Raw genomic sequence first — 144179 nt, 5'->3', positions numbered from 1 at the left:
AAGAAGTAAAACTGTTACTGTTTGCAGATGACATTATACTATACATAGAAATCTTAAAGATGCCACCAGAAAATTACTTGAGCTCATCAATGAATTTGGTAAAGTTACAGGATACAAAACTAACACACAGAAATCTCTTGAATTCCTATATGCTAACAACAAAAGATCAAAAAGAGAAATTAAGGAAACAATTCCATTCACCATTGCAACAAAAAAGAATAAAATACCTAGGAATTAACTTACCTAAGGAGGTAAAAGAACTGTACTCAGAAAATTATAAGACACTGATGAAAGAAATCAAAGACAACACAAACAGATGGAGAGACATACCATGTTCTTGGATTGGAAGCATCAACATTGTGAAAATGACTATCCTACCCAAAGCAATCTACAGATTAAATGCAATCCCTACCAAATTACCAATGACATTTTTTACAGAAGTAGAACAAAAAAATCCTAAAATTTGTATGGAGACACAGAAGACCCCAAATACCCAAAGCAATCTTGAGGAGAAAAAAATGGAGCTGGAGGAATCAGACGCCCTGACTTCAGACTATACTACAAAGCTACAGTAATCAAGACAGTATGGTACTGGAACAAAAACAGAAATATACATCAGTGGAACAGGATAGAGAGACCAGAGATAAACTATGGTCAACTAATCTATGACAAAGGAGGCAAGGCTATACAATGGAGAAAAGACAGCCTCATCAATAAGTGGTGCTGGGAAAACTGGGCAGCTACATGTAAAAGAATGAAATTAGAACACTCCCTAACACCATACACAAAAATAAACTCAAAATGGATTAAAGACCTCAATGTAAGGCCAGACACTATTAAACTCTTAGAGGAAAACATGGGAAGAACACTCTTTGACATAAAGCACAGCATGATCTTTCTTGACCCACCTCCTAGAGTAATGGAAATAAAAACAAAAATAAATAAGTGGGACCTAATGGAACTTAAAAGCTTTTGCACAGCAAAGGAAACTATAAGCAAGACGAAAAGACAACACTCAGAAAGGGAGAAAATATTTGCAAATGAATCAGCAGACAAAGGATTAATCTCCAAAATATATAAACAGTTTATGCAGCTCAATATCAAAAAAACAAACAACCCAATCAAAAAATGGGTAGAAGACCTAAATAGGCATTTCTCCAAAGAAGATATACAAAAGGCCTAGAGGTACATGAAAAGCTGCTCAACATCACTATTAGAGAAATGCAAATCAAAACTACAATAAATGAGGTATCACCTCACACTAGCTAGAATGGGCATCATCAGAACATTTACAAACAATAAATGCTGGAGAGGGCGTGGAGAAAAGGGAACCCTCTTGCACTGTTGGTGGGAATGTAAAATGATACAGCCACTATGGAGAATAGTGTGGAGGTTCCTTAAAAAACTAAAAATGGAATTACCATATGACCCCGCAATCCCACAACTGGGCATATACCCAGAGAACACCATAATTCAAAAAGACACATGCACTCCAGTGTTCACTGCAGCACTATTTACAATAGCCAGGACATGGAAGCAACCTAAATGTCCATCAACAGATGACTGGATAAAGAAGATGTGGTACTTATATACCATGGAATATTACTCAGCTATAAAAAGGAACAAAATGGGGACATTTGTAGAGACATGGATGGACCTAGAGACTGTCATACAGAGTGAAGTGAGTCAGAAAGAGAAAAACATTTTATATTAACACATATATGCAGAATATAGAAAAATGGTACAAATCAACCTGTTTGCAAGGCAGAAATAGAGACAGATGCAGAGAACAAACATATGGACACCAAGTGGGGAAAGTGAGGAGGGTTGGGGGGTAATGAATTGGAGGATTGGGATACCAAATTGAACACTCTAAATATATGCAGTTTATTGTATGTTAACTGTATCTCAATAAAAGTTCTTTAAAAAAAAACGGAATGAAATTGGGACATCTGTAGAGACAGGATGGACCTAGAGATTATAATACAGAGTGAAGTAAGTCAGAAAGAGAAAAACAAATGTTGTATACTAACGCATATATGCAGAATCTAGAAAAATAGTTCAAATCAACTGGTTTGCAAGGCAGAATTAGAGACGCAGATGTAGAGAACAAACATATGGACACAAAGGGGGTAAGCACCAGGGGAGTGGGGGGGCAGTGTGGAGGTTGGGGTGGGATGAATTGGGCAATTGGGATTGCTATATATACATTACTAATAAGAAAATAGTATCAAATGGTATGTACACTTTAAATATATGCAGTTTGTTGTATGTCAATTATATCTCAATAAAAGTCCTTAAAAAATAAACCAAAAAAAAAGAGAGAGAGAGAGAGAGAGACAGAGATTTATGAGACAGTAAAAAAAAGAAAGAAAGAAAGCCAGAAATATGGGGAGAATGTAGACTTGTGCCCTGAGACCAACTCTCAAGATTCTGCTCAGGCATGACAATTTTTAAAGGGAAAATGGAGAAACACTCTCAGTTAATCATTAAGGTAAGAAATAAGATTTTTTGTCATTTTTCCATTGTATGCAGACCTGCTGACTTCTCTTGATCTTCCTTTCGATGCTGTCTTGCCCACCTGGAGAGTTAATCATTCTGGTTGTTTTTTAATTAAGCATTATATATAGTATTTTTAATTTTATTTATTTATTTATTTATTTATTTATTTATTTGCTTGCTGTGTTGGGTCTTCGTTGCTGCACACGGGCTTTCTCTAGTTGTGGCAAGTGGAAGCTACTCTTCATTGTGGTGCGCAGGCTCCTCATTGCAGTGGCTTATCTTGTTGCGGAGCACAGGCTCTAGGTACGTGGGCTTCAGTAGTTGTGGCACTACGGCCTCAACAGTCGTGGCTCACGGGCTCTAGAGCGCAGGCTCAGTAGTTGTGACGCATGGGCTTAGTTGTTCCTCGGCATGTAGGATCTTCCTGGACCCGGGCTCAAACACGTGTCAGGTGCATTCTTAACCACTGTGCCACCTAGGAAGTCCGATTTTAACTACTTAATTCTTTATTCTTACTCCTGTTAATCCAGGAAAGGAATCAACAGCTTAGGCAAGAAATTGTGTACATTCAGCAAAGTGAAAATCGGGAGGTAGGTTAGTTGTTGCCTAGTGATCTCATTTTTATGATTAAGGTTTAAGGGGAACAGAAATAGACAAACAGGAAAGGGGGAAAAGAGATTTTTACAGATCCCCACTTGTCAGACATCATTCCATTCCTATGGGATTTAGGGGTGAAGGTCCATCATCTATAACTTCTTCTTGCTGGCATAAGGCACCATATTCTTAGAGCGGAAGACGCTGATGTGGTCTGTAGCATCTCATTGCTGACAATTTTAGTTGCCCGCTCACATATATGGGCAGAGCAAGCTACAATCATTTCGATGCCCACAAGGATATAGATTATTATGAGCAATAGTGTTGATCCCATTCTTTCATCAGGCACTGAGTCTGTCACTCTACTGTCCTAATCATTAACTGCTCAAGCCTGCTCTTTTGTGACTGTAGGAGGCCTGGGAGACTTCAGCTTTTCTACAAACAAGAGGCAGGGGACATAGAGGGGCCTTTGTACTTGCGGAGGTCCCACAGGATTCTGCTCATTTCCAGAAATGTTAATTTGGAAGGTTGAAGCCAGATACTGATGTAAAGTAGAAGAACTGAAAATTAAGTAAGAGTTCACAATTTACACAAGGTGATAGGACACAGTCCAATTTACAGGAAGGTAACAGTGAGAGTAGAAGTTAATTAAATCTCTGCCAGACAAGTCAGAGTTTACATCCAATGGTTACCTGCAATTTACAAAAAAAGTTCAAAATAGCTCAAAGACAAGGAACAGTCAGAATCTGATAACCCACAAGGGTGTGCTATAGTTTTCTACTGAAACACAAAAATTTCTCTCTACATGTCAAAGAGGGTTGATAACAGTATAGACTTCATAGTGTGGCCTTTGGAGAACTAAGCAGCCCAAAACAGAAAGCAAACCAGACTCATATTAGGTACAATAACGGTGAATAGATGTGAACTATTACTGTTGCCATTATTATTGTTGCTACAGTAGCCAAGATATCTTTCTTACACCAGGCTTTTTTTTATACAAAGATCATCTTTGCACATTTCCTGCCATTCCAGATAAACTCTATTAGTAATTTAGATTATTTCCCTTATCACTGCATTTATATGGATAAAAACGTACAAACTCAAATGTCTAGTAGTCAGAGAATAAAAAACCAAGTGGTTTGTCCACCCAATGATGCCATGAATGGTAGCCAAGACAGCCTAAAATTGGTTCTAATGATGTATAAATACCTCCAAATACATTAGCGCTGAAAAAAACATAAAAGTGCATAGCCAAATAAATAGGAAGGATAGATGATAGATAGATAGATAGACAGACAGACAGATATGAAAAATAACAGAAAGAACACTTGTTATGTCTTTAGACATTCTGCGTCCTCTCTTTCTTACTCAACAATATTTTCTGAGAATCACCGTTTCCACAAATAGTGCTCAAGAACATGCACTCAAAGTTATAGCATAAGACATATTTCCTCTATGTAATTTTTCTGTTAACTTCTGACTGTCTCATTGAGAATTATGTGGTAGTAGATGGAACATTGAATTGGCAAGCTCATACACCAAAGGCCCAAATAAACCTTCATTTGAGACAAAGAAGAGTCCAAACCACAAATGCCATGATCAACAGAGGACCAGATGAGAGAAAAGTAATAGAAAATTGGCTGCTGGAAACATGAAGGAAACATTCATTTCACAGTCTAGGGGTTCAGATGAGCCAATCTGAAGGAATTTAGGTTCTCCCACCCCAAAGGTGACCTAGAAAATCAGAGTGGTCCTGCTTCCATTCCTACTCTTGAAGCGTTAACATTACTGTCTAGTTTGCTAATACCCATATTTCCTCATGCCTCTTTGGTGTTGTACAAGCTGTTCTTCTGCCTGGAGCACCCTCCCCTACTCATCCATCTGGCAAACTCCTCTTTACCAAGTGTCAACTGATGAGGCTTTCTCTGATTCTGCATGAGACTCTCCCTGGTTCCCCCAGGGAGAGTTGGGGTTTCTTGTCCTCATGTGCCTCATTGGCTATGTAGGAACCTTTATTACAGCCATCGCTGTAGCCATTATAACATAACCCTTTACAGGTTGGTCTTCCCTAGTATACAGTGAATTCCTTGAAGATAATGTTTTCACCTCTTCATTCCCAGAACGTCATATAGTAGGTGCTGAATAATTATTTCATGAATGAATGAAACTTTGTGATGGAAGAAAGCAGAATTTACAGAAAGAAGTAAGATTCAAGGGAGAGATTTTTATAGACTGAAAAGATCTTACATAATTGAAATTTTTCTTTAGTAGGGAATAATGCAAAATCGATCTTTCAGGCTACAAAACTGACAAGCTTTTCCTGGAGAATTAAATGCCTGTGTAAATGATGAATCTCAGGGCATAGACTAATTTCTGATTTTTGCATAACTCTGTGTAGTTAGAAACATCTATTTGTGAATTCTGAATATCTTCTTTGTAATATGATTTGTTAAATATATTGAGACACTGAGATAAAAAAAGTGGAATTCAATTGATTATTTAGAATCAAAGATAAAGTCTGGGGTGATAGCAATTTTGGCTGCCTAATTGCTAAGAATTACTAATTTTACAGATAAATTGAGATCTAAGATGATTAGGTAACTTACTCAAAAAAGTAAATTTCAGAAAAGAAATACAAATGGTCCTTGATTATATGAAAAGACAAATGTAAATTAAACTATTTTTCACCTATCAGACTGTAAAAAAAATGTATTATAATAGATCCTTTTGGCATGCTGTAAAAGGTGCTTTCATATATTGCTAGCAGAAGTGTAAGTTGGAACCACCACCAGTTCGGCACTATATACCAAAATTACATATTTATATAACTCTCAACCCAGAAAATCTACTTGTAGAAATCCATCTTACAGAAATGCCTGTACCTGTATGAAATGGTATATGAACAGGAGTATCCATTGCTGCATAGTTTGTAATAGCAAGAGGTTAGGAGAATCCCTTTTGTCTGTCCACAGGCTAAATATATTATGGTACATCTAGAACAGGTCCTCAAAGTGTGGTCCCCAGAAGACAGCATCAGCATCTCCTGGAAACTTGTCAAAAATGCAAATTTTCGGACCCCCACCCCGGACCTCTTGAATCAGAGCCTTGGGGGTAGAGTTAATCTGTCCATCTGTAGTTTAACAAGCCCTACAGGTGATTCTGATGAGTGTCAAAATTTGAAAAATACTGATCTCAGCAACGGAGTACCACACAGCTGGAGAAAATATGGGGTGCTCTCCACGTCGTGCTAAGGCAAGATCACCAAGATCCTCTGTCAGGTGATGAAAACATGCTGCAGAAAAGTGTCTGTAACACATTACCTATTGTGTAAAAGGGAGGAGGAAAGAAATCATATTTTAATTGGCTTTCATATAAATTTTTTAAAACCTTGAAAACCTGGATATGTAAGAAATTAAGAAGACTAATTACCTGCAGCGGAGCGGTCTTGGCATATGTGGGGAGGGGGACAAGGAATAGGAGGGAGAATTATAACTATGAATTTTTTTACGTTTTGTGATTTTTTTTTAACCATGTGAATGTATCAAGTCATAGATAGATAGATGATTGATAGATAGATAGATGGATAGATAGATAGGTAGACAGGTAGATAGATAGGTAGATAGATGATAGATAGATGATAGTTTTTTCTAAGAATGCATATCTCCCAGATAGTAACTGGAAAGGATTCCTACCTTGGCTAGTTGCTTCCTACTCCATCTTTCTCATCAAGACCCTGAAAATCTGTAAAGTTTCATTTATTTTCTGGAGTTGCTGATGACCTGTAATCAAATCTAGTAGATAACACACGGACACACATACAATCCCATGGGCGCACACACACACACACACACACACACACGCATAAAGGACTGGCTGGTTTTATTGCTTTATTATCAAGACAATTTTCCAGTTGCTATTTCTAAGTTTAAAGACATTTCCTGCCCATGTGCAGGAGTTTGCCCAACTGCCAAAAGGCACATCTATCCACAAACTGCCTGCCTAAATTGGGGCAATCTTTTAGACAGATCTAAGCTTAAGGGTCATTAACAATGCAAATATCAGGTCACACTGATGATAAGAAAATTAGATAAAATGGTGCAGCTACCATATAGTCTACAACCCCAGAATCTAAGCAAAGTCCAAACAATTTAGAAAGTTTCAAACGTACACCACCTGCTAAGACCAAGAAATGTCTTATGGTGTCGTACTAGATGTCTGTGGGATTGTATCACTGTTGTTAATTTGATGTGTGACCCTCAATAATTACTAAGGGATTCAGTTGTCCTTCCTACTTAAAAAAAAAAAAATACATGCTCATCTATCTCACTGAAATGTGATAGGAATTAATTAAGGATTTTTTTAACTGAGTGATATTTTTAGCTCTTCAATTCCAGACATTATGCAAAAAGCAAATAGCCTTGTCATAAATGTCTTACTGTTTTGTCCTATTTTCAGTGCAGTGACATTCGGACAGGAGTTAAATCCCAAGATCCCTGCCTGCTGCCAAACTCCAAAATGGAATCAACAGCAATGACCTCACCTTAATCTCCAGAAGGGCTGGAAAATTACAGCTCCAGGTGGCTCTTTCTGGCTTGTGTCCTCGGGAGACCTTTGTGGCCCTGTGCTGTGGAACGAGAGGCCTAAACTTGGTGTATTTACTTTGCCGTTTGCTTTGATCTGAATTTGCCTCCAATAAGTACTTTTGAAGGCCACATATTTCCTGAGACTACTGCCGTGCAGATGCCCAAAATGAGCCATGAGAACTATTAAACTGTGCCTTGACCTGTTGTGGAAGCTCAAATGAACCATCAGTAATAGGAAAGAAGAGAACCGAGAGAGACCATAGCCAGCGATGGGTACAATTGCTCTCAGGGTACTTCTTATCTATTTCAGAGACAGGCTGTAAAGATCTTAGAAAATGTTTGCCAAGTGCTTTGAGCCCTAGAGAAAAAATATTAGTGGAATCCTTTGAGACAAAGAAAAGATTTTTTTTAAGGGCAGAAAGGGCAAAAGGGATAATAGAAATTGAATTCACCAAATATTTGAGTGCCTGCCTAGTCCTAGGCCCTGGGCTCAGTACCAAGATGTGTAAGGTGCTTTCAGAACAGCCCCCTGGAGCAGGAGTGGGAAGACCAGTTTAATAAGAAGGTGGATTGAAATAAATTTCACGAGGGAGATGTTCCTGTTCTGTTGTTTGTTTTCGTTCCCAGCAACTAGCACTATGCTTCACATGGAGGAGGTGTCACCAAAGACATGAATGAACAAATAAGTGGATACATAATACTGGGAAGAGGCTTGTTTACATCTTAGTCTGCCTCACTGGTGGCACCATCCCCTGCTGGTGACTTTACAGCTGTATTCACCGCTGCCACGGTGCCTTGCAGAAGCACTATCTGTAGGGCGCTTCACTTGATGAGTATGACGGCAACTCCTCCTATCACATGGCTGCTGTCAATTACGGGGGGCAGCTTGGAGCCTCGGCGGAAATAATACTGCTATGGGCATGTTTGTGCCTCCGCAGCGTTCACATGTTGAAATCTATTCCCCGATATGAGGGTATTTATCAGGAGGTGATTAGGTCGTGAGGGTGCAGCCCTCATGAATAGGATGGGTGCCCTTGTAAAGACCTCAGAGGGCTCCCTTGCCCCTTCCACTATATGAGGACACAGCAAGAAGACAGCCGTCTACGAACTAGAAAGCAGGTCCTCACCAGACTCCGACTCTGCAGGCACCTTGATCTTGGACTTCCCAGCCTACAGAACTGTGAGAAATAAATGTCTGGTGTTTAATGCACTCATTCTACGGTATTTTTGTTCTAGCAGAACAGACGAAGACTAATACTGCGTATTAGGAGTAAGGAGACCAACTTGTCCCATTTTACCGAGGACTTTCCTTTGTTTAATAGTGAAAGCCCTGCTTTCTGGAAAACAGTTCCAGACAAACTGGGGTGATGGTTCATCATTATTAGGGACTTCCTACAGACTTTTCCTCAAGTATTTTCCCTCTATGTTAGACTGTAACTTCCTGAATACAGATTAGTGATTTCCCTTCTACAAAAACGAAGCTTTTCTCATCCCTCGTTTCTCTCCAAAACATTCACCCTTTAAAAAGTTATCTGATTCCTACTGCCTCAATCTGCAAGAATCCCTACTTATTTGTAACAAAAAAGTTTTAGAGCTGAAATATAAACAGAATTAACTAATCTAGTCCCCTTTTTACAGTTGAGGAAACATGAATCCCAGAGAGGGAACTGGCCAAAGTCACACAAGTCTCCCGATTTCCAGATTAGTGCAATTTCTTTGAAACGTAGCTTTTTAAAAATTACATTTTTAAAGATGCAGATATAGAGAATGGACTTGAGGACACACGGTGGGGGGGGGGGGCAAAGGGGAAGCTGGGACGAAGTGAGAGAGTAGCATTGACATATATACACTACCAAATGTAAAATGGATGGCTAGTCTGAAGCTGCTGCATAGCACAGGGAGATCAACTCAATGCTTGGTGATGATCTAGAGGGGTGGGATATGGATGGTGGGAGGGAGGCTTAAGAGGGAGGGGATATGGGGATATATGCATAAATACAGCTGATTCACTTTGGTGTACCTCAAAAACTGGCACAACAGTGTAAAGCAATTTTATTCCAATAAAGAGCAAAAAAAAAACCTATATTTTATGGTCAACAAGCCCAAATTTATAAATGTTTTTTCTCCCTTTACCAGACTTGACAATTTCTAATAAAATCCTTCACAACACTTTTAAGATCAATTTATAATTTGATCAACAGTAATCTAGCTTCAAGAACAGAATTTAGCTAATGAAAAACTAAGATCACATAAGCCCTTCTATTCATGACTACAAAAGTCCTTTAACTCCTCAACAAAAATAGGAATTTTTAAAAGTACTCTTCTATCTCACTGATTATCATACTCTTTCCTCTACTTGTGAGAGCCCATTACTGCCTATGGGTTTCCATGATTTAACGTGAAGAGTAACACACACAATGTTTATCAGTTTAACAATGTCATTTAAACTCTGCAGTAACCCTGTCGGGCAGTGTAGAGGATGAATTGCTCCCTTAAGAGTTTGGTTTAAAAAAAAAAAACAGCTGCCCTCTGGGAGCTGCACTACAAAATCTATACAATGCATAGTGATAGAGATATGTATGCAAAGTTGATTTATGAAGGTCGATTGAATCCCAGACATGCAGAAAGCAAGTCTGAAGACACGTATTTGCCAATGGCTGGGTCATTCATAAAGAAGGTCACTGTACAAGTCAGGGAAGGTGATATCCCTGTTGCAGAAAAGGACACATCAGTCTACCCTTACCCCATGGCTCCAAAATGCAAACTGTGCCACCAGCTACCTTTATTGGAATCCTGTTCCCACCTGACAACACTCTGACTTTGATTGAACTTCCAGAAGAGCTTGCCTACACAGACAGCATGTCCTAGCCAAAGTATACCACCATCCATTCCCAGGAACCCCAACCTTTCTCCTTCTGAATTAATAAATGTCCATGCTGGTGTATATGTATATCACTCTTCATGAATTTGGTCAACAACTTGTGCCTTAGAAGAAGAGACCACTGTCGGGACTGGGGAAAACCTGGTCTCAGTGGATTATGGAGAATTCCTCCCAAGGTCCCCAGCAGACAGCCAGTTCACCTCTTCCCAGTGACACATGGCCCTTGACTCTATATCTTCCACGCAAATCTCACCTGGTAATACGATCCTTGTTTTCCATGTGAGAAAACTAAACCTGGGAGGTTAATGCCCTTGCCATGGTTACTAAGTTAGTGCTATAGGACTTCCTGGGTGCTGCAGTGGGTAAGAATCCGCCTGCCAGTGCAGGTTTGATCCCTGCCCCAGGAAGATCCCACATGCCGCGGAGCAACTAAGCCCCTGCGCCATAACTACTGAGCCTGCACTCTAGAACCTATGAGCCACAACTATTGAGCCTGTGTGCCGCAACTACTGAAGCCCACGCACCTAGAGCCCATGCTCCGCAAGAAGAGAGGCCACCACAGTGAGGAGCTTGTGCACCACAACCACTCTTCGCAACTAGAGAAAGCCCATGTGCAGCAATGAAGACCCAACACAGCCAAATTAATTAATTAATTAATTAAAAACAGTGCTATAATTGTGAGCTGGAAAGCGGGCCTTTGGCCCCAACTGCAGTGTCCTTTCCTGTTCTGATTTTGTGGTAACCTCTCTGGTGTCCCATAGCACACCACCTGGACACGCTGAATTCTAGCCTCGGCTGAAATCCACATGAGCTCGGACTGTCATTAGGATGACAGTGTCCTATCTGCCAAAGGCCTTTTCTGATGCCACAGAAGCCTGCTCAGCCCGTGTGCAAGCACGGTCCAAAGGTTGCTCTGAGGGTCAGCCCTGAACACAAGGGGAAATGAGAAGGGTTGGATAATATCTCTAACTCCTATCCTATGAGAGGATACTTCTGAGAGGTATGCTTCTCAGAAAGTCCCAGAAAAATCAAGTCCTTGTATCCTACAATACCCTTGATAACACCCCCGATGCGGGTTTTCTTCCATCTCTTGGACAGAGATGAAAGAAGACCCACTCCTCCAGGCCTGCTTCCTGGGATCATTACCAAATAAAGCACTCAAATTCTCTTCTGAAGCTTGACACTGAGGGGAACCCAAACTGAGACAAATACCTTCATCCCCAGAGTAAACCAAGATAACTGTCTTTCGTCCTGACACCCAGAGTGTCTCTCTCTCACTGCTGCTTTGGGAAGACCTATAGGAAAAGCACACCCTCACATGAAACAGTAACGGTGGCTATTCCCCCATTCCAAATCTTTATGATTGAAGAGTAGTTGACTTTGTTCATGCTGATTTTAAGTGTTCTAAATTTGAAGTTATCAAATACATGTATATTAATCAAAATATTTTTTTAATTAAAAAGAGAGAGCGAGAGAGCACCACACAAATAGCTTGGGGCCGGGTTTGATGGCCCATACTCTGACCCAGTAAATCAAAAAGTCAGAACCCTAGATCACCGAGACCCTTCTGGGTCCTATCAAGGGCCCTAGACGCCAGTAGAAGATGTTACACACTCCCTGAATTCAGAAAGCTCCACAGGCTAGGTTCTCCATCTTATGGGCTTCTGCAGTTACCAACAGTCACAGACATCCAATTATCTCTTACTGTATAATAAACTACCCCAAACTTAGCAGCTTAAAACAATGTCAAATTTATTTTGCTCAGAGTAACACAGTTTTATCAATACTGCCTTGACCCAGTTTTGAGGCCCTGGCTGGAGGCAGGTCAGTTCCCCTTCTTGAACAGCTGATGGAGTCCACGCCCCCAAGAACCTCCCTTATCTGGCTCTCACACTCCAGGCCACCATAACAGTCCCAGGACCAGGTACCAGCCAAGCGGGGACAGCCCTTATCCCCAGAACTTGCTGATATCATTCAAATCAGCCAATCCTAAGCCTGCTTGGCCTGCCTTGCCCTTTCCTCCCCACTGAAACCACAGTAAAGGCACTTTCCCACAGTCCCCCCTCCAACCCCCTTCTGCCTTGTGCCGGGCCCTGGGGTGTCCGCCGAGTGACCGTGAACAACGTACCATGTTCTCCCCCAGGGAACGGTGAGATTCACTGCAAAATTCTTCCCAGTTTCTCTCTCTCGATCAGAATCTGGGCTCACCGGACCTCACTGAAAGCAAAATGGCTAAAATAACTCAACAATCCAGCAATTTTGGCAGGGTTCAATGGGGACATCTCAGCTCAGCTCCATGAAGCAACCCTGAGGGGTGGGGGCCACAGAAAAGCCTGGGTGATACTCCCGGCTGAAGGCTTGCTTACTCACATGTCTGCACTTGGTGCAGGCTTTCAGCTGGGATGTGGCCAGAATACCTAAACGTGGCCTTGTCATGTGACTGCTAAACCTGAGAAAGTTCAACGCCTTAGGCAAGTCACTCAGTAAGTACAATTCTGGACTTGAGTACAGGCTAGGTTCACAGGGCAAGCATCCCAAGAGAATGTCGGGTGGAAACTGCATCATCTTTTCTAACCTGGCCTCACAAATCATGCAGAATGATTTCAGCTGCATTCCACCCATCAGAAGTGAGCTGCTAAGGCTGCCTCTGTTTTGATGAGAGATGTGTCAAAGAATGTGTGGCTAGAAAGTCTAACCTTTGCCGACTCTGCCATCATTGACCTTGCCATATTATCTTGTCTTAAGGATAACAGTGCTTGGATTCTCTAAGCAACTAGAAAATGGTCCCTAGGTTTTCTAAACTGTGAGCGCTCTGAGACCTGTAAAGGTCTTTAAAATGCACACAGTTCACCTTTCCATCAATCTACCTAGCAGCTGGTCACCTAGAACAGGCTTATTTTTTCTTAATTGAAGTATAGTTGATTTACAATATTAGATTAATTTCAGGTGTACAGCATAGTGATTCAATATTTTTGCAGATTATACTCCATTACAAGTTATTACGAGTAAATGACTATAATTCCCTGTGCTATACAGTATATCCTTGTGGAATATCTATTTTATACATCCTAGTTTGTACTAGATCAGGTTTAAATGTTTTACAAGGTAGGTCATTACTTCTCAAGCTGCCCATTTTCATTGTGAACTCTGCTAGCATATTCTTCCTCACCCAAATCTACCTTTACTCTGAAGTTCCAAGTCCTGGTTTCATTTGTAGCTATAGAGGTATACAAAATAAATCAAATCCCTGCTGCATGTGATAGCCTTTAAATACTGGAAGACAAATTATCACATCTCCCTAAATCTTCTCTTCTTCAAGTTTAACATCTCCAGTTTCCTTAGCTGTTTCTTATAGAATAGGGGCTTATAAAATCTTTCCTCAACTTTATTTTTTAAACCGAGTGCAATAATTTAAATTTATCCTAATTCAATCTCATGTTTAACAATCTCAGCTCAATTTTCCTACCTGTTCTGATATTTTCAAATTTTAATTGAATCTCAAGTTTGGTCTCATCTGAAAATTATATCTTCTGTCAATTCATTGATTAAAATGCTAAAGAAAATCATACTGTACACTACCAAGAGAAAATAGATTCATTCATCAACTGTCTACTGGCTATGCTTGGATGCAAGGATAATGAGAAATGATTTTTTAAATATTTTTCAATATAAAATACACTATGGCTCATAATAGTTTTCTGATCAGCCAGTTTATTTTTTAAAAAGAAAATACATTTCATGACTATATTAAATATTCAGTGAGTGCCCAATATCTACCAGTTGCTATCCTAGGCTCTTGGACATAGCAGTGACAAAATAGACATGGTTTTGGCCTCCTATAGGGGAAGACAGATGATAAACAAGTAGTCAAATAAATGAATAAGATTATAGCAAAAGTCATAAGTGCCTGGGAGAGTGGGTAAATGGAACCACTTTAGAGTGGGTGATCGGAGAAGGCCTCTTGGAAGAGATAATATATGTAACAGAGACCCTAATAAAATAGCATCTGGAGCCAGAGTGATACAGCAGAAGAAACAGTGCATGCAAAGATGCTGTGATCATATTTGAAAAACAAATAAAGGGACAATGTGGTTGTAGGTAATGAGGGATGCAGGAGGTGGTACAAAATAAGGTTGGACAAGTAGGACCCCCAAGGCCATTACAAGATGCTCAAGTTTTGTTCCAAGTGCAACTGGATGACCAGCCGCTGGAGTGAGGGAAATCCCCAAGGCTGCCCTCACTTATGACACCAGTTGCAAGTTCAGGGCTCCCTGAGACCATCATCAGGTTCAATAATTCACTAGAAGGACTCATAAAACTCACTGAAAGCTGTTATATTCCGGTTACAGTTGATTACAGTGAAAGGAAACATATTACAGTCTGCTGAAGGACAACAAGCCTGGGGAAGAAGCCCGGAGAGTCCCACTCATGGACTTCCCAGTTATCCTTTTGCATTAGTGTCCTGCACAGCACTAAATTCTCTTGGCAATCAGGTGTGACAACACACATGGAATACTACCAACGAGGGCAACGCGCCTGAGCATTGGTGCCCAGAGTTTCTATCGGGGCGCTGTCGTCCAGGCATGGTTGACTGCCCATGTGGTTGACTTTTAGTCTCGAATCCCTCTGAAGGCCAAGCTGATACCGTGGTCCTAAGTCTGCCATAAATGACATTGCCAGACCAGGAGAAGAGGCAAAGATGTAGGAGACAAATATAAAAAGTTGGGGCAAAAAAGCAGGCAGCCCAGGACCAGGTTGGCTTGCCAGTACACCAAGCTAGCTCTCAAGGATCACTGTTTCTAAGAGCAACTAAGAGACTCATTTGTCAATCTACTCTAAATAAAATCTTGCCAGAAATTGTCAAGTTAGCTATCTATCCTCAGAATCCATATTTTTCTTTTTTTGAAAAAAGTAGAATGTTTCCCTTTTTATCCTTTTTTTTTTTTTTTTTGGAAAATGTTTTTCTTTTTTTTTTTTTTTTTTTTTTTTTTAATTTTAAGAAGATGGTTTGTTTTATGTGTATTGTGAAACGATTATGACAATAGGTTCAGCTAACATTCATCTTCTCACACATATACAATAAAAGAAAACAAAGAAAAAAATTTTTCCTTGTGATGGGAACTCAGGATTTGCTCTCTTAAGAAGTTTCCAATATATCATAATCACCATTAGCTATAGCTCTCATGTTGTACATTACATCCCTAGTGCTCATTTATTTTAGAACTGGAAGTTTGTACATTTTGACCATCTTCTTCCAATTCCCGCTCTGCCACACTCCACCTATGGTATTCATAAGTCTAATCTCTTTTTGTAAGAGTTTGGTTCTTTTGGTTTTTGTTTTTTAGATTCGACTTGTAAATGAGATCACAGAGTATATATCTTTCTCTAACGTAACATTTAGCACAATGCCTTCAAAGTCCAGCCTGTTTGTTAACAAAAACAGTAGGACTTTGTCATTTTTAATGGCTAACATTACATTTTATATGTATAACTGCTTTATCCATTCATCCATCAATGTACACCTAAGTATCTCCATGTCTTGGCTATTATAAGCAATGCTGGTATAAACATGGAGGTGCAGATGTCTTTTTGGATTAGTGATCTCTTTTTTTTTTTTTTTTTTTTTATTTTATTTTATTTTTTTGGGGGGTACACCAGGTTCAATCAACTGTTTTTTACACATATCCCCATATTCCCTCCCTTCCTTGACGCCCCCCCCCCTCGATTCCCCCCCACCCTCCCTGCCCCAGTCCTCTAAGGCATCTTCCATCCTCGAGTTGGACTCCCTTTGTTATACAACAACTTCCCACTGACTATTTTACAGTTGGTAGTATATATATGTCTGTGCTACTCTCTCGCTCCTTCTCAGTTTCCCCTTCACCCCCCGCCCCCTCCCATACCTCGAGTTCTCCAGTCCATTCTCTGTATCTGCTTCCCTGTTCTTGTCACTGAGTTCATCAGTACCATTTTTAGATTCCGTATATGTGAGTTAGCATACAATATTTGTCCTTCTCTTTCTGACTTACTTCACTCTGTATGACAGATTGTAGTTCTATCCACCTCATTACATATAGCTCCATCTCATCCCTTTTTATAGCTGAGTAATATTCCATTGTATATATATGCCACATCTTCTGTATCCATTCATTTGTTGATGGGCATTTAGGTTGCTTCCATGTCCTGGCTATTGTAAAGACTGCTGCAATAAACATTATGGTACAAGTTTCTTTTGGGATTATGGTTTTCTTTGGGTATATGCCCAGGAGTGGGATTACTGGATCATATGGTAGTTCTATTTGTAGTTTTTGAAGGAACCTCCAAATTGTTTTCCATAGTGGCTGTACCAACTTACAGTCCCACCAACAGTGCAGGAGAGTTCCCTTTTCTCCACACCCTCTCCAACATTTGTTGTTTCCAGACTTTGTGATGATGGCCATTCTGATTGGTGTGAGGTGATACCTCATTGTGGCTTTGACTTGCATTTCTCTGATGATGAGTGATGTTGAGCATCTTTTCATGTGTTTGTTGGCCATCTGTATGTCTTCTTTGGAGAAATGTCTATTTAGGTCTTCCGCCCATTTGTGGATTGGGTTATTTGCTTTTTTGGTATGAAGCTTCATGAGCTGCTTGTATATTTTGGAGGTTAATCCTTTGTCTGTTGTTTCATAGGCAATTATTTTTTCCCATTCTGAGGGTTGCCTTTTAGTCTTGTTTATGGTTTCTTTTGCTGTGCAAAAGCTTTTAAGTTTCATGAGGTCCCATTCGTTTATTCTTGATTTTATTTCCATGATTCTAGGAGGTGGGTCAAAAAGGATGTTGCTTTGATGTATGTCAAAGAGTGTTCTGCCTATGTTTTCCTCTAGGAGTTTTATAGTGTCTGGCCTTACATGGAGGTCTTTAATCCATTTGGAGTTTATTTTTGTGTATGGTGTTAGGAAGTGTTCGAATTTCATTGTTTTACATGTTGCTGTCCAGTTTTCCCAGCACCACTTATTGAAGAGGCTGTCTTTTTTCCATTGTATACTCGTGCCTCCTTTGTCAAAGATAAGGTGCCCATATGTGATTGGGCTTACTTCTGAGTTCTCTATTCTGTTCCATTGATCTTCCTTTCTATTTTTGTGCCAGTACCATACTGTCTTGATCACTATGGCCTTGTAGTATAGTTTGAAGTCAGGAAGCCTGATTCCACCAACTCCATTTTTCCTTCTCAAGATTGCTTTGGCTATTCGGGGTCTTTTGCGTTTCCATACAAATCGTAAGATTTCTTGCTCTAGTTCTGTGAAAAATGCCATTGGTAATCTGATCGGGATTGCATTAAATCTGTAAATTGCTTTGGGTAGTACAGTCATTTTCACGATGTTGATTCTTCCAATCCAGGAACATGGTATGTCCCTCCATCTGTTTGTGTCATCTTTGATTTCTTTCATCAATGTCTTAAAGTTTTCTGCATACAGATCTTTTGCCTCCTTAGGCAGGTTTATTCCTAGGTATTTTATTCTTTTGGTTGCAATGGTGAATGGGAGAGTTTCCTTAATTTCTCTTTCTGCTCTTCCGTTGTTAGTGTATAGGAATGCAAGAGATTTCTGTGCATTAATTTTGTATCCTGCTACTTTACTAAACTCATCAATGAGTGCTAGCAGTTTTCTGGTAGAGTCTTTAGGGTTTTCTATATATAGTATCATGTCATCTGCAAAGAGTGATAATTTTACTTCTTCTTTTCCAATTTGGATTCCTTTAATTTCTTTTTCTTCTCTGATTGCTGTGGCTAACACTTCCAAAACTATGTTGAATAACAGTGGTGAGAGTGGACACCCTTGTCTTGTTCCTGTTCTTAGAGGGAATTCTTCCAGTTTTTCTCCATTGAGAACAATGTTGGCTTTTGGTTTGTCATATATGGCTTTTATGATGTTGAGGTAATTTCCTTCTATGCCCATTTTCTGGAGAGCTTTTATCATAAATGGATGTTGAACTTTGTCAAAAGCTTTTTCTGCATCTATTGAAATGATCATATGGTTTTTATCCTTCAAGTTGTTGATATGATGTATCACGTTGATTGATTTGCGTATATTGAAGAATCCTTGCATCCCAGGGATAAACCCCACTTGATCGTGGTATATGATTTTTTTAATGTGCTGTTGCAGTCTGTTAGCTAGTATTTTGTTGAGGATTTTTGCATCTATATTCATCAGTGATATTGGTCTGTAGTTTTCTTTTTTTGTGACATCTTTGCCTGGTTTTGGTATCAGGGTGATGGTAGCCTCATAGAATGAGTTTGGGAGTGCTCCGCCTTCTGCAATATTTTGGAAGAGTTTGAGAAGGATAGGTGTTAACTCTTCTCGAAATGTTTGATAGAATTCGCCTGTGAATCCATCTGGTCCTGGGCTTTTGTGTGTTGGGAGATTTTTAATCACTGCCTCAATTTCTGTACTTGTGATTGGTCTGTTCATGGTTTCTATTTCTTCCTGGTTCAGTCTTGGAAGAGTGTATTTTTCTAAGAATGTATCCATTTCTTCCAGGTTATCCAATTGATTGGCATAGAGTTGCTTGTAGTAGTCTCTCATGATGTTTTGTATTTCTGAGGTGTCCGTTGTTACGTCTCCTTTTTCATTTCTAATTCTGTTGATTTGCATCTTCTCCCTTTTTTTCTTGATGAGTCTGGCTAATGGTTTATCAATTTTGTTAATCTTCTCAAAGAACCAGCTTTTAGTTTTATTTATTTTTCTTATGGTTTCTTTCCTTTCTTTTTCAGTTATTTCTGCTCTGATCTTTACGATTTCTTTCCTTCTGCTCACTTTGGGGTTTCTTTGTTCTTCTTTCTCTAGTTGTTTGAGGTGTAAGGTTAGGTTGTTTATTCGATCCTTTTCTTGTTTCTTAAGGTAGGACTGTATTGCTATAAACTTCCCTCTTAGAACTGCTTTTGCTGCGTCCCATAGGTTTTGGGTTGTTGTGTTTTCGTTGTCATTTGTTTCTAGATACTTTTTGATTTCCTCTTTGATTTCTGTAGTGATTCCTTGGTTGTTTAATAGTGAATTGTTTAGCCTCCATGTGTTTGTATTTTTTGCAGTTTTTTTCCTGTAATTGATATCTAGTCTCATGGCGTTGTGGTCTGAGAAGATGCTTGATATGATTTCAATTTTCTTGAATTTGCTGAGGTTTGATTTGTGACCCAAGATGTGATCTATCCTGGAAAATGTTCCGTGTGCACTTGAGAAGAAAGTGTAGTCTGTCGTTTTTGGATGGAATGTCCTATAAATATCAATTAAGTCGAGATGGTCTAATGTGTCATTTAAAGCTTGTGTGTCTTTATTGATTTTCTGTTTGGATGATCTGTCCATTGATGTAAGTGGGGTGTTCAAGTCTCCCACTATCATTGTGTTACTGTCGATGTCCCCTTTTATAGCTGTTAGCATTTGCCTTATGTATTGAGGTGCTCCTATATTGGGGGCATAGATATTTACCATTGTGATATGTTCTTCTTGGATGGATCCCTTGATCATTATGTAGTGCCCTTCCTTGTCTCTTTTAATAGTCTTTACTTTCAAGTCTAATTTGTCTGATATGAGTATTGCTACTCCAGCTTTCTTTTGACTTCCATTTGCATGGAATATCTTTTTCCATCCCTTCACTTTCAGTCTATATGTATCCCTTGGTCTGAAGTGGGTTTCTTGTAGGCAGCATATAGAAGGGTCTTGTTTTTGTATCCATTCAGCCAGTCTGTGTCTTTTGGTTGGAGCATTTAATCCATTGACATTTAAAGTGATTATTGACATGTGTGTTCCAATTACCATTTTCTGAATTGTTTTGGGTTTGTATTTGTAGGTGTTTTCCTTTTCTTGTGTTTCCTACTTAGAGAAGTTCCTTTAGCACTTGTTGTAAGGCTGGTTTGGTGGTGCTGAATTCTCTTAACTTTTGCTTGTCTGGAAAGCTTTTGATTTCTCCCTCAAATCTGAATGAGATTCTTGCTGGGTAGAGTATTCTTGGCTGTAGGTTTCTCTCTTTCAGGACTTTCAGTCTATCCTGCCATTCCCTTCTGGCCTGCAGAGTTTCTGTAGAAAGGTCAGCTGTTTTCCTGATGGGTTTTCCCTTATATGTTGTTTGTTGCTTTTCTCTTGCTGCTTTTAATATTTTTTCTTTGTGTTGAATTGTCGTTAGTTTGATTAATATGTGTCTTGGTGTATTTCTCCTTGGGTTTATTCTGTATGGGACTCTCTGTGCTTCTTGGACTTGGTGAATTATTTCCTTTCCCATGTTGGGGAAGTTTTCCACTAGAACCTCTTCAAATATTTTCTCAGACCCTTTCTTGTTTTCTTCTTCTGGGATGCCTATAATTCGAATGTTGGTACGTTTAAGGTTATCACTGAGGTCTCTGAGGCTGTCTTCTAGTCTTTTTATTTTTTTATCTTTTTCCTGCTCTGTGGCGTTTATTTCTCCCATTCTATCTTCCAACTCACTTATTCGTTCTTCTGCCTCAGTCATTCTGCTGGTTAGAGCACCTAGAGTATTTTTAATTTCAGTTATTTTGTTATCCATTGCTGTTTGTTTTTCTGAGTTCTTATGAACTGTTTCTTGTACTTTCTCTAATTTGTTATCGAGATTTTGTATCATTTTTACTATCATTACTCTAAATTCTTTTTCAGGCATTTTTCCTATTTCCTCCTCATTTATTTGGTCTTGTGGGTTTTTTTCCTGCTCCTTTGCCTGCATGGGGTTTCTTTGTTTCCTCATGGTTGTTCAAGCTTTTGGGGTTGCTTGTCCTGGTGATAGAGGTGTTTATAGAAGACTGTCCAAGCCTCAGACTAATGTCCAAGTATTGGATTAGACGAATATTCAGTCTAGGAAACACATACATGTATAAGACACACAATTATTGAATCCGTTAGGACATAAGGCTCTAGAAAGACCTGACAGAACCCCAGTGTGCTATCAGATATTCAGAGAGAAACCCAGCAGAAATTGACAACTGAAACAGAACAAATCAGAGACAAAAGCAAAAGCAAACAAACAACAAATAACACCCTACACATACAAACATCAATCCAGGGAGATTTTGTAAGCTAGGATCAAATATAGAAAAGAGCTGGAGTACCACCAGAGAGAATGGAGATTCTCAGAATGTAATTAGACAACTGTACTAAGAACTAAGATAAAGACAAAAGCCTAATATTAATACCAAGGCAGTGTATCATCTGGAGAATAGAGCAAGGAGTCTGAGCAGACCGATAGTGTTGCTTATAAGTATGTTAAGATAAAATACACTTAAAATGGCTGGAAGAAAGGGGAACAGAAGAGCGTAATGTGGTTGGAAATATGCAAATAAAAAGAAAGGAATAGAAGTGTATTAAAGAAAGGGATGAAAGCAAAGTATGAAAGATATTTTGTCCGTACTACCAAAAACTTAGCTAGATATAGAAGTATTTAAAAAGGCAAAAAAAAAAAAAAAAAAAAAAGAGTAAAAAATATCCTTAAAAAATTATGTTGTAAAACTTGTAGATCCCTTAGGGCTAAGATCGTATTTAATAAATCAAAAAAAAAAAAAAAAAAAAAAGAGAAAGGAAAAAAAAAAAAAAAAAATCCAGAACTGATCCCCGAATGGACCAGTTCAATAGGTATTGATACTACTATTTCTGTTTCCTTAGCGTCTCAGCTGTAAGTGTCCTTCTCCTTGCCTTGGGTTTTTTTTTTGCGTTATTCTGTTACCAGCAGAGGTTCCTTTATTGTTCGTCTGTAAGCCTTGGTGTGTGGGGAGGGAGAGGGTGCAATAGTGGCTCCTTCTCCTGGGAGTGAGTGAGCAGTGGCGCACTGTTGCTTCAGTCAGGCTTGGAGGTGCCTGTTGCAGAGGGCGCTGGTGGCTCAGGCGTACACAGAAAGTCTTAGAGTTGGGCCTCTCTCGGGGTTTTTTCTTTTTGATGCTGGTTTTTTTTTTTTTTTTTCTCTCAGCAGCCTCCCTGCTGCTGGTGTTGCAAGGAGTTTTAATCTAGCCCCGCCCGAGCGCCTGAGGGTGCTTGTTATCCCTGAGTGCCTTAGGTGGCCCCGCAGGGCGTCTCTCCGCTGCCTGTTGCAGAGGCACCGAAAGAGAGGGAGAGGCTATGCGCGCGGCTCCTCCCCCCCGCCCGGGAGCCTGCAGCCTCCAGCCGCCATCATGGCCGGGCAGCTCTCAGGGACGGGCACTCCTCTCCGCGGACCTCCTCCCTCCTGTCCTCTCGGTCCGTCACCCTACTGGCAACAATGTTTCTCCCCCTGAACCAGCTCTCCAGTTCCCACGCTCCCGCTCCTGGACCCTCCGTTCAGCCGCGGATCGATGTCTCGGTCCGGGAACGCTGAGCTGCGCTGCGGACCCTCCGTATGTTTCTCACTCCCTCCCGTCTGCCACAGCTCCGCCGCTTCACCCTCTTTGAGCCCTCGTAGATGCCTCCCTACCGGCTATGTCAGGTTCCCCGCAGTCCTTTCTGGTGTCCGAGGCCGTCTGCTGGTGTTCAGCTGGTTCTCTGTGGGAATGACTGCGTCCTTCCGTGCATTCCCAATGCATCTGTGGAGAGGGATGCACTCCACGTCTCTCTACTTCGCCGCCATCTTTTTCTCCCAGAAAATGTTTTTCTGATCATGCAATGATCTGAACAAAATTTTTACAAATGAAAGTGGGGAATTAAACATTTTTGAGCACCTAATATATGTCAGACACTGCTAGCCATGTTTATAAACGTTATTTCATTTATACATAAGCAGAGAATTTAAGAGAATATTAATTTAATTTAATGTAAGAGAATGTAAGTCTGTTTTCAAACGTCCTAGGCTATAATTCAGCTAGGTCTGAAGTCTTAATTTAACTAAAGGGCCATCTCTGAAGATCCAAATGCATCTTTTAGGTAGCAATTTCAGTGTATACAAGCATTAATTAATTTCACTTATTCAACAAATATTTATCAGCTGCCTACCAGTGAAGGTAGCAGGCACAGTGCTCACTCACCTGGATGCAATAAGAAACTCACAGACTTCAGCACCAAAGAAACCTAGATTTGAATGAAGACTCAACTACTTAGTAGCTCTATGACGATGAGAAAATTACCAAACATCTCTGGACCATGATTTCTGACTGTGCCAAATGGGACTAACACCATTCACCTCCAAGGGCTGCTGTGAGCCATCAGTGAGGGGAAGAATTCACGAAAAGTGCCTGACCTGTAGTGGACTATTCACTTCCGACCCTTAAGTGACTTGACCTATAAGCTATATGCCTGTCCTCTTTTTTTTAAAGCCAAGACAGAGTGCGAAATTCTAAACATAACATTTCAGGACTTTCCTGGCAATCCAGTGGTTAAGTCTCCATGCTCCCAACGCAGGGGGCCCAGGTTTGATCCCTGGTCAGGGAACTAGATCCCGTGCGGGCAACAAAGAGCCCGCGTGCCACAACTAAGACCCAGTGCAGCTAAATAAATAAACAAATAAATGAATGAATAAATAAATAATTTTTTTTTAAAATAATAAACATAGCATTTAAAGTAACAGGATTATATGCTTCCTAAAATAGAGAAAACCAATGTTCATATTCAAGTGGAAGATTCCAAACCCACAGTCTTGGGCTCATTTTTCTTCATGCCTTTTGGAAAGGCATGTTGGAAAAGTCTCCACAATGGCCCCCAAAGGCCCCCATTTCCTCATACCCCTTTCCACGTATGATAGGCCTGGTCTGCATAACCAGAGGATCTGGTGGAAGTGACAGTGTGTGACACCAAAGTCAGGTCATGCACACTGTGAGTTGTACCTTGCTCTCTCTTGGGTCACTTGCACTGAGGGCAGCCAGTGGCCGCTGTGGGGACTCAGCCCTGCAGAAGTCTCCATGGCAAGGACTGAGGTTTCCTACCAACAGCAGCGCTCACCTCCATCCATGGGAAGGAAGATCCTTCAGCTCCAGCACAGCATTCAGCCCAGCCTACGGTTTTGTTTTTCTTTTAATATAATTTTCTTTTTTTTTTAGCTGAAGTACAGGTGATTCACAATGTTGTGTTAGTTTCAGGTTACAGCAAAGTGATTCAGTTATACATTTTTTTTTTCAGATTCTCTTCCACTATAGGTTATTACAAAATATTGAGTACAGTTCCCTGTGCTATACAGTAGGTCCTTATTATCTATTTTATATATAGTAGTATGTATATATATTAATCCCAAACTCCTAATTTATCCCTCCCCACCCTTTCCCCTTTGGTGACCATAAGTTTGTTTTCTATGTCTGTGGGTCTATTTCTGTTTTGTAAATAAGTTCATTTGTATCTTTTTTTTCTTTCAGAGTCCACATGTAAGTGATATCATATGATATTTGTCTTTCTCTGTCTGGCTTACTTTATTTAGTGTGATAATTTCCAGGTCCATCCACGTTGCTGCAAATGGCATTATGTCATTTTTTATGGCTCAATAATATTCCATTGTATACATACATATGTATATACCACATCTTTATCCATTCATCTATTCATGGACATTTAGGTTGCTTCCATGTCCTGGCTATTGTAAACAGTCTTTCAATGAACATTGGCATGCATGTATCTTTTCTAATTATGGTTTTCTCCAGATATATGCCCAGAAGTGGGATTGCTAGAGCATACTGTAGCTCTATTTTTAGTTTTTTAAGGCATTTTCATACTGTTTTCCATATGACTGCAACTTCATGAGAGACCTGAGTCAGAACCACCCAGCTAAGCCACTCCCTATATAGGATAAGAAATGTCTATTGTTTTAAGCTGCTAACTTTCAGGGTCACTTCTTATGCAGCCATAGATAACTAATACATACGTGACAAGCCACTTGAACAGCCAAAAACAGAAAACCAAGTGTTTTCAGAGGCTCAAAGATGATGCCAAGACATGTCTCTTTTGTTTTCCAACACACTTCAAGGGTTATATTGCAAGCAGTTTTGCTGTTGTTGTTTTGTTTTTCACTTTTTGGCTTATGTGTTTCTGACACAAAAGTATTGGTGTAATAAAAGGTGGGCACACTGATCATGAAAAACCAGGACCTAAAAATGCTAGAACTGCTTTGAAGGCTTGTAGCCCTAACCTTGTAAATGTAATTTATTATCTCAACAGGAAAGAGGGCAGATATGTAGTTCTTGACTTTAGGGAGCTCAACAGAATGCAATGTAGACTCTTGAAGTACAGATATAAAACAGGTCACCAACAAACACTGCCTCCTTCCTGCAGGCATAGCTCTATGTATCTGCACGCCAAGCCATTTTGTATACCATAATATTATCCGACTAACATATGGGTACAAAAATTAAACAAGGCACAGAGCTTATCTTTATGAAAGACAGAGATTAAAAGTTGAAATTAAAGAACCTGAGGACTGGGGTGCAATCCTGTGAAATAAATCAACACAACTTTCCATAAAAATGCATCTCCTTAGTTAAACTTAATTTATACTAATTCTAAGAGATTAAAGTCATAATTCTCAAGTTCCTCTATTATTCTCTGATTTTTTGCACTTTCCTTTCAAACCTTCTACCCTGCTGATTCCACATACCCACGACCACACAATGCCCCACAAACACACTTCTTTCTTCTTTACAATAACTGTAAATTTCCATAGCTCAACAAAGGAAGGGTGAAAGATCTACATTCTTTGGTCACAGTCAGCATGCTGAAGGAAAAGTAAGCCTAAAGTCACATTTAAGCAAACACCTGCATCCCCAAATGCAGAGATGATAAGTAGACCTTCTTTTAGCTTCGATAAAAGAATCTACATTCCTTTGGTTCCTTTTAAACTTGTTTCCACATTTACAGAACTAGGCCGCTTGTTCTGCACATCCCAGGAGGGTTAGCTAATCCTGTACCTGCTATTCACACAGTGGCATTCCCATCACTGTGCCCAGGAGGGTTAGCTAATCCTGTACCTGCTATTCACACAGTGGCATTCCCATCACTGTGCCGGAGTCCTGGACTACCAGAGGGACTGTTCCTACCAACCCTCCAAAAGTTGCAGCTGGCATAGCAAATCCTTAAAGCCTCACTCCCAGAGAAGGTATTCTGAAGTTGCTACAAAGTACTGATTATTTCTATGACAGTTACAGCCCACATTTTCTTTTTGAAAGCTTTCTTTCAGTACAAAAAAATAAAAAATAGAATAAAAACTTTCACAACCAAAGGCTTTCATTCTGACTCATAGGCACCATCCCTAAATTCAATTCTACCCCTAATCAAAGATATTTTGAAACATTCATCTCCATTTCTTAATCTCAGCTGCCATCCAATACCAAGAATTATTTTAACAAAGTAATCTAATTGCTAATTAGTTTCTGTTATTTACCTAAAGGTAATATTCAGATTAAACTGTTTACAACATGGGAATTTAAATTTCACATCCTAACCTGTCAGGATTTTTTTTTTTTAATATTTCATTGTAATGGTTCAAACTCTTAATCTCCTTTTATCCATCAGCTCATTCACTGAAGTCTCTAATTCAGATCCTTTATTCCCAAATCATTGTTACTAATCCACACACAAAAAAAGAAAAATTGTGATATGGCAATTCAAACATCAAGTCAATGTATAAGTGGCATGTGTAACTTAGCAAGGTGGCTGGGACTGCATTTAAGAAATGTTTTACTGTTCCATCCTATTAATTATATATTTTAAATATGAAAATATTTGGGTGAAGAGAAAGAGGCGAAGTGTGTCTCTTTTTTAGAACCTACAGATCTTCCTTTGTCAGAGAACACAGTGAAGAGTCACACAGCACTGAAGATAATTACATTTTTGATCTTCAATTAGAATTTCATGTATTAAGAATCTTCAGTCAGTCTTACTTTTTATGCTTATTTTTAACAAACCATAGTCCACTTTAAGGTTATTGATTTCCACCACCACCCCAAACCTTAGACCTTAAATAATTGGATTCATGACCCATCCTGCCTAACATAGAATAAAACTCTCATATAGTACTGTTTTCTAACATACACATGTTTAGGTCTTTCTAAATGAGGAGAAAATGCAGTTGGGGCAAATTGTCTTTTAAAACCTTTTATGAAGCCTTGTTACAATAAAATCTAAAACTGGAGCAATGTTAAAATAGAGGACATTGTGATGAAGAATCACTGAAGTCTCTGGACTTTCTATTATAAATGTGGTTCTCTTTCAAGATGAGCTTCGCCTTCTTTTTTTTTTTTTTTTAAATTAAAGCAGGTCCAACAAAGGAAGACCTGCAGATTCTAAAGCAGAATCACAGAGAACTAGGCCACGTTAATAGCAGAGCAGGGTAACTGGGTACATCCAAAAGATACTACTGTTCAAATTTCCCATAGTTGATTAAAATAACTCTGTGTGAATGGGGTGGTTGTTCTCAGAGCCACAGACCATTCATAATGCCACTTGGATGTAACAGCAATCAAATCTATCAAAATCAGGTCTTTCTGCCCTGAAGTCCAGATGCTGGAATGGCCAAACCTACAGAAGCCCCCTGTAGGTTTTAGCAGGGAGAAAAGTCCAGCTCCACCATTAATAACTGAGGAATGGCCACCAAAACTCCCTGAGCCGTGCTTCACAAACTGTATTGTGTATCCTAGTCATCTGAAGGGCTTAGAACATACAGATGGCTGAATCTCAGCCTTTGAGTTTCACATTCAATAAGTCTGGGGTGGTTTTTTTTTAATTACTCCAAAACTTATATATGTTTATTGTAGGAAATCTGGAAAATACAGAAAAGAAGATATTTTGAAAATCACCCCTGGTTCCACACTTAAATTCAATAACAAATATATATAATTAAAATGAAAGTCCCTTTTTTGTCTCCTTTCCCCCCAAATACACCACGTTAATGATTTGGTTTACCAATTCCACATGGATGAGATCCTATTTAATACACTGTTCTCCTATGACTTTTCATCTAATACTCTATATTTGATTACTCTCGGTGCCAATATCATAAATTTGCATTTTATTCATCTGCTTATTGTCAGGATGAGACTATTTCCATGTTTCTGCATAATTTGACTTCCTAAGCAAAGGAAGCTGACAAGCTACAGACTGGGGTTGGTTTTGAGAACACATTTCCAGGTAATACTGATGCTGTTGGTCTGGGGACCACACTTGGAGAACAACAGTCCTAGAAAAGTGGCAGGGGAGTAGCAAGCCCTACACAGTTTTGAGGGCATACAATATAGGCCAGGGTTTCTCAGCTTTGATGTCATGATAGAATCACCTGGGGAGCTTTGAAAAATCCTGATGCTCAGGCCACAAACCAGATCACTTAAATCCTGATTAGAGGAGGGGCAGCCAGACAGCAGTCTCTTTTAAAGACCCCCCCAAGTGATTCCACTTGCAGCCAGGCTGAGACCCAGTGAAGACCCTGTGTCACTGCTTCTCAAACTTGCCTGCACACTTGGACTCACCTGGGAAACCTGGTGCCTGGCTCCCATCCCCAGACATTCTGGGCATCACAGTTTTTAAAGTTCCCAGGTGATTCTAATGTGCCACAAAGTCTAGGAACCACTGGGCCTTCCCGCACTGAAATTTTCACACTAAAAAGAGCGACATTGACCTAAGTCATAAAGTCACCATAACCACGTGAGAGTTTTTCCTAAATCCAAGTATTTTAATAATAATTTTTATTAAGCCACCACAAATAATTGGAATATATAGATTACTGTGGATGCATGGTTAAAAGAAGATACAATCTGTTTGCAGGACATATATTAATTTAGCCTAAAAATGCATTCCAATATACATTAGGTGCAAATACTGTGTGATTCCATTTAAACAATGTACCTAGAACAGTCAAATTCATAGAGTCAGAAAGTGCGTTGGTAGATGCCAGGGGTCGGGGGACGGGGGAGTCAGTGTTTAATGGCGACAGAGTTTCAGCTTAGGAAGGTGAACAATTGGGGGGATGGATGATGGTGAGTTGCACAACACTGTGCATGTACTTAGTGCCACTGAACTGTACAGTTCAATACGATGAAAACAGTATGTTTTATATTATGTGACTCGTACCACAATTTATAAAGACAGGATTATGATTTTCTTTAGACACAATTCATATCCAGAAAATTCATCTTTTCAAATGCATAGTTCTACAGGTTTTGACAAATACAGCCACCACCCCAGTCAAGGTACAGAACAGTTCCATCCCCCTAAAATGTCTTCTTGCGCTCCTTTGAAAGCAGCTTTGATTTGCCAATAGATTAGGATATTCTGCTTAACTGCCTCCTCTAGCTCATCCTCAGTGTGCTGCAGGATTCTTCTCTGACCTAGTAAAAAGAGGCCCATGAGAGCATGATGGGAGAGAAGAACGGGGCCGGGGAGGGTGTGGGTGCCTGTCTGAGTTGTGATAGGCAACCTCACCTACTCTGAGCACATACATGTAGATATGGGGTCATAATATAAATTATTATATATGTACCTAGTATTAAAATGGAATTGTGGAAATTCCCTGGTGGTCCAGGGGTTGGGACTCCGTGCTTTCACTACCGAGGGCACGGGTTCCAATCTCTGGCCAGAGAACTAAGATCCCACAAGACGTGGAAAAAAAAAAAAAAAAAACCAATTGGAATTGTATCAAATGTGACTAAATTTTAATCTGTAATGCTATGTTTAAAAAGATGTGAATAAAAGGGATGGTCACCTGTGGAGGATGCTAGGGAACCAGCTCACTATCTTGAAAACTGGGAAGTAAAGGGAAAGAATGAAGCCTCCAGCCCTGCTTTCTTTTATGAACTGCACCACTGGGTGACCAGATACTACGGGGTGGGGGGGGGGGTCTCTCTCCACTGAGGCAGGGAAAGCTGTGGAACCCTGGATTCTCATCACGTCGCAGCTCCTAATGAACTGAGGATGATGAGGTTCAAAAGCAGCTGGTGTCCAAAAAAAGAGAGAAAACCATGCACTGCGCACCCTTAGAAGGAAGAACACCCCTGTAAAACACTTCCGTAAAAAACGTAAAGAAATGAAATTTGATTCTGACGAAGCCCCCGGATCCAATTTCCAATTTATAGGAAAAGCAGGGAACGTGGAAAAACGTTGACTGCACCATGTGGATGCAGTCACCAAAAGTTGGCCGATAGGAAACCCCACGGGAGAAATGACCCAGTTCCTTCGACAAATAAGTTCTGAGAGATGGAGACACAGATGACTAGGAAACTACAGTTTAAAAAAAGACATAGAATATTTATTCTAATCAAGTACAGTATGTGGGCCTTATTTGGATACTAATTCGAACAAACTTTAAAATGTATGATATTTACATGAAAATTATGAATGTGAAAACTAAGGATATCTCATTTGAATTTAGATACAGGAACTTAAGTTATCAATGCTATTTCTTCAGTATGCTAATGGCATTTTAGTTATATTTTTTAAAAGAGGGACTTACCTTTTAGAAATATTTACTGAAAACTTGATGGATCAAGTGACATGACATCAGAGATTTGCTTCAAGATAATACAGTCATGGGGAAAGTGATTGGGATAGAGGAGAACCAAGACTGGCCATAAGTTAATAATTACTAAACCTTGATGGTAGGCACGTAAGGACTCATTAGACTGTTTTGTATGCCTTTTATGTGGTTGAAATTTGCCATGATGAAAAGTTCACAATGAAAACAAAAGGCAAGAAAAATTTGTACACAAATGTCCATAATAGCATTGTTGATAAGAGACTAAAACTGGGGGGGAAAAATCCATCAATATGTGAATGGATAAAAAAAAACTGGTATATCTTCTTTCTGTGCTTAGGATGGACTGATCAATGTGATCTGACCACCAGAATAGCACCATTCATGAGCTTCCATGCAAAGATTGGAATGTGAGGATTCCAGGCAGAGCTACCTGCCCAAAAAACAATTCCCACTCTACTCAACATAGTATGCACCAACATTTCACTCTCTGAATGAAAGAGTAGTTCTGGAACGCTGATATATGGACAGTCTTAGGTCCTCCAGCATCCTACATTTAAAAGTATTTGTCCGATGTTGCTTTATAACCCCTTCTTTTACACTGAAAGTTGATGTTTCAAATCCTGTTTCCTTAAATCCCTGGGTAATCCTGGATTACTCAGATAAACTGAAAGCATTTGGGCATTACCTGGATACCTAAATAACTTAATCAGTGACAAAATAAAAGAGTCTTTAAAGGAGAAGTTATTTGGGGGGATTTCAGAGAGCATTAAAGGGAACATATTTCATTGTGAGGACTGGAGTTCTCAGGAACTCTCAAGAAACAAAAGATAGTATCAAATACATTAATACAAAAGGTTCTCAGGAAAAAACATGGTTAATAAATACACATTTCCATTAGGTATATTCTTTGGAATTGTCTTCTCTCTAAATATCACCAACAATGCCATCAGAAAGATACAAAATCAATTAGCAGGGCCATATCTGCTAAGACTCATGTCTAAATGAGGTCATAAATATGGTGGTGGGTAAGTTTGAAGTTTTTGAAATACACAGTAATAAACACATTTTAAAAAGTAAAACCCCTACATCATTACCTATTTATAAAACTGTAAGATGTATTTAATATTATATCTCAATGAGCATGCTTGTTTGTGAGTACAAAGGCAAGTTCAACTTGATTTCCATCATGCATTGCCCATTTTCCAGACATGGCAATTCAAGGACATTCCAGTGTTATTTCCTTTGCAGAATTTAATCAATCAACATTACACCTGATCCACACACCCACATTAAATAAAACTATTTAACAAAGCTTCTTGCTCTGATAAGAATAGTGGACATATAGAACTACTTTTCATTTCCTGGTTAGGTTAAGTCAGGCTAGGTCAGCATCTCCTTGAAAATGAAAAAAAAAAAAAAAAAAAAAAGGCTGATCAGAGACCAAGACAATCAACCAAAGCCTGGGATCTAAATTCTTTTAAAGAGTCTCTCTGTCCTCCTCCCTCTCAGGTCTTGATTCCCAAGTTTAGGAGTTGACCAGCTAGCTATTCTTTCTTCAATTTCTAAACAAACACTTTCTCCACATCCTCCTTCTCTGAATTTAATTATTAGCTCTGCATATTTTCATAAGATTAATTAAGGTAGATTTTTGTTTTAGAGACTAGATTGAGAATTTTGCCATCTACCTGCAGGTAATTACAGGCACCCAGGAGGGTTAGAACTTACTGCTTGAGGAATGTTCTCAGTCAACAATAAACATATGGTATGAGGGGCTGTTTCTTAGCAGGAAATTGCTGTCAACAAGCTCATAGGGACCTGTCTTCAGGGCTCTACACAGGAGGTGAAACCATAGCTAATACTGGCTAGCTACATTCCCCCAAGAACAAGTAGAGAGTAACTTTTCTGCCTTCTGCTTGCAACAATTCTGCATATTAAACAAATGCAACTTCTCTCCAAAAAGGGACTTTGCCTGTGAGTTAACATGAAAACATCAAAGGTGAAACTGGGGGGTGGAGTCAAGATACCAGCATGGGAAGACATGGAGTTCACATCTCCCCGCAACTAGGGCACACGCCTGAAGCTGGTGGGAGACCTCCATACCCAAGGAGATGGGAGGAACTCCCCCAGCAGCCAGGTAAGATGTTGAGGGGAGGGAGGGGAGAAGAGAAGTGAAGGCCAAACAGGACTGGCACCCCGAGGGGTGGCTGGGAAAGGGGAAGGGTTCCCACGCCTGGAGGGACCCTCGGAGGCTCAGAGGATCAGGGTGGAGTGCGCCTAGCATTTCCCCTGCCCAATCAGGCCCAGGAAGTCTGCTGAGATCCTGGGCCAGGTAACCTACCCTCCGAGGCCCCCTCCAGGTCCTGTGGGTCCTAGGGGCATGGGGGGTGGGGAAGAGGAGGAGAGGCAGACAAGGGGGGTTACCTTCCGGGATTGGAGGATCAGGGGAGATGTGGAGCTCTTGCTGGGCTCCCAGGCTTGGTCCTTTATTCTGTGACCCCCTCCAGGCCACGTTGGTCCTAGGGTGTAGGAGGGAGGCAGGGGGAGAAGGGGAGAGGACAACGGGATGGACGCTCGGGGATCGGAGGATCAGGGGAGGCATAGAGGGCATTTCCCCCACCCGCTTGACCCCAGGAAGCCTGTTGGGCTCCCAGGCCTGGTCCTCTACCCTTCAAGGCCCCCTCCAGCCACAGGGTCCTCAGGGCATAGGAGGGAGGGAGGAAGGGGGAAGAGGAGGAGAGGTGATGAGGGGACCCTCCAGGACCAGGGGATTAGGGGAAGTGTTGTGGGTGTTTCCTTCACACATTCAGCCCTGGAAAGCCTGTTGGGCTTCCAGGTCTGGTCCCCTGCCTTCTGGGGTCCCCTCCAGCCATTTGGGCTCTAGGGGAATGGGGGAGGAGAAGAAGAGAGGCCAACAGGGAGGGACCCTCTGGGATCGGAGGATCACTGAGTAGTGCACCTAGCATTTCCCCCACACACTTAGGCCCAGGGAGCCTGCTGCAGTCCCAGACCTGGTCCTCTGTCCACCAAGGCCAGAGGCACTCCTGGGCTCCTCTTGCCTCGTTGAGCCGAAGCCTCTCCCCCACCCTCCCAGGGCCTCTTCTGACCTGTGGGTCCTAAACATAGGCCCTGCCCACTGCCTAAAACCCACCCCTGCCTAAGCCTGCCCCCCACCACACCTCCCCCCACAGCCAAGGCCTTTTCTGGCTTGCTTCTTTTTGTTTTTTTTCCTCCTCTTTTTTCCTACTGTGGTTCTGCTTTACCTTCCAGTTGTTGTTTCATCTATATTTTTATTTTTTCTAACATATCTGTTAGTTTTCTAATCTTATTTTAATTTTTACTCTTTGTTACTGTTCTGCTCCTTTTTTCTTTTTTTTTATTTTTTTCCCACCCCGTGTGGCTTGTGGGGTCTTGGTTCATGAGCTGGGGGTTGGGCCTGAGCTCTTGCAGTGGGAGCTCCGAGTTTGAACCACTGGACTAACAGAGAACCTCAGACCCCAGGGAATACTCATTGGAGTGAGGCTTCCTGGAGGTCCTCACCTCAGCACCAATACTCAGCTACCAAACAGCCTACAAACTCCAGTGCTTGAAGCCTCAGGCCAAACAACCAGTAAGACAGGAACACAATGCCACCCCCCATTAAAAAAAAAATGTCACAGATGAAGGAACAAAGTAAAAACCTACAAGACTAAATAAATGAAGAGGAAATAGGAAACCTACATGAAAAAGAATTCACAATGATAGTAAAGATGATCCAGAATCTCAGAAATAGAATGGAGGCATGGATCAAGAAAATATAAGAAAAGTTTAACAAAGATATAGAAGAACTAAAGAACAGAGATGAATAACACAATAACAGAAATGAAAAATACATCAGAAGGAATCAATAACAGAATAACTGAGGCAGAAAAACAAATAAGATGGAAGACAGAATGGTGGAAATAACTTCTGAGGAGCAGAATAAAGAAAAAAGAATGAAAAGAATTGAGGACAATCTCAGAAAACTCTGGGACAACAGTAAATGCACCAACACTCGGATTCCAGGGGCCCCAGAATAAGAAAAGAAAAAGAAAGGGTCTGAGAAAATATTTGAAGAGATTATAGTGGGAAACTTCCCTAACATGGGAAAGGAGATAATCACCCAAGTCCAGGAAGCACAGAGTGTCCCACACAGGATACCCTAGGAGAAACACACCAAGACACATATTAATCAAACTAACAAAAATTAAATTCAAAGAAAAAATATTAAAAGCAGCAAGGGAGAAGCAAAAAATAGCATACAAAGGAATCCCCATAACGTTATCAGCTGATATTTAAGCAGAAACTCAGCAGGCCAGAAGGGAGTGGCAGGATATACTTAAAGTGATGAAAGAGAAAAACCTACAACCAAGAATACTCTACCCAGCAAGGATCTCATTCAGATTCAATGGAGAAATCAAAGGCTTTACAGACAGGCAAAACCTAAGAGAATTCAGCACCACCAAACCAGCTCTACAACAAATGCTAAAGGAACTTCTCTAGGCGGAAAACACAAGAGAAGAAAAAGACCCACAAAAACAAACCCAACACAATTAAGAAAATGGTAATAGGAACATACATATCGATAATTACCTTGAATGTAAATGGACTAAATACTCCAACCAAAAGACATAGAATGGCTGAATAGATACAAAAACAAGATCCATATATATGCTGGCTACAAGAGACCCACTTCAGACCTAGGGACACACACAGACTGAAAGTGAAGGGACAGAAAAAGATATTCCATGCAAATGAAAAATCAGAAGAAAGCTGGAGTAGCAATACTCAAATCAGATAAAATAGACTTTAAAATAAAGACTGTTACATGAGATAAGGAAGGACACTACACAATGATCAAGGGATCAATCCAAGAAGAAGATATAGCAATTATAAATATATATGCACCCAATATAGGAGTACCTCAATATATAAGGCAAATGCTAACAGCCATAAAAGCAGAAATCGACAGCAACACAATAATAGTAGAGGACTTTAACACCCCACTTAACCAATGGACAGATCATCCAAACAGAAAATAAATAAGGAGACACAAGCTTTAAAGGACACAATAGGCCAGATACATTTAATTGATATTTATAGGACATTCCATCCAAAAACAGCAGACTACACGTTCCTGTCAAGTGCACACTGAACATTCTCCAGAATAGATGACATCTTGGGTCACAAATCAAGCCTCAGTATATTTAAGAAAACTGAAATCATATCAAGCATATTTTCTGACCACAACATTATGAGATTAAAAATCAATTGTAGGGAAAAAAACTGTAAAAAACACAAATACATGGAGGCTAAACAGTGTGCTACTAAATAACCAAGAGATCACTGAAGAAATCAAAGAAGAAATAAAAAGAACCTGGAGACAAATGACAATGAAAATACAATGACCCAAAACCTATGGGATGCAGCAAAAGCAGTTCTAAGAAGGAAGTTTATAGCAATTCAATCTCACCTCAAAAAATAAGAAACATCTCAAGTAAACAATGTAACTTTACACCTAAAGGAACTAGAGAAAGAACAAAGAAAATCCAGTCAGTAGAAGGATGTAAAGATCAGAGCAGAAATAAATGAAATAGAAAGGAAGAAAACAGCAGCAAAGATCAATAAAACTAAAAGTTAGTTCTCTGAGAAGATAAACAAAATTGATAAACCTTTAGCCAGACTCATAAAGAAAAAAAGGGAGGGGGTGCAAATCAATAAAATTAGAAATGAAAAAGGAGAATTCACAATGTACACCACAGAAATACAAAGGATTATAAGCAACTATATGCCAATAAAATGGACAAACTCGAAGAAATGGACAAATTTTTAGAAAGGTACAATTTTCGAAGACTGAGCCAGAAAGAATCAGAAAATATAAACAGACTTCTCACAAGTAATGAAATTGAAACTGTACTTAAAAATCTTCCAACAAACAAAAGTCCAGGACCAGATAGCTTCACAGGCGAATTCTATCAACCATTTAAAGAAGAGCTATCACTCATCCTTCTCAAACTCTTCCAAAAAATTACAAAGGAAGGAACACTCTCAAACTCATTCAATGAGGCTACCATCACCCTGATACCAAAACCAGACAAAGATACTACAAGAAAAGAAAATTACAGACCAATATCACTGATGAATTTAGATGCAAAAATCCTCAACAAAATACTAGCCAACAGAATCCAACAACACATTAAAAGAATCATACACCATGATCAAGTGGGATTTAATTGGATATAAGGATTCTTCAGTATATGCAAATCAATTAATATGATACACCATATTAACAAATTAAGGAATAAAAACCTTATGATCATTTTAATAGATGTAGAAAAAGCTTTTGACAAAATTCAACACCCATGATAAAAACTCTCCAAAAAATGGGAGGAACCTGCCTCAACATAATAAAGGCCATCTATGACAAACTCGCAGCAAACATCATCCTGAGTGGTGAAATACTGAAAGCATTTCCTCTAAGATCAGTAACAGACAAGGATATCCACTCTCACCACTACTATTCAACATAGTTTTGGATTTTCTTTGTACATGGGTTTATCTCTGGGCTTTCTATCTTGTACCATTGATCTATATTTCTGTTTTTGTGCCAGTACCATACTTTCTTGATTACTGTAGCTTTGTTCTTTCTCTAGTTCCTTTAGGTGTAAGGTTACATTAATTTTGTATCCTGCAACCTTACCAAATTCATTGATTAGTTCTAGTAGTTTTCTGGTGGCATGTTTAGGATTTTCTATGTATAGTATGTCATCTGCAAATAGTGACAGTTTTACTTCTTTTCCAATTTGGATTCATTTTATTTCTCTTCCTTCTCTTGCATTCCTACACACTAACAATGTAAAATCAAAAAGAGAAATTAAGGAAACAGTCCCATTTACCACTGCAACGAAAAGAATAAAATACCTAGGAATAAACCTACCTAAGGAGGAAAAAGACTTGTACTCAGGAAACTATAAAACACTGATGAAAGAAATCAAAAATAACATAAACAGACAGAGAAATATACCATGTTCTTGGATTGGAAGAATCAATATTGTGAAAATGACTTTATTACCCAAAGCAACCTATAGATTCAATGCAATCCCTATCAAATTACCAGTGGCATTCTTCACAGAATTAGAACAAAAAATTTTACAGCTGGTATGGAAACACAAAAGGCCCCAAGTAGCCAAAACAATCTTGAGAAAGAAAAACAGAGCTGGAGGAATCAGGCTTCCTGACTTCAAACTATACTACAAAGCTACAGTAATCAAGACAGTACGGTACTGGCACAAAAAAAGAAATATAGATCAATGGTACAAGATAGAAATCCCAGAGGTAAACCCACGTACATATGGTCACCTAATTTATGACAAAGGAGGCAAAAACATACAATGGAGAAAAGACTGCCTCATCAATAAGTGGTGCTGGGAAAACTGGACAGCTACATGTAAAAGAATGAAATTAGAACACTCCCTAACACCATACACAAAAATAAACTCAAAATAGATTAAAGACCTAAATATAAGCCCAGAAACTCTAAAATTTTTAGAGGAAAATATAGGCAGAACACTCTATGACATAAAACACAGCAAGATCCTTTTTGACCCATCTCCTAGAGTAACGGAAATAAAAACAAAAATAAACAAATGGGACCTAATTAAACTTAAAAAGGTTTGCACAGCAAAGGAAACCATAAACAAGACAAAAACACAACCCTCGTAATGGGAAAAAATATTTGCAAAAGAAGCAACTGACAAATGATTAATCTCCAAAATATACAAGCAGCTCATGCAGCTCAATATCAAAAAAACCCAATCCAAAAATTGGCGGGAGACCTAAATAGACATTTCTCCAAAGAAGACATACAGATGGCCAATAAACACATGAAAAGATGCTCAACATCACTAATCATCAGAGAAATGCAAGTCAAAGCCACAGTGAGGTATCACCTCACATCGGTCAGAATGGCCATCATCAAAAAATCCAGGAACAATAAACACTGGAGAGGGTATGAAGAAAAGGGAACCCTCCTGCACTGTTGGTAGGAATGTAATTTGATACAGCCACTATGGAGAACAGTATGGAGATTCCTTAAAAAACTAAGAATACAACTACCATATTACCTAGCAGTCCCACTACTGGGCACATACTTGGAGAAAACCATAATTCAAAAAGATACATGTATTGCAATGTTCATTGTAGCACTATTTACAACAGCCAGAACATGGAAGCAACCTAAATGTCCATTGACAGATGAATGGATAAAGAAGATGTGGCACATATATACAATGGAATATTACTAAGCCATAAAAAGGAAAGAAATTGAGTTATTTGTAGTGAGGTGGATGGACCTAGAAATTGTCATACAGAGTGAGTAAGTCAGAAAGAGAAAAATATCATATGGTAATGCATATATATGGAATCTAGAAAAATGGGACTGATGAACCTAGTGGCAGGGCAGGAATAGAGACACAGATGTAGAGAATGGACTTGAGGACACAGTGGGGGGTGGGGGGAGGCTGGGATGAAGTGAGAGTAGCATTGACCTATATACACTACCAAACGCAAAATAGATAGCTAGTGGGAAGCTGCTGCATAGCAAAGGGAGATCGGCTCAGGGCTTTGTGATGACCTAGAGGGGTGGGATAGGGAGGGTGGGAGGGAGGCTCATTAGGGAGGGGATATGGGGATATATGTATACATATAGCTGACTCACTTTGTTGTACAGCAGAAACTAACACAATATTGTAAAGCAATTATACTGCAATAAAGATGTAAAAAAAAAAGGTTAAAACTAACACAATATTGTAAGTCAACTATACTCCAATAAATTTTTTTTTAAAAGATCAAATAAAAAAAGTGAAACTGCACAAGTTCTGTGAAGGGTCAGCAGGAGCTGCTTAACACGCAAATATCAACATTGAAGCAAAGAGGAAGCTAGTTAGGCAAAATCCAGAAATAAATATCTAAACCCAAGTATGTTCACTTCTTATGTTACAGAGACCTATAGGACAAGTTATATGGCAGCAAGAGTTTCAACATGAAATAAAAAAATAAATCGCTGGATTTGAATAGATTTTCTGGGATGTTAGTGTACAAAGGAGGGTGAGAGTTGCTGAAAACCGCCAGCGCACTCTAAATGTAAACGTAATGAAAATAAACTTGTCACTTCTGCAAAGAGGGCCACCCGCTCCCATGCACTATGTATACGCACCATGTGGACACTGCTCTGTATGCTACAAGAATACAAATCGAACCTATAACTGTCAACCCAAGCTTTTTTTTTTTTTTTTACACAAATTAATGACCATTTATTTCCAAAGGAGACTGCAGAAACCACTGTGGTACACTCAAAAGGTTTTACAAAACAAATGGTCACACAGTGGGGCATAACTTAAAATAGTAACCTGTACTCATTGTTCAGATAGGAATGAACCTAGACATGTACATGAGCACAGTTTTGATACAACTGTGTTAATAAAATAACTGGTAAGGACGAGTGAAGTTTAATCATACATGTGGTAGATTTAAAACGTTAGTAATTTCACTGAAATTCCTCCTTCAAAAGTTAGAGCCTAATTCTCCACCACTTGTATGTGGTAACTTACTTCAAATAAATAGAATGTTATAGGGACTTCCCTGGCAGTCCAGTGGTTAAGACTCCTCGCTTCCATTGCGGGGACACGGGTTCGATCCCTGGTCTGGGACTAAGATCCCACAAGCTGCGTGGTGTGGCCAAAAAAAAATTAAAAAATAAAAAAGTTGTGAAAATAATGTCATCTAATTCTGTGGTTAAGACATAAAAGGGTGGCTTTTATCTGGGTCTCTTTCTGCCTTGGATTACTCCCTCTGGGGGAAGTCGTCAATCACGTAATAAGGACACTCAAGCAGCTGTGTGGAAGAGCCCACGTGGGGAGAAACGGAGACTTCCCACCAACAACCAACTCCCCCAGTTCATGAGTAAGCCACCTTGACACTGTACAGTCCAGACCCAGTCAAGCTTCAGATAACTTCAGACCCAGCCAACATTTGACTACAACCTCACCAGAGACCAAGCCAAAACAGCCAAGCTAAAATGCTCCTGAACTCCTGACCCACAGAAACAGTCAGATAGTAAAAACTTATTGCTGTTTTTAAGCACAGTCAAAGGCTGTGACTGCAGTGTTCAGAAGACACATTCTCACCTCTTGGGACCAGGGGTTCTTTGTATAAGAACATCCATCCAGAAGCTTAACAACAAAGACCTCTGCGGGAATGTTAGTGATTCTCAGGGAAGTCATCAACTCCTGCCTTCCTCAGGCTTGAACTGCAACCACAACTGGACATTTTCACCAGCAATCACCCCAAAATTATCAATTTCACTTTAAACTTAACTGTGATATTAAGAACCAAGTGTTTGCCACTAAGATTTGTACAGAGACCATAGAAAAGCGAAGTTATGTATGCCCTACAAAATCGAACAACTATATTTTCCAAAAATATTGTTTCAGCACTTTAAAAAACTTACAGCAAAGCTACAAAAACCATACTCATCAGGACACACCTGCTACATAAAAACACCACTTCGTGTTAGTGTCCAGAGCTTTGTGAATTCCAGCTTTCTCTCCCTTTAATCACAAGCATCATCTACACACACACACGCACGCGCACACACACACACACACAGCACTTTTTCCAAATATACTGAAAACCAAGCAGCATACCCAAAACTTGAGGATTTGCCCTTTGCTAGGGGGCTCACACAGGTGTCACTGCCCGAGGCCTCCTGGTCTTTGTGTATCTATCCCTGACCCTCTGTCCATACCTCAGGTCTAAAATGTTTTCTTCTGACCCCGAATTCCCCATGTCCATGCAAACTGAGCTCTGCCTTGACTTCCTATGTGGCCAGTGTACCCCTTCCTTCTTCACAAGCAAATGTGAGCTTCCAAGCACTGGCTGGCCTGAATTTCTCTGAAGGCGGCGGGGGTGGAGGGAAGGGTGAAGGAGGGAGGTTTTACGAAAGAGGCTGGCTTACTGGTCCCCCAGGAAACACTGCTTCCTTCTGAAGTGAAAGAACTGTGTGGAGAGCAGCGGGGCAATGCCTGAGAAGGGTAGCCTTTTCTTGGGGCCCCTCAGGAGGCTGGCTGAGCCTCAAGCCTGGCCCTGTGCCCCCACTTCCCCCTCCTCTCTCCCTCCAGAGGCCCCTTTGCAAGCTGGGTCTCAGATGCTCTGTGGCTGACACTGATGTGAGGTCACCCCAGGGGAAGGCGCTGGGTCTGGAGTCCACTCCCCTATCCACTTCCACTTTTGGTTCCAGCTCTGGGAGAAAGTGCCAGCTCGGAGAGTTCTCAGCCTTTCTGCCTAAGCACCAGCTTCCACACAACTTGGCAGCTCACCAAAAGCACTCTCCCCGCCCTTCTGCCCCTGTTTTAATCAGATTGTCTGGGTTTTTTTATTGAGTTGTGAGTTCTTTATATATTTTAGCTATTAATCAGATATACAACTTGCAAATATTTTCTCCCATTCCATAGGTTTCTGGTTCACTTTGTAGATGATTTCCTTAGCTGCACAGAGCTTTTCAGTTTGTAGTCCCACTAGTTTATTTTTGCTTTTATTGCCTTTGCTTTTTGGCATCAAACCCAAAATATCCTTGTCAAGATTAATATCAAAGAGCTTACTGCCTATGTGTTCTTCTAGGAGTTGTATGGTTTCAGGTCTTACATGCAAGTCTTTAATCCATTTGGAGTTAAATTTGTGTGTGGTGTAAGAGAGAGGTTCAATTTCATTATTTTGCCTGTAGCTGTCTGATTTTCCACATACCATTAATTGAAGACTGTCCTTTCCCCACTGTATATTCTTGGCTCTTTCATCATATATTAATTGGCCATATGTGTATGGGTTTTTTTCTGGGCTTTCTATTCTACTCCATTCATCTATGTGTCTGTTTTTATGCCAATGCTGTACTGTTTTGATTACTATAGCTTTGTAATATAATTTTAAATCAGGGAGCATGATGCCTATAGCTTTGTTCTTCTTTCTCAAGATTGCTTTGGCTATTCAGGGTCTTTTATGGATCCATACAAATTTTAAGATTATTTGTTCTATTTCTATAAAAAAAAAAAAAGCCATTGGAATTTTGATAGGGATCACATCAATTCTGTGTATTTCTTTGGGTAGTGTGGACATTTTAACAATATATTAATACTTTATACTTCCAATCCATGAGCACAAAATATCTTTCCATTTATTTGTGGGGTTTTTTTTTTTTTGGATGTCTTTCATCAATGTTTTATAGTTTTCAGCACACAGACCTTTCATCTCCTTGGTTAAATTTATTCCTAAGTATTTTATTTTTTTTTATCTAAATGGGATTTTTTCTTAATTGTCTTTCTGATAGTTCATTATTAGTGTATAGAAACACAACTAATTTTTGTATATTGATTTTTTTATCTTGCAACTTATCTGAATTCTTTGATTAGTTCTAGCAATTCTTTAGGGTATTCTATATATTGCCCTGAAAAAGTAATTTTGGTTTGGTATTTATGATGTCATCTGCAAGTAGATACAGTTCTACTTCTTCTTTTTCAATGTGGATTCTTTTTATTCCTGTTTTTTGTTTGTTTGTTTGTTTGTTTGTTTTCCCTAACTGCTCTAGTTAGAACTTCTAGTACTGTGTTAAATAAAAGTAGTGAGAGAGGGCATTCTTGTCTTGCTCTTAATCTTAGAGGAACAGCTTTCAACTTTTCACTGTTGAGTATGATGATCACTATGGGCTTGTCATATATGGTTGTTATTATGTTGAGGTGTCTTCCCCCTATACCCAGTTTGTTGAGTTTTTACCATGAATGGATGGTGAATTTTGTCAAATGCTTCTTCTGCATCTATTGAGATGACCATATAATTTTTGTCCTTCATTTTGTTACTGCGGTGTATCACACTGATTGATTTGCAGGTGTTGAACCATTCTTGTATCCCTGGAATAAATTCCACTTGATTACAGCATATGAGCCTTTCAACATAGGATTTTACCTTTTAAAAAAATGTTTTTAACACATGCTGATTTAGTCGCCTAAACTTTTGTATATGCTATAACCAATGGCTAGACGGTTTCCTCCATAACCTTCAGGATAAAAATTCAAGATATTTAGCATAACATAAAAAGTCATCCTTGACCAAGCCCTACCTGGTTATATGGTGCCTCCACTACTCCCACATTCTAGTTATCTTCCATAATGCATCCTTAATTTTCCTGCTCAGACATCATCTCTTCTTCAAGACCTCTGTAATCACCTAGGGATTTATAAGAAAAGAGATGTGACATTTCAGGTAAGTGAAACAGCATTTGGGAAGCCTCTATTTCTGCAAAGAGCCAGGCATGTTTGCAGTACTCAAGAATTTTGGTGCGGCTAACGACGCAGAGCGAGAGAGTTTTGAGAGATGACAATCCCAATCCAAGCCTGATCTAAAGCCAATGGGAAGCCATCGATGTGCTTTATTGCTGAAGGGAGAATGAAGGAAACAGATCATAGGTAAATCACTGGAGATATATTGGGAGACCATGTTAGAAGTCTGTTGCACTTGTTCAGAGGAAAGACAATGATGAAACCTGGGACCAGGGTGTTGGCAGTAAAGATTTTTAAAATGGCAAATAAAGTGGATATAGTAAAAGACATTTGGAAGATAAACAGCATTTGATGATAGGTTGAATAAATAGAAGAGGTAGAGACATCTAGCAGGAGGCCTGAGTTTCTCCCCTAGAGAGCAGGACAGCATATGGTGCCACTCACAGAGAGAATACAGGAAGAGAAGTAGGACTTCTGGACCTCGGTATCATACCCTTTGAAAATATAACCTTGAAAATAAAAGAAATGATAACTCATTTTCTAGAGCAAGAACAGTTCTGGAACACAGCTAATTACACATGCAAAAGCTGAATTCTCTGGGTGGGATATTTTAGTCCAGCGGTGGGCAATCCATTAAAATCAAACTACTGCCTCATGAAATCTGCAGACAGTGCACTCTAGAGAAAGGAGAATAGCTAAACAGACAAAACACTACCAATAATAAGGGCTCATCCTAGCTCAGGTGATAGCACCATGTGGGCTTTTCAAATGACTTTATCCCTGTTCCTTTATCTGAAATGAGCATCTGAAAAAGGAATCATGAATAGCAGCCTACTCCAAAGGAAAGAGATATTCAATCCTTCTAAACCAATATTTCATCTGTGATCTTATTCATCCAAGTATGGATATTTTTCCTGAACTATCCAATTTGTCTATCTACCTTCATCATATCACCCAAATAATTACAAAGTGTCCTTATCAGTTTGTGATGTTGATTTACTGACTGAAAATTCCTTTCCTATCAGAAATTCTTTCCATTTTTAATTCTAATTCCTATATATTTAAGATGCAGCCCTCCCCAATTTTTCACAACTAAGATCATCTTGTTGTGCAATTGCCTTGAAAAAGTAATTTTAAATTGGTATTCATGATGAATGTTATTTGAACGTTTTGTATCACTGTTAAGCTGGGAATAACTCAAAATTAATTATAGAAAATAGTAGTTCAAAAAAATTAGAATAGACTAAAAAGAGAAAAGTAATGAGCACAATTGAGTACGGATTAACATTCGAGGACTAAGTTGTTCTCTGAGGTGAGAACCGCAAAAAAGCTATAGAGCCTTTTCATGGTTTCCCTGTATACTGACTCCTAACAGTACTTGTTTGTAGCCTTGTCAAAGGACTTCTGACTTTCAGACCCAAAGCCAGTCTTTTGGGACTGAAATATACACACTACTATGTATAAAATAGATAACTAATAAGGACCTGCTCTATAGCACAGGGAACTCTACTCAATACTCTGTACTGGCCTCTATGGGAAAAGAACCTTAAGAAAAAAAAACAAAAAGGAGTGAATATATATACATTATAACTGATTCACTTTTCTGTACACCTGAAACTAACACAACATTGTAAATCAACTATACTCCAATAAGAAAATAAATAATAAAAATTAGAAAAAATAAAAATAAAATAAAAATTAAACATAAAAAGCATATAGCAAATCAATGAGCATTTCTTTATTCAAAAAAAAAAAATTTTACCATTTTAATTAACAATAAGCCAGGGACTTCCCTAGTGGTGCAGTGGTTAAGAATCTGCCTGCCAGTGCAGGGGACACGGGTTCAATCCCTGATGCAGGAAGATTCTACATGCCTCAAAGCAACTAAGCCTCTGTGCCACAACTACTGGGCCTGAGTTCTAGAGCTCGTAAGCCACAACTATTGAGCCCATGAGCCACAACTAAAGCCCATGCACCTAGAGCCCGTGCTCCGCAACAAGAGAAGCCACCACAATGAGAAGCCCATGCACAACAATGAAGAGTAGCCCCCACACCACAATGAAGAGTAGCCCCCACTCATCACAACTCGAGAAAGCCCACACGCAGCAATGATGACACAGAGCAGCCAAAAATAAATAAATAAATAAACTTAAAAAAAAAAAATAAGCCAGATGCTTTGATCTTTTCCCGAAGAATGAGAAACACACATTTTTAACCTAGGTTCTCTGTAGGAGCTGAATGCTTGGTCACAGTAACAACAATAACATTTGTTGAGATCTTATTCCATAACCAAGCACTAGGCTAAATACTTTGATTACTCATTTTATTTTCACAGGATTATGAGGTAGCTATTATTACTCCCATTACAGAAATGAAGGAACAGAGACAAAGAGTGTTTGAATGACTGCCCCAATGTCATCCATGCTAGGGAGGAAATAGGAGACCAGTATTCAAACCCAGTTCTATTTGGGTCCAAAGTTCATGCACTTACTAACCACTATTGTATACTGTTTTAGTTGCCTTAGATTTCACAAAGAATCTGTTTAGCCACTCTTTCTGAGGCTTTTAATTATACAGTACAGTTAGTCAATATTTTACAGATCTGCCAATGTTTCCCTTTATTTTCACTTTTCAAGTCACATTCAGCTCTACATTTTATCTGTTAAGGTTAGCACAACATTCTTATACGTCTGTTTTTTGTGTTTCCAGGAAGACAGATGATATCTTGTCATACAGATATCAGAAACTGAAGTAGTTTGATATAAATTGAATGTATAAGTTGAAATTTATAATCATGCTGTTGCTTGTATATATTCAACTTTATATTATGTAGACAACTCATTTTGTTGTGACTCACTTCGTCACTCTACTTCAAGCAAAAAGCCCCCTCAGAGTCTAACCATGTAAGCTTATGTGTCTTCAGAACAACCCCACCTAAAAACAATGGTATCCAATGATGCTTAGCTTACCTTTTTATAAAATACCCCCATTCCTGTCTACTGACCTTCCCATAGTTGAAGTTGTTTCAAAATGACATGCTACTATTACCAAATTCTAAAACCTACATCACATTTTGACTTTTCTACTTTCTGACATCTCTCTTTCTCTGCTATCAGAACACTTCAGCACATAATCCCTGAATCCTGAATCTCTGTCTGAAACTCTCAGGACTCTTTTGATATTTACTCTGTACTTGTCATCCTCTCTCCTCTTCTGACTTATTTTGCAGTTCTCATCCCACTACTTTTTCAGCTTTTATATAGAGTAAACAGAGCAATTTTTTTTTCATATATGACATGATTCCAGATGCTTGAGATTTCAGATTTTCTGCTCATTATATAACAAAGTATTTGTATAAACATTTTCATTTTCACTTTTATTTATAATTTATTCTCTAGCTACTTCAGAACAGACTTTTCTTGAGTTCATCTGTCACAGGATACATTTGGGATGGGTTAAAAGCACTATGATACTTTATGTACTTTGACTTCTATGATTCAGTTACAATGGGGGTCCCCAACCCCTTGGCCACAGACTGGCACCGGTCCGTGGCCTGTTAGGAACCGGGCCGCACAGCAGGAGGTGAGCGGTGGATGAGCACAGCTTCATCTGTGTTTACAGCCGCTCCCCACAGCTCGCATCACCGCCTGAGCTCCACCTCCTGTCAGATCAGTGGCAGCATGAGAATCTCACAGGAGCGCGAACGCTACTGTGAACTGCGCGTGCGAGGGATGTAGGGGGCACACTCCCTATGAGAATCTAATGCCGGATGATCTGAGGTGGCACTGAGGCAGTGATGCCAGCGCTGGGGAGGGGCTGCACATACAGATCATCATTAGCAGAGAGGTCTGACTGCACAGAGACCATAATAAATCAACTGCTTGCAGACTCGCATTAAACCCTATCAGTGAGTGGCAAGTGAAAACAAGCTCTGGGCTCCCACTGTCTCTGCATTATGGTGAGCTGTATAATTATTTCATTATATATTACAATGTAATAATAATAGAAATAAAGTGCCCAATAAATGTAATGGATTTGAATCATCCCGAAACCATTCCCTCCCCTCCCAAGTCCATGGAAAAATTATCTTCCATGAAACCAGTCCCTGGTGCCAAAAAGGTTGGGGATCACTGAGTTACAAAGTCAAGAAAGAAGATAGGTCCAAGGAAACAGAACGCTTTTGTTGAAACCTTTAAATTGGAAAATTATATTAAATAGTATGTGAGTTTCCTCCTGGAACATACATATATTTTTATTTGTGAGCCTACCAAAATATTCTAACTTACCACTAAATATTAGGAAGTATTTTATTTTTTAATATCTACCTTTGATTCATTTGAAGTTACGATACACTAGGGATTTAAATTACAGTGGTTTACATAATTAGAAAAGATATATGCACCCCAGCGTTCATTGCAGCAATATTTACAATAACCAAGACATGAAAGCAACCTAAATGTCCATTGACAGATGACTGGATAAAGAAGATGCGGTACACTGGAATGTTACTCAGCCATAAAAATAATGAAATAATGCCATTTGCAGCAACATGGATGGCCCTAGAGATTATCATAAATGAAGTAAGTCAGACAAAGACAAGTATCATATGACATCACTCATAAGCAGAATATAATTTTTAAAAAATTAAAGAAATGAACTTATTTACAAAACAGAAATAGACACAGATATCAAAAATAAGCTTATGGCTACTAAAGGGGAAACGTAGGAGGGATAAATCAGGAGCTTGGGATGAACATACACACACTACTATACATAAGATAGATAACCGGCAAGGACTTATTGTATAGCACAGGGAACTCTACTCGATATTCTTGGATAACCTATATGAGAAAAGAATTTGAAAAAGAATGAATATATGTATATGTATAACTGAGTCACTCTGTTGTATACCTGCAACTAACACAACATTATAAATCGACTATACTCCAATAAAATTAAAAAATAAATTAGTGGTTTAGTTGAACACCCCCCACCCTGCTGCGAGTTTGTGAAAAGTGCTGACAGTCATAGCAATTTTTATTTCCTTTATCTTCTTCATCCTGGCTTGATTCAATGTGTTGAACTATTATCTTAATGGAACTGCTGTTATGGTAAATCTCATCCCCAGTCCCAATTCTTTACCCCTCCCTGTACCTTTGCTCTTTGCCGTGTGGTTTTGCGGTTTGTCTTATTCGAATAGTGAAATATACCACCCCACCCTCTGACTTTGGGTTTGGCCATATGACTTTGACCAATGTGCCAGTTCTGAGCTTAGACCTTAAGAGACCTCACATGTTTTCACTTGTTCTCTTTTGTTCTTACCATTGCCTAGAAAACCCTGCTCATTCCAGGAGGAGGATGAAAAATTCATGGAGCTGACTCACCCAGCCAGCTACCCCAGCCAAGAACATCCAACCCCATGCACCCCTGGGCACATGAGCTCAATAAATGCTTATTGTCATATGCCACAGTGTTTTGTGGTCATTGGCTCTGTGCTATTTTTGTAACCGTAGCTGACATATACATGTTTATAGGAGTGAAATGTTCTAATATCAGCACTTATCAGTCGTATTGGATGTATGTATATTCACCATAAACCAATCATAGACTAGTCAAAACCAAGATTTCTCCACTACTTCTTACATGTACCATTTTAAGCAAAATGAGGGTTCAAAATACAGATACAATTAAGCCAATTGCTTAATGTACATAAACATTCGTTATTAATAACAAGTGGTACTTATTATATATAGGATTTGATTTCCTTTACCAAAAGAAGACAACATCATATTTTAGCACTGTGGCTGCATAAGAAAAAAGTAGACTTGAATGCTACCTTTGAAGGGGATGGCAACGTATTTCAGACATAGTCTTGACATGACTAGCATTATCGCTTGTCTGTTAATTTTGGATGATTTCTTTGATTTTCTTTTGTCACTACAAGTTTGTTTTTTTTAATTCACTTGGGTCAATCCCAAAATTTAACCAATATCATAGCATGCTTAATTTTATTTTTGCATTCCACAGCCCTTGATAATAGCAAACTAATTTCCGTAGCTGCATTTGATGAAAATATGCTGATGGAACTCATATTTCACATCATTGACTATAATGAGCTATTTTATCAAACTGTCCTTATGACAGCAACATAGAGCAAATGATAAATTTACTAATTTATTCACTTGAGATTCCATTTGAAAATTTTAAAAGAAAGGAAAAGATCAATGAAGTCAGGTAAATTAGGCTTTCACCAAATGATACATCTGGGTCTATATGAAACAATAGCACTAACCATCCCTGCTCTTAATGAAATGCTAACACTAAGCAAGGGTTGATTAATTATTACTTTTAATAAAATGCTACAGAACAAAAAAGTAGCTGTAAAATGCCCTACTGTGAACACACGTGCACAATGTTTACTCATAATCAGTATGATTACTGCCATGGTTTTATACAGAATTGGTGGGGGGTTTTTTACTTTGTTGAAATTTTTTATTTTTACTAGGCTTTTAATTTAGAAATTATCAGTAAGTAGCTATATCAGCTTATGAGAGTTATAATTATTTTGTGGGACATTTCAAAAAACTTTGAAGTAACAAGAAACTGTTGCATAGTATCTTTTTCTGGGATGCTGAAGTGCCACTTGGCATAGATGGGGCTGACATTGGTGCAAAAACAATCACGTGTACCATATGCCAAAATGTCTTTTGTCAATCATTGTGCTCTATGGGATTTATATCCTCTGAATCCAGAAACAACACTAACCTAGAGCAGGTCTGGGTCTGGATAAACAAACTTCAAGCATTATATGACCATGATCATTTTGGTTTGGAAGCTTTTCTGAAGATAAAATGAACTCACTGTGATTTTTTTCCCACTTACAAGCTATCAACAAGTGAAAACAGTTGCTCTAATAAATTATTCAATTTGATCTCTTCTTGAGGGCTTTATTGCATCATGAATGACTCTCTTATCTATAAGAAAACACACAAGTACAGCAAGGTTTTTTTTTTATTTTAATTGGAGTATAGTTGATTTACAATGTTGTGTTAGTTTCAGGTGTACAGCAAAGTGAATCAGTTATCACTTCTTATTTTCTTTAGATTCCTTCCCATATAGGCCATTACAGAGTATTGAGTAGAGTTCTCTGTGCTATACAGTAGGTCCTTGTTGATTATCTGCTTTATATATAGTAGTGTGTACATGTCAATCCCAATCTCCCAATTTATCTCCCCACCCATCCTCTGGTAATCATAAGTTTGTTTTCTGCATCCATGATGCCACTTCTACTTTGTAAATAAGTTCGTTTGTAGCCCCTTTTTTCTTTTAGATTACACATATTACAGCAAGGTTATGTTAAGTGACAACTGTGTTCTTGATGAATGTTCACAGAAAAATGCATTGATGTCATAACAGACACTGTTTCCTCCCTTTTTCATTTTTTCCTCTATTTCTAATGTTTCCCACCTACTACATTAAAACTGCCACCTGTCCTTCAGTCCCATCAATAGATCCTAAAATGATGTTGAATTCTAAAAACAGCTGTAAAGATTAGGAGAACATGACATTCTTAATCGAAGTTGACACAGGAACAACAAAACTGTAATTTCTGAAAAACCCCAAATCTTCATTAAATAAATAGTGTAAACACAGTTTGAACTTCAGAATGTTAGTGCTGAATGCTAACATCCTCTGGGGCTGTCAAGTTTGAGGAAAGAGGGTCCTTGGAAAATAAGCCATTCGAATACAGGTCTATCCCTGTCATTTCATGATAATCAACTGTTTGAAAGAAATAAAAATAAAATAAAATAAAGTAAAATAAAATAAAAATAAGACAGGAGTTGATCTTATCTTTCCTTATTTGGCCACATGTGAATGGTCTGCTGTTCATATAATCTTGAAAACAGAGCTACAGTAGTCAGTGAGTCTATGCATCATTATAAAATACCTGATCATCATCATAATAATACTGAAAAATTATTGAGTGATTTTGATGTGCCAGTCTCCAATAATTTGCTTGTTAGTCTTATGTATTCCTCACCACAAGTTTATAAGGTGTATACTAATATTTTCCCATTATACAGATAAGCAAACTGAGGTGCTAAGAGATTCAGGCAATTGCCTGAGTTTACACAACTATTAAAAGTAGATACTGATGAACCTAGTGGCAGAGCAAGAATAAAGATGCAGATGTAGAGAACAGACTTGAGGACACGGGGAGGGAAGGGGAAGCTGGGACGAAGTGAGAGAGTGGCACTCACTTATATACACTACCAAATGTAAAATAGATAGCTAGTGGGAAGCTGTTGCAGAGCACAGGGAGATCAGCTCGGTGCTTTGTGACGACCTAGAGGGGTGGGATAGGGAGGGTGGGAGGGAGGCTCATGAAGGAGGGGATATGGGGATATATGTATAAATACAGCTAATTCACTTTGTTCTACAGTAGAAACTGGCATAACATTGTAAAGCAATTATACTCCAATAAAGATCTGAAAAAAAAAGTAGATGGTGTAGCTGGGATCAGATCCATCAAAACTGAATATTTCTCAATGTTGAAAATTTACTCTAACGTCTAAGGTTTTCATTTGAGCCTCTATGCTATAATTCATAAAGAATGATAAATGAGGAATTATTTATTTTCATGGCATAAAGAAATATAGCATATAATTATCCTTCCACAATATCATGAATAAACTACTGAACTAGTGATCAAGTCCTATGTCTATTCAAAAAAATTAAAGTTGGTCAACCCAGTATTTAGAAAGCTGACAAGTTTCATAAAGCGACAATTTTTTTAAACATCCTTTTCCATGAGAAAGTGCTCTAACTTCTACATCCTAGGCAAATGAAAGATTGTATCAACTTAGTGATGACATCAACAGTTTTATTTCAGGATTACTTTATAGATGAAACACAGATAATGTAAAAACTGCATGTGAAAAAATAGCCCACCCTAACTATCAAAAAAAAATTTATTTATTTACTTTTAATTTATTTTTGGCTGTGTTGGGTCTTCGTTGCTGCACGCGGGCTTTCTCTAGCTGTGGAGAGTAGGGGCTACTCTTCATTGCAGTGCGCAGGCTTCTCAGTGCGGTGGCTTCTGTTGTGGAGCAGGGGCTGTAGACACACGGGCTTCAGTAGTTGTGGCACTCAGGCTTAGTTGCTCCAAGGCATGTGGGATCTTCCCAGACCAGGGATCGAGCCCAAGTCCCCTGCATTAGCAGGTGGATTCTTAACCACTGAGCCACCAGGGAAGTCCCATTATCATAAATTTAAGTGATGCCTTAAAAGACATACAACATCCCGTTAAGTAGATAAATAAGTAGATAAAGAGAAGATGGATGAATGGATGGACTGATGATAATATTTAGGTAGATAATATTTGTTTCTGATTCAGGTGAGTTTATTTTCAAACTGAACCCTAAGTAGGGGAGGTGGTATGTGGTTATTTGAAATTGTCCAGCAACTTCTCTGTATCTTTCTGACATTCAGACTTTGCCTCTGTCCTGTCTGCTGCTCCACACTTGAGCTGGCTTCACTAGACCTCACCTTTACTAACTGATGAAACTGCCTGACTACTGGACCACTGGTTCTGGCAAAATCTACCCAGCTTATTCTCCTGTCACCTACGCAAAGGTTAACATTAGAAAATCCACAAAGAGACCCAGAGACCTCACGTGATCCAACTGAAACACATTTGTCATAATCCAGTAACAGTGTGTCTGCCCCCAAGGAAATGATGTATTCTTTTTGCTTCTGGTACAGTGATAATTATGTAGTAAACCATGTTTCTCTTTTGTTTTGACCTCCCGGAAGGTCAGAAGCAGATTTACAGCTTAATCATGCGAGATTGCAGAGTGGGTTTCTTTTTTTTCCTTTCTAGGATAATTTACTCTATTTTGGCCTTTCCTGCCATTGATTTTGTTCATATTTAACTAATTAAGCATCTCTCCAACAGGGTTTCCTAGAACATTCCTTCTTATATATGTTAATAGATGTTTTACTGGGGAAAAAAACAGATTCTTTTAAAATGTGTTTGGGAAAAGTTGCATCATATCTCTAGCCCTGTGCCATCCCCAAAGGTCACTTTTTACTGAATTTTAAGGAAGCCCATTGAAGTTCATTTAACCAAAATTCCAAACAAATTTGAACATAGAGCAGTTTTGTCATGATATCCATCAATATCTCAGAATATGGCTTGGGGAAACAATATGCTTCTTCATCACATGTATTTCCTGAAAGCCAATTTATATCTTTGAGGAAGTAAGAAGGGGTATGAATGAATGGATGGATGAATGAATGACAAAGTAGACAACTTAGAACCGAACATTTTTTCCAAAACTGCAAACTACATTATTATAATTTTCAAGTTGTAAAAATCTCTGTACCATTACAAGTCTGTTTGTAGAATGAATCTGAAGCAGCTTAAAGAGACACCCATTTAAGAGAATTTCTGAAGAAGAGTAAAAGAATGAAGGAAGATGAGAGAGAGAAAAGGTTGAATCTAGAAAAATAAAATCAATGAAAGAGAAGATACTGCAGTGGATCACAAAACTGAGCTCTGAAATTCTTACGTACAAGATAAGAAAAAGAAAAAGAGGGACTTCCCTGGTGGCACAGTAGTTAAGAATCCACCTACCAATGCAGGCGACACGGGTTTGAGCCCTGGGCCGGGAAGATCCCACATGCTGCGGAGCAACTAAGCCTGTTCACCACAACTACTGAGCCTGTGCTCTAAAGCCTGAGAGGCACGACTATTGAGCCCACGTGCCACAACTTCTGAAGCCCAAGCACCTAGAACCCATGCTCTGCAACAAGAGAACCAATGAGAAGCCCATGCACCACAACTAAGAGTAGCCTCCACTCGCCGCAACTAGAGAAAGCCAGTGTGCAGCAACAAAGACCTAACACAGGAAAGAAAGAGAGAGAGAGAGAGAGAGAGGAAGGAAGGAGAAATAAATAAAAAAGAATCACTAATGCTGTATTTTTTAAAAAAAGAAAAAGAGAAGCAAAACACTCAAGTGGTTTTAAAATTAGTTCTCTCTAATAACAGAAAGCAGACCATTATAAAAGGTTACCAGAAAACTTTGGTCATTCTACATTATAAAAAGGGTTTATTAAGTAGAAACATGATATTCGATTCAAGAATAGTCTTATTACAAATACCATATGACATCACTTACATATGGAGCCCAAAATATGACACAAATGAACCTATCTATGAAACAGAAACAGAATCATGGACATAGAGAACAGACTGGTGGTTGCCAAGGAGCTAAGGACTGGGGGAGGGACAGAGTGGGAGGTTGGGGTTAGCAGATGTAAGCTATTACATACAGAATAAACAAACAACAAGGTCCTACTGTATAGCACAAAGAATTATATTCAGTATCCTATGTTAAACCATAATTGAAAAGAATATTTAAAAAGAATATGTATATATATGTATAACTGAATCAGTTTGCTGTACAGCAGAAATTAATGCAACACTGTAAATCAACTCTACTTCAATAAAAAAAATGCAAAAAAATAACAATAGTCTTATAGCCCTCACAAAACAATGCCATTTTAAATGTATTTAATTACAGACTTGTTAAGTCTATTTGGGGAGGTCTTTTTGGACATATAACGTTATATTACTTTCAAGTGTACAACATAATAGTTCGATATTTGTATATATTGTGAAATGATCACCACAATAGGTGTAATTAACTTCTATCAATACACATAGTTACCAAAGGGAGCTTTTTAATAAATATCTAATAAATTGTAGGTGTGATGCACTCAGTAAATAAAGCTAGAATGAGACTTTTTCATTCTCGGTTTTGTAGGATACCAAGAGGAATGAGACAAACTCACTCTCACACACAGGCTGTATAAAAGAACTAAGAAAGCCTGTTTGATGACTCACAGATGCCTAAGGAAGATCAAGGCTATAAAAAGAGGCTACGTAGTAGATTTTGCCGAGATTGGTGAAGAGATCGCTCTCAAGAGAGCCAGCATGGGATGACCTGGACCTTGTCAATAGGGCTCGCTAGCAGAGAAGACTCAGCGGAACGGCACCGGAAGCCTCTAGGCTGGCCCCCTGGACTATAAGCCTGGTGAGGACAGGAACCACAAATGCCATGGTGACCGTTGGGTCTCCTGTGCCCTGCACAGCATGCAGCACTACCATTACCTTACTTTTAACTTGCCTCTATCATCCAAGTACAATTCCCCAGTGTCGTCACTATGCTTTCTAATTGTCCAGAGTCCTTCACTCAGTATGCTGTAATGATATAAATGGGGAAAGAATCTGAAGAAGAATGGATATATGTACATGTATAAATGAATCACTTTGCTGTACACCTGAAACTAACACAATACTGTAAATCAACTGTATTCCAATAAAATTAATTTAAAAAAAAAACTCACACACACAAAGTTCTTCCCTCCAGTCTCCTTCCACGAGCTCCTATCTCATCCTAAAGAGTTCCTATTTCAAATTTCTTCTCTGCTTTTTCTCCCTATTCTCCAAATTTCCCTTCAAACCTCTCATTTAACCAAAAGAATAATTTTAACGATGATCAATAAGAGAAAATTGTGTTTAAACTTCCATATTTCCTCATTCTGAGGTATACTTTTTACATTTAATATTTTTGAAATATGGATTTATCTAAAAATAGATCCAAGGACTTCCCTGGAGGTGCAGGGGTTAACAATCTGCCTGCCAATGAATGAGACATGGTTCGATCCCTGGTCTGAGAAGATCCCACGTGCCCTAGAGCAACTAAGCCCGTGCACCACAACTACTGAGCCTGCGTGCCACAACTACTTTTGAGCCCGTGCACCACAACTACTGAGCCTGCGTGCCACAACTACTTTTGAGCCCGTGCACCACAACTACTGAAGCCTGTGCACTATAGGGCCTGTGTGTCAGGAATACAGAGCCTACCTGCTGCAACTACTGAAGCCCACATGGCTACAGCCTGTGCTCTGCAGCAAGAGAAGCCACTGCAATGAGAAACCCATGCACCACATTCTCGCCGCAACTAGAGAAAGCCTACTCACAGCAAAGAAGACCCAACACAGCGAAAAAAATAAAAAATAAAATAAATAAAAATAGATCCGTATGCTTAATACAGTAGCATTTTTTCTTCCCCTTTATTATTATTAAATAAGCGATTTGTATTGCAACCATTGGTGCCTAAGAATGGAAGAAACATAGTAATTAATGTTGATAAATAAATGACTGGTATTCCATGTTACTTTCTTTTTTAATAGTAGCTTTTTGGGGAGCAAATGCCAGAAAACAATTCAATCTAGCTAATGCTGAAAAGGGGATTTATTTGCTCACGTACTCAACATTCAGGAGTTCAGACATGGCTTGATCCAGGGACTGACTAATGTCTTTAAGACTCTGCCTCTCTTACCATATCTCCTCTAGTTTAGCTATAAATATATATATGTATATATATATATATATATATTTGGCAGGCTATCTCCAAGTGGCAGGTAAACTGACCATTCACTACTAGTTCAAAGATTACTTGGTCCTAAGAGGTTTTATCCCAAGGACAAGAGAGTATATTTCCTGATACATCTGGCAAAAGCCCTAGATTGTGGTGGAATGGGGGACTGGGGGAAGTATCTGAAAGAGGATTAGGATTTCCACTGCACCACCTTAGGTGACACTGTGACCCCAGATGGTATGGATTTTTCCACTGTTTAGATTTCACACTCTTGTTACATGAGAGCTGGGCCTCAGTAAAATGGCTTGCTCTGAAGAATGTTCAGGATATCCTTACATCCCACAGTAAAAGCAGATGTTCCTAATTGATTATGGGTGACAAAGAAGAGTTGCCAGCTTTAAATATCTCCAATCAATTTATCCAAAGACATTCTAATAACACTCCTCTTAGTTTTGTTTTCTCATGACAGTTGTAGTATCCTGGGTGTTAAATTTTTATCCTCTATGATTTTGCTTATTCTACATTTCTTATAAAAGAACAAGCGGTCACTAGGTCTAGAAGGAAATGTCATTGTCATTTAGTCTGCCATCCCCACTACTATTCACCTCATAGTGTAAACCAAATTCAGAGGGACTGGGACTTACCCAAGGTCACAAAGAACAGAAGCAACATCCAGGGTTCTCTCACCGTACATATTTATACACTTAAAAGTGTAGATCTGCCTGTACAATCATTTAAAACACTTATCTTAAATTTCCCATAATTTCAAGGACACATACCTTATCTCTCAGAGATGATACCATTACTCAAGAAAATGAAAGTTGCCACTGAGGTTTTTTCTTTTTTAATTTTTATTGAAGTACATTTGATTTACAAGGTTGTGTTGTTTCAGGTGTATAGCAAAGTGATTTAGTTTTACACACATACACACATAAATCTATTCTTTTTCAGATTCTTTTCCCATATAGGTTATTATAAGATATTAGTATAGTTCCCTGTACTATACAGGAGGCCTTTGTTGGTTATCTATTTTATATTATGTAATAGTGTGTATACATTAATCCCAATCTCCTAATTGCTCCCTTCCTCTTTCCCCTTTCATAAGCATAAGTTTGTTTTCTATGTCTGTGACTCTACTTCTGTTTTGTAAACAAATTCATTTGTATTATTTTTTAGATTTCACATGTAAGTGATATCACATGACACTTGTCTTTCTCTGTCTGACTTACTTCACTTAGTATGATAATTTCTAGGTCCATCCATGTTGCTCAAATGGCATTATTTTGTTCTTTTTTGTGGCTGAGTAATATTCCAATGTATATAGTGCCACATCTTCTTTATCCATTCATCTGTTGATGGACTCTTAGGTGTTTCCATGTCTTGGATATTGCAAATAGTGCTGCAATGAACATTGGGGTGCATGTATCTTTTCAAATTAGAGTTTTCTCCAAATATATGCCCAGGAGTGGGATTGCTGGATCATATGTTAATTCTATTTTCAGCAACTGAGTTTTAACTCAGGAAAACTTCCAGGCTGGCCCACTGATGTATCTTACTTTAAGTTGAATTGTTTAAAATTGAGAAGCTTTTTCCACTTCCTATTTAAATTTTTTTAAAGAACAACAAATTTTTAAGACTGCCTATTGCAAAACAAGAAAATAACTCTTCCAAAACTTTTTGAAAGTTTTCAAGCTGCAAAGGCACTTACTTTATGCCCTATAGACTTGGCCTTAACACTGTCTTCAGTTGGCTCGAGGGTATGAAAAGCAATTCCTCACATTTTATCAGCTTTTGACAATAGGCACTTATGGGCCTGAGTGATCTAAAATAGATTAATGAGGCCCTAAAGTACTTTAATGAATAATGGAGCACTTTAAATTTTATTTTGTTTTTTAATTTATTTAACTGCAATCCATTTAACAGCTGAAACACTCCCTCCTGAGCATATCAAAAAGCATGCTATTTTGAGGTTTTATTAATTTATTATGTTTCAATTCATTTATCATCTATTCATTTTATTAATTTATTCACTGAATTGAGCTTCACCTTACAAATGCTGTAGAAATCGGTAACTTTATTGGGCTCTATGTGCAACAAAATAACTTTTCAACAGGTTATCTAGGGAATTTGGAATCTATGAGCAAGAACAACATTGGTGTAATACAAAACTACAGTTAGCATTTCCAAGAGCGTAAGCTGGCAGGGACCCACTCAAGAATTTTGATTCTGTCTCTCTTGGAAGGTAGAGTTTTTCAAATAATTAAAGATGGTTTGGGGGCATTCTATATTCTTCCCCTTTTGTTGTCTTAGCGATCCATTAGTAAAATTTCCCCTCCCTCTCTCAGAGACTCAGTTTTTTAAAGCACCTTCCCGACCCTCTCCTTACTAATCAAAATAATAAAGATCTTAATGAACTGATTCATACCCGAGCCCCATATGCTCCCAGCTCAGCTAATGAGCATTCATGGTGGAATTATGAGCATTTACATCCATCACAAAGAAATTTGTAAATAATATTTGGCAGACTAGGTTGAGGAAGATCTTCCTTTTCCCATGAAATGACAAGGGTTTGGCAGTCATCTATGTGGAAGTCTGCTCTGGCCCCTTAGAGCGACTTAAGTCTTTCCTGAAAATAATTTCCTTCTGGAGCACTCCTACACTGTTGATGGGAATGTAAACGTGCAGCCTCTATGGAACACCGTATGCAGGTTCCTCAAAAACTAAAAATAGAGCTACCCGTACGACCCAGCAATCCCACTCCTGGTCATACATCCAAAAAAAACAAAAACACTCATTTGAAAAGTGCACCCCAGTGTTTATAGCAGCATTATTTATAACTGCCAAAGTACAGAAGCAACCTAGTTGTCCATCGACAGATGCATGGATAAAGAAGATGTGGTACATATATACACTGTACAATGAGATACTACTCAGCCACAAGAAAGAATGAAATTTTACCATTTGCAGCAACATGGATGGACTTGGAGGGCATTATGCTAAGTGAAATAAGTCAGACAGAAAAAGACAAATACTGTTTGACATTGCTTACATGTGGAATCTAAAAAATACAACAGGACTTCCCTGGTGGTGCAGTGGTTAGGAATCTGCCTGCCAGACACAGGGGTGCAGAAGGGGAAACTGGGACGACGTGAGAAAGTATCATTGACCTATATACACTACCAAATGTAAAACAGATGGCTAGTGGGAAGCTGCTGCATAGCACAAGGAGATCAACTCGATGCTTGGTGATGACTGGAGGGGTGGGATAGGGAGGTTGGAAGGGAGGCTCAAGAGGGAGGGGATAAGGGGATATATGTATACATAGAGCTGATTCACTTTGTTGTACAGCAGAAACTAACACAATACTGTAAAGGAATTGTACTCCAATAAAGATCTGAAAACAAACGCACAAAAAAAGAATCCACCTGCCAATGCAGGGTACACAGGTTTGATCCCTGGTCCGGGAAGATCCCACATGCCACAGAGCAACTAAGCCCTGTGCTCTAGAGCCCATGAGCCACAACTATTTAGCCCACACACCACAACTACTGAAGCCCGAGTGCCTAGAGCCTGTGCGCTGCAACAAGAAAAGCCACCACAATGAGAAGCCTGCGCTCTGCAACAAAGAGTAGCCTCTGCTCACCACGACTAGAAAAAGCCCGAGCGCAGCAACAAAGACCCAACACAGCCGAAAACATTTTAAAAATAAAATAAAAAAAATTAAAAATTAAAAATACAACAAACTGGTGAATAAAACAAAAAAGAAGCAGACTCACAGATTCAGAGAACAAACTAGTGGTTACGAGAGGGGTGAGAGAAGGGGGAGGGGCAACATAGGGGTAGGAGATTTTTTAAAAGGGTTATTATGGGATTAAATGAAATCATGTGTGTGAAACTTTTGACAATTGTAAAGCATCATAAAATTTAAAGAATCTTCCATTCAGTAAAAAAATTAAAATAATAATAACAATAATTTCCTCTTACCAGGTTAGAACTCTGTTTACCTGTGAGATTTAACCAGAAAGTACTTTGTCCTTTGGGTCCACAGAACCAAGACTCTTTGAGAAAGTTGTTTTCTTGTTCTACTCAATAGACCTGACTACCTTAAACCACCATCCTCCAAAGCAGTTGAAAAGAAATGACTCTCTACTGGCTTGCTTAGCACTCTACAACCTCAGCAACTGAGCTGACAAACGTAAATCCCACCTATAGGGTCAGCCCACCCCAGACAGTGGATAAATCTAGATCATCTTTGCTGCTGAACCACTTCTATAAACTTCACACTCCAATTCTTCCATCACTGTGTTGTGGTCTCACTCCCCAGTGTCTACCTTCCTCCCTTGCCTTACACAGTGCCTTACACGTTTTTCAATATTTGTCACATGAACGAATGAATAAAATAATCCAAATTCCTAGATGGCCCACACTTATCTAGTGTCCTTGCTTTATGCCCCAATCCCTCAGAAACTGGAATCTTGCCCACACCTGAGTTTATGATATCTGGGGTGTGACTGTCCTGAGGTACCACCTGGACCACCTCTATCACTTGAAGCTCAGAGAATTTCTATCCTGCCCTGAGTTCATCCTGGAATTCTATATAGATTTTACAGAATTCTTTTCATGTTTTTCAAGATCCCTCCTCCAAAGTTCAATCTCACAATTTGGAACGTAACTTTGGGTCTATTTTGCATGAGACCACCCCCTAGAATGACTGACCCAAGCCTTAATTTCATGTTCAAACCGTTAGATTCTGCTAAAGGTCTCTTTCTTCATCCATGCCTGCTCTCTCCGCAAGTACACTGTCACTGTCCTAAGTCTGATTCAGACACGTAATTCTTTTCTCTTTCTATATAAAGAGATCCAAAAGAGTTTCCAAATACTTTGGTTCCTATAACCACCTTCAGAAATACACTCTAGTGCATCCAGTAATGTAAGACACTCAGACTTAAGGGGAGAAAAAAACCCTCAAGATCATGCCAATATCCTGCTGTCTCATTCCTGTATCAGGTTGTTGAGTATCTTCAGAGAGAATTACAAAATATTTTAGAGTACCTACGATGTGCCAGGTTCTTGGTAGACTTAGAAGGTATAGTGGTGAACAAGACAGCCAAGGTTCCAGCCCTCACAGAGTGCTTGACTGGCTCATTTTTCATTGATTGGTGTCACTACAAATTCACAGTTCCCAGCATAAATGGGTTTCCAGCTCTATCCAACAATCCTATGGGTTCTAGACAATTCTTTCCCCTGTTCCCCACTATGGCTCTTTCAAAACATCTTCACTCGATGCCAGCTCCTCACCTTCCATCTCCCTCCTTTATCAAGATTATCCCTAACCCTAACCCTAACACTAATCCAAGGGTCATGGGATCATCTCTTACATCACAGAAAAAAGAGAAGTCATCACTTGGGAACACACACAAATGTTAGCTCCTTCCTCAATTCAAAATATCCAGCCAGCTTGGCTTCTTTCCTCCTGTAGAAGGAGAGGGATCTTTCCTTGCCTCTGAGATAAATCTGATAACATTCCTGGCTTCCTCAGATACTTCCATCATCAGTTGTCTTCACCCCTCTTTCCAATGTCCTCATCTGTTCCCAGTCTATAGATTACTTCTTGTTTAAACAGGCTGAAGTAGCTCTCAGTCAAAAGGAAAACTCTATGTTGACCTTCTCTGGTATTTCTTTCCTTTTCCCTACCTTTCAAAGCCACCTTTTGAGAGAGGTTTCTCCATCCATGGTTTCCACGTGTGCATCTCCCACCCAATCCCACCTCTGGCATTCACCTCGTCCAGTTTCTCTGCCCAAAACTTCCCTACCAACCCTCGTCTCACAAACGTAATAGAACCACTGTGGTGACGAACATTGTACTTTTCCATTCTTATCTTGCTGAAGCTCATTGATGCACTTGACACCCCTGATTCATCCATTAGGAGGGAAACATTCTCTTTTCCTGGAATTCGTGATCCCGCACCTTCTGTTTTTTCTTTCAGTACTTTGAATACAACCTGCCACTACTATCTGGCCTGTAGAGTTTCTGCTGAAAAATCTACTGATGATCTTATGAGGATTCCCTTGTATGTAACAAGTTGTTTTTCTCCTTCATTTTTTTAAATATTCTCTCCTTGTCTTTAACTTTTGACATTTTAATTATGATGTGATTCCAAAGAGTCTTCCCCACTATATAAAATGTTATCACTTTTCAATAATTTTCTGATAGACTTTTACTATTTTCATAATCAGTTATACTAAAAGAAAAACTTATCCTCAGAACAAATATTTGCCTGAATCTATACTGAAACTTCTCAAAAGATAATTACATACATGCAATTCTAAAAAGAATTTGAGCTACACGAACATGAACATAGAATCTTGCAAGGTGATTTATGCTGAAAGTGACTTTTTGGTGTAAAACTCTGGAATTTCTTTGGGATGTATAATGATGACTGATTTAATAAATATTTGGGAGTTTATTTAAATAAAATCAGCCTGGACTTTGGAAAATTTCCACTGAAATCAGAGCCATATAAGTCATAGCAACATTTGAACAATCATAAACCGTTATACCCAGCTTGAGGAAGCCCAAAGTTCCCAGGTTTTGCCCTAGTCAAATTGAGCATCATTCAACAGCAAAAAATGTTCAATATAAAAACCATAAAATAGCATCAGTGTGCTAGTTAGATTCCATATATGATACCAAAAAATTCACAGGTCAAGATTTAAAGATAGAAATAACTAGCAGCGTGTTTTGTATGTGTTCTAGGAAGTTCAGCAGAATACAAATTCTAGGGAAAACAGGGATTGGGGGGTGGGGTACTCCTTGGAAGTAATTACAACAATTAGATAACTTTTCTATTATTCAGTGGAGCCAGTGACATTCAAAATTAAAGTATTTTACAATAATTATTGATCGTGTCTGTCTGTTTTACAAAACAAACACTTGGAATAAACAGGCATTACTTTAAAAGAAAGGGCTTGATTACACTGAGCTAAACATATAGATTGATATTTTTAACAGAAGCTATCTAAAAATTATGCCTGGGATGTCTGGATCTGAAAGTTCCAGGAAACCTGGCAAAGCTAGGAAGCCAAAGAAACAAGATAAAATTCCATCTGCAGGCTAGTTCCCAGATGCCAACTCTCTTTTTGTGAGATGATGAGAGATACACACAATATACTGGGTAACACCCTGTTGAAACTTGTCACCCTTTTTTCACTTTGTTACCTCCAGTCCTCCCAGGGGTAAATCTAGTTAAGTAAAAGGTAGCCTTCCCAATTTCTAAAGTTTCTCCGTAAGATGCATCTTCTGCCCACTCTGTCTGCTGATCCTTTCATCTCCCCAGCACACACCCTTGGTCAATCTCTTCTTACGTAAGACAAGGAGCTAAATATGCAAATACAAATGTATGTGGCATACTTACCTCTGTTTCTTATTTTCCACAGTCTGATTTTCCTTCTCTCTCTAATTTTCTACATTTCCTTCTGTTTCTGACTCTCTGCATTCCAAATCTCACTTTTATCTTGGACAGCTGAAATGTCTGCACAAGTTGTTATCATGTCTGAAAATTGTTTCTTAATAAATTATCCTGAAACCTTTTTAAAAGAGTTTATCATTCAAGGATGAACCTCCAGATTTATTTCTTTTGTGAGTTATTGATTCTACAGGTTGGGATGTTAAAACTGGGGACTATCAGTTAAAACTGAGCCTGGTCTATGGATACAAGTTCTCATCAAACATTGAACTGGACAGAGGTCCTTTTCCGTGTGACTAATACTTTCTCTAAGCAGTGACCTGAGAATTCTGTTTGCCCTCATATTTGAACATATATTCCAGGACTTCCCTGGTGGCACAGTGGTTAAGAATCCGCCTGCCAATGCAGGGGACACAGGTTCAATCCCTAGTCTGGGAAGACCCCACATGCTGTGGAGCAACTAAGCCCGTGTGCCACAATTACTGACCCTGTGCTCTAGAACCCGAAAGCCACAACTACTGAGCCCATGCACCACAACTACTGAAGCCCATGTACCTAGATCCTATGCTCTGCAACAAGAGAAGCCACACACTGAGAAGACGGAGTACCACAACAAAGAGTAGCCCCCACTCTCCACAGCTATAGAAAGCCCACACACAGCAATGAAGACCCAACGCAGACAAAAAAAAAAGAAACATACTTTCCAAACAGAACAAAAGTCCAACACATAGTTGATCATTTGATCAGTTGATCAACTGATAATCGATCAGTCCTTTCCACTCTCAACACTCACATCTCCCCTTACTTACCTTAAATTGCATTGTCAATCTCTATAATCACTCCTTTGTCCTTTTATTTTACTGCCTGGCATATCTCCAATCTTGATTAAAGGCACTGATGTTGCAACTGTCTTGTGCACCTGAAAGTCAATGGAGAAAATCACTCAATCAAACTGACCAGTCCTAACTTAAATTTCTTCCACTAACACCAGGAGGCCCGTCATGGAGTCCACTAATAATGACTCATGTCCACAGTTCATCCACTCTCCTGCTTTCCCAGCCAACTACTTCATGCCTCTGTTCTCTCTTCAGTTTCTACCACCTCCTGCCCCATCCTCATTCTTAGCTGAATGAAAAAATACAGGGAATCAGAAGAGAACTTTCATGAACTGCTTCCACCACATTCACCCACCTGCCGGTATCTGTGTTCATAACTCTTCCTTTCCCACATGCTCTGTCCAATTTCTATCAACGGCCAACCCCTACACTTGTACGCTACATTTACTCCCCCCCAAAATGATACTTCTCGAGCAATCTTTCCCCCTCTTTCCTGCATCTACTTTTCTCTCTACTTGGTTATTTCTATCAGCATACAAACTTGCTATCATAGCTCCCATTTTCATATTTTTCTCCCACCCTAAAAATATAATCTATTTATCCTCATGTTCTTCTCTAGCTACAACCCTATTTCTCCTGTCCCTTTAAGCAAAATTCCTGAAAATGCTTGTGCATATTTGGCATCCCCCAGTTCTCTCATTTTCTCTTGGAGCACTCCAATCAGGTCATCATCTCAACCATGACATCAAAATTTATTTTTGACCTCCACATAGAGACTATTTTTCTCTTATCTTCTTATTTGAACTATAAGCAGCATTTGAGACTGTCTATCTCTCCTTTCGTCTAGAAAATCTTTCTTCATTAGACCTAAAAAAGCATCACCTTCTCTGGTTCTCCTTTTATATCCTGGGAGTACAAGGATAGTTAAATAAAGGCATTATATGATCACCATTTTCCATTATTTATTATTTCTGTTAATTTCTATTATCTTGAAAATTCTAGGTAAGTCAATAAAACATTATGAAGAAGAAATAAAAGATACCTAACGGAGAAAATAAAATTATTATAACAAATAAAGGATTATCTACCTAAAATTTTAATTACCCAGAAATAAATTTAACACAAAACATGTAGTTCCTAAATAAAGAGAACTACAAATTGCTACTGAGAGATATGAAAGATGACTTGACAGAATGAGAAGGCATAATTGCAGAAGCTTAAACAGGAAGTGAATAGCTTATGGAAAGGTTGGAGATGGCTTCTGAAGCCTTTAGTTACATAACTAGATACTGTGATCCTGGATTAGAAACCTAAGTATCATAGAGATGTCAATCTTAACAGATTCATCTACATGTTTAATAAAATTCCAACCAAAATATTAATAAGACATTTTTCACAAAGTGTTAACACAGTTCTCAAGTTTACCAAAAAGCTGTGACAAGCAAGACAAGAGAGGATCAGTGGAAGAACTGGGGAAATCCAAATAAAGTCTGAAGTTTAGTTAATAATGTGCCAGTGCTGATTTTTTAGTTCTAATAATTGTCCTATGGTTATGAAAGATGTCAACATTGAGAGAAGTTGAGTGAAGAATACCAGGGAATTCTCTGTATTTTCTTTGCAAATTTTCTGTAAATGTAAACTTACTTCAAAATAAAAACTGTAAATAAATAAATCAAATAAAAAGTAGGGAACTGTCTAAATAGATATCAAAACATATAGTAAAGCCCCAATCATCTAAACAGTAGGGACAAAACTAGTAGATGAAGCAATTAAACAGAATAAAACCAATGAATTCAGCATCACAATCAATGAAAAAAATTATTCACCAAGTGGTACTGATCAGTAAGTTAATTGTGGGGCTGACAGGAAATCAAGTTTAGATTCTTACCTAAAGCAACAAAGCAAAATAAATTCTAACTGGAGTATACAATTCAATATTTAAAATAAACCATTTTTCTTCCAACTCCAAACAAAAATATAAGTAAATACTTCTCTGATCACAGGGCAGACGAGAAATTTCTAAACACAAAAACCATGGAATAAACTATGAAGAACAATTAAAAAAAATAAGTTTGGAGAAAATTTTGGAACTTCTGTCTAAAAACTGCAAAATAATTGGAAGGATAAAAGGAAAGTCTGGGAAGTTATTTGCTACAAATTTAAGAGATAAGAGATTAAGGCCTTAATTTATTGATTTAATCAAGATATAAAAATTAATAAGAAATCATTAATATTCTAACAAGAACCAGGGCAAAGGACATGAACAAACAATCCGAAGAGAAATAAAATTGGTTAATGAATACACTTTCGAATTCAAACTTTCTAGTGGCCAAAAAAGTAAAAGATTAATAACATAAGTTTTTTGCCATCATATTAGCAAATATTCGAACAGTTAATAATAACCAGTGCTGACAAGAATCTGTTGGAATAGATTCCACTGTTGGCACCACTGATGACCATGTGAATTATACAAGCTTCCTGGAAAAAGATTTGGCAATGTAATAAACTAGCCTTTAGAACAGTCATTTCCTTTCGTCAAATGTATTGGTGAAGATTTACATATATGGCTACCTGTCAAATTGTTATTAATAATAGCAAAAAAAAATGGAAATGATCTATATATGTGCACATATACACATGAACTAGAAGGAAATACACAAAAAATTAACAGTTATTTATTTCACAGTGGTGACATTATGGGTAAACTTTACTCTTCTTCCTTTTCTCTAAATTTCCTAATCTCTCTGGTAGCATCTACTGTATAATTTTTTATTTTCTCTGTATTTGTTTCTGTTCTCTAAAGTTTCTCGGGACTGCCCTGGTCGTCCAGTGGTTAAGAATCCACCTCCCAATGCAGGGGACGTAGGTTTGATCCCTGGTCAGGGAACTAAGATCCCACATGCCACGGAGCAACTAAGCCCATGTGCCACAACTACTGAACCTGCGTGCCACAACTACTGAGCCCGTGCACTCTGGAGCCCCTGCACCACAACTGGAAAGAAGCCTGTGTGCCACAACAAAGAGCCTGCACACCACAACTAAGACCCAAAGCAGCCAAAATAAATAAATAAATAAATATTTAAAAATAAAGTTTCTCTAATTTTTCCTATAATTAGGCGAGAAATGGAAGCTTTTACACAGAGGAAACTGAATCTAACACATGGGAACATAGCAAATGCTTAAATACATCTGGATTTTTAAGCATTCAAAATATATGATAAGAAATTTTGATGTTGACTGATATTTTGATATTCCACAAGCGACAATAAAACAGACTGCCACATTAAATCTGAGAACATATTAAAACAAGAGAGTGTGCTGGGCTTTTTGGCACATCCTCGTTTTAGGAGGAAACTGATCAATTGTGTATAGTTTCTGGGTCTTTAGTTCATATTTCCCAGTCAGAGACCCAAACCTCTAGTTGATAAATTCTGATCCCCGTCTGGTCCCTCCACTGTTTCTGGAGGCTGCTGGGGTACACGAGCTAGAGATTATTCTGGGCCTTAGATAAATGTGTCAATTCCAGGATTCCAACTAGAGAATTCCAACTTGTTCCAGAGAACACCTAGTTCAGTGCGGCTTTGTCCTCAAACACATACTAGAGGCCTATGCCATCATTCCCTGAATGTTGAGGAACTGCTACTGGTTTTTCAGGAATAGGTGACAGTTTTCAGACAATTTTTTTTGGAGGGAGAGGGGAAGGAAGAGGCAAAAGTCTCATGAAACAAAAGTTAGCTTTACTGTGGTAAATACTCTGGTATTTTCTATTGTATTCTCTTTTATTCTGTTCTGTTTCTTTGTTCTTTAATCCACTAAATTGATTTAATGAGCTTCCAGTGGGCTCTGATCCTAAGAGTAAAAAACACTGGACCAGAAAATATAGAAGTTGCTGGCTGATTAAAAAAAAAAAAGCAAGCCAGCAACAAAAATGCTCACAGTCAGGTGTTCAGAAATGGAACAAAGCACAAATCTAGAATGGGGTATTATTCAGTATTGACTTTTATGCAGACTTCTGGAAGTAGGGATTTTTTTTTTTAAAAAGCAAGGATGGTTTTTAGGTCTTATACAGACCTAACATTAAATAACACTGAACATTAGAGTGAGGCAGCAATTCTCCTTTTGGTTCTATGATCCTCCTTTCCTGTCTGCAAGGGGCTTGGTTCCAGGAGCCCCCCTGCAGATACCAAAATCCGCAGACGATCAAGTCTCCTATATACTCTTAAAATGGCAGAGTACAGTCAGTACAGCCCTACAATGAGTACAGCCGTACAATGAACACAGTCTGACAATAAATACAGTCAGCTCTTTCCAAGTGTTTGGCATCCTGCGCACGGCTGATAATCATTCCTTCTGATTACCACGTATAGAAAGCCACAGTTGTCAATTCTTGCTAGGGAAAGCTCTTTTTAAAAAGTATTGGTTTGGTGGCAAGGAGAAGGAGGATAAATTTGGAATTTGGGAGTAACAGATACAGACTACTCTAGGTAAAACAGATAAACAACAAGGACCTACTGTACAGCACAGGGAACTCTACTCAATACTCTGTAATGACCTATATAGGAAACAAATCTGAAAAGGAATACATATATATATATATACACACACACACACACGTATGTAACTGAATCACATTGCTGTACACCTGAAACACTGTAAATCAACTATACTTCAATAAAAAAATAAAAAATTTCAAAAGTGTTTTTTCAATTGATCACATAAGTGATGGAACAGTGATGAAAATAACTGCAGATGTTCATATGGCTTTCCTGTGCGCCAGGCACCATCCCAAACACTTTTCATATGTTTTATTTCACCTGCATTACAATTCTATGTGGTAAATACAATTCATATCTCCATTCTACAGGTTAGAAAACGTAGAAAGACGTTAAGCTGCTCAAGGTCACACAGCTGGTAAGTGGCACAGCAAGGATTTGAACCCAGACAAGCTAGCCTGTGCTCTTAGCTGCTACTCTATGACTGAAAGGGTCCACAAGGACACAGTTAAAGTAAGACTCCTTTCTGCTCTGCTCCAGCCATGACCCCACCCTCTTCCCCCCACAGGACTTAACCACTGTCACTATTTTTTTGTAAACCCCTTCCAGAGATTTCCATACACGTAATAAACAAATACATAAAAACCGATGTGTATGGGTGTAAATTACCAACGAATCTTTTTGCGCATCATAATCTACATAAAAATCTGTAGCGTTTTAATAGCTGCATTATATTCTGTTGCTGCATTATATTCTATTGTAGGATGCACCATAACTTTTCACTAATCACAATCAATGAGCATTTATTTTATTCTAAGATTTTGCTATGTCAAACAATGTTTCAATAAATAACCTAGAACATGTCACTGGCTCAGTATAAACAAATCTCCAGTATAGACTCACAGAAGTAGGTATATTTGCTGGGTAAAAGGATATAGCATTTTTTACACATATTAACAGAGAATATGACTGAGAATGAGAGCCTTCAACAAGCCACAGAAATTAGCTAGACTTTAATGACATTTCCTTTGTTTCATTGTTTTTACTTTTAAGTAAAGTTACCAAGTATTTAGGACTAGTGACACTAGCTTTCCATTTATGAAAATGACATAAGCTTTCTCTCGTGAAAACGTGAGTCAAGTTTGAAAATATTTATTATATAAATATTGTATGGTACATGGAGGTGGTCCTTGGGCTACATATAACAGGGACCAAAAAGAGGCCCCCCCCCCCAAAAAAAGTGTTCATTTTTAAACACATACAGGCTCACTTCTACAGTCTTCATATTTTTCAACATTTCCATGACGATAAGAACAGTGCCTGCTGTCTGAACAAGCACCACCTGGTGCACAGTCATTCTTTATGACTGGTTTGGCAACTTCAGCCTTATTTAAACTGACAGCCCCTCAGATGCCTCTGCATGGTGATCTCGCTCCCACCCACAGATGATACCGCCCTGTTTATTCCACCTCATGACGACTCTTTTGTTTTCCTTCCCCTCAATACCTAGTAAAGGGTAATCGACACATGTTGACTACCTGACGTTGTTTTTTCAAGTTTTCTGCAACTTGTTGCATGATTGAATTCTATCCATTTCATTTCATAGATTTTTACAGACGTTCCTGGGCCTATAATTTGCCTGCCACTTTCAGTTTGCCAAAATGCTCTTGAGTTCAACTGTGTTGCCATATCTAATATATCTTTGTTGTGTTTAAGGTGTCCTTAGGATCCAATGTCCTCCCTTTCTCTGAAAGCTATTCTGAATAATAATATATCCATCATTGCACAAAGCTTGCCAACCACTTTGGATGTGGTCTTGCCCTCTGGACCCACTGAAGTTCCTGATAAGAAGTTTACTCACAGGAAAATAAAAATACATGCAATACAGTTATTTCCCTTGATTCTTTCATAAAGTATGCTCTTTAGTCATTTCACAAATGGTCAGCTGTGACTCTCAAACTGCTTTGCACCTGGAATTTGTTTCCAAGTTATATTCCAGATTCTGTATTCTGTTACCACATATTTTTATAGTAAATTGTTAGCCAGATCCACTTATAGAATCTTCTGATCTTTGTCCCAGAGACTACTTTTTCAAACCCCAGGTTGAAAGCATTTAGTTATAGAAACCACACACCGTGAATTTATAACCGCACTACTACCAAGTGACCTGTTTCCTTTTCATGTTCCCATAAACCCTAAAGTTTAAAAGTTTGTAGGAGGCCAGAATTGGTCACATTGTTTGAAGTGAAAAGTGCCACTGCTAATTGTTAATTTTAATCTGCAAGTTACTTTTTAATAGCATCTCTATTCTTATTCAAATTTCTTATTAAAGATATTACACTTTCACCATTAGACAAAAATAAAATACTGGTGGAATTGTTAACCTCATGTTAACAGTTCCAACCCTCAGGGACTACAACCCACCTACAAACTCTCCAGAGAAAGAGATGCTCAAAATCATCACATAATTTCATTTCAGTGTGTCACATCAGGTTCCAATTGTATTCCAGACATGTCCTAATGCATCCTAAGTGCATGTCGATTTCGTCTTTTCAATCACTGCAAATAAACAGAAGTATCCTTTTGGTGATTCTTCAAATCCTCTTTGATATTATTTAAAATACTAGGACACATATCCGTTTTCTTGTCCTTGCTAAATAATACATATCCCATTGATAGTGTTTTCCAACAGTGTGTCAGTTCTTTACCTTGCTTCTATTATTGCTTATTGAGTGCAATAATCTGATCAATTAAGATCAGATTCCTCCCATTGTACTTCTGAGAACAGATCTGGACTGGCAGGGTCACTCACTTTGTAATAGTAATTGCAGTCACCACTTACTGAGCATTTGCTGTGTGCCTGGTGCTGTTGTATACATGGAAACACAGATTCTTTTCTGTAAACACTGAAATGACCTCATGATGTAAATAACATTATTGCCTCCAGTTGTGGATGAGGAAACTTTTCAGGTTGGAAAAGTGAAGTATCTTCCCAACCTACCTTGTATGAAGCAGAACTGGATTCATTCTCAGAGCTATCAAGCAAACCTTTAAAGGCCATGTTTATCCACTGCCAAGCTAATTAAGTTGGATCTTGTGTTTAATTTATATTTGATCTCACAGGAGGTGAGGAAAAACACTTTATTCCAAGGTCACATGATGCAAAATTAATATTAATCAACCAGCAACTTAGGTAGACATTATTGATTTAAAAGGTGATCACTGCTTTCAATAAACAACTTACCCCTTAACACTGGAAATAACTAAAATGTATCTTACTAACAGTTGGCCGTATCTTCCACTTTCACCCTAAGTCCATTTATTCTTCATTTAATTCTATTGCTTGCTGATTCATTTTCAATTTTGTGCTTCACTGTGACCTCTATATTCTTTTCTTTTTGCACTCTTAAGTCTGCATCAGGCATTCATGGTGCAGTACTGCAGAATTTCATTCCAAATGGAGATAAACTTTCACACGTGTTATGACTGTGTCCGCCTTTCCCTGTAACACATTCATATTAGCGATATACAAAATTTTTTTATGAAGCAAAAAATTATTTCATCCAGGACTATATCCTCTACAATTTTAAAGTTTTTAGGTACCATTTTCTATTTGCAGAGTATCTTAATTGTTTTGAGTGGCTTTTCAAAACCAGATACTAGAGCACAGGATGATTTTTTTGCCAAGGGGCACCTGGAGTTAGAGGCAGGATGGGCACTGAAATTCTGTGCTATTAAATCACAGCTCCCCCATCTGTTCCCTAATCCACCCAGCAGCACAGACGCCCGAAGGTTAAAATAAGCAGGGGAGGCAGATCGTCATCAATGGGGTGAGTTTCTCACTTATCCTTCCTCTTTGAACACGGCACGTCACCCTGCTGTACTGCACTTAGTCTTATAAAAACATATGCAGCTAAAATACAACTGTGCTAATTTTAGAAAATACCTGGAAGTGAAATGCATAGCAGAATATGAGGCTGGAACAATGTGTTGGTTTGGCTAGCTGGTCTGTAGCGTAGAGTCTGACAGATTTTTTTTTTCCCAAATTCTTTATATAGATGTTACAAAAGGCTAGCAGGCATTGGCATAATTGGTTTCCTACATTTTTCTTTTAATTAGTTGCTTACATTTAACTATCTGAGTTTACATAAAAAGAAACAGATTTGGAAAAGAATCTAAAAAGAATATATATTTATATATCATACATATATATATCACTGAATCACTTTGCTGTACACCTGAAGCTAACACATTGTAAGTCAATGATATTTCAATAAAAATTAAAAATAAAAAAAGAAATTGAAGGCACAGTCAAAACAACCACCCAACAAGCAAACAAACAGATTTGCAGTACCTTTTCAATCATCAGGTCGGTTACAGTGGGCACCACACCCAACACGGCTATCTGTCGTCCCCACTGCACAGAGGATGTACCTCCAATTTACTGGCATCCCCCCTCCTCTGCGTCACTGATTTATATTACCTGACTGATTTGTGTCGAAGATGAAATGTATGGCTTCGGAAGAACTTAATGGGCTCTGAAAGGTATCACAGGAAATTTGACTCAACACAGTGAAATATGGTAAGTCTGATGACAGATGGACTCATTACAAAATCTCAACAAAAGCCATTATGCAAAATGTTTAGCCTGGGCCCAGACTACTAGATGGATCTAAAACCATCATAACCCATGAAAGTCCTATAAGGACCAGATTTGCCCAACCCAAGATGCTTTTTCTCTTTAAAAATGTCAAAAACAGGATAAATTAAGAAATAATAGAGAACTTAGTCATTTAGCATGTCAATAAATATTACCTTTTTAAGACTTGAAAATCCTTGACTAAACTTTTTAGCCTATGACTGAGGCATTTTCATACCTACGGAATCTGCAAAATGCATCTATTCTTAACAGAGTCCCCTGGACCAAGGGTGACGGATGGAGTAAATACAGACTCCAACGCTGTGCCCAAGAAATAAAAGAAAATCCCTAAATCTAACTGCAAATCAGATTATATCCAGAGACTTTCTCCAAACAAATGAGAAAAACAATAGACTAAAAAGAAATTTCCAAAAAAAAAAAGAAAAATATTCTCATTTGTTTATTTTTATCCCATTTGTGACATAAGAAATATTCATGAGATAACCTTCTAGAGTCTTCTATGAAAACAATCCTGCCTTAAACCTCAATGTGATGCAAAACTGTCAGGATGGAATCGAATTTGACCTAATTACACGAGTGGCTTTTCATCATGTTGGCACTGATTAGGGCTTAGTTTACATTTAAGGAATGCCCCGCCTTTCAATGGCATGTGCGTTAATCCATTCTATGTTGCTGACAGGAAAGCTTGGTCATAATGCATTGTCAGGTATTTTTATCCCATGCAAGAGCTTGCTTTCATGAGCAATTATAATCGAATTAAAGCCATTAATGTTTACTCCTCTGGGAAGTACGACATCAGGATTGCTCATGTCTTTCTAGCCACTATACAATTTGTATTTTGTTTCTCACTTCTGAGACTCTTCAGGAGTTATTTTCCTGTCACCTTAAAATAGAAACATACCCTGTGGCAATGTTTTCAATATAGCTATTTGCAGTTAAATTGAATAAAAAATGAATAATGTGTTTATTAAGAGTATCAGGAGCGGAGATGCAACTTTTCTCATTATGTTATATTACTGTTTCTGCTGAGATACAAGATAATAATTTTATAACATAAAGTGTAGATTAAGCTTTGAAAAGTCATTACATCTACTGCAACATACCTGGACTGGAAATTCTTTCACAGAGTGGCAATATCCTTTAAATCACAGTCAAATATAAATAAGGTACAAACTTAAAATTTTATTTTCCTGGGAAGTGTCATTTTTTTAAAACTAGAATACATTTTTATATTGATGTTCTAATATTGCTATAAATATTACATAAATGCACTCTCCAATATACCTACAGGGTCCTTAACCAAATAATATATATGTTATAAAAGTATGAAAGATAAAGAAATCATTTTATACTATTTACTTAGCATTGCTCATGCCACATACTCTATTCTGAAGGACAAATAAACTTAAATATTAATGGACAATAATAGCGTACACCTTTTTTAGGGTTTACTATACCAGGCACTGGTTTAAAATCTTTGTATCGCCTCTTTAAATCCTCACAGCTTATTCATATTATCCTCTTTTAGCAGAAGGGGAAACTGGGGCCCAGAAAGGTTAAGTAACTTGCCAAGCGTCAACCAGCTAGGAAATAATGGGGCCAAGATACAAACCCGCACAGTTTGACTCTAGTACTGGACTTCTACTGGCTTTTCCTTGCTATTCTCTCTCCTAAATTTAGGGCTTCTCCCTTTTCAAAGTTGTGCTGATTCAGGTGCTGTCTATGGTTTTGAACCCCCCTGCTACCCCTTCACTTCTTCTGGGACCATATTGCCCGGTAGATTTTTTTTTTGAGTCTATATTCACACTTGTCTTTTAAACTCTCTAAGCCTCACTCTCCTCATCTGTAAAGTAATAGCTACTTCAGAGAACTGTCTGGAGGATTAAACCCGGAATGCATGTAAAGCACTTAGCCAAGTGCTTGGCTGAGAGCAAGCACTTGATAAACATGGACTATTACGATTACTATGGCTTTACGTTCAACCAAGGGCAGGCATGCATTGGCTCCTCTGGTAAGGGGGTCCCTGAGAGATTTTCCTACATCATCACACCAATCACAATTTCATGTCTGATACAAAGCTGTGTTGGTTTGGGTTTGGGTTTTTTTATGTGATCACTAAAAGGGAGGGTCTTTCAATAATGTAGATATGCTCCGTGAAATAACTGATGCTCTTCCTGTCGGAGTTGCAGATCTTTCTGACAGATAAAGAATACAAATTCAATAATAGGAAAGTATCTGTGCCTTTTAAGCCAATTTATTTATTTACTTATTTATTTAGTGGCTGCGTTGGGTCTTTGTCGCAGTGTGCAGGCTTTTCAGTGCAGGGGCTTCTCTTGTTGCGGAGCACGGGCTATAGGCTCGTGGGTTTCAGTATTTGTGGCATGTGGGTTCAATAGTTGTGGCTCGCAGGCTCTAGGGCACGGGCTCTAGGGCACAGGCTCAATAGCTGTGGCGCACAGGCTTAGCTGCTCCACGGGCATGTGGGATCTTCCCAGAATGGGGATTGAACCCATGTCCCCTGCATTGACAGGAGGATTCTTAACCACTGCACCACCAGGGAAGCCCCAAGCCAAATTTTTTAAATGATATATTCTAATGGTATATCAACAGTGAATCAAAAAAATAAGAAAAAAAGTTATACTGCCTTTATTTCCTTCAGCACTCTTTATTAAAGCCAACAAACAATTCTTAGAAAACAATATCTTGAAATTAACATCCCTATGTGTATGTTCTCATTTATACAAGGAATATCTTTAAGAATATTTTTACCCACACTTACTATCCCTTGCTTTGTGAGTGTCGTTAGCTTTAGTGGTTTCCAGGTTTTTAATCATCCTAAAGACAATCACAATTTTAACCACGTGAGGTGCATTATGATAGGATGATATTTTAAAGGCGGAATTACTGTGGACCTAATGAGGTCTACATTACAATCTCCTTGTTTGCCTGGGGCCCTTCCAGAACCTCTGGGGCACTGAGTTGGAGAGACATTTAATTTGAGTTTAGTGGGAGTTATTTATGTGGTTTTCAGTCACTTCCCTGAGCAGTTATGACTGGTGTTCCTGATGTACAAATGGATCCCAAAATACTCGTACTGCCCACTCCTAGTGAATTACCCAGCATTATTTTGCTAAGATGAGAGACAGAAGTCACACAGTGATACGAACATGGCTATGGTATCCAGGACTGAGCAGTAAAGAAGAAACAAGATTGCAAGTATTTGGAGCCAGAAGATAGTCTGCAGAAAATTATTATACAGATGTATTGGCAGTTAATTAACAAAAATATTATTCTTCTAGATCCTGTGATGTTTTAGGGTTTTTAGTTTTCAGCTTTTCCATATTTTCAATTTGTTACTTTTTCCTAACTTTAAATAAACATGGACTTCATATCTAATTTAGCATTTGTAATTGCGTGTCTTTCTATACAAAAGAGCACCAAACTGTATAGGGCTCCAAGGTCAAATTCCACAAAATCTGGACTTACCCTGACAACAATAGAAGGCTAATTATCCTATTTCCACATTTCTCCCAGGGAGGGTCACCTACAGGGGCAAATGAACATTCCTCACTGGAAAAAAAAAATTCTTCTATTAAAAAAAAAGAAAAAATATAGGTATGAGAATATCAGAACCAAGGCAAATTAAGAAATCTTCAAAAATCCTCAATTAATCTTTTTTACTTTATAATCATCCACATCTACATTAACTTCATCATTCCATTCATATACTCAAGGTGTGCAATGATTTCATCTTAGCTAAGACATCATAAGTATGAAAGATATTGATCTTATTTTAGAATCAATTCTTTTGGAATGTATCCACTACCTGAGAGGATAAGGTTGGCAAAATGTAACCTTGATAAAGGCACAAAATGACCTACCCACACAATAATATAAATATAAAAATCTGTCTTTGATTTTTCAATGTAGGGAAGATCCAAGTAAGAAAGGCTGTGATCCAGAATTTTCCGGAAGAGTTCATTTCCTTCCTGGGAAGGATTTCCCAAGTCTATAGTAACCTTTATTTACTGGCCACCTGAAAATGTTATCTTAAAGATGTTGGTCAATATTTGAAGTGGCCCTAGAATCTCCAACCTGCCCAGAGAATCCCCGAGGCTGATATCTATCAACAAACACTTGTGTAACATCTACCAGGCACTCTGTTCTCAGCATCATAAGCTACCTAAACGCCCATCTTGATTTCACAGTAATTGACAGGGCAAATGAAATAATCATGGACTTTTAGGTGCCAAAAGAAATGTGCTAAGATACCATCCAATCAGTAGATAATATACCCATTTATCAGACCCCTGCAATGCGAGGAGTTACAGCACTGAATTCAGCTTGATAAAAAGACTATAATGTATATAGTTCTTTGTGCTATACAGTAGGTCCTTGTTGTTTACTTATCTGGAAAAGAATATATATATATACACGTACATATATATAGCTGAATCACTTCTCTGTACACCTGAAACAAACACGTTAGCTATAATTTATAATATAAATTAACTATACTTCAATTTTTTAATGGTTATTGAAAAAAAAGACTATACTGTATTGACTGCAATAAGCAAAAGACTTTTGTGCCCAATAAAGTTGACGTTTACTTAAACTCTGGCACAATACTAAAGAACCATAAAAACAGGCTTCCCCAAAGGCTATGTATCCCAATATTTGGCAACTGGGGGCATTAGTCTTAAATTTTGCCATTAAGCCATTTTTCCCAAGAAATCGGCTGAAAGAACATATTGGAATTTCATAGTATTCTAGCTCCACCAAGTGACAGTTTCATCTTGTTGCTATGTTTCTGCTCATCTGCTAACCTCTGAAGAGGATGCTAACAAAATAATACTTTCTATATAAAACATGCTCATCCACCTCATCAAACTTGAGGGGACTTTTCTCCACACATAATTCAAAAAAATCTTGCATTGGAACTTAGGAAATTCTATTCTTCACTCTGCCTTTCTAAAATATATAGAAAGCCATATAATAGGATTTCTGAAATTCATTATTTCACATTCCATTCTGAGTTTATCATTATTTTTGTTGAGGAAAAAAATGATTGCCAGTATCTTATTCTCCCCAAATATTTGTTTTTTTGAAATTAAAGTTTATATAACTCAGAGTAGTCACCTTATTCTTAAAAAAAACTATCCCCATGTAAGAAAGCATCATGGACACTTTTAAAATATAATTTTTGAAAAACAAGGGTTTCTCTAGCTCTAAATTCCTGTTTCTCAAGCCCAAAAACTACAGAATAATGGGGGAGGCCTTATTTTGTCAAATAAAAGGCTATATTGTATTTCTAATAATAAAAGTAACATGTTCATTATCCAAAAGAAATAACTCTTGACATGGAAGCATATTTTTAAAAGAGAAAGAAAATTAGAAAGTATTTATAATTCCTCCACCCAAAAGCAACCAATATTACATTCTTGGTGGATAATATCAGGCTATTTGCTATATATACATTCACTTATGTATCCGGGGGGTACAAAAACAGTATCAATATAATACACGTTATTTTCTAGTTTCCATTTTTCTTTATGGAAGTTATAATGCATAACATTATTTTATATAAGTGCACAGTATTCCAAATATGAAATATCCTTTGTATATCAATGTTTTATTGTTAAATGTTTTTGCTGCTGTCAATTTTTCTTTATAACAGACAGCTATAAATATATAATTTTGCATAGTACACCTATATTAATATCAAAAATAATCTTTAAAGCAAAAAGCATTATTACAAAAAAAAGAATTACTACTTCATGACTAAAAGGGTCATTTTGGGACTTCCTTGGTGGCACAGTGGTTAAGAATCTGCCTGCCAATGCAGGGGACAAGGGTTTGATCCCTGGTCCAGGAAGATCCCACATGCCAAAGAGCAACTAAGTCCATGCACCACGACTACTGAGCCTGTGCTCTAGAGCCCACAAGCCACAACTACTGAAGCCCACGTGCCTAGAGCCCATGCTCTGCAACAAAAGAAGCCACCACAATGAGAAGCCCATGCACCACAACCGAGTATAGACTCCACTCGCCGCAACTAGAGAAAGCAGCAATGAAGACCCAATGCAGCTAGTAAATTAACTAATTATTAATTTTAAAAAAAACAGACTAAATAAATCAGAGAAAGGTAATAAATAAATAAATGAAATAAAAATTAAAAAAAATAAAAGGGTCATTTCATCAAAATGATATAAAGATTTTAAACTTGTACACATCTAAGCATAACTTTAAAATAAAAGCAAAAATTGACAGAACTGGGCTTCCCTGGTGGTGCAGTCATTAAGAATCACCTGCCAATGCAGGGGACACAGGCTCCATCCCTGGGCCGGGAAGATCCCATATGCCGTGGAGCAACTAAGCCCCTGTGCCACAACTACTGAGCCTGCGCTGTAGAGCCCGAGAGCCACAACTACTGAGCCCATGTGCCACAACTACTGAAGTCTGCACGCCTAGAGCCCGTGCTCCACAACAAGAGAAGCCACTGCAATAAGAAACCGTGGACCACAACAAATAGCAGCTCCCACTCTTCGCAACTACAGAAAGCCCACGCACAGCAACAAAGACCCAACACAGCCAAAAATAAAATAAATAAATAAATAAATAATATAAATCTTTAAAAAAAATTGACAGAACTAAAATATGTTGATATTATATAAAGAATTTTTATATAAGGAATTTTACATTACATAAAATATGTTATTTATGGAACTTTTATACACTTTTAGCTATTGCTATATTAGATTCTTACATACTTAGCAAAAAATAGTAAGAATATAGAAACTTTGAAGAACATAACAAGCATGCTTAAAAGACATATAAAGAATACTAAACCCAACAATGAAAGAATACCTAGCCTTTTTGAGAAAATAATAATGCATAAAAAAATCGACTGCTTGTTACCAATAAAGCAAAGTTCAATAATTTTTAATAATTGTTTTCATGTGAATCATAATGCAATTTTAAAATGACATTACAAAGAATTTTTAAAATGCACTTGGAAATTAAGAAATGTTCAAAACACTTGTAATTCAGACTAAAAGAAAGCATCAACATGAAAATTAGAGAATACATAGAATTAAATTTTAAGTAAAATATCTATTAAAATTTTATTGTTTGTTAGAAAAGAAGAAAAGCTTAAAATTAATTCATTGCTCTTTAACTTAAGATGCTAGAAAAAGAACAAAATAATAAAAGTAAAAAAGAAATAAATTTGAAAACAGAAAATAATTTAATAGGGTAAAAAAATCAGAGAAAGACAAGTTGGCCCTTGGAAAATGCTAATAAAGTTGACAAACTTCTAGCAAGATTCACTGAGAATAAAAGAGAGAAGACTTCCCTAAAAAATGTTAAAAGTAAAAAAGTGGATGCATCACTACAGATGGATCATTACAGAGATTAAAAAGAGACTATTATGAATAACTTTATTCCAATAAATGTAAACACTTAGGTGAAGTGCACAAATTCCATATATATATTTATACAGGCATATATACACACGTGTACACACACACACACAAGCAGCCTATACATTTTAACAGGTGAGTTCTAACCAAAAATCTAAGTATTTCATGGGCCAATCTCACATAAATTCTTACAGAAACTAGAAAAATAGGGCACACTCTCATTTTATGAGGCTACAACAACTTTGATACCAAAAATAGTATAGAAGGGCAATATCACTAGTGAACATAGATTAAAAAAAAAATCCTAAATAAAACATGAGCAACCTGAATCCAGCAACTATTTTAAAAGATAATACGGCGTGTGCTCGCTTCGGCAGCACATATACTAAAATTGGAACGATACAGAGAAGATTAGCATGGCCCCTGCGCAAGGATGACACGCAAATTCGTGAAGCGTTCCATATTTTTAATTGTATCCAGATTCTAGGAAAAATAAACGATGCTGGAAGCTTAAAAAAAAAAAAAAAAAAAAAAAGATAATACGGCGTGACTAGGCTGTGTTTCCTCCCAAGAAATAAAGTTGGTTTCACATTAGAAAACCTATTAATACAATTCGCTATATTGACATTTAAGGAGGAAAGAGCATATGATTATCTCAATAGAACCAGGAAAAATATTTCATTCATTCATTCACTTATCAAGTATTTATTAGTGCTTACTATGTGCCGGGCACTATTCCAGGAGCTGGGAAAATCCCTGCCTCCATGAAATTTGTATTTCAGTGAAAATACAAATGAGATACAGCAGATGGAGAAAAATTAAGCAAGGGAGAGGATTGTAGGATACCCAAAAGGGGCAGGAGGTTGAAACTTTATGTAAGATTGTCAGGTAAAGCCTCACTGAAAAGGTTACATATGAGAAAACCTGAAGGAGGGGAGAGACTATGCCCCAGAGGTACCTGGGGGCCTGAGAATTCCAACAGAATTCACAGCCAGGGCAATGGCTCTGGACAGGATGGTGCCTGAAGGATTTGAAGAACTTCGTGTCCGGGCAGAGTGGAGGGGCATTTGAAGGAGTTGACAGAGCCTACATCAGAGAGTAGGAAGTGAAGTCAGATTGCAAAGGGCTTTGTAAGAACTTTGGCTTTCACTGCCACGGATAGGGGATAACACTGAAGGAGTTTAAAAAAAAACAGAAAAAAAGGTAACAAGATGTGATTATACTTTAACAGGATCACTCAAACAACCGTATCAGAACAGATTGTACATGAGACCAATCAGCCAGGGTGCCTAGTTAAGATGCTACTGCAGTGATCCTGGCAAGAGATGATAGTGGCTTAAACCAGGATGAGAATACTGAGAAGTCAGTGAATTCTGAATTCTTTTTTAAGGTAGAGACAATATTCTTTGCTGACAGATTAGTTGTGGGGTCTAAGAGAAAGAAAAGTCAAGGGGGGGGTTCCAAAAGTTTGTCCTGTGCAACTAAGAAAGTGCAACATTTATTTATTATTTAATCATTTAAATTTAGAGAAAAAAATCTTTCACCAAACTACAAAATTAAAATGTCATCACATTCAAAAAGAAAGTTTTAGGGCAATCACAGATGGGGGATAAATGGAAAATAAATCTTTTCACCTGAATAGAGAATTGCATACATTCACACTCCTAATGCAAGCAGAGTTATGGGGAGCTATCAAGACAGAGCTAAGAGACTGAAATCTGCAAGCTAAGTGAACGCCAACTGGGACCGCATTTCCTCAGCTCTCCATTAGGGCTGCCTCCCATCAGTCCCCCAGTGAGAAACGGTCTGCCCTCCAAATGATTTTAAGTCCATTTTTTTGGAACTCGGGATATATTATTCTCATAAAAACGTCACAGACAGCGTAGAACAGCCCACAGAAGTCCACTTAACTCCGACTGTCGATGAATTATATCATTACTAATAGGCCCACAGAACCTAACCATCATTGACAGTACTGTTACTCAGGGAAAACCAATGCCAACTTCTACCCCAAACACACAGTGCTTGTTTCCCCTTGATGTAGATCTAGGACTGGGAAGGTAAACTGTCCCCCACCTGCTATCCAAAGCCAGAGGGGGGAGATTCCAGTGGCTCCATGAGCATCAGGAAGAAAAATTAGAAAATAAAAAAGCATCCCCCAATCCTAGACCTCCCCCACCCTCTTACCCCAGTGAAATCTCCAGCTCGACAGTCTCACCATAACCAGTGGCTGCACACCTGAACACCTCCAGGGCCAGACCTTTTGATAGAGTCCCAGTGAAACGGAGCAGGACCCTATGGTCCTTCCCCGCCATGCCCTCAGCCTACCTTTTGTTTGTGGAAAAACTAGCCAAGCAATAAGTTTAATCAGAGAAGTGAGAAAATGCAGAAACAAAGGAAAACAGTCAAACAAGACCAAATAATAATAGGTTAGTCATTAAGCAAAGTCAAGGACATTGAATTCCTCTTCAAGGACTACAGATAATATTCTGAGCCGTATCCTGCGGGCTGTCTTATAGATACTGAAACCCCCCTAACTAGCTACATGATGACCAGACTGTACCCATGACATAAGTTGCCACAATTCCAAGAACTGGCCTCAAAGAAACGGGAGCAAACGGACCCTGGAACTGAAGACTAACTGTACTTAATCAAGATGACGCTGGTCAGACTGCTGCATGACCAACTTTAAGATGACCGTCAGTGCTGCCTCTGCTGTTTCTGCATGGTGCCCCCTCCCTCTGTCTATAAAAGCTCTTGCCCCCTGATTGTCAGTTGCGGGGAAGTCAGCCTTTGGACAGGAGCTCCCCTCCAAAGTGTGGCCTCTGAAATAAAACAAACCTTCCTTTCCACCAACCTTGCCTCTTTATCGGCTTCTGAGTGGCAAGCAGCCAGACCCAACTTTCAGTTACACCAGTATGCTGTGTGAAGAGGACTTCTGGCCACCAGGCCTAGAACTGAGTTATCTGGTCAAGGTTCCTGTCTAAGATAAGTTGTTGAGCTCTGTATTCAATCAAGAGCTATTCGAACTGTAACAAATAAATATTATCAATAGGAGGTTAGGGGCAATAAGGCATTCCCTTCACTGATGCAGAAGAAACCAAGAACACATTATAGAGCCAGAGAGGTCCCCTGGCCTGTCCTTCATAGCATGGGATTGTGGGTAAACAGACTTCCTGCAGACGCTCTACAGCGCTCTTGGGAGACAAACAGGTAACAGGCACAGTTCCCCCATTTTTCATGAAGAGGAAATGAAGCCCAGAAAGTACAAGAGGCAGACTTCCAGAAAGGTTTTCAAAAAATAAAAAGCAAACCTTCCAAAGTCAGCCTCGTCTCTCTCTAGGTGAAAAGTCCTGCATCAAGTGCATTTCCTGTTGAGACTTGCTGAAAATTCTTTTGGGATTTGTTGATGAAGAACTGCTCAGGTCTCATGGGGGGAATAAAATGACAATTTATAACTGTGACATTTTGCAAATGTTTCAACCTCTGCATAGCTAATTATGTTTCCTAGGGCTTTTCCTTGATTTTTCTTGACTATTTGAATTAGTGATAAATTACTTGGCATATTTCTTCTGATTACATATGAAATTAAATCTTCTTACTTCTAGTGGGTTTTACCCCCTCTACTGCTTTTCTCATTATCTGGACTACTCAGAAAGAATACTGATATCTACTCTCATTTCACACAAATGTGTTATATAATTTTTATGCATGCATGTCAGAGTTACCAAATTCACCTTCCAACTCTAGAAAAGATAATCTTGTAGTCTACTTTATGTTCAAATATCTTTATATATTTTATATCTATCTATCTATCTATGCTATATCTTTACATTTTATTAGGTAAATCCACCTTTCCATCACAAACAGGACTTCTCAGAAATCTTTTTGGGGCTGAAAGACATAGTTTTCGAAAGAATGATGACAAATACACAATATGGAAAAAATAAAGAGAAAAAACAAACATGATAGTGACAACAGATGCCCCTTACTCCAGTTATTTAAGCTATAAAAAATTCTTGTTACACTTTCATCTGGCATCTCAAAGTTCTTCTTTAAGGCATTCAGCATTCGTGCCTTCTAGAAACTTTTCCTCATTCTAGGAAAAAGAGTAATGTATACTTCAGAACGGTTCTTTTTTTTCTTAATTCACGCCTGAAAAGAGAAGATGCCAGCCTTCTCTGACTTCATTTGTAGCCAAATGGAAGGCCCTTAATACTCGCTGTCTCCCAGTGTTAAAGCAGGCAGGCAGCTAGACACAGCAGAGAAATGGGGGCAGGGGCCAGGTGGCAGGAAGCCACACATCTTGTAAAAAACAGAGGTTCTTGGGCAGACAGAGAAAAAGCAAGAGCCTCCAGACTGACAGGAAACCACACATTTTGGGGCGATAGGTGTCCTGGAGGCAGACAAAGAAAGGTGGGGAAAGGCAGGAATCTCTCGCATCTGAATGTAACCTTTTGCTCACTCTGCCTTCATGACAATAAAATTAGCTTTGCAGATAAGAAGTTCCCATCAAGCCCTGAGCCCATAACACTTCCCAACAAGGCTAAATAAGGACGAAAATCCTTCCTCCCCTCAGGAAGGTGGAGCTGGGATGAAAATCAGGGAATACGAGCCCCCGAACCCCTCCATTCCCAATGAATATTCTTCCCATTCATTTCTACGCTCCACATAACCGGCTTACCAAAGCAACTCAGCACAGCTAGCCACCCGAGCTTGCCTGCTCTCCTCTTGAGCGCATACTAGAGCTTACAGAAATCCTCACTTTGCTTTCTTTTTTTATATATATAAATTTATTTATTTAATTGGCTGTGTTGGGTCTTTTTTTGCTGTGCGCGGGCTTTCCTTTTCGTTGCAGTGAGTGGGGGCTACTCTTCAGTTGCGGTGCACAGGCTCCTCATTGCTGTGGCCTCTCCCGTTGCGGAGCACGGGCTCTAGGCGCGTGGGCTTCAGTAGCTGCAGCACATGGGCTCAACAGTTGTGGCTCACGGGCTCTAAAGCGCAGGCTCAATAGTTGTGGCACACGGGTTTAGTTGCTCCGCGGTTATGTGGGATCTTCCTGGAGCAGGGATGGAACCCCTGTCCCCTGCATTGGCAGGCGGACTCTCAACCACTGCGCCACCTAAGAAGCCCCTCACTTTGCTTTCTTGACCTCCTCCTGTCTCACCTCCAAACACTCTCTGCAGTGAGATAGCAACCTTTCACCGGAAACATCTTTGGCAAAGCCAGCCAGGAGAACTGGGTGAGCCCCAGCTTCCGCCTCCCTTGCGCTGGAGGCACTGCCTGACTTCCCACGACTCTCTCTCTCTCTCCCCCCCTCCCCACCCCCCCATTCTCTGTCGCATTTTGGGACCTATTGCAAAGGGACTAGAGAGAGGATAGGTCTGTCCGCCCGCCTCAAGGCAATTTCCACGCAACGTTTTAGGCACACAGTAGAAACCATAACATTGCCTCCTCCCCAAGGCTACCCTGAGAGGCTTACTATTGGTCCACCTATGCCTGAGTATCCTTGTCTCCTCTCTGCATCCCCACCTCATTCTTACTTTCGCGCCTTACTCGGCTGGAAATGGCGGGGAAGAACTCTTCCGGCGTCTTCCTACCCCATCCTAGGTCTCTCACTTCTCACTGTACAGGGCACGTCGGGAAACGTGTCCAGCCATCCTCACAGGCCGCTATGAGGGGACCCGAACCATAGGGGGATCTGCCTTATCCACCACTTAATTAACTATCATCAGGTCCAGTTGTGTGGAAATATAAAACGCAACCTTACTCCGAGTTTGTCCCTTGGTTGTGGCCACTGGGGTCCCTTCAGGAGCTCCCTGGCACCGCTGGCGGTCTGTGCGCGTACCCTCTGGTGTTGGGAAGGGGCACGGTCCTCCGGCACGCGGTTGGGACCCATGGTGGTGGGGCCCGGGAGGGCGCCCTTCTTCCTCCCCTGGCGTTGGGCCTCCTGGTCCAGGCTCCGCCCCGAGACGGGCATGTGTCCCCACCCCCATCTCCACCCCGGCCTCACCCTGTGGGGAGGGGCCACTCACGCAGGGGGCGGGGCGCGCACACGGCCACCCTCCCAGGACACGTGCCTAGGCGGTGACCTGCGTCTGCCTCAACTATAATACCATCCTACAGGGACTTCCCTGGAGGTCTACCCTTCCACTGCAGAGGGCACAGGTTGGATCTCTGGTCAGGGAACTAAGATCCCACGTGCAGCACGGTCAAAAAAATAAAATAAACCATCCTACAGTTAGAAAATACCACCCTCTTTTGCAAAAGGCCGGGAAAATGGACAGAAATTCCTTATGTTCAGGCTTTTATGGCCCTAGGAGAGAACCCAGAGCTATGCAAGTCCTGTGTTAGGCAACCTTGCTGGCTGGGACCATTCAGGCTACACAAACGCCCTCTCAAGTGGCATCCCTGGAGGAACTTGAGCCCCAGAGAAAAGACCCAAGCCCCATCTTCAGCCTCTCCCTCGCCCTGTAAGCCTGTTTACCCTTCCATGCCAGAAGGGCAGCCAGAGCTTCTTTGCCCCCTTCAGGATGTAGTAGGTGGGCCTCATGGAATTACCAGAATCCACATCCCTTTTTCTTTGTCCAACCTCAACCACGGCTGCACTTGCTTAGGCAGATTCTCAGAGGACTCTAGCCTGTTCACCGAAGAATTCCAGGGACTGACTCTCTCCTTTGACCTTACTTGGAAGCACCTAAATGTTGTCCTTTCCCACTGCTGTACCCCTGAGGAAAAGACCCGGATTGGGGCTCAAACACATGCTGATGGATTACACATTGTCCAACCTCAGTACCCTGTGGGCATGACGGCAGTGCCTCTAATGGATCCCAGTCGAGACTATCAGCCAGCCCAACCTGGTATCACCAGAAGGGACCACCTGATCGTTTGCCCCATTGAAGGGATGAAATGATGCATAATTAAACCTGTGAACTATGATAAGGTTAAAGAGCTCATACAAGGCCAAGATGAAAATCCAGCTGTATTTCAGCCCAATTGGTAGTTGCCCTCAGAAAGTAAACGAATGTAGACCCAAACACTTTCAAGGGACACATTGTATTTGCGACTCACCTCATTAGCCAGTCTGCCCCTGACATTGTCAGAGGCTTCAAAAGCTTGCCATAGGGCCCCAAGCCCCCTCAACCTTCTTACTGACACAGCCTTCAGTGTCTTTAGCAATAGAGACCAGACTGAAGAGGAAAGGGAGGAACAGCGTGACTTAAGGACGCAACAATGGAAAGCCAGGCTTCTGGTAGCTGTTGTAACAAGACCTAACCCACCTCCTGGTCACCCCAAAGGTACTTCCTGAAGCCCCCTGACAGGAAAGGGAGCCTGGTTCAGCTATGGGAGCCCCGAACACTGGAGCGAGGAATGCTTAGGAAACGGGTCCCAGCCTGCTAGGGGAACCACTGACTGAAACCGCCCGCCCTGGCCAGGCACATGTGTGAGTTATTATATGACAGGAGATCCTGGTAAGGAACATGGAAGTAACACGCCACCGCCAACTGGAAGAATTCGAGAACGATCAAAAGGAGAGAGGAGACACCAGTCCATATGTCCTATCAACCTCCCAGAATCCTTTGCGCTGGGATCCATCTTGGCTGAGTGATGCGCGCCACCAGGAAGGACCCTGAGTCAGAATGATTGGCCAGAGACACCCCGGAAACTAACCCCATCACCATAAAACCCGAGAATGTGAACCATGTAGCAGGGCCGTCCTCCTGGGTTCCCTCACCCTCCAGCTCTCCGCCCGGGCGCCCCTTTCCAATAAAGTCTCTTGCTTCATCAGCACGTGTGTCTCCTCGGACAATTTCATTTCCGAGTGTTAGACAGCCCCCTCTCAGGCGCTGGAAGGGATCCCCCTTCCTGCCACGAGCCTACACCCAAGACACCAAGCCCACTCTGCAAGAAGATGGGCCCCTGGAGGAGGGAAGGCCCCCAGCTCTGTAGGGAGCGAGGAAATTCTCCCATGCCAGTCGTGACAGTGGTTGATTGACAGGACTCAGGACCTCCCAAGGCTCCTGAGAAGACAGTCATCCTCACATGGGAGGAACCATGGGTGGCCTGAGGCAGCAGGTAAGCTTGTCAAGTTTCCAGTGGACACGGGAGCCACTTACTCTGTCCTGACTTCTCATGCTGGGCCCCTTGCCCCCAAAACCTGCTCTGTTGTTGGGGTAGAAGGAAAGCCAAAGCTGAAACATTTCACCACCCCTGTAACCTCCATCTGGGGAAAGACCCTTTTAACACAAGTTTCTTGTCATGCCTAAATGCCTCAGCCCATTATTGGGAAGGGAGCTTCTCCTAGCCTTGGGGGCGACTCTTACTTTCCCTGAAAACCAAAACCAAGGAATATGCTCGGTTAGTCTATGTATTATACAGGGCACGGATGGTCCAGCCCAAAATATTCCCCCAGAAATTAAAAACTTGTAGATGCACAGGTCTGGGATTAGGGACTCCCAGGGAAAGCAAAGTTTGTCACTCCTATAAAAATCACTTAAAGAAGGCTAATAACCTCCCTTCCAGGTATCAATACCCTCTCTTTCCAGTAAACTCCATTTCTCTGCTCTTTTGCTCCTCATGAAGTCATGTCTCCTTTAACCACACCCACCCTAACCGTCCTCCTGGTTGTTCATGTTGTCACAGCTCCAGCTTACAAACACCCACTATCCAACACCATGAATGCCAATGCTAAGGTTACTAACTCATCTGACTGTTGGATTTGCCCCTTCAACCATACCTCCCCAGAGAACCTACATCTTTTAGGAATTCCCACCTCCTGAGGGACCTGATGGGGTTAACAGCAAAATATGGTGGGCTCTCATTTACCACCCAGTAAGGCAGGAAAGACTGGGGCAGGAGCCAACTGGGGACCAAATTCTCGGGAACAGACACCCTCCTCCAAATCAGAGGAAAGAGTATTTCAGCTTTTAGACAAAGCCAGCCTCTATTTTACTGGTATTAGCATCCAGGGACAAAAATTAAGATGGCTTAATGAAACATACTACAATCATACTAAGTTTTAGTATAACAGGTGGGTGACAGTCACCAACCAGACTGTCAATATCCAACACGTGGGGACTTCCATGGTGATGCAAAGGTTAGGAATCCACCTGCCAATGCAGGGGACATGGATTAGAGCCCTGGTCCGGGAAGATCCCACATGCCATGGAGCAATTAAGCTCCTGCACCACAACTACTGAGCCAGTGCTCTGGAGCCCGCAGGCCACAGCTACTGAGCCCTCGTGCCACAGCTACTGAAGGCCACGTGCCTAGAGCCCGTGCTCCGCAACAAGAGAAGCCACCACACTGAGACGCCTGAGCACTGCAATGAAGAGTAGCCCCCGTTAGCGCCAACTAGAGGAAGCCCACATGCAGCAACAAAGACCCAACACAGCCAAAAATCAATCAATCAATAAATAAATTTTTTAAAAAATATCCAACATATGGGGAACATCGCTATCTGGTTGAAGATAAATAAAACTAAAACACAATAAAAAAATAATAGTTAACAATACACAAGAAAGCTAACTCAAGGAGTAGACAATATTCCAGATTAATATTTGATATAACTAATAACTATACTCAGATATACTCCAAATTCTTCCTGTTACAGCTGCTGTATCAGGTGCCAATGGGGGGGTGGGGGGCGGGGGACCCACAGCTTCAAAAGTCTCCGACTTCAAATGATGATGCATCGGGATTTCAACGCATCTCACCTGAAGATGGGGACCATGGTCGTCCACTGGACAAGGTTGCTGCCTCCTCCTACTCCCCAGTAACCATCTCCGCCACTGTAAACAACTCTGAGGCCCCTCTCTCTGACAGACAAGAAGGAGATCTGGACCTTCAGGTAGGGACAATGCCCATGCTCAGCTGGAAGCAGTTACAGAAGAGGGACCATCGACCCTTGACCCTTAAAAGATTTTATGGGTCCAGACTCCTTGTGAGGGGGGAATGTTACAGCAGGCAGGTAGCAGAGAAATGGGGGCAGGGGCCAGGTGGCAGGAAACCACACATCCTGTAAACAACGGGGGTCCTTGGGAAGACAGAGAAAAGCAGGAACCTCCAGACTGACAGGAAACCACACATTTTGGGGTGATAAGTGTCCTGAAGGCAAAGGAAGGTGGGGAAATGCAGGAATCTCCAGCATCTGAATGTAACCTGTTGCTCAGTATGCCTTCATTACAATAAAATTAGCCTTGCAGATAAGAAGTTCCCATCATGCACAACTGCTATGATGCTTCCCATCAAGGCTAAATAAGGACAGAAATCCCTTTCCCTCAGGAAGCTGGAGCTGGCATGAAAATCAGGGAATAAGACTCCCAAACTCCTACCATCCTCCCCCCCAATGAATATCCTGCCCCTTTATTTCTATGCCCTACATAACCGGCTTGCCAAAGAAACTCAGCACAGCTACTTACTTGAGCCTGCCTGCTCTCCTATCAATAAGAAGGTTGAGGGACTTCCCTGGCAGTCCAGTGGTTAGGACTTCACACTTCCACTGCAGCAGGCACGGGTTCAATCCCTGGTCTGGGAACTAGATCCCACAAGCTGCATGGTGCAGCCAAAAAAACAAACGAAAAAAGAACAAGGTTGAAAGAGGTTTGGGGCCCCATAGCGAGTTTTTGAAGCTTCCAACCAATGTCACCAGGGTAATTAACAAAAGAGAGTAATTAAAAACAACGCAAATTCCAAAGAAGAACAATAAGAAAGGCTGGCCGTGTTCCCAGTCTCAGTTATGGTTCCTCATGTCTCTGCTGTCGTTTGGAATCTGTAAACCACGCTGGCATGTAGATTAAAAAGCCATAGGAGGTCATGCAATCACAGCGGTCAGCAGCAGAACAATAGAAAAGGGAGAATAAGCCTGACCAAGGGGCAAAGCAAGGGACCAGAGGCAAAATGCAGTTCCTTCCATTAATCACAAGAGTCTTTGGTTCTTCCTTCCCGGTGACACACCATTTTCCCCCAAATCTGGAAATGATATCTAAGAATACAATGTGCATTTTAGTCTGGAGTCATTTTCTCTTCCACCAGAGGAACGGTCTCCCATGCAACCAGGGCCCGAGGCAGGAGGAAGAGACGCTGCTGATTTTGCTTTCCTACAGGGGGAAGGGCAACTGCCGTCACAGACGCCTCCAAGGCGACTGGCGGCCACTACGGTGGGAATGGGATGACCCTAGTCAGAGCTGGAGAGAACTTCTGGAGAGAACTTCTGCTATAGCCATTGACTGGGGAGAAAAAAATCAAGTCACATATGGCTTCTGCCTGCAAGAATATTATTTCAATATACAATTCGAATATTCATTCCTTCTCCACCATCATTTTTTCATAAGATATATATGTACTAATATATATAATAATGAATGGTTATGTCCTATTGTCTGAAATATATATGGTATATTTTTTAAAATATTTCATATTTATACAATAAAATATATATTCATTTACTTAACAAATAAATATGAATACATGTAATAAGTGGGGTGTGGTCAGCTCTTGCCTAGTCTTGCTTAAACTCTTTACTGGTGTTTGTGCTTAATAATGCAAACAGAGGGACTTCCCTGGTGGCACAGTGGTTAAGAATATGCCTGCCAATGTAGGGGACACGGGTTCAGTCGCTGGTCTGGGAAAATCCCACATATCGAGGAGCAACTAAGCTCATGCACCACAACTACTGAGCCTGTGTGCTGCAAGTACTGAAGCCCATGAGCCTAGAGCAACAAGAGAAGCCACCACAATGAGAAGCCTGTGCACAGCAACGAAGACCCAACGCAGCCAAAAATTTTAAAAAATAAATAAAAATAAAATAATGCAAACAGTTTGAAATAAATTATGAAAACTTTCAGGGGTATAGCCATGTCAAAGAATACTTTTTTATGAGACAAGATGGACACAGTATATGGCTAAGTTAAAAACAACACTTTATCACTAAGGCTACAAAACTGCATGTCACAGTATGTCACTCTTTTAGTTACAGTTATACATTCATTCATTCCTTCAGCAAATATGTATTGACCATCTACTATCTGCCAATCACTGTTATACTCACAAAGATCCTTTGCCCTTGAAGAGTTACATTCTAGAAGGGGGTCCGGGGGAAGCAAGCCTGGCAATAAACAATAGATGTAACTAAATAAGTAAGTTCTCCAGCATGTTAGAAAATCCTGAATTCTGTGAAGAAAAGCAGAGTAGGACAGACTAAGGAAGCCTGGAAGTGGTGGGTTCAAGGAAATGTGGGGGTGGGTTTTGGATTTAAATAGGGTTGTCAGGCTAGGCTATTTTGAGAATGTGAGACTTGAGCAAAGACTAGAAGGTGAGGGGTATTTAAGGAGATGGTCCTGAGCCAGGAGATAGATGGGCTCCAGGCTAGACATTTACAACCAGCCTCCTGTTTATATTTCTTGAGGCAAGAAATGATGGGCTCCAGGTTAGACGTATATAGCCAGCCTCTTGTTTATACTTCCAGATAGAAATAACAACAGGAACAGGGTAAATAACTGGGCTTTGTCTCCTGTGGACACTTTATGATAGCAGTTATGGCCGGGGCAGAGAGGGGCTAAGCCCTGCTTGGGTGAAAGATCAAGAGGTCACATATTTCCCACCCCTGGGGCCAGGGAGGCCTTGACTGTGTATGTGCTGAAAGGCTCCTCGGGGGTCAAAGGGAGGGCCCTGAGTCAAGGAACACAGCAAGAGATTGGCCAGGGGAAAGTAAAGACTGGGAAGGCTACCCCTTTATAAATGGTTTAAACTTCCCAAAGGCACGACTTTTCTCTGAGCTCACCTGTATGTCTGTTGGCACGTGCTCTGCTTTTGTAATGAACGCCTGTCTTTCCTCTCTACCTTCTGTCTCCTTGTCAGAATTCTTTTTTTCAAGGCACACAAGGACTGGGGCCCAGACTTTAGCACTCATGGTCTAGTGGCTAGAACTTGGCACCCTCACTGCTGCCACCGGGGTTCCATCCCCAGTCAGGGAACTAAGGTCTCACTTCCAGCTGCGGCTCACAGCTGTCTCTCCAAAATCAGTCCCACTTAGGGAAGAGCCAGAACAAGGGCCTGCAGGTAGAGCGTGCTGGAGTGTGTAAGTGACAGCAGTGGGGACAGGGGGGCTCATGTTGGAGGAACAAATAGCAAAAAAGAAATGTCAGAGAGGGGTGAGGAGAGCAGATCCTGGAAGTCTTATAAGACACTGTGTAGTAGTATTATTTCCATATAAATACTAGAAACGTGTAAGCCAAAAAGGTTGATTTTTTTTCTGAGTGACAGGGTGACAAATAATTCATACTTTCTCTGTATTTTTCTTTTTTTTTCCAGCTTTATTGACATATCATTGATGTACATCACTGTGTAAGTTTAAGGTGTACAGCATAATGGTTTGACTCACACATATTGTGAAATAATTACCACAGGTTTAGTTAGTGTCCATCATCTCATATTGATACAATAAAAAGGGAAAACAAATAAGTTCATCAGCACTATTTTTTTTAGATTCCACATATAAGCAATATAATATGATATTTGTCTTTCTCTGTCTGATTTACTTCACTTAGTATGATAATCTCCAGGTCCATCCATACTGCTGCAAATGGCATTAATCCATTCTTTTTATAGCTGAGTAATATTCCATTGTATATATGTACCACATCTTCTTTAACCATTTCTCTGACATTTAGATTGCTTCCATGTCCTGGCTATTGTACACAGTGCTGCTATGAACACTGGGGTGCATGTATCTTTTTGAATTATGGTTTTCTCCAGATATATGCCCAGTGGGATTGACATATACACACTACTGAATATAAAATAGATAACTAATAAGGACAGGGAACTAATAAGCACAGGGAACTCTACTCAGTACTCTGTAATAACCTATATGGGAAAAGAATCTAAAAAAGAGTGGACATATCTATATGTATAACTGATTCACTTTGCTGTATAGCAGAAACTAACAGAATATTGTAAACCAACTATACTCCAATAAAAAAAAAAAAAGATTTTTTTAAGGGAAAGCAAAAAAGACAAAGATTTCTTCCTCATGATGAGAACTCTTTGGATCTACTCCCTTAACTTTCCTGTACAACTGACCCATGAACAACATAGGTTTGAAGTGTGTGGGTCCACTTATAAGCAGATATTTTTCAATAAATATACAAAAATATACATGTACAATATCATGTGCAAGACATGAATTGAAGTGAATAGCCTGTCCTTACATAGGCATAAGGTGAATGATATTTAATATAAAATGAATAATGCATGCGTTTTCTTACTGTTTTATAACTTTGCTTTCAAAGAATTACATTACAGTGCAGTATGCCTCTCACTTGTAATTGGAGAAACCACATTATCAGCCTATCATCACAGGTGTTTTTTTTTAATGTAACAGTGTTTCCAATACTATATTATGAATATTACTGTCACATTGTATGCCATACAAATTTTATAATGATTCACTTATTAGTGGAGAGGCTAGGCTGCTGTGAAACAATGATTACACCAGGCTACCATAAAGCAATTCTGTTGCTGCTGCTTCAATATCAGTGCATGAATTGTTATACCTGTAAATAAACATAAATTTCTTTTTTACATTATCTTTTCATTTTCAGTGTTTAGTGTTCGTAATAAGTATAACATCTACAGTGTTTTGCATCACATAGGACAATATTGATGTAGGTACTGACCGATGATGCATCTTCTAAACAGACATAAACTTAATGGTATCAATAAACACAGTGCAGTACTGTAAATGTATTTCCACTTCCTTAGGATGTTCTTAACAACATCTTCTTTTCTCTAGCTTACCTTATTATAAGAATGCAGGACATAATACATATAAAATGTAAAATATATGTCAATCGACTGCTTACGTTATTGGTTAAACTTCTGGTGAATTGTAGGCTATTAGTAGCTAAGCTTTTAGAGAGTTAAAGGCTCCATTTGGATTTTCCATTGGGGGGGCGGTGGGGGACATCCCTAACCCCTGCCTTGTTCAAGGGTCAACTGTATATTATACAGCAGTGTCAACCACAGTCATCATGCTGTACAGGACTTCCTAGTGCTTATTTATCTCATAACCAGAAGTTTGTACCTTTTGACCACCATCATTGTACTGGTTTCACAATTTAAAAAAGACGTTTTGGGACTTCCCTGGTGGCACAGTGGCTAAGAATCCGCCTACCAATGCACAGGACACTGGTTCAATCCCTGGTCCAGGAAGATCCTGCATGCCAAGGAGCAACTAGGCCCGTGCATCACAAATACTGAGCCCGCACGCCACAACTACTGAAGCCCTCGCCCCTAGAGCCCATGCTCCACAAGAGAAGCCACTGCAATGAGAAGCCCACGCACCACCACAAATAGTAGCCCCCACTCGCTGCAACTAGGGAAGGCCCACACTCAGCAACAAAGACCCAACACAGCCAAAAATAAATAAAATTTTAAAAAAAGAAAAGAAAAGAAGTTTATCATAGGAAACAATTTTAATAAAATCTTAGAAGAAATCCAAGCTATCCTAACCCCTTATTCTCTGCCACATCTATGAGGGAGGTACACCTAAAGAACTCAGATTTCCCCTCTGGCTGTAAGGACACATTTTACAAGCTGAAGTCTCCCTCGCCAAAGCAAAGATAAAAGAGAATCAATAACCTCATGCAGCCATCAGATCAGACTCTCCTGCGGTTTGATCTGACAGAGCCAAGTCCTTGCCATCTACACCTGTGAGTCCCACCTGTCCAATGTCTGCCTTAGCCACTCAATTCAACAAACACTGACTGAGCGCCTACTATCAGCAACGCCATCTCCACCGCTGTGTGTCCAAAATCTGAGATTGGTGGCTAAGCCAACAAATATAGTAAGGGCATCCCCTGAAGACTAACTTGAGTATATAGAAGGAAGGATGAGGAAGGCTTCCAGGAGAGGGTTGCCTGAGGTCAATCTTGAAGGATAAGTGAGAAAGGGCCAGCAGGATAGGTGAGCAGGCAACTTGATGGAGAAGACGGCTTCTGCAAAGAGATAGACACAGTGCTTCTCAGATATTAATGTTAACATCAGTCACCAGAGGAGCTGGTTAAAATGCAGGATCTGATTCAGGAAGGCAGGGTAGCACAAGCGATCAGGTGATGCCAATGCTACCGTTGGAAGGACCACCTTTAGTAGATGGAGAGTCACACTTTGAGTAGCCAGGGGCTATAGCAGTCTGTTTCCAAACTTTGCTGCACATTGGAATCACCTGCGGATTTAAAAATTGCTGATGCCTGAAGTGACAAGACAACCTACGAAATGGGAAAAAATATTTGCAAACCCTATAGTTTATATGGTATATATGGTATGTATCAGATATATATCTGATAAGGGGTTAATATCCAAAACATGTAAAGAACTCATACAACTCAATAGTAAACAAAAACAAACAAAAAAACAACAAATAACCCAATTGAAAATGGGCAAAGGACCTAAATAGACATTTTTCCAAAGAAGGTATATAAAAGGCCAACAGGTACATAAAAAGATGCTTAACAAGGCTTCCCTGGTGGCGCAGTGGTTAAGAATCCACCTGCCACTGCAGGGGACACGGGTTCAAGCCCTGGTCAGGGAAGATCCCACATGCCTCGGAGCAACTATGCCCATGCGCCACAACTACTGAGCCTGTGCTCTAGAGCCCGTGAGGCACAACTACTGAGCCCATGCACCACAACTACTGAACCCTGTGCACCACAACTACTGAGCCTGTGCTCTGGAGCCCGAGAGGCACAACTACTGTGCCCATGCGCCTCAACTACTGAACCCTGCGAGCCTAGAGCCCGTGGTCCACAACAACAGAAGCCACCACAATAAGAAGCCTGCACACTGCAATGAGGAGTAGCCCCCACTGTCCACAATTACAGAAAGCCCACACACAGCAAGAAAGACCCAATGCAGCCAATAAATATAAATAAATAAATAAATAAATAAATAAATAAATAAATAAATAAATAATTTTTTTTTTTAAAGATTCTTAACTTCACTGGTGATTTGGGAAATGCAAATTAAAACCACAATGAGATATCACCTCACTCCTGTTAGAATAGCCATTATCAAAATGACAAGAAATAACAAATGCTGGTGTGGATGTAGAGAAAAGGAAACCCTTGTGCACAGTTGGTGAGTTTGTAAATTATACAGCAACTATGGAAACAGTGTGGCACTTCCTCAAAAAATAAAAATAGAACTACCATATGATCTGGCAGTTTCATTTCTGGGAATATATCCAAACGAAATGAAAACACTAACTCAAAAAGATATCTGCACCCCCATATTCAAAGTGTTGCAGCATTATTTACAACAGCTAAAATATGGAAGCAGCCTAAGTGTCCATTGATAGATGAATGGTTAAAGAAGTTCTGGCATTTCTATATCTATCTATATCTATATCTATAATACATGTGTGTATGTATATACACATATGAAATGGAATGTTATTCAGCCACTAAAAAAAACGAGGAAATCCTACATTTGTGACAACGTGGATGAAACTTGAAGGCATTATGTCAAGTGAGGTAAGTCAGACAGAGAAAGACAAACACTGTATAATCTCACTTACATGTGGTGTTTAAAAAGGCAAATCAAAACAAACTCACAGAAAAAAAGATCAGACATGTGGTTACCTGAAGCAGAGGATGGAGGGAGAGGGAACTGGAAGATGGTGGTTGAAAGGTACAAATTTCTAGTTATAAGATAAACAAGTATTAGGATGTAAAGTACAACATGGTAACTATAGTTAATATTGCTGTATGCTATATAGGAAAGTTGTTAAGAGAGTAAATCCTAAGAGTTCCCATCACAAGGAGAAAATTTTTTTCTTCCTTTTTCTTTTCTTCTTTCTTTTCTTTATATTGTATCTATATGAGATAATGGATGTTAGCCGAATGTATTACAATAATCATTTTACAATATATGTAATCAATATATGTAAAATACATATATTTTACAATATATGTAATCAATATGTGTAATACATCATGCTGTATACCTTAAACTTATACAGTGAAGTGTGTCAATTATTTCTCAATAAAACTGGAAAAAAAAATTTTTTTTTAAAGTACTGATGCCTGGCTCCACCCCCCAGACATGCTGATATAATAGGATGCAACCCAGGTATCAGTATTTTTTAAATCTCCCCCAGGTAGTTCTACATGCAACAATATTTGAGAGTCCCTGGCATTTGAAAGGCCAAAAGAGGGTCTCCTGCCTGTGGAGAATTGGCAGGAAATGTAATGGGAGGTGTCAGCAGATGCCAATCATATGCCAAATTTCCATACTGGGAAGTCTGGATATATATACACAGATAGATATAGAAAGAGTTAGAGATAGTTGATAGGTAAATGGATGGAGGGATGGAGGGATGGATGGATGGATAGATAGATAGATAGATAGATAGATAGATAGATAGATAGATAGATATAGATAGATAGATAGATAGATCGATTGATCGATCCAGCTGCCTGAAAAGGTCTCATTTCTTGAGTAGCTAATAGATATCTCGAAACTGTGATGTAAAAATCCAGTCTCCTGATTTCCACCCCCACCCACACCAAAGAAAGTTCCTTTCCTCCTTTAGTCTTTCCCATCTCAGTAAGTCTCAGCCCCAGCCTTGCTAGAGCTCTAGGAGCCATCCTTGAATCTCACTATTGTTAGGCATCCTAATTTAATCCTGACTCTTCTGTAGTTCTCTTACCTGAAGCTCTTGAGAGTAAATCACCACAGCTTATTGAGTTTGCTGACTCGCAATAATGGTACAGTGTCTCCTCACCTGCTTTGTAATTTTTTATTGTGAGCTCTGTAGCACTCTTTAGGACTCTCTTGGTGGGAATCTCGTGCTATCTGGATTGAGGGTACTCCTCCCGAGAGGTTTAACACTTATTTTGCCAAAAGCCCAGGGTTTTCACAGGCTCAGATCTCTTTTATGTTAATTTATTGACTTGGAGTTTCCAGAACCATACAGATAGAAAGATTTTGATCCCAACCCTGGGTGAGAATAGGGACACTGTTATGAATTTTCAGGAAAGACTTTTTCTATCTAAAATCTAAATAAAGACATACAAATGTCCTTCAGACACTGTTCTGAACCAGCTGGATGTTTTCTAGTGTGAATCTTCAAAAGCCCCAGTTTTCTACAGGGTCTCAAATGCAACTTTTGATTTCATAGAATCCCAAGTCATGATCTCCTATGCTTGTATAAGTCTTGAGATCTAAACCTCTATGTCACTGAGATGAGGATTCCATGTTGCCCCCTCCTGATCCTATTCCCAGGCTTCCAGTGAGGTTCGGCTCTGGTTTTCAGTTTGCACTTCCTTTTTAGCCCATTGGAAATGTCCTTACATGCTTTCTGGCTCAGTTACACAGTTTAAAATGATATCTTTTTATATTTTCTCTAACACGTGTGAGTATTTTCTAGCAGGAAGTTTTCTGGGTAATCTACCTCATAGTTTGCCTTAAATAGATGTAGCAAATGGTAGCACGATGCCACAAAGATTAATAGGATGAAGCATCTCAAACCTGAAGAAAAACCATTACATTTTTTCAAGGATTTATAAAATTATGCAACACTACATATAGAATTTTACAGAGTCATGAAATGTGGTAATACATATTTAGAAGCTTCTTTTGAGGTTTCTCATTTTAAAGCAAAGGTATTTTACAAAAGCGGAGCCACATCCATTGGTGAAACACTTGTTCTGTCACAAAGTGGCTGAAATAATACCAAAAAGAGCATATGGTGAAACCCAAATTGTATATCTTTGTCAGCCAAATATTGTTGGATGATGTGTGGAAAGCATTACAGAAGAGTAAAGAAACAAATGTTGGAACAAATTACATGGTGTTGAAGGTTTGCTATGCATTTGGATGAAGCACTAATGTTTCTAGCACATTTCAGCTTATGGTATTTTCTGGATTCTGTTTCCAATAACAAAATACACGAAGAACTATTTTTTTGTGAGCCACTAAAATAAAAGACCAAATAATATTTTCCCTCACTTATAAATAACTTCTTTTAGAAAGATTATGATATATGGAAAGTGCGGGAAACTATTTGAATTGGAATTTTAGAAATTCCCAAGCAAAGGTACAGATAAAGTACCCCACATGAAATGCATTCCCTTCATCATTCGCAGGGAAGCTATCGACAGCAAAGATGGTAAAGCCACAAGACAGCAAAGCTCTACAGGATGTCTTGGGTGAAGTTAGATTTACAAAAACAAGACATTTTAAAATGTAGGGGACTCTTTTGAACTCCATTATAGAGGGTAACTTTCTTAGATCAGCTTCCCTGGTAAGCAGATTCTAAGAAGAGTCACATACAGAAATTTTACTGCAGAGTGCCCTCCAGATCAACTGTGGGGAAGTGAAGGAGACAGGATCAGGCAGAGGGAGAAATGGAACTGAGATGCAGTTCCCACAAGGTCTTTAACCAATCCCCTGTGTAGCTCTGAAGCTGAGATGGCCCCTCAATGTGGTCCCATCTTGCCACAAGCTGGCCCAGCCTTTAAACCAGCACCGACCAGTTACGGAATGAGAGCTGCCCCTGGGAAGGGATGTGACCTTGGGTGAGGTGTCTTTCTTCTACCGAGTGCTGTACCTAGAGAATGACCTGTCAGTCACCCACATGGTGTGAAATGCACCATGGCATCCACCAAAGCCACCATGTAAAGGATTGCAGGAGAGACTGTGGCAAAGTGCCTGAAAGAACTTGCTGACTGAAATATGATTTCTTCATTTTCCTCTTACAAAGAAATCAAGTGATCCAAATATGCTGACCTTGACTATAGTGACAATTAGCGGACACAAGGATGAGACACACCACAAAAAATTCAGCCTAACAAGAGATGAAAGCGTAAGTACTTTTTGAAAGACACATGCTATGGAGAGAGCTCTTTGAAACAGAAGTTTGGAAGTGTTTCCATTACATGTTGTTGTCTCCAAAAATTTTGTAGCCTATAAAAGCTCTAAAACATGTACACTTAAGAAACTTGGAAAATTGTTTCAACTTGTGAAAAAGTTTCAATAGCTTCAGCACATGTTAAACAGAGATGTTAAACTAATTTGAAAAGATACATGCACCTCAGTGTTCATGGCAGCATTCTTTACAGTTACCAAGGTATGGAAGCAACCTAAATGATGTCCATCAACAGATGAATGGATAAAGAAGATGTGGTACATATGATATATATGTGTATATATATTATTATACATATAATATATATAACAATATATATTATATATATATGAGAATATTACTCAGCCATGAAAAAGAATGAAGTAATGCGATTTGCAGCAACAAGGATGGACTTGGAGGGCACTATGCTAAATGAAATGTCAGACAAAGAAAGACAAATACTGTCTGATATCACACATACGTGGAATCTAAAAAATACAACAAACTAGTAAATATAGCAGAATAGAAGCAGACCCACAGATATAGAGAACAAACCAGTGGTTACCGGTAGGGAGAGGGGAGTGAGGAAGGGATGAATAGGTGCAAACTATTAGCTATAAGATAAGCTACAAGGATATACTGTACAACAAGGGGGAATATAGCCAATATTTTATAATAACTACAAATGGAGTATAAACTTTAAAAATTGTGAATCACTATACTGTACACTTGTAACATAAAATATTGTACCAACATGCTTCAATTTTTTTAAAAAAGTAAAAAGACTTAGATGTTAAAACTTTTAAAATTATAAACCTTCACTAGATAAAAATTTCCTAGTTATTTTTTAACAATAATATTTATGTAATTTTGAATTAACTTTAGACAGTGACAGTTACGATTTGGAAAGCGTAGTCAAAGATATACTTTTTCCATTTGGGTTAACATATTGTTGGAAGGACTTTTTCAACCATGATAGCCATTAAAGTCAAGTATCTAAATAAACTGAAAACATAGACTTTTGAATTTCTACATCACAAAGTGCTAAATCAGGTTTTTGAATTAGAATAAAGCATCTGATCACACAATGATGCAAGGCTTAATTAAGGATAATTCAGCAGCTCCTGGCCTCCTACAACAATTCCCTGGTTGAAATGCCCATCCTCTTCTTCTAGGCTCTAGCTCCTCGATTGTGGCTGGTTATCCATCTTATCAGTTAGAACAGAGGCCTCCAAGTTTTTATCTCCATGTATCACCATCAGTAAAAAAAAATAATAAAAATAAAAAAAAGTTTAAGCACGTATCTCCTTTTATTTATTTATAAATTATACACATATGCTATACTACTGCCAAATTATCTATCTTATATAACATACACAAAAATAGAAATTAAAAAAAATAAGACACTTCTTGCCCCAAATGAATAAATTATGAAGAAGCATCAGGCAATTCCAAATGAAGAGAGATTCTACAACGTAAATGGCATTTACTCTTCAAAAATATCACGGTCACGAAAGAAAAAGATTTAGGAACTATTCCAAGTTGGAGTGACCACTAAATGCAATGCATGATGCTGTGTTCAATAGTGAACTCATAAAGGGAATTTTGGAGAAAATAGGCAAATTTTGAGTGGGATCTGTGGATTAGATGATCATGTTTGATGAATGTCAATTTCATAATTTTGATTTTTGCCTTGTAAATACACTGTAAACATTAAAGGGTACAGGGCATCACATATGCAACTTATTTTCAAGTAGTTCAGGAAGAAACAAAACCCACAGTCGATGTATGTGTGTGTAGTGTGTGTGTGTGTGTGTGTGTGTGTATGTGTGTAGAGAGACAGAGAGTAAAAGAATGCAAATATGAACAATGTCAACATTTGGAAAATCTAGCTGAAGGATATACAGAACTCTATGGATCTTTGCACTACTTTTGCAACTTTTCTGTAAATCTGAAATTGTTTCAAAACAAGAAAGGGTAAAAATTTAATATGAAACAGAGCAAAAAATCCTTTGAAAAGATGACACAAAAAATAGAAACTAGTTTTCAAGTATTCTAGTTACTGCTAGTACAAAACAATGTATTTTATTAAAATACTAACTTTTTCAATATGAGAATATTAAAAGTTATAAATATTTGTCCTATCCTCTTCTTTATGAAATTGTCCCAGAGGAAAACCTTCAGTGAACTTTTTATTCACAAAAAATTGTTTTCAGATCATAAAACCAACCCCTCTCTTAAAACATTAGATTTAGTCATTTAAAAGTAACATTTAATATTTGAGAATTAATGAATTATAGACAATTTAACAAATACATTTAATATCTATTTCCAACAGTTTTAAAAGTTTAAATTATTTTATTTAAGATAATGTTTATATCTTCTCATGAAATAAAATAGAAATGATTCCTTATAAGAAACTTAATGTCAGGTTCTAATCCTTTTCCACATTTCTGGTTCTCTCTTCCCTGTTGGTATCAAAATAAGGTGACATCCTCAGATTAGTCAAGATTTGGAATGTCACGTAGGAGGAAGTGGTAATAGTTTTAACTGCAAAAAAATGTTCTTCCTCAGATCTTCTCCTCTACCCCCTCCTCTTTCGGATCCCAAAGAATGGTGAAATGATAGAGTCAAGTTATCAGTGTCATAGAATAACTCCCCTGTCTCCTTACTTCAGCTCTTCTGAAATTTCTTGACCAGCTGACTCATGAGAAGGAGTCACCCCAAAATTCAGAGGGGAGGGGGGACTGTGCACTGACTTCAGAAAAGCATGCGAGGGATTAATACACAATCGCTTTAATTATACACACAGAACACAAAATGCATATCAACAAACAGAAGCGAAGCCCTTTGATGTGCAAAGGGAGAAACCAAGCAATTATGCCGCTTCAACTGAGAAAAATTTTTATCCAGAAGGATCCAAGAAATCCTCTGATAGGCACTCCCACATCTGTGGCAGATAAAGTGGAACAAGACAAACAAGCCTTGACCCGGGATGCTTGTGAACTGGATGCAGCCTTTCATACACGAGGATGGTACCCTTCTCCTGACCATGGATTCCGAGGCCAAAACAAGCCAGCTCTGGGCGCAATGGCAAATGGAGTAACCTCCTTTGTTAACCTAAGTGAATCCCTTAACAGTGGTGATGCTTCAGAAATACAGCAGGAGGACCAACCTGCAAGTGAAATTACTCAGGCATGTGATACCTTCACCAAAGCATTTGAGACCAGACAGCTCCTCACCACCAAGCCCGGCAGACAGGATAGGCACCAGTGGAGGAGGGAACATCTGTGTCATCAGTAGAGACCAGTCCACACTCATCATTCAGGTTCAAGCCCTCCTCCTTTTAAACACTCACATCACATGACCAGCCCAGCTCCAGAGTATCTCAACTACCTCTGCAAGTCTTCGTCCTGCCTGCTTTTCCTCTCCATGCCCTGGGCCAGGTCAATCCCAGCCCTTCAGGCACTTGGACAGGACTACAAAATCAGCCTGGTACAAACTGCTGACGCAAGCTCTTCACTGTTGGCCTGGCCCAGTGTGCCCAGGTCATGAGTCTCTCCACTACCCTGCGGCCCTAGTTAACCAGCTGCAGAACAATATCTGGGAAGATAAACTACCAGGCAAGCAGATAAAGCAAGTCATGGAGCACGTCTGGAAGCTTCAGAAGTTGTGTAACAGTATGGCAAAGCTGAGTATAGACAGTTATGAGTATGCTAACTTAAAACTATAGTCCTCTTTAGCCCCCCATCATGCAGGTTTGGCCAGCATGGATTTTAAAATTCCAAGAAAGATACAGATGGAGTTGTAGGATTATGTTCAGCAAACCTACTTGGAAGATACCTACTGATTGGCCCAGATTCTCAACTGCCTGCTGGCACTCAGGTTGATGAGCTCTAACGTAAGCAAAGAACTTTTTTTACTGGTCTTGTTGGCAATGTTTCCACAGACAGCATAACTCCCTACATTCTCAAGACGATGGCAGAGTATAATGGCCAGATAATTGATGCCAATCTATAGAGCACACCGCACACCTGCTGAGAAGCACAAGGATCCTTCCGGGACCGCTCAGATACAAAGAAAATGAAACCGTGGTATTTTGGTATGTGCGAATATTTCAGGTACATTAATCATTTCCTATCTGGTTTCTTCTTACCTGTTAATACCAGACATTAGCAACTAAAAGACTAATGGGATCTTTTCCTGCCATAAGAAATGTTCTAATGCCTTTTTTATGAAGCAGCAGATTGTGGAACAATCTTTTAATTCAATTTGTATTTAGAAACTGTCAAAGAGCAAAAAACAAAAGCAAAGTTTTATAATGTCAGAGACTAGTGTTAAAGAAAACTAAAAGAAAACTCTTGAAAAACAAAGAAGACATATTCCATGGTAAATTCTAATTCATTTCAAAAAAAAACCTTAAGATAGACATTTGCAAATAATGTGTCATTAACATTCCATTGAATGCTCGATGTAACTTGTCACCTAAGAACTTTTATGAATAGTGTTTTTAAGAACACAGTAAAGTAAGCAGATACGATGACAGAATTCAAGCTGATATTCTCCTGACCTCTTCCAAAGAAGAATAAAGCCACAAAGGATTACTATGCCCTTTTGCCTTGTACTTATTTTAATAATTTGCATTAATATGGTTTGTGATGGTTTTCTTATTATATTCAAGAAAGCAGCTAATTGCCTATTAACAACAGTGGTCTTTAAAAAAAAAAAAGATTAAAGCTTAGCAAAAATAAAATTGTTTAGACAAGATCTGATTTTAAAATTTCAAGTAGTTAGATAACCTGTGCTTTTATTTACTTATTATGTGTTAAGTAGACTATATTCAAATGTATGGCTAGATACATTTTTTAAAGTATTGCCCCCCTAAAATTATTCCTACTTACCAAATTTTCACTTATCTATGCCACTATGATTAAGCATTTGGTAGAAATCAAAATCAATACTACATGTTGGAATAAGGAATGTATGTAAAATTGCACTAAAACTCTTACATGCCTACTGCTTATTTTTAAAGACAAAAATTATGTAAACCCACATAATGCTCTTAATTCACCTGGCAATAATTGCAATTATGTTGCCCTTCTTTTAGATGCAAAAAGAAAAGAAAATGAAAAGTTGACTACCATTAACTGGGCAAGAAATAGAAAAGTAGCAATTTCTACAGATTATTATTTTTAATTGAAATTTTTATTAAAATAATTTTAGATTCACGTTTAGCTGTGAGAAATTATGCAGAGATCCCTTTGTACACTTTGGCCAGTTTACCCCAGTGGTAACATTTTGCAAAACTGTAGTATAATATCGCATCCAGGATATTGATATTGATACCATCCACCAATCTTAAGATCTCCTCGTTTTCTTGTACTACTCACCTGTTGACTGTGTGTGTGTGTGTGTGTGTGTGTGTGTATGAAGTTCTACATTTTTACCTGTGTAGGTTTGCATATCCACCACCACATTCAAGATAAATCATAAAAATTAGAACTATAAAACTCTTAAAAGAAAACAAAAGTACAAATCTTTGTGACCTTGATCTAGGCAATGTTTTCTTAGATATGACCCCAAAAGCATAAGCAATAGCAATAAATAAATAGATAAATAAATAAGACTTTATCAAAATTAAGAACTTTTGCACTTCATTGTACACCATTAAGAAAGTGAAAAGACAACTTACTGAACGGGAGAAAATTTTTACAAATCGTGTATCTGATAAGAGATTTTTATCAAAACCATATAAAGACCTTAAAGAACTCTTATAACTCAATAATAGAAAAAAAAACAATTGTTAAATGGGCAAATTATCTCAATAGACATTTTTCCAAGGAAGAGCTACAAATGGCCCAAAACACATGAAAACTTGCTCAGTATCAATAGCACATCAGAGAAAAGCACATCAAAACTATAGTGAGACACCACTTCACACCCATAGGATGACTGAATCAAAAAGAGAGATAGAAAGTGTTGGTGAAAACATAGAGACATTTGAACCCTCATATTCTGCTAGTAGGAATGTAAAATCATGCAGCTGCTTTGAAAAGCACTCTGGCAATTCTCAAATGGTTATACGCAGAGTTACCATATGACCTAGCAATTCTACTCTTGGGGATATATCCAAGAGAAATGAAAACATATGCTCACACAAAAAATTTACACAAATATTTATAGCAGAATTATTCATAATGGCCAAAAGTCATAAAGAACCTAAATGTTACCAATACATGAATGGATAAACTGTGGCATATCCATATAATGGCATATTATTTGGCAATAAAAAGAAATGTTACGCATGTGTGCCACATCACGGATGAATCTTGAAATTTATTGTACTAAGTGGAAGAAGCTAGTCACAAAAGATCACATATTGCATGGTTTTGTTTATATGAAATATACAAAATCGGCAAATCTACAGACAGAAAATCAATTAGTAGTTGCCTACGGCTGTCGGCTGTTGGGGGAGTTGGAGAGAAGTAGGGAATGACTTCTAGTAGCTATGGGGTTTCTTTTTAGAGTGATGAAAATGCTCTAAAACTGATTGTGAGAATGATTGCAAATATTTGTGAATGTATGAAAAAACATTGATTTGTATACACTTCAAATGGCTGCATTGTACGGTATGTGAATTATAACTCAATAAAGTTATTATTTATTTTTTAAAGGTTAGAAAAAAGTTAAATCATAAGGACCCTCCATGTTATGCTTTTATAATCATACCTACCTTCTTCCCACCCCTCCCTATCCTCATTTCTATTCAGGGGCAATTACTAATCTGCCCTCTATTTCTAAAAGTTTGTTATTTAGAACATGTTACATACATGAAATCATATACAATGTAACCTTTTGAGATTGACTTTTTTTTGCTCAACATAATTTCTTGGCAATTCATGCAAGTTGTGGCATGTATCAATAGTTTGTTTCTTTCTATTTATTACCCTCTGTTTGGAGGTACCATAATTTGTTTAACCATTCACCTGTTGAAAGACATCTGGACTTGACGACATGCGGTTGGTGCGAGGGCGGGGAAGGGAAACTGGGACAAAGTGAGAGAGTAGCATAGACATATATACACTACCAAATGTAAAATAGATAGCTGTATAACATAGGGAGATAAACTTGATGATGGGTGATGACTTAGAAGGCTAGGATAGGGAGGGTGGGAGAGAGTCACGAGAGGGAGGGGATATGGGGATATATGTATAAATACAGCTGATTCACTTTGGTGTACCTCAAAAAAATTCACTTTGGTGTACCTCAAAAGTTGGCACAACAGTGTAAAGCAATTATATTCCAATAAAGAGTTAAAAAAAAGAAAAGAAAAGACATTTGGGATGGTTCCAGTTTGGAACTGTTAGCAATAAAGCTTCTATGAACATTCATGTACAAGTTTTTGTGTCAAAATAAGTTTTTATTTCTCCAGGGGTTGGGGTGGGGGGGCGGGAGGGGGGGAACAGGGGAGTGATGCCCAATAGGGCAATAGCTGGATTAAATGGTAATAACATATAGAGTTTTTTAAGAAACTGCCTGTTTTCCAGAATAGCTGTATCATTTTACATTCCCGCCAGCAATGTATGAGTGATCCAGTGTTTCCACATCCTCATCAGAAGTTGGTGTTATTATTTATTGTGTTAGTCATTCTGACAGGTGTGTAGGGAGATCTCATTGCGGTTTTAATTTACATTTCCTTGATGGCTAGTCCTGTTAAACACCTTTTTCTGTGCTCCTCTGCCATGTTTATCCTCACCAGTGAAATGTATGTGCATGCTTTTTGCTCATTTTCTAGTTGAACTGTATTTTACTGTTGAGTTTGTGATGTTCTTTATTTGTTTGAAATACTAGACCTTTGTTGGATAGGTATTGCATTAGTTTCCCAGGGCAGCTATAACAAATGACCACATACAGTGTGTCTTGAAGCAACAGAAATTTATTCTTTCGAAGTTCTAGAGACTAGAAGTCCAAAATGAAGGTGTCACACTCCCTCTGGAAGAAAAGCCATCCTTTGTCTCTTCCAGTTTCCAGTGGCTGTTGGCATTCCTGGGCTTGTGGCCACTGCCCTCTCTCTACTCTGTCTTCACATCACCTTCTACTCTGTGTGTTTCCCTGGTGGCTGCATCACTCCAGTCTCTGCTTTCATCTTCACAGTGACTTCTCTTCTCTGTATATTTACTTGTCAATTTTCCCTCCTCCTTTTTCTTAAAAGGGGCCCACCTGGATAACCTCAAATAATCTCATTTCAAAATCCTTATTTTCATTACATCTACAAAGGCCTTTTTTTCCAAATAAAATAACATTTACAAGTTCCAGGGATCAGGACTTGACATTTTTAAGTAACCATTATTCAGCCTATCACGAGTGGTTTGCAAACATTTTTCTCCCAGTCAGTAGCTTGTCTTTTAATCCTTTTAACAGAATCTTTCACTGGGCAAAAGCTTTTTATTTTGATGAGGTACAATTTATCAATATTTCCTTTTATGAATCATGCTTTTGGCATGCAGTGGACTGGTTTTTTTTAAAGATGGGCTTGAGAAGCAAATAGGTGAGACCCATGTTACAGAAAAACCTGAACAAACTTTTTGAGCAACCCAATATTTCAGCACTGGCTGAAGAGTCACATCTGCAATCCAAGACCGTCATTACAGGAAGAAATATAGGCTGGAATAGGAGTTAAAGAAAGTTTATTTGTGGGCTCTTTAATGTGTGAAGACCTCGATAGCAAGTGGGCAGAATAACACAGATAAAGCAATATTTTAAAAGGCAAAAAAAGAACAGTTAACTTTGTCTTCTGTTACTTGGAAAGTGAACACAGCCATCCTGCCCTGGCATTATAGTAGCAGAGGAGTTAGAATCAAACTGAATCTTGAGGAACAGACTAACAGACTAATTCTAGATGGATTATGAATCTGAGAAAAAATATAGTTATAGAAAACATTATTGCAACAATCGATGAAATTTGAATATAAATTGTAGATGAAGTAATAGCATTATATCAATGTAAAATTTTCTGATTTTGATCATTGTGGTGAGGCTGTGTAAGAGAATGTCTTTTTTCCCTAGGAAATACACGATAAGGTTTTTTTTTAATTTTCATGAAGTCTAGTTGATTTATAATGTTGTGTTAATTTCCTTTCCACAGCAAAGTGACAGTTATACATATGTATATTCTTTTTCATATTCTTTTCCATTATAGTTTATCACAGGATGTTGAATGTAGTTCCCTGTGTTCTACAGTGGGACCTTACTGTTTATCCACCCTATATACACTAGTTTGCATCTGCTAATCCCAAACTTCCATTCCTTTCTTCCCCACCCACCCTCCCCCTTGGCAACCACAAGTCTGTTCTCTGTGAGTCTGTTTCTGTTTCATAGATATGCTCATTTGTGTTGTATTTTAGACTCCACATATAAGTGATATCATATGGTGTTTATCTTTTTCTGATTTGCTTCACTTAGTATGATCATCTCTAGGTCCATCCATGTTGCTCCAAATGGTATTATTTCACATTTTTTTTAAGGCTGAGTAATATTCCATTGTATATATGTATGACATCTTTATCCATTCCTCTGTTGATGGACATTTAGGTTGTTTCCATGTCTTGGCTATTGTGAATAGTGCTGCTATGAACATAGGGGTGCATGTGTCTTTTTGAATTATAGCTTTGTCCACATACATGCCCAGGAGTGGGATCGTAATAAGGTTTTTAGTGGTAGGGGAACCATGTCTCCAACTTGCTTTCCAATGGAATGGATCTGTTTCCAGGTGGAGACTGGATGGTAGATCACTCCCCAAAAAGGGGCTCAGAATCTGTCTCAGTGGTCAAGAGGTGGGTAGCCAAGGACACAGGTGCCCTAGAGTCGGTCGCTGACCACAGTGGTTCTCAGATTTGGCTGAACCCCCAGGAAGCTTTCAAAAGTCCCTGGTGCCTAAGCATCACTCCATCTCTCTAGTCACCAAAACAGGATATCTGGGGATGGGCACTAAATGCTAATTTTTACTGTCCCCGGGTGCCTCCAGTGTGGTGTTTACGAATCACTGTCTTGGAGTTTTGCTCCTCAAGATGTGTTCCATAGACCAACAGCATCAGCAACACCTGGGAACCTGTTAGAAATACAGACTCTCAGTTCCAGCCTCAAATCTACCGAATCAGAAGCTGCATTTTAACAAGATCCCTAGGTGATCTATGTGCACATAAAAATCCGAGGAATATCAGAACCATGTGAGACAAGAAAGGCCCAGAGTCACGGAGGTAGAATAAGGCCCGCACCTCTGTGTTTTCACCAAGTTCCCCAGTGAAAGAGTTTCAATATCTGACTGTCCCAATCTGTCCCTTAGAGAAGGCAAAACTTACCTTTCCTCAGTGCATTGTCCCAGTCTGACAGAGGTCACTAACCACTGTTTGTTTGTTTTTTAATAAATTTATTTATTTGTTTATTTACTGGCTGTGTTGGGTCTCATTGCTTCGCGCGGACTTTCTCTTGTTGCGGCGAGAGGGGGCTCCTCATTGTGGTAGCTTCTCTTGTTTGTGGAGCACGGGTTCTAGGCGTGCGAGTGGGCTTCAGTAGTTATGGAACACAGGCTCAGTAGTTGTGGCTTATGGGCTCTAGAGCGCAGGCTCAATAATTGTGGCGCACGGGCTTAGTTGCTCCGTGGCATGTGGGATCTTCCTGGAGCAGGGATTGAAGCCATGTCCCCTGAATCGGCAGATGGGTTCTTAACCACTATGCCACCTAGGAAGTCCCACTAACCACTGTTAAAAGGAATAATCCACTATTTAATGTCCTGCCATGGAGGCAATTTAATAGGATAATCTACAAGCCTCACAAGTCAACCATATATTATTTTTATTATAACTCTATACTAAATCATGACCAAAATCTGAGGCTATTAATAAACACTGCATTTCTACTTGAGCAAAACAATATCTAAAACACAACAATGCCGGAAAACAATGTGAGCCATTTTTTTCCTATTTTTCCACACTGCCATGAAGGTGAGACATTTCATGTCTAGCTAGCCACACTCATATGATAGCTGCCATAGATAATCTACCAAATAGTGAGAGGTTTTGCAAGTGTGTGGGCGTCTCTTGACTATTCTAGAAACCATAATCTGGTTGTCATACCCCCTTTGCCGTTTATCTCTTTCTCATTGTCAGCCCCTCCCTCATTCTGACACGTGGTACCATCTCACACAATACTGGCCTTTTCTTGAGATGGGGGGGGGGGATAAATCAGGAGTTTGGGATTAACATAAAAACACTACTATATATAAAATAGATAAACAGGATTTCCCTGGTGGTGCAGTGGTTAAGAATCCGCCTGCCAATGCAAGGGACATGGGTTCAATCCCTGGTCCTGGAAGATCCCACATGCCTCGGAGCAACTAAGCCCGTGTGCCACAACTACTTAGCCCATGTGCTGCAACTACTGAAGCCTGCGTGCCTAGAGCCCATGCACAGCAATAAAGATTAGCCCCTTCTTGCCGCAACTAGAGAAAGCCCACAAGCAGCAATGAGACTCAATGCAGCCAAAAAAAAAATTAAAAAAAAAAGATGAATGTTGAATAAACATGCTTCTCATCAAAAATGGATAGAATTGAGTGTGTGCAATTCAGAAAGTTAAAAAAATGAAAGGAAAAACCGTATCAGAGTTTCCATCGTTGTGCACTTACTATTAATTTCACTTTACAAAAATTGGAGTGAGAGGGTATTGGAAGAGAGCAACAAAAACTTCAGAGTTTCAGAACTTTTCGCATAATTTCAAAATAATCTCTGATGCTCTGTTTTCTCCGTCTCTCCCTTGTGCTGGGATTATTGTCATGCGGCTCTGTAACGGGTGATTATATTAGGGTAGATGAAGTGGTTAATAAGGTGAGGCAGAAACACGTGGGGGAAAAATACAAGAAATGACTCCAAGAAACTGTGAGACTTCCGGTAAAGCACTTAACTTCCAAAATCTATAGCTTGAAAGAGATTGAACTAAGCAAAGGTGGTTTTATTCCAACATTCTTATTATTCCTTTAATGCTTATTACATCAATGCATAATACAAAATCAAACTTTGCAATAAAATGGCATAGCTGTAGTGATTTGTGTTTATAACATAAAGCTGTAATGAAAATGGCACGTCTCCAATATATGTGTGTCACCTCCCCTACGATAGTCATAACAAGTTGACAATCACATTAATGCCCTGGAATAAAATAATAACTCAGAATCCTTCTCAATACAAAGTGCAGATGGTCATTGCTTCATTCCTTCACATGCATTCATTTATTCCTGCAACAAATATTTATTCTGTGCCTCTTCTGAGGTCCACTGTAAAACAAGATATACACAGCCCATCCTCAGAGAGCTTACACATTTTAGGAAAGACAGACATTGAAACAAGTAACTACAGCATGATGAAACGTGTCATGAGAGATGAAACCTATTTTTTGCTCCACCTGGTTTAAGATTTAGACTCTTCTTAAGATAGAAGCTTCAGGAAATAGGTCACAGAATTTACATAGTTTCCCATATAAGGACTTCTATGCATATTAGTTATTTCTGTGACAGGGAGTTTTGAAACGTTCATTATAGCTGAGCACATTGCTACTTCAATGATATTGAGGTTCTATCATTAAGAGAGAAGAGAAGACGGAATATCAGGTAGGCAGGAGCAGTCTCTGCTTTCATGTTTAAAAATACATTTGTCCTATGAATGAATGAAATCAATTAAAGTCATTCCATTGCTTCAATTTCCTCAGTTAATAACATTCATTTTCTAATTCTCACTTGGCTATATTCTTTTCCTTATAAGCTTATAAATTCATTAGATTTCTTAGTTATGAAATAACTGTTATCCAATTTTCCACAGGTATCTGTATCTTTTTACCAACTAGATTAAGTCCTATGTATACGTTTTTCTCTTTATTTATAGAATACTATAAATTATTTCACTTAATAAGTGTGTTAGTCAAATCAAACTGCTATAACAAAATACCACATTCTTGGGGTGCTTATAAACAAAAGAAATTTATTTTTCATAGTTCTGGAGGCTGGGAAGTCCAGGATCATGGCAGATTCAGGGTTTAGTGAGAGCCTCCTGGTGCATACAGACTTCTCACTGTGCCCTCACGTGGTGGAAAGGGCGAGGGATGTCTGTGGGATCTCTTCGGTAAGCACATTAATCCTACTTATAAGGGCTCCATCTTCTTGACCTAAGCACCTCCCAAAGACCCCCACCTCCTACCACCATCACATTGGGCATCAGGATTTCAACTATGAATTGGGGCAAACACAAACATTCAAACCATAGCAGTGAGTAATTCCCAGTATTTGAAGGAAGAACGTACTTTACAAAAGAGATAAGGGGAATAACCACTTTCTATTATGATGATTGATTACTGCATGACTTGAGTGTTTTAGGCATGCTCTACTGTGGAGTTTTTAAAGTATGTCAGCATTGGAGAGTGTGTGGAGAAAAGGGAACCCTCCTACACTGTTGGTGGGAATGTAAATCAGTGCAGCCACTATGGAGAACAGTATGGAGGTTCCTGAAGACACCAAAAATAGAATTACCATATGACCCAGAAATCCCACTCCTGGGCATATACCCAGACAAAACTCTAATTTGAAAAGATACATGCATCCCCGAGTTCACAGCAGCACTATTTACAATAGCCAAGACATGGAAGCAACCTAAATCTCCATTGAGAGATGAATGGATAAAGAAAATGTGGTGTATCACACAATGGAACACTACTCAGCCATAAAAAAAGAATAAAAAAAGAAAAAGATTGCCATTTGCAGCAACATGGATGGACCTAGAGATTGTCATACTGAGTGAAGTAATTCAGACAAAGGCAAATATCATACAACATTACTTATATGTGGAATCTTAAAAAATGGTACAAATGAACTTATTTACAAAAGAGAAATAGAGTCACAGATGTAGAAAACAAACTAATGGTTACCAAGTGTGGAACAGAGGGGAGGGAGAGATTGGGATTGACACATACACACTACTGCATATAAAATAGATGACTAATAAGGACCTACTGTATAGCCCAGGGAACTCTACTCAGTACTCCGTAATGACCTATATGGGAAAAGAATCTTAAAAAGAGTGGGTATATGTATATATACAACTGATTCACTTTGCTGTACAGCAGAAACTAACACAACATTGTTAATCAACTATACATCAATTAAAATATGATTAAAAAAAGGGATGAAATAATGCCTTTTGCAGCAACATGGATGGACCTAAAGATTATCATACTCAGTGAAATAAGTCAGACAGAGAAAGACAAATATCATATGATATCCCTTATATGTGGAATCTAAAATATGATACAAATCAACATGTCTAGGAAACAAAAATATACTCACAGATACACAGAACAGACTTGTGGTTGCCAAGGGGGAGGTGGGGAGGGGAGGAATGGATTGGGAGTTTGGGATTCGCAGATGCAAACTATTATATATACAACAGATAAGCAACAAGGTCCTACTGTACAGCACAGGAAACTATAGTCAGCACCCTGTGACAAACCATAATGGAAAAGAATATGAAAAAAATATATATATATACACACACACATATATGTATAACTGAGTTACTTTGCTATACAGAAGAAATTAACAACATTATAAGTCAACTATGTTTCAATAAAGTTTTTTTAATTAGCAATACATAGACATGTTAAAAACCTAAAAAAGTATATCAGCATTTGTGAAAAGAATCATAAAGATCTACATAAATCTAGCCAATCATAATTCCATTAAACATATTTTCAGAAGGTGAAATCTGAATACATAAGAAAGTAAAATGATGGAAAAAGATATTCCATGCCAATGAAAGCCAAAAGAAAGTGAGGATAGCTATACTTATATCAGACAAAATAAACTTCAAGCAGAAACTGTTAACAAGAGACAGGGCTTTCTCACACCATACACAAAAATAAACTCAAAATGGATTAAAGACTTAAATGTAAGATCTGAAACCATAAAACTCCTAGAAGAAAACATGGGCAGTGCACTCTTTGACATCAGTCTTAGTAATATTTTTTTAATATGTCCCCTCAGGCAAGAAAAACAAAATCAATAATAAACAAATGGGACTGCATCAAACTAAAAAGCTCTTGCATAGCAAAGGAAACTAAGCAAAATGAAAGGCAGCCTAGTGAACGGGAGAAGATATTTACAAATGATATATCTGATGAGTAAATACACAAAACATACAAAGAACTCAAACAACTCCATATCAAAAAAACTCAATTTCAAAAAAAAAAAACTACCCAATTAAAAAAATGGGCAGAACACCTGAATTTTCCCAAAGAAGACACACAGATGTCCAACAGACACATGAAAAGATGACTAACACCACTAACCATCAGGGAAATGCAAATCAAAACTGCAATGAGGGCCTTCCTAGGTGGCACAGTGGTTAAGAATCCGCCTGCCAATGCAAGGGACACAGGTTCGAGCCCTGCTCTGGGAAGATTCCACATACCACAGAGCAACTAAGTCCGTGCGCCACAACTATTGAGCCTGTGCTCTAGAGCCCCTGAGCCACAATTATTGAGCCCATGTGCTGCAACTATTGAAGCCCACGCGCCTAGGGCCAGTGCTCCACAAGAGAAGCCACTACAATGAGCAGCCTGCGCACCACAATGAAAAGTAGCCCCTGCTCGCAGCAACTAGAGAAAGCCCGCGTGCAGCAACAAAGACCCAAAGCAGCCAATAAATTAAATTAATTAATAAATTTTAAAAAACTGCAATGTGATAGCACCTTACACCTGTCACAATGGCTGTCATCAAAAAGATATCAAATAACAAGTGTTAGTGAGGATGTGGAGAAAAGGGAATCCTAGTACACTTTTGGAGGGAGTGTAAACTGATGCAACCACTATGGAAAACAGTACGGAGGTCCCTCAAAAAATTAAAAATAAAACTACAATATGATCCAGCAATTCCACTTCTGGGTACTTTTTTGAAGAAAAAAAACACTAATGAAAAAAGTGTATGAACCCCTATGTTCATTATAGCATTATATATACATACATATATACACAATGCGCAAAAAAGAAAATCATAGATTTTGCCTTTCTTCCATAGTATCTGTCTCAACTTACTGTATATTTTCATTTGACATTTAATGTCTTTCTAAGTAAAGGAAAATTTAAAATTTCAAGCGTTAGCATGAATTTTACCATTCATCTATATTTTATGCAATGCTAGTTTTAAATACAAATATAAGAGCATTTCACTTGCATATGGAGAATCACCTAAATCCCATAATTCATAGCTCTTATATGCATATGTATTTCATTTTTACCAGAACAGTAGAAATGCTGCACAAGACTAAATGCACTGTTTATATTTTTTATATGTGCACATTCTACCAACACTTTCTTACCTCCAGCTTACTAATGAGTAGAGATGGAATGAAAAGAAAAGGAATTATGAGTGGTCCTATCTTTCATTTTCCTTCTATGTTATCATTTTTAGAGTGAGTGGTTAGAAAATACAGTTAGAAAATAATATAACGTTCCTCGGTTATTCATATTTCATAGAAACACCACTGTCATTCTATGTCCAAAGCAAGTTCTGGCTCAAAAGGAATCAGAAAGGCCTCTCAGGGCTTTCAGCACCCCTGTATTCCCAGTTATGAAGGTACTGGTATGGAACCTGCTCACAGAATTCCCAGTGGACCCACAAAGCATTCTCAAAAGAAAATTCAGAGAGCATTGCTTGATACGAACATTTTATTAGGCAGAAAACAACCTATTTGCGAATCAGGAGACTTTAAACTAGAAGTGGTTAGATGCTCAGCTTTCAGCAGTCACAGCTCAGTTTATAGAGCATGAATGAAGGAGTTCATGTTTTCTAATGTGATTAGTTACTAAAAACTTCCATATTTTTAGAGTAGTAGAATTCTTAAACTTACTTGTTCGTAGCTAAGTGGTTACAAACCAGTCACTAACATTAACATGTGAGGGGTAAGGTCACGCTAGCATGAAGAAAGCTTACATTTTCTTTAAGGTCAGAGCCAGCATTCTGGGGAAACCACTCTGAGAACGTAACGGGATGGACTCTGCAGTCAGAGCAGGCACTAATCCAGTTCATAGAAAGGAATTAAGTCGTTGCCTGGATTAGAGGATGGAAAACCGTGGAGTCTGGACCTGAATCATACTTACAAAGTAGGAGTGCCAGGACGGGGTAACTGGACGTGGGAAAATTAAGGGAGAATAAGGAATCAGTAGGGAAGATTCCCCAGTCTTCTGGGCACGTAACTGGATGGATGCTGACGTCGCTTCCTGAGGGGTAAAGAGCCAGAGGTAATCGGGCAGAGAGAAAGAACCCAGCTATGAGTATTTCCTGTATCTGCAACCTCTCCAACAAAATCCCGTTAATCCAAAAGCTGCCCCCTATTTTGGTTTGAACAGCCCTTCAGCTGCCTCCGTGCGGCAGGTTGACGGCTGGGGCCGGGCACACAACCGAGGAGATTCGTCTCACAAGAGGGAGCCCTTGCGCAAAACCTCGACCACGGGCAGCTGGAAGACGACAGAAACAGGAGGCTTCCGAACTCCCTAAAATACCCGCCCTGAAAGGTGTCGGAGCGGCCCCACCCCCTAAACACCAACAACTCAGAGCCGCAAAGCGCCTGCCTGACGACTGGCTCCGCCCCCGCGGGAAAGGGGTGGCGGATGCCCGGATGTGGATTCTCGGCGGGATTGCGTCACGTGAGGCCGACCAGCGGGGCGGGGCTCTGCCTGCGCCGCCGCGTCACGTGACTGCGTCCAGCCAGCCAATGGGTGAGCGCGGCGGAGAATTTCGAATGTGGTCGCAGCGGTCGGCGGGCGATGAGAGAAGGTGCCTGAGGTCTGGGTGGCCCGCAGCTCGGGGCGCGCGCGGTCCGACAGCCTCGCGGAGCCTTGGCATGTGAGGAGGAGGGCGACAGCTGTGGCAGAAGCCGTGGCCCAGGTACCGTGGTGGACGTCCCTGCGGGAGGCGGGTCTCCGGGCCTGTTCCGGGAGCCCCCACCTCCACCGCGTCCCGCTTTCTCCGTAGGAGGCTGCAGGTTTTTCAGATGTGACACGGGGGCGTCTTGACCTCTGTCCCCCTTCCCTCGGGGTCCGTCTGTCTTTCTGAGTTCGGCGGCCGAGAGCTCAGGCTGTAGCGTCGGCCTGACCCGGTGCCTTTCTCTGCTCAGCCACCCGCCCTGCGCTTTGCGATGCTCAGATTTCCTCCTGTGTTCAGTGGGGACCCGAACCTCCCGCCTCGCGGAAGTGTGTGATTTAAGTGATGTGAAAATGAGGCGTTTGCAGTAGTTAAAACCCAGGCTTAACGTAAGGGCGCACAAACTGGCCGCTTTGCCGTTGTCGTCCTTTTCTTTTGCTTCTCGTCTCACCCTGGAAAAGCCGGCACTCGCCAGGGTCCTAGTCGTGCTGCAGGAGCAATGAAAGAATTACGATGGAGATCTAATATTCTAGGTCCTTTCGAACCCAGACTCCTTACCCGAATGCTGTACAGATTGAGACTGCCGTCCCGCGCTGTGACTCTTCGCTTGTTCTCTCCACCATACCCCCTTTTAACACCGTCGGCCTAGACACGAATGAAACTTCCGAAAGGGTAGATTTCTTTTGTAATTTTAAATTGATTAGATGTAATAACGAAAGTTTTCTGGATAAGCTCTGCTTTTAAAATAATTAAACCAACTTGTTCAGTTACCTAATCTGTCTGGCTTTCAAACATCTCCAGGTTTTGAACTCCAAAAACTCCATTGTGGTGTAGGGTAGTTTATACAACCCACTTAACATTAGTATTTTAGAAATAATAGTTATGCTTGCTCTACTGGAAACATCCCAGTATATATTGGATGAAAGAAAATATTTAAATGAAATCTACACTACTTGTATTTAAGACCTCAGAAGAAAATAAGGAAGGCCTGGAGAAAATATTCAAGAAAATGTAAGGTTCAGGAAAATATTTGACTAACTTAGAGGAGGTGAAGGTATCCTTTTGTAGTGCAAATTGTATACATACATTGTCACAGGAAACAAGAATTATTTTTTGCAATTTTAAGATCTGCAAATTACAATCCAGGGCAAAAGATGTTCATGAAAAGTAGTAGCAAAATACTGAAGCCATCTGATTTGCAGCATTGAAAGATTTAAGTATACTTATGTATTAATACACTCAATGGCATGGTCTCCTGGCAGTGCATGTTTTGCTACTTTTAACTGTATGTAGAACAATAATTCTATAATGTCTTGTTTGCTATATGCATGATTTAATGAGTTAGCAGGCCCAAGTTCCGTGACATATTTAGGTTTCAAGAAGTTTGTGTAGGATTGGTACTGAAACAATTCACAGAAAAGCATAAACAGAAGCATTTGGATATCTGCAAACAGAATTTGGACTGATACTCTAAGGAAGGTGAAAGTTTCTTACAGAGAATCATTACTGGTGACAAGACATGGATTCATCACTATGAGCCTGAGAGTAAACAGCAGAGTGTGGAACAGAAACATCCTCAATCGCCGACCAAGAAAAAGTTCAAAAGTCAGCCATCAGCTGGAAAATTGATGCTGACAGTTTTCTGGGACTCTGAAGGGCCAGTATTGGAATATTATCAGGAAAAAGGTTCAACAATCAACAGCACTTGTTACAGTGAGATGCTTATTGAAGAGCTGAAGCCTAAACTGTGGATTAAACACAAAGGACTGCTATCCAGGGGTATTGTGATCTTGCATGACAATGCACACCCACACACTTCTGCCCACACTGTTGACACTCTGCAAAAACTGTTTTGAGGTTTTAAAGCATCCTCCCTATAGTCCTGAGCTTGCTCCATCAGACTTCCACCTGTATGGTCCCTTGAAAGCAGCCCTATGAGAACGAAGGTTCACTTCTGATGAAGAAGTGTAGGCAGCGGTGCATTCGTGGCTCACAGCGCAGCCTAAAATAGTTTTTAATGAGGGAATATGAAAGCTTGTTGACAGATAGACAAAGTATATTGAAAAGCAAGGAAATTAGGTCAAAAAGTGATGTATTTGTCTTTTCTAAAAGTTAAGTAAATTCTACAGCCAGAGTGCCGATAGTTTTTGACTCACCCTCATATTAAGCATTTCCCATAGTGCCTGGTATATACAAAGCCCCCAGTGAGTATTTGTTAAAGAATAATAGGTAGCTATTATAGAGTCTTTGGGTTGGAACTCTATATTTATTAAACCTTCCTATAAAGTACCTGAGGAGGATAAAATTATGCCACAAATACTAATGTAATTTAAAAGCTGCAAAATGTAGGTTATTACCAGATTAGCTATCTACTTTGGGCTAATTCTACAAAGTCTCTATTTAATCCATTTTTTATGAATAACGTGTTTTCATTTTTATTTTATATTTGATGATATCACCCTTTGAAAGATTAAATATTTCTATTGTTTTAAAGCCCTAGGCAGAAGATGGCCAAGGAAAGATGCCTCAAAAAGTCCTTTCAAGATAGTCTTGAAGACATAAAGAAACGAATGAAAGAGAAAAGGAGTAAAAACTTGGCAGAGATTGGCAAACGGAAGTCTTTGATACCCGCACCATGCCAAATAATCAGTAAGGGATTTCCGTGTTGTCCTTTACATCACTTTTTAAGGTTAGATTTAATAACTGATAAATCTTTATGCTCTTTTAGCCAACACTTCTACACTGCTAAGAAACTACCAAGACAACAACAGAATGTTAGTTTTAGCTTTGGAAAATGAAAAGTCCAAAGTGAGAGAAGCCCAGGATATCATCTTACAACTGAGGAAGGAATGTTACTACCTCACATGTCAGCTCTACGCACTGAAGGAAAAACTGACTTCACAGCAAGCTGAAGAACCTGCTCAGGTATTTTCATCACAAAGGCTGAGTTTCTTGGGAACAATGTTGAAGCCATGAATTAGCAGTTTAGATCAGTTATGGTTTTAAGTGAATGACTGATAGCTCTGTTATTAGTGAATTGATCACATCTTTTTTCAGTGGACCAGCCCAGTTGTGTGTGGCCAGTTAAGAAAGCTTTCAAGCACATAGCTGTAGGTGACTGAGGCTTATCCTTGTATACTTGCTTCTGAAAGCAGGTAGCAAGACAATGTATAAAAGAAATAGTTTAGTCTCTTGCATGGCTGGACCCTTTGAATGGTCAGTGATGTGAGTCAGAGGAAGGGCCACTAAGCCAGAGGTCTGGAAGGGGTTGTGGAAGCAGACTAGTCCAAAAGTTTTAATCAGTGCTATAAATCTTAGCTTCTCTGTGTAGTCTTGCTACACCAGTGGGGTTTTGTAAGGACTGCCTTAACTGGGGAGATGGGAAGTATTTAAGTGCTTTATGGAGAATCATTTTTACCTACTAGTTGACTAAATAATGACAACTATACATTAGCTCCCAAATAAGAAATATCCTGAACATTTTGCTGTCTACGTTTCCATCTGATTGGGTTTCTGTCCAGGGATGTATAGAAAGGCCAGCCAGAACATAACGGATGTGGAGAGAGTTTGATTTAGGATCTCCTCTGGGTCTTGTTGCACGGTAGTCCCTAGAAGAGTGAGGATGAGCCAGTTGCTCCTTTCTTTTTCCCAAAGTCCATTGCCAGGGACACTCCTTGGGGCAGAGAAGGAAAAGAGCAGTGGTGCACGTCAGGTGTTAACACCTGGGTGTGCATCTGTTTGTCACACCAGTGAAGACAGTTGTGTTGGCATCTAGGGCAGGAGAAGAAGCCAGAGGATACTGATTAGGGTAGGGGTCTAGACTCTGGAAAGGAATTAAGTCATCTCTCCATTGAGAGGAGGAGTCAGTGAAAGAGTTCTTGCTTCCCTGAAACTAAGGTGATTCCATATTTTTTCTGTGTATGATATAAGAATGTGTGGGTGTGTATACTCACATATATACACATATATGCAATACGTACATATGTAATGTGGTAGAGAATTGTCAAGACTAGAAGTGATTTTTTTTTTAACCTTTGTGTGAGGGTAAGATTATTTAAAAAATTTTTTTCTTCAGAATGTAATCTTTTCAGATTTTTTTCTTTTTCTTATTTGGTCAACTAGTGAGGAAAAAAATTTCTCCGAAGACATTTGTGTCTTCCTCTTCCCTTTTCAAATTTTTGCTGAAATCACACAGAATAGTGTCAAGTGAGTAGTCAATGAGATAATCACAAAAACAGTGATGAAAAAATTCTGTTATTGTAGGCCTTTTGTCATTTATCGATGATTTTTGAGTATTTATTGGAAGATATTGTTAGTTGCTGGGTGAAAGTATTCCTAGCATTTGAAACATCAAAGTTTGTTTTCTGCCACATACTCATTCTCAGCCATCATTGTGCACTTGCGCATCCTTGTTTTTCAAGTCAATTTAGCAGTGATGGAAAAGCTTAAAATGCTTTAGTTTTTCTGGCCTACCAATAATTAACTTACCTTATAAAGACTAATCAGAAAATAATTTCTAATAGTGTTTTGTTCCCTGAGTTTTATCAGGTATCTTTTAAACAATTTTTATGTCACTTTGTAGCTAAATATTCTCCTTTATCTTCAGCAATAATACGAGCTTTAGAACATTACCTATATTGATAATAACTTTAAAACTTTTCACAGGATTATATTTCTAGTTGTTTCTGATGAACAGTATTAACCTGTTCTTTATAATGTCTGCATATCATACATACAACAAATTTCATAAAACAATTGCACTGAATTGGAGTGACATTTAAGGAATCAGACTGGGCCTCTTGTCATCCTAACAGGGATCTGCATGTCTGCCTGTGTCTACACTGTGTTCTCTGTCTTCCTTCCTGTGCCGTTGGCAGAAGTGTCTCTGCTCCTATCCAAGGCCCGTCCCTCCCCTTGTGCATCAGATTTCCTTCTTTGCATCTCCTCCAGGACTTTGCTTCTGAAACTTTGCACCCGCCTCCAACATTTAACTTCCTCTACTAAATTATTCTAGCTATGTACAAATGTGCTTTAGTTTCTCTCACCTTAAGAGGAAAAGAAAATAAGTGGAACATCTCCTGATTTCATCCCTCCATCTCCTCATTTCTTCTCTTCTTCCATTCACAGCAGAACTTTCCCAAAGAGAACAGAGCACTTAACTGTCTTCTCTTCCTCAGCTTCCATTGACATTTGAACTCACTCTTACCAGGTTTTCATCATTCTATTGTCATGGTGTGTCAAGGTCACCAAAACCTCCATGTTACCAAATTCAGGGGTCAACTTCTCTTTTTTGTTGGCCTTGAAGTATTACATAGTACAGGGGTGACTCTTTGCTGGAAATACTTTGATCTCTTAGCTTCCTTACCATCTTACTCTCCTTGTTTACCTTTCTGTTCCATGTCCATCTCTTTTGCTGGCTTCTTTTTTTTAAACATCAGTTGTCCTAGGCCCATCTCACGCCCTCCCATAGCTTTCATATTGTCCGCCTGCTGGTGGCTTCCAAATTTGTAGCTCAAAAGACCTACACACACACACACCCCCACACACACAGAGTTACTACTTAATATAGTCACTTAAATATTTAAAAAGGATCTCAAACATATTTTGTACAAAGCACAACTCTTTATTTTCCCCCTCCCAAAGATATTGTGGGCTTCTGCCTCCTTCTGTAAGTCTGACTCAATAAGGCAGCCCACTCATTTGCTCAAGTAGGAACCATAGGAAGCTTCCCTGTCGCTCATTGTCCCTACCTGCACCCCTGTTCAATGTAAATGCACATTGTAATCCCAAAACCTTCCCCTGCGCTTCACCACCACAGCCATAGGATTCCGGTCCAAGCTGCTATGTCCTGCTTGATTTACTATGATGACTTCCTAACTGCCTGTGTCCTTGGCCCCTTTCAATCTATGTTTCACACAGTGGCCAGACTAAACTTTTTTTTTTTTTTTTTAGTTGTGGTGAGCAGGGGCTACTCTTCATTGTGGTGCATGGGCTCCTCATTGCTGTGGCTTCTCTTGTTGCAGAGCACGGGCTCTAGGCACGTGGGCTTCAGTAGTTGCAGCACATGGGCTCAATAGATGTGGCTGACGGTTTCTAAAGTGCAGGCTCAGTAGTTGCGGCGCACGGGCTTAGTTGCTCCGTGGCATGTGGGATCTTCCTGGAGCAGGGATCGAACCCGTGTCCCCTGCATTGGCAGGCGGATTCTCAACCACTGCGCTACTTAGGAAGCCCCGGCCAGACTAAACTTTTTAAAATTTAGATCATTTTACTTCCCCGCTTAATATTTAAATGACTTCCCATCACACTTAGACTAAAATCCAAACTTATGGCTCTCAAGGCCCTACATTATGTGGCTTCTGTGCGCCTACCTCCTGCTGGTCTTTTCAGTGACTGTGTTCCAGCCCCAGTGGCCTTTTCTGAACACAGCAAGATTTTTCCTACATCACGACTTTTGTATTTGCTGTTTACACTGCTTCCTCTTTCAGTGGCTGGCCTTTTGCCTTCTTCAGATTTCAGATGAAAGTCATCCCATGTAAAAGAGCCCTCCAGACATCAGTTACTCTGTCATTTCACCCTGAGTATTTCCTTCACTGCACTTATCACTATCAGCTTTTTTCCATTTCCTCTCCCTACAGTAGAATGCAAGCTTTAAGAAGGTAGTACTTAGTCTATTTTCTAGCTATAGATTCAGTTCCTAGAATAGCCCCTGGCACCATAGCAGACTGTTAATAAGTATTTATTGTTGAATAAATGAATGCTTTGTTATGAATATTTCAGTTATACCAGTGTTTTCTTTAATACATTAACAGGACCGGGAAGTATGTCCCTCTGGGATGGACTCCAGTAGTGACAGCAACTCCGGGGATTTATTTGTGAAGGACTTACCGTTAGTATCAAATTCATTATTACAATTATTAATACCAAGAAACATTTAATTCTGTGATCCATTTATGAAAGGAAATTAGCATCATATTTGTATTTGGAGTCCAGTATTCTAAGAATGTATTTAAGAAAATTTGATATGTTGAAATTCTGTCCTATATAGCCAAGCCAAAGCTGTCTTCTTTTTAGTGACTTTTTTGATATTCAAGAAGCGTCTCTTGAATTTTTAAACTGTTCCATTCAGATATATTTTCCTTATATTGTGTTTTTATTCTACGGATTGGTTGTTCAAATGATGGTATTTTGCCAGTACTACAAATAGCCTGGTTTAGAAAAGAAATCTAATATCATATTTAGCACAGCTGTCACACTGTCTTGCTAATCCAATTCATTCTTAAATACCATCAGACCTCATATACCCTCTTCTTCTCTTGGATTAAGGGTATTTTATTTGTTTGCCTATGAATTACTGAGATATAATTAGATACAGTGAAAGGCACAGATCTTAATCACATAGCTCTGTGAGTTGGACTAATGTATACACCTGTGAGCTGAAACCTGTGTTAAGATACACAGCACTGCCATCACTCTGGCCCGGGGGTTCTCAGTCTAAGCACTGCTGACATTTTGGGCTAGATCACTCTCTGTCGTGGGGGCCTTCCTAAGCATTGTGGGATATTTAGCAGCATCCTTGGCCTCTACCCGCTAAACGCCAATAGCAACCCCTCTCTGACAGTTATAAGAACCAAAAATGTCTCACGACATTGCCAAATATCCTGCGGGGCGGGGGGGGGGGGGGGTTGGGGCCGGGGTGTTAACTGTTCCCAGGTGAGAGCTACTGCCATAATCATGTCCCTTTCGAGTCTGTGCCCCTCTCTTTGCAGAAGTAATCACTAATATGATTTCTATCCCCACATTAATTTTAGTCATGAATAGTTTTTAAACTGTTGAATGTTAAGATGTGACAAAATATTTATGTGATGACCAAAAGTAAGATGAGGTAACTGAGTTTTTATAAGATTTCTAAAATTGTTATTAGTTGGTTGCCATAACTCTGTTACCTAAACTTGTACTTAAGTTTTGATATCCAGAAGGGGAAATTCTCTACAGGAAATAAAGAATAAAATTATAATTAGAATAAAATGGCCATATTAAAGAATAGAAATTTCTTGTTCCATGAACCAAAGGGGGACAAAATTTTTAAAGCAAATGAACAGTGTTAACTTCAGAGGAGTCAGTAGGTAAACACTGTAAAAGTATGCACTACCAAAAAAGATCACAGCTCACCTAATGATAAACCAGGCTCCCAAAGAGTAGTCTAACTGAATCTCTTTAATGTATTTTATAAGTCGATCTGATTGGCTGTTTCTCCAGTTAAATGAAATGCTGAGTTATGGAAAGTTTTCAGGAGGAACTGTCCAATTTGGTATGTTAGTTCCAGCAGGAGTTGAATATCAGTAACAAATTAGCCTCCGTGTAATCAGCATAAGTGTTTTGTTTCTTTTGCTACAGAACAGATGCAGTGATTCAGAATGGGATTATGAAATGATACTAAAGAAAAGAAAAAAATTTACTTTGTAGAAAATGTTAAAATTTGTTTTTACTACATAATTGTTAAATAGATTTTTATTTTTTATTGGTACTTTCTAAGGCAAGTTCCTCTTCAGGACACTGACTTTCCAGGACAAGAAGAATCGTTCCAAATAGCAGGTAATTCAAATGAAAATCAAAAAATACTGTTAACGGTCAGATGAGAGCTTTGAGAACAAATAACATAATTAAATTTCTCTAATTTTTATTTTTTTTACCTTTTTAAATCTGCTCGTCTGGTATTCTGCTCAAAGCAGATATTTGTTTATTTTATACAGACTAACAAGAGTTTTAAAATACATGTACATCCATTTATTTTTCCAAATCTACAGTCAGAAACCTTGGCTCTAACTGTGCCTGCAGTTTACTGAGCCTACTATGTTTTACGCTCTGTGTTGGGCATTTAACATACTTTATCTTACCTAACCCTCATAACAACCTTGGAATATAGGTACAGACAATCGGAAGGAAGTAAATATTAAGCTCCCCAGATTTTTATTTGTAGTAAATGCGGGGAAACTACAGAATGCATTTTCATTAATTCCATTTTTAACTTTGAATTCTGAGATTCTTGAAGTTTAAATTTCCATAAAGTAAAACTATTTTTCTCATTTTTTTTTTTTTAATTCTCAGAGCCAGTACCTACTATTTCTCAAGACAGAATGGGATTCATTTTGGATTCAGGTGAAGATAAGTCGACTGACAGCGTCTTACCTAGAACCGTATCTCTCCGTCGTCGCAGTTTAAAGAAACATATTGACGATCCGTGTCACTTCGGTGCCTTGGATGATTTTGGAATCAGTCATTTGTCAGAGCAGTCTTTGGAACTGGAAAGAATTAGATTTGCAGACCCACCAGTAAACATGCACATACTTGAAAATGTAGAACAAAATGTTTGTCAATGGAACAAGGATCAAATTTACTTATCACCGAGGCTAATTCACCCAGGACAATCTACTAAAACAAAAGCAGACATTTTAGTGTATAAATCAGAACCTTCTAAAAGTAAGCACAGAGGTGCCCAAGGAAGAAAAAGAGAAGAGAAAAGAAAAGCTAACAAAAGGAAAAAACCAAAATCTGTATCAAAGTATAAAGGGAGCAAAAGTGAAAATAAAAAAACTGTTTCCCAAAAAAAGTTGGGTAAATCTGTCACCTCCAGTGATGCTTACAATTTTAACTTGGAAGAGGGTGTTCATCTCACTCCTTTCCGACAAAAAACCAGCAATGATTCTAAAAGAGAAGAAAACAGCAATGAATCTGAAGTGAGCATCTGTGAATCAAGTGGTTCAGGAGATGATTCTGATGACCTCTATTTGCCCACGTGCAAGTACAGTCAAGATCTCACCAGTGAATCAGATAGGAGTCCAATCACCAGGCCTCGATCTAAAAGAGCACTGAAACATAGGCATGAAAAGGAGACAGAGGGTTCTGAGCCAACAAAAGCTCCTCCTAGTAAGTGATTTACTTGTTTGCCTGCATTTTTAATGTTTATGATAAGTGATCACTCCTGGTGCATGTATACTATACTTACCATCTGTTTCTCTGGGGGAGGTTACAGACTTACCATCTGTCTCTGGGGAAAGTTACAGTCAGTTTAAATAGTGGGTGACTGGGGGGTGGAAATCACAGTTGTGTCGCTTTGACATGCTTTAAGCACATTTAAATCCTCTTTAAGAACAAATACTGCTTGTTGTGGAGAAAGCATTTTTACTTTCAGTAAATGAAACCTTCCAAGGTTAGGAAAAAGCTTTTGTGGAGTTAAGTTGAATTAAAATACCTATTATACACTACCCTGAAACATCCGCTTGAAAATGAAGTCAAACTTGAATTCAGCGACCTGTAATTTTAATGGCTTTTCTTTATAGTCACCTTGAACCACAATTTTAAGTAACTTCCTATTTAGGGACGGTGACCTAGTAAGACCAAGAAAACCTTCTCCTCAATTGATGGGCTTAGTATTCTTTTGTAAGATATTTGTAAAACATCTAAAAACTGTGGCTTAGAAAATCTTGCTTTTATTGGTTAGATCAAAAAGTAGGCATGGTTCAAATGTTGATGATACAGCCTGCACCTGCCCACAGAGATTCTCATCTGGGAATTTTAGTTAGTATGGGGAAACTAACATAAACAGGCAGACTTATCATGAAAATGAGGTTTTATCATTCTCAAAATATTGTCACGCTAATTCATTTGATCCTCAGAACAGCTCTGTGACATGTAGGTGTGATCATGCTTGGTTTGTTTATAAAGAAAGTAAAGCCTAAAAAAGCTAAAGGACTTTCCAAGGTCAACCAGTTAGGTGGTGGTAGCATGCAAATATCTTTTTTTAAAAATATGCTGTAATAATTTTAGAGTAAATCAAACAAGATTGGAAAAATGTTGATAATTTTTTTTTTTTTAATTTGGTTGTGCTGGGTCTTAGTTGTGGCAGATGGGCTCCTTAGTTGCGGCATGCATGTGGATCTAGTTCCCTGACCAGGGATTGAACCTGGGGCCCCTGCATTCGGAGCACAGAGTCTTAACCACTGTGCCACCAGGGAAGTCCCAAAATGTTGATAATTATTGAAGCTGAATAACTGGGGGCTCATCCTTGTGTATACCTGAAGTTTTTCATAATAAATTTTTAAAAGAAAAAAAAATACACTCTAAAATAGTGTTACTCAGAGTTTGGTCCCCAGACCATCAGCATCAGCATTACCTGGAAACTGCTTAGAAAGCAGAATCTCAGGCCATACCCCACATCCTTGAATCAGAATCTGTATCTTTTTAACAAATTCCCCAGAAGATTTGTATATGCATTAAAGTTTTAGAAGCTTTATTCTAGAATATAGCAACTGATCTGATGTTGTTTAACCATATTTTCCAAACTGAAATTTGGAATAATTAGTATAGTACAATATGCTTATGTAGAGACAAGAAGCACAGAATATTTGAAACCCAGATAACCCGGGACAATGGTTACCAAATATAAAGTCATTTTACAGTTACAGTTTAGCTTCTCTTGGGAAATGACTTGCTTTTTAAATCTATTTTAAGAGCTTGCTTGTCTTATAGTGTTCTTACTGTGTGCTGGGTAGCTGTCTCCCAATATAGATGCAGCTTCAAGTAGAATAACTTGGACGTTTATGACAGAAAAAAAATTGTGTAAATTTTTAACCTACTAGCTTTACTAGAGGGAACCCCTTTTCTCCTGATTTACCCAGAGACTACCATTTAGAATTCTCATGTATTTAATAGAATGAGTTTAAGTGGCTTTTAAGACTATTAAGAAGCCACTTCATGATAAACTTTGGAATTGAAAGAGATAGAGACCTGGAAGATGTGACTAAAGGAAATTGCATAGTTTAATTCATTGTGCCCAAGATATCCTGGAAGAATCTTACTTTTTTCTTTAATTTTTAAGAATTTTAAGTTTTAGTAAACTATTGTTTTAGTCAGTTCTTCACAACTACAATAATTAATATTTCAATGTTATCTGGGAGGAAAAAATGATGAACACATTTTTTAAAATCCATGTTATAAAATGCTAGATTTTGTATACTTTTAAGATGTGTAATTGCATACAATTTTAGTTCCTATGTTTGTTTGTTTGTTGGAACCATATTCAATAAAACTTGTTTTTGTAGGTGCACTACCTGAAACTCACCAGTCACCTCATTTTAGCCTAAAGGATATCACAAATGTCTCCTTGTATCCTGTAGTGAAAACCAGAAAACCTTCTCTTTCTCCAAAAAAGAACGTAGAAAGCCCACCAGTGTCTTTGCGTAAACGTAGGTGCACAGCCAGTGTGAACTATAAGGAACCCACGCTCGCTTCGTAAGTATTTGGCTTGTGGGAACTCAATTATTATGATACATGTGGGGGGAGTGAGTTATTTGAAATACACCATTTTGATGAAACACTGAACCAGGAATATTAACAATGGCGTACTCTACAGTAAATTTACGGTGAAGAGTAAGTTAGTATTGGGATGCTTATAATGATGGCTAAGAGTTCTCTTTACTCTTACAGGAAACTGAGAAGAGGGGACCCTTTTACAGATTTGTATTTCTTGAATTCGCCTATTTTCAAGCAGAAAAAGGATTCCAGACGCAGTTCTAAAAAAAAAAGTATGACGCAAGTACAATGAAGCGTTTGTTGGATGCTGTTTAAATTCATCCTACACCCTCTTCTGTGGCGCCAAGAGAGAATCTGTAAGATAGTGTTCAAGTGAGTTGAACTATTACCATAGAATATTCTTTTGACAGGACTCTAGATCATGAACATTTCTTCAAAACTGTACTTCAGATGTAATGTTTTTTTCTTAAACCTTTAATACATTTGGTTTATTTTTTCTCACAGATACAAATACTTGGACTTAAGTACTATAATAGTTTAGATTTTTTATACTGCCTAAAACTTTTAATTTTAATCAAAATGTATCTTACCAACATTTGGAAATTGTTTCTTCAAATTAAGATGTTTTAATTATAAGACATCTTTATTTTTCCCTTAAGTAGGCAATACTGTGATCGAATGAATGATTTTGAATGAGTGATTTTTGAAGACAGGCTGAGGATATTTCGAAACTCTTTGTACAATATTTGAATAAAGTAAACCCTTGTCATTCACAGTAGGGTATACCCTAAGCTGTTTGTGGATCCCCTATATGATTGTTGTATTCGGTTTTTCAGATAAAATGTGTATGAGATCATGATTGGAGAATTGATGGTTGTTTAGGCTCAGGACCAAGTAAGTGACTAGCTCTGAAGCCCCAGCTCCAGGTGTACGTTGTTCAAAGTGATACGTCAGCAAAATCACAAATTATTGTGTCATGGCCTTTCAGAATAGTTCCTTGTTTAGTCAAAAATACCAAAAGTTAAATGTGTGAATGCCAAGAGTTTTTTTGTATTTTTGATCAAATTCCTAAGTCCCTGGCCGAGTGGCACCACCAGTGGCAGGTACAAGGGATGCTCAGACTTGAGGAAAACATGAATTCACTCAAGCTAGGTCCTCGGACAAAGCAAAGCCAGTTTGCAACCAGACAAACCTGGGACCAGGATGTAGAGAGTAGACTGTGGCCAGAGCTGGAGTGGGTCTGGCCTGGTTTAAACTCTTCTCCAGCCTAACAAGGAAAAACCAGCTGGTTTTGAGTCTCTGCCTTTGCCTTTAAATCCTGATGTAACTTTTTTTCTCCAAGCTTCCTAATTAAAGAATAAAATTTTAAGTAGTTTAAAAAAAAAGTTAGTTCAGTGAGAGGGAATTAGTTCAGATCAGAGAGTTTGAAGCCTGTACTTGTATATACCTCTTTAAACTTCAAAATTATTCATTTTTAAAGAGCAATAAAGTTTGTATAAGATAGTGCTTGTGTTTTTCTTCTGTTCTTTAAGTATCAGAGGTAGCATATCTCTCTGGTCCTCTTTCTCTCCAGCCTTCACCATCTAGCCCTTCTTGGGGTTTTCTCTCCCAACCCTTGGTTTTCTCTGTAATCCTCACCCCATCACACTCCCATCCTCACACATCTTTTCTCTTTCAACTTCTTGATGTGGAACCTTCCCATCCGTGATAAACAATTTCCGTTTTACTGGGTGACTCTTCTACCTGATCTCAAGTTTTTTCTTTTTTTTTTTAATTAATTTTTTAAAAAATTTTTATTGCAGTATAGTTGATTTACAATGTTGTTTCTGCTGCGCAACAAAGTGAATCAGTTCTGTGTATACATATATTCCCTCTTTTTTGGACTACCTTCCCATTTAGGTCACCAGAGAACACTGAGTAGAGTTCCCTGTGCTATACAGTAGGTTCTCATCAGCTATCCATTTAGTACTCTTGACTGCATCTCCACATCTTCCTGTATTCCATACCAGTCACACCCAAAAGCCTTTCCATCAGCCCAAATTTTCCTGTGCCTGATGGAGTCACTGATTCATATGTTCTCCTCTCCCATCACAGGCTCAATGTTCCCAGTTTGTTTGTTCAACCACTCCCCTCACACCTGTTCTTTAAATTCATAGGAACTCTAGAATGGCTATCTTAATTAAGATTCAATGCAATTTAAAGTTTAATTTCTCAGTCACAGTGCTTAACAGCCACATGTGTCTAGTGGTTACCATACTGGGGACAATGCGGATGTACAACACTCCTGTCACCACAGAAAGTTCTGTTGCACCATGCTGCTCTAGGCCAGCAGTGTGCATACTGCAGCCTACAGACCAGATTCAGCCCTCTGCTTGCTTTTGTATGGTCTGCAAGCTAAAAATGTTTTTTATGTTTTTAAATCAAACACTTACTATCAATTTTGATGATAGAAAACACTAACTTTGAACCTCAATAAAGTACTTAACATAATATCCTTCATTGTCTCTTTATGTCTGCAAAGCTTAAAATATTTACTCTCGAGTCCTTTACCCCAAAAGATTGCCAATTCCTGCCTTATACCACTGAATGCCTTCACTATTACTTTATAGATCTTTCTCTTCTGACTTTTTTTGTCTAGCTTTGATCTTCACCTTCCCTTCATCTCCAGAATCAATTATTACTCTAAATTTGGCAGTTTTATATGCTTATAGTTTTTGTACTTTTAATATTTCTTTATTCTTGTGGCATTTATTCATAGACTGCTAAGATTGTTTTCCGTGTTAAACATTTTACGTGACTGTTAGGTTGTACGTATCTTTTTGCAACTACTTTTAGCTCAACATTGTGTTTTTAGATTTGTCCACATTGGCAGATGTAGATTATCTTCATCAGTGTACAGTGTCTGGTTATATAAATAAATCAGACTTACTCTTCTTTTGAGAAACAATTTGCTTCCACTGTTTTCATTATTATAACTTAGTGCTGCAGTGAATATTATGCTTTCTCGTACATGTGTAAATAAGTTTCCATGGTGTTAGTACCTAGAAGTAGCGTTACTCTCTAAATGGTTGTACCAATTCTTCTGAAAAAAGTACTATTTCATTTTCCAAACTAAATTTTTTAAATTTAAATATGTATTTACTTTTTTTATTGCAGCATACTTGATTTACAATGTTGTGTTAGTTTCAAGTGTACAACAAAGTAATTCAGTTATACATATAACCTATAATGGAGATTCTTCTTATAGGTTATTACAAGATATTGAATATATTTCCCTGTGCACCCTTCTTGTTTGTCTATTTTATATATAGTTCTTATCTGTTAATCCCAAACTCCTAATTTAACCTTCCTCCCCCCACCTTTCCCTTTTGGTAACCATAAGTTTGTTTTCTGTGTCTGTGGGTCAATTTCTGTTATGTAAATAATGTCATTTTTTAAATTCCACATGTAAGTGATATCATATGGTATTTGTTTGTCTGACTTACTTCACTTAGTGTGATAATCTCTAGGTCCATCCATGTTGCTGCAAATGGCATGATTTCATTCTTTTTTCATGGCTGAGTAATATTCCATTGTATATATGTACCACATCTTTATCCATTCATGTGTCATTTGGGATTTAGGTTGTTTCCATGTCTTGGCTATTGTAAATAGTGCTGCTATGAATAGTGGAGTCCATGGGGTTTTTTTTTTTTTAGAACTTTTATTGAGATGTGATTGACATACAATAAACTGCATATATTTAAAGCGTACAATTTGCTATTTTTTTCTTATTAGTAACATGTATATGGCAATCCCAGGCTCTCAATTCATCCCACCCCAACCACCCATCGCATTCCCCCCTTGGTGTCCATATTGTTTGTTCTCTACATCTGTGTCTATTTCTGTCTTGCAAACTGGTTGATCTGTCCCATTTTTCTATATTCTGCACACATGTGCTAATATACGATATTTGTTTTTCTCTTTCTTTTTTTTTTATTTTTTATTTTTTTTAATTTTTTTGGGGGGTACACCAGGTTCAATCAACTGTTTTTATACACATATCCCCATATTCCCTCCCTTCCTTGACGCCCCCCCCCCTCGAGTCCCCCCCACCCTCCCTGCCCCGGTCCTCTAAGGCATCTTCCATCCTCGAGTTGGACTCCCTTTGTTATACAACAACTTCCCACTGACTCTTTTACAGTTGGTAGTATATATATGTCTGTGCTATTCTCTCGCTTCTTCTCACCCCCCGCCCCCTCCCATACCTCGAGTTCTCCAGTCCATTCTCTGTATCTGCTTCCTTGTTCTTGTCACTGAGTTCATCAGTACCATTTTTAGATTCCGTATATGTGAGTTAGCATACAATATTTGTCCTTCTCTTTCTGGCTTACTTCACTCTGTATGACAGATTGTAGTTCTATCCACCTCATTACATATAGCTCCATCTCATCCCTTTTTATAGCTGAGTAATATTCCATTGTATATATATGCCACATCTTCTGTATCCATTCATTTGTTGATGGGCATTTAGGTTGCTTCCATGTCCTGGCTATTGTAAAGAGTGCTGCAATAAACATTATGGTACAAGTTTCTTTTGGGATTATGGTTTTCTTTGGGTATATGCCCAGGAGTGGGATGACTGGATCATATGGTAGTTCTATTTGTAGTTTTTTAAGGAACCTCCAAATTGTTTTCCATAGTGGCTGTACCAACTTGCAGTCCCACCAACAGTGCAGGAGAGTTCCCTTTTCTCCACACCCTCTCCAACATTTGTTGTTTCCAGACTTTGTGATGATGGCCATTCTGATTGGTGTGAGGTGATACCTCATTGTGGCTTTGACTTGCATTTCTCTGATGATGAGTGATGTTGAGCATCTTTTCATGTGTTTGTTGGCCATCTGTATGTCTTCTTTGGAGAAATGTCTATTTAGGTCTTCTGCCCATTTGTGGATTGGGTTATTTGCTTTTTTGGTATGAAGCTGCATGAGCTGCTTGTATATTTTGGAGGTTAATCCTTTGTCCGTTGTTTCATAGGCAATTCTTTTTTCCCATTCTGAGGGTTGCCTTTTAGTCTTGTTTATGGTTTCTTTTGCTGTGCAAAAGCTTTTAAGTTTCATGAGGTCCCATTCGTTTATTCTTGATTTTATTTCCATGATTCTAGGAGGTGGGTCAAAAAGGATGTTGCTTTGATGTATGTCAAAGAGTGTTCTGCCTATGTTTTCCTCTAGGAGTTTTATAGTGTCTGGCCTTACATGTAGGTCCCCAATCCATTTGGAGTTTATTTTTGTGTATGGTGTTAGGAAGTGTTCGAATTTCATTCTTTTACATGTTGCTGTCCAGTTTTCCCAGCACCACTTATTGAAGAGGCTGTCTTTTTTCCATTGTATACTCGTGCCTCCTTTGTCAAAGATAAGGTGCCCATATGTGTTTGGGCTTACTTCTGAGTTCTCTATTCTATTCCATTGATCATCCTTTCTATTTTTGTGCCAGTACCATACTATCTTGATCACTGTGGCCTTGTAGTATAGTTTGAAGTCAGGAAGCCTGATTCCACCAACTCCATTTTTCCTTCTCAAGATTGCTTTGGCTATTCAGGGACTTTTGCGTTTCCATACAAATCGTAAGATTTCTTGCTCTAGTTCTGTGAAGAATGCCATTGGTAATTTGATCGGTATTGCATTGAATCTGTAAATTGCTTTGGGTAGTACAGTCATTTTCACTATGTTGATTCTTCCAATCCAGGAACATGGTATGTCCCTCCATCTGTTTGTGTCGTCTTTGATTTCTTTCATCAGTGTCTTAAAGTTTTCTGCATACAGATCTTTTGCCTCCTTAGGCAGGTTTCTTCCTAGGTATTTGATTCTTTTTGTTGCAATGGTGAATGGGAGAGTTCCCTTAACTTCTCTTTCTGCTCTTCCGTTGTTAGTGTATAGGAATGCAAGAGATTTCTGTGCATTAATTTTGTATCCTGCTACTTTACTAAACTCATCAATGAGTGCTAGCAGTTTTCTGGTAGAGTCTTTAGGGTTTTCTATATATAATATCATGTCATGTGCAAAGAGTGACAATTTTACTTCTTCTTTTCCAATTTGGATTCCTTTGATTTCTTTTTCTTCTCTGATTGCTGTGGCTAACACTTCCAAAACTATGTTGAATAATAGTGGTGAGAGTGGACACCCTTGTCTTGTTCCTGTTCTTAGAGGGAATTCTTCCAGTTTTTCTCCATTGAGAACAATGTTGGCTTTTGGTTTGTCATATATGGCTTTTATGATGTTGAGGTAATTTCCTTCTATGCCCATTTTCTGGAGAGCTTTTATCATAAATGGATGTTGAACTTTGTCAAAAGCTTTTTCTGCATCTATTGAAATGATCATATGGTTTTTATCCTTCAAGTTGTTGATATGATGTATCACGTTGATTGATTTGCGTATATTGAAGAATCCTTGCATCCCAGGGATAAACCCCACTTGATCGTGGTGTATGATTTTTTTAATGTGCTGTTGCAGTCTGTTAGCTAGTATTTTGTTGAGGATTTTTGCATCTGTATTCATCAGTGATATTGGTCTGTAGTTTTCTTTTTTTGTGACATCTTTGCCTGGTTTTGGTATCAGGGTGATGGTAGCCTCGTAGAATGAGTTTGGGAGTGCTCCGCCTTCTGCAATATTTTGGAAGAGTTTGAGAAGGATAGGTGTTAGCTCTTCTCTAAATGTTTGATAGAATTTGCCCGTGAATCCATCTGGTCCTGGGCTTTTGTGTGTTGGGAGATTTTTAATCACTGCCTCAATTTCTGTACTTCTGATTGGTCTGTTCATGGTTTCTGTTTCTTCCTGGTTCAGTCTTGGAAGATTGTATTTTTCTAAGAATGTATCCATTTCTTCCAGGTTATCCTTTTGTATTTCTTTTGTATTTCTGAGGCGTCCGTTGTTACTTCTCCTTTTTCATTTCTAATTCTGTTGATTTGCATCTTCTCCCTTTTTTTCTTGATGAGTCTGGCTAATGGTTTATCAATTTTGTTAATCTTCTCAAAGAACCAGCTTTTAGTTTTATTTATTTTTCTTATGGTTTCTTTCCTTTCTTTTTCATTTATTTCTGCTCTGATCTTTATGATTTCTTTCCTTCTGCTCACTTTGGGGTTTCTTTGTTCTTCTTTCTCTAGTTGTTTTAGGTGTAAGGTTAGGTTGTTTATTCGATCATTTTCTTGTTTCTTAAGGTAGGACTGTATTGCTATAAACTTCCCTCTTAGAAATGCTTTTGCTGCGTCCCATAGGTTTTGGGTTGTTGTGTTTTCGTTGTCATTTGTTTCTAGATATTTTTTGATTTCCTCTTTGATTTCTGTAGTGATTCCTTGGTTGTTTAAGAGTGAGTTGTTTAGCCTCCATGTGTTTGTATTTTTTGCAGTTTTTTTCCTGTAATTGATATCTAGTCTCATGGCGTTGTGGTCTGAGAAGATGCTTGATATGATTTCAATTTTCTTGAACTTGCTGAGGTTTGATTTGTGACCCAAGATGTGATCTATCCTGGAAAATGTTCCGTGTGCACTTGAGAAGAAAGTGTAGGCTGTCGTTTTTGGATGGAATGTCCTATAAATATCAATTAAGTCGAGATGGTCTAATGTGTCATTTAAAGCTTGTGTGTCTTTATTGATTTTCTGTTTGGATGATCTGTCCATTGATGTAAGTGGGGTGTTCAAGTCTCCCACTATAATTGTGTTACTATCGATGTCCCCTTTTATAGCTGTTAGCATTTGCCTTATGTATTGAGGTGCTCCTATATTGGGGGCATAGATATTTACCATTGTGATATGTTCTTCTTGGATGGATCCCTTGATCATGATGTAGTGTCCTTCCTTGTCTCTTTTAATAGTCTTTACTTTCAAGTCTAATTTGTCTGATATGAGTATTGCTACTCCAGCTTTCTTTTGACTTCCATTGGCATGGAATATCTTTTTCCATCCCTTGACTTTCAGTCTATATGTATCCCTTGGTCTGAAGTGGGTTTCTTGTAGGCAGCATATAGAAGGGTCTTGTTTTTGTATCCATTCAGCCAGTCTGTGTCTTTTGGTTGGAGCATTTAATCCATTGACATTTAAAATGATTATTGACATGTGTGTTCCAATTACCATTTTCTTAATTGTTTTGGGTTTGTATTTGTAGGTGTTTTCCTTTTCTTGTGTTTCCTACTTAGAGAAGTTCCTTTAGCACTTGTTGTAAGGCTGGTTTGGTGGTGCTGAATTCTCTTCACTTTTGCTTGTCTGGAAAGCTTTTGATTTCTCCCTCAAATCTGAATGAGATTCTTGCTGGGTAGAGTATTCTTGGCTGTAGGTTTCTCTCTTTCAGGACTTTCAGTATATCCTGCCATTCCCTTCTGGCCTGCAGAGTTTCTGTAGAAAGGTCAGCTGTTATCCTGATGGGTTTTCCCTTATATGTTGTTTGTTGCTTTTCTCTTGCTGCTTTTAATATTTTTTCTTTGTGTTTAATTGTCATTAGTTTGATTAATATGTGTCTTGGTGTATTTCTCCTTGGGTTTATTCTGTATGGGACTCTCTGTGCTTCTTGGACTTGGTGAATTATTTCCTTTCCCATGTTGGGGAAGTTTTCCACTAGAACCTCTTCAAATATTTTCTCAGACCCTTTCTTGTTTTCTTCTTCTTCTGGGATGCCTATAATTCGAATGTTGGTACGTTTAAGGTTATCACTGAGGTCTCTGAGGCTGTCTTCTAGTCTTTTTATTTTTTTATCTTTTTCCTGCTCTGTGGTGTTTATTTCTCCCATTCTATCTTCCAACTCACTTATTCGTTCTTCTGCCTCAGTCATTCTGCTGGTTATAGCATCTAGAGTATTTTTAATTTCAGTTATTTTGTTATGCATTGCTGTTTGTTTTTCTGAGTTCTTATGAACTGTTTCTTGTACTTTCTCTATTTTGTTATCGAGATTTTGTATCATTTTTACTATCATTACTCTAAATTCTTTTTCAGGCATTTTTCCTATTTCCTCCTCATTTATTTGGTCTTGTGGGTTTTTTTCCTGCTCCTTTGCCTGCATGGTGTTTCTTTGTTTCCTCATGGTTGTCCAAACTTTTGGGGTTGCTTGTCCTCTAAACTGGATTCTTTCTCTTCCTCCTTCCTTTCTTCTTTTCTTCCTTCCTTCACTTCTCTCCTTCCTTCCTTCTTTTCTTTTCTTTTTCTTTCTTTTCCTTTGTGATGTCTGGTTTCACCTGCTCATGGGGGCCTTGCACCGGGCACTTCAGACCAGAGTTCCGAGTGAGAAACTGCTGCACCCGACACCTCAGTCCAAGATGGCGGTGGTGGGATGTGCGCAGAGACGCTGCACCGGGCACTGCAGACTGCAGCACGAGCTGCGAGGCTGTGCCAGCCCCCTTGTTTTTCTCTTTCTGACTCACTTCACTCTGTCTGGCAGTCTCTAGGTCCATCCATGTCTCTACAAATGTCCCAATTTCATTCCTTTTTACAGCTGAGCAATACTCCACTGTGTATATGTACCACATCTTCTCCATCCATTCATCTGTCGATGATCCATGCATGTGTCATTTTGAGTTAGACTTTTGTCTGGATATATGCTCAAGAGTGGGATTGCTAGATTATGTGATAACTCTATTTTTAGTTTTATTAGGAATCTCTGTACTGCTCTCTATAGTGTCCGCACCAATTTACATTCTCACCAACAGTTGTAGGAAGGTTCCCTTTTCTCCACACCCTCTCCAGCACTTGTTATTTGTAGATTTTTTGATGATGGCAATTCTGATTGGTGTGAGGTGGTACCTCACTATAGTTTTGATTTGCATTTCTCTAATATTTGGTGATGTTTCAGCATCTTTGCATGTGCCTTTTGGCCATCTGTATGTCTTCTTTGGAGTAATGTGTACATTTAGGTCTTCTGCCCATTTTTTGATTGGGTTCTTTGTTTTTTTGATATTGAGCTGCATGAGTTGTTTCTGTATTTTGGAAATTAAGCCCTGTCTGTTGCATCCTTTGCAAATATTTTCTCCCATTCCATAAGTTGTCTTTTCATTTCTGGTTTCCTTTGCTTTGAAAAAGATTTTAAGTTTAATTAAGTCCCATTTGTTAATTTTTGCTTTTGTTTCCATTACTCTAGGAGACTGATCCAAAAAAATACTGCTGCAGTTTATGTCAAAGAGTGTTCTGCCTATGTTTTCCTCTAGGAGTTTTATAGTATCTAGTCTTACATTTAGGTCTTTGAGTTTATTTTTGTTTGTGATGTTAGAGAATGTTTTAATTTTATTCTTTTACATGTAACTGTCCAGTTTTCCCAGCACCACTTATTGAAGCGCCTGTCTTTTATCCATCGTATATTCTTGCCTTCTTTACTGTAGATTAATTGACCATAAGTGCATGGGTTTATTTCTGGGCTCTCTATCCTATTTCATTGATCCATGTATCTTTT

General features: G+C 39.0%; 1 protein-coding gene, 2 non-coding genes and 1 pseudogene across 3 annotated transcripts; 3 read left to right on the top strand and 1 right to left on the bottom strand.

Annotated features, from left to right (window-relative positions):
* The first annotated feature begins 82964 nt into the window (after window positions 1-82964).
* Window positions 82965-83071, top strand: LOC130856257 (U6 spliceosomal RNA). Its single transcript, XR_009054535.1, has one exon. It is a non-coding gene; the product is annotated as a U6 spliceosomal RNA (small nuclear RNA).
* A 7587-nt stretch (window positions 83072-90658) lies between these two features.
* LOC130854944 (nuclear receptor subfamily 2 group C member 2-like) lies at window positions 90659-121101 on the top strand (annotated as a pseudogene).
* A 242-nt stretch (window positions 121102-121343) lies between these two features.
* On the top strand, window positions 121344-137578 carry SGO1 (shugoshin 1). The gene is made up of 8 exons (XM_057737660.1): window positions 121344-121491; window positions 123962-124116; window positions 124196-124392; window positions 128277-128353; window positions 130001-130059; window positions 130573-131391; window positions 133566-133755; window positions 133951-137578. Exons 2-8 carry the CDS (start codon window positions 123975-123977, stop codon window positions 134066-134068), a joined length of 1602 nt encoding a protein of 533 aa, XP_057593643.1. The 5' UTR covers window positions 121344-121491; window positions 123962-123974; the 3' UTR covers window positions 134069-137578.
* TRNAR-CCG (transfer RNA arginine (anticodon CCG)) lies at window positions 132407-132479 on the bottom strand. Its single transcript has one exon. It is a non-coding gene; the product is annotated as a tRNA-Arg (tRNA).
* Window positions 137579-144179: the final 6601 nt, after the last annotated feature.

Source organism: Hippopotamus amphibius, chromosome 6 (assembly GCF_030028045.1).
Source record: "Hippopotamus amphibius kiboko isolate mHipAmp2 chromosome 6, mHipAmp2.hap2, whole genome shotgun sequence".
Taxonomy (NCBI): Eukaryota; Metazoa; Chordata; class Mammalia; order Artiodactyla; family Hippopotamidae; genus Hippopotamus; species Hippopotamus amphibius.
Note: the sequence above shows the minus strand (reverse complement) of the source record. Positions and strands in the feature narration are given on the sequence as shown.

What these genes read in the sequence shown, in the direction of transcription:
- SGO1 (XM_057737660.1), top strand. Translation starts at nt 123,975, where the DNA reads ATGGCCAAGGAAAGATGCCTCAAAAAGTCCTTTCAAGATAGTCTTGAA. An exon ending in AAGCTGAAGAACCTGCTCAG is followed by an intron (nt 124,393 to 128,276) that starts GTATTTTCATCA and finishes ATACATTAACAG; the next exon opens with GACCGGGAAGTATGTCCCTC. An exon ending in AGAATCGTTCCAAATAGCAG is followed by an intron (nt 130,060 to 130,572) that starts GTAATTCAAATG and finishes TTTAATTCTCAG; the next exon opens with AGCCAGTACCTACTATTTCT.